General features: G+C 44.2%; 1 protein-coding gene across 2 annotated transcripts; it reads right to left on the reverse strand.

Moving 5' to 3' along the window:
* Window positions 1-4,928: 4,928 nt before the first annotated feature.
* FBXL4 (F-box and leucine rich repeat protein 4) lies at window positions 4,929-71,404 on the reverse strand. Of its 2 annotated transcripts, none has more exons than XM_044289756.1 (8): window positions 71,283-71,404; window positions 60,847-61,439; window positions 52,737-53,082; window positions 42,683-42,927; window positions 23,538-23,751; window positions 17,900-17,971; window positions 17,229-17,541; window positions 4,929-5,462 (listed from the first exon to the last, which is right to left on the reverse strand). In XM_044289756.1, the coding sequence occupies exons 2-8, from the start codon at window positions 61,353-61,355 to the stop codon at window positions 5,458-5,460; spliced, it is 1,704 nt and encodes a 567-aa protein (XP_044145691.1). In that variant the 5' UTR covers window positions 61,356-61,439; window positions 71,283-71,404; the 3' UTR covers window positions 4,929-5,457. The 2 variants fall into 2 exon arrangements, with proteins under 2 accessions (XP_044145691.1, XP_044145690.1); XM_044289755.1 differs by having other exon boundaries at window positions 4,929-5,551.
* Between the last annotated feature and the right edge of the window lie 72,775 nt (window positions 71,405-144,179).

Below are 144,179 nucleotides of genomic sequence, written 5' to 3' on the forward strand. Positions count from 1 at the left end.
AATCCATTACAAAAGAATAACCAGAAGTACAGAATTAAATTTAAGACAAATGATCCCTTATTGATATTTATATCTGATAGAAACGTCATGCTAGGTCATGTGGCTGTAGATTGCTAATCGTTAATTTTTTGCTTAAATAATCTCCGATATTTTTTAAAAATTCTGTTAAAAGAATTCTTAAATTAGCAGTGTGCTTAAGTCTAACACATAAATAGTGACAGGAAAATAAAGAAAGGAACAATAAATGGAGCTAAACCAGATCAATAAACCTTGAAGATCTTCACAGCAGAATACTCTCACTGCTGCTATACGAGACTAGTGATAGAGGCAGAAAGCTAGGGATTATATGAGCAGTCTGCTAAGACGAAGGCTACATTCACACGACCGTATGAATGAGTCCGCATCCGTTCCATAATTTTGCGGAATCTCAAGAGATGCACTCGGTGTACTGTCCGCATCCGTATTTCCGTTCCACGACCCCACAAAAAATATAGAGCATGTCCTATTCTTGTCCGCAATTGCGGACAATAGGCATTTTCTATGGTAGCAGCAGCCATGTGCGGTCTGCAAATTGCAGAATGCACACGGGCTGGTATCCATGTTTTGCAGATACGCAAAACACTATGGACGTGTGAATGTAGCCTAAGTCTACTTTCACACTGACTGTGTGAATTTCAGCAGGCTGTTTCGGCAGAGAACAGCCTGCCAGAATTATCCGGATCCAGCGCTGCCGGATACAATCAGAATGCCCGCCAGCCCCACTAAGAAAAATGGGCTAAGGCAGAGATTTGCAAGTTGCTCCGGCAGACAAGCAGAGTGTCGCCTGGACACAAACCGCCACATGCTACGGTCTGTGTCCGGATGATTCTCTGTGTGATTCTGATGGAACACATTACATTCCTAATAGATTGTAAACGTTTTGATACTGAGGAAAGATCCTGGCAACCTTTGGAGAATATTCATGCTCCAGCTCTCCTGAATAAGTTCTTGCAAACCTCCAGCTCAAAGAAGAGAGGGCGCACGGGGAGGGGTACTGTCACGGCGGTGCTCCCCCTATCTGGGGCAGGCGCCACATCACTTTCCCCTTTGATGTTGCCAGCCCTCGTTTTGGCAGGGTTTGTTGCTGGTGTCCTTGGTCCCCCACTGGAGGCCGCAACCTGTACTCACCTCTTTCCTTGTCCTGTAGAGCACGCGCGCCTTCCGGCTCTAAAAGGGCCAATGCACCCTTTCTATATTTTCACAAACCAGTTGCTGGACATCTGTACTTAAGGCCTACGGTGTAGTGGACCGCCGCCTGTACTATTGACTCTGAACCCTCCGCTGCCTGTCTTGACCTTAGCATTATTACCGTATTACCCAATTGCCACCTGCCTTGACCTCAGTCTAGTCTTTTAGTAATGCACTTTTTCTGCTTGTCTTGACCTTGGCCTGTTGCCTGACTTCTCGGTTCTTTGCGCTGGTATTTCTAACCCCCTTGGATCAGCTGCCAACTACACTGGGGCTATCCCAAGAGGTAGCATTTTTTTCACGGTATACTCACTAACTTAAAAGTATTTTATTGGGATTTTATGTGATGGACCAACACAAATGTATGTGTGAAGTTAAAAGAAAATGATACACGGTTTTCAAAATTTTTAATAAATACAAGTCAATACTTTTTAGGGCAACCTTTCGCTGCAATTACAGCTGCAAGTCTTTTGGGATATGTCTCTACCAGCTTTGCACATCAAGAGGCCAAAATCTTTGCCCATTCTTCTTCACAAAATAGCTTAAGCTCAGTCAGAACAGCAATTTTCAAGTCTTGCCACAGATTCTCAATGGGATGTAGGTCTGGACTTTGACTGGGCCATTCTAACACATAAATATGGTTTAAAAAGTAACTCGACTTTTATAAACATTTTTAATAGGTTGTCCCAAATCCCCTAAAAATGTTTTCTAATATTCTTTATTAATTTTCTATTTTTACTATACTTTTACATCCCTAAACATATACTTTTGCATGTCAGCGCTCTTAGCGTAGTGGAGCAGGCAAAAGCAGGAGCCCGCTCCGCTCAGCTAATCCTGGCATGTACCCATGTACTATGCCAGGAGTTAGTAATTATCCAGGGAGCACAGGCAGTGCACTCCTGCCCATACTCCCTGCGCTGCTGCTGCCGCCCATTTATAAAATCAGTACTCCGTACTCCATTGAGCTGTCAGTGGTGTAGGGAGAACTGAGTTTTAAGCGCACACTGAAAGGTGCACTTTAGGGATGTAAAAGTATAGTAAAAATAGAAAATGAATAAAAAGAAATATATTATATTTATTTTTTTAGGTGATTAGGGACAACATTAAAAATTATCATAAAAGTTTAGTTACTATTTAATATTAAAAGGGGTTGTCTCTCTTCAGCAAATAGCATGTATTAGGTAGAGGGAAGTTAATACAAGTCACTTACTGATGTATTGTTATTATCCATGTCACTTCCTTTGCTAGCTGAATTCATTTTTCCATCACATTATACACTGCTAGTTTCCATGGTTACAACCACCCTGCAATCCAGCAGTGGTGGCAATGCTTGCACACTATAGGAAAAAAACACTAGCCTATGTGCACATCTAAGGTGGCGGACACTAGAATGTAAGGCGCTTTTTCCAATAGTGTGCAAGCACGACCACCACTGATGGTTTGAAGGGTGATTGTAACCATGGAAACGAGCAGTGTATAATGTGATGGAAAAATAAATCCAACCAGCAAAGGAAGCAATATGTATAACAATACATTAGTAAATTGATTGTATTAACTTACTCTACGTGATAAATTCCACTTGCTGAAGTGAGACAACCAATCTTCCCATCAACTCTGACCAGCTTCCCTGTCCCCGTTTAAGAAAAGAATCCCCACAGCATGATGCTGTCATTACCATGTTTCACAGTAGGGATAGTGTGTTCAAGGTGATGTGCAGTGTTAGGCTACTTTCACACTTGCGTTGTTGTTTTCCGGTTTTGAGATCCGGCAAAGGATCTCTTTTCCGTTTAGTCCTTATGCATTCTGAATGGAGAGATATCCGTTCTGGATGTCTTCTGTTCCGTCAGCATTCCGTTTTGCGACCCGACACAAAACCGCTGAAAGATGCGGTTTTGTGTCCGGTCATAAAAATGAGAACATACTGATCCATCACCCATTGACTTTCAATGTATTTAGTGACACATACATTTTTTCTGTTTTGCAAAATCAAAACAGATCTGTTTAGTTCGAGTATTGAGATCCTCTGCTGGATCTCCATACCGGAATTAACAACACAAGTGTGAAAGTAGCCTTAGTTTTCCGCCACACATAGCGTTTTGCATTTAGGCCAAAAGGTTCAACTTTGGTCTTATATGACTAGAGCACCTTCTTCCACATGTTTGCCGTGTCTCCTAAATAGCTTGAGGTAAATTGCAAACTGGTCTTATGGCTTGCTTTCAAAAAGGTCAGATTTGTGGAGTACACAACTAATAGTTGTCCTGTGGACAGATTCTCCTCCAGAGTAACCATGACCTCTTGGCAGCTTCTCTAATTAGTGCTCTCCTTGCCTCGGCTGTCAGTTTAGGTGGACAGCCATGTATTCGTAGGTTTGCATTTGTACCATACCACTTCAATTTTAAGATGACGGATTGAACATTGCTCCATGAGATATTTAGAGCTTGGGAATTTTTTTTTTTTACAACCTAACCCTGCTTTACACTTCTCCACAACTTTATCCCTGACCTGTCTGGTATGTTTCTTGGTTTTTATTATGCTGTTTGATCACTAATGTTCACTAACAAACCTCAGAGGCCTTCACAGAACAGCTGTAGTTATACTGAGAATAAATTACAAACAGGTGGACACTATTTTCTAATTAGGTGACTTCTGAAGGCAATTGGGCACACTGGATTTTATTTAGGGGTATCAGAGTATAGGCGGCTGAATACAAATGCATGCCAAACTTCAGATATTTATTTGAATGCAGAGAATCATAGTTTCACCTCAGTCAGCGCCAGAGGTTGCCGATGTCTTTGATAGATGTTCTACCAAGGGTGCTCCCACACCATTTTGTGCTGTGCATTTTTTGTCACTTTTCAGCGATACTATTTTGGAGAGGTATAACTTTTTGATCACTTTTTACTCTGAAGAGGTGAAGTGGTATAGGATAAATATTTCTTGATAAATATTTTTGTATTACGGACATTTTCAGACACAGCGATGCCTATGTTTTTTTTTTATTGTTTTGGGAAAGGGGGGATGAAATGAACTTTTATTTTTTCTTAATTTTGTACTTTTTTTTTAAAGTCACATCCAAAGGTGCTTTGTTCAAAATTTGGATTAATGCTGTGCAAAGGACAGACTCCGTACAGCATTAAAATGTTCATGGTTTGTTTGAAAATAAACTACCAAAGTTATTCAAGTGGAAAACCACTTTAAAACTTGGAACCAAACTATTCTTCAGTTCCGAGGTACCACCTAAACGCTATTTAGCATACAGACAAAAGAAAGGTATTGTTTTAATCGGCATGAACAACACTACCAGACAGTATACTTGGTTGAATAAGGTTGTTCCTGGTGACAGAGCCTCTTTAAGGACATCTTTAAGAAAGGAGGCTGAGATGGATAATTCTATTGCGCAAGTTTGTGAATGTACTACGAAGATATTGCAGGTTATGGGTACTAGATTTCTGGAGATGGGACATTGATGTATGCCATATTTAGAGTCGAAAAGGAATTTTCCCCCTTAATATGAGGCAGTCAGCATCTGTCTCATAGGGTTTTGCCTTCCTCTGGATCAACACAGCAGGACTGTAGATTGAGCTTCATGGACTTCCATCTTTTTCCAACTTACCAACTAAGTAACTTTTAGAAAACACTTAGGGATATATTTATATAACATCCCTTATTATATGCACTTCATGGAATACCAGATACATAGGTTAATGGTGAAGAAAAAGTATATTTAGCATATGTAAATGTTTCCAAGCATCTTATTGCAATAAGGTAACATAAGATAGGCAGGGTTTTCTGTTGCCAATATTTATCACATCACAAGCCAGTTCATTTCTCTGAGTAATAAATACAACATTTTAACATTAAACCTACTAAATATTTCACTTTGTACAGATCAGTATATCTGCCTTGGAGGCCTTAAATAGGCTATGTTCAATATAAAGGTGTTTTTTAAAAATAAGGCAAAAATATAATAATTTATCTAAAAAAAAATTCTCCTAAAGCACAAAATTGTCTTTTTAATAATAAAATTGTTTTCCATTCACATCCTAATTAAACTCACCAAACATATCTATAGTGTACATGAAGATAGCTGGAAGAGCTGGGGTAAAAAAAAAAGGATGTACATCTCAAAATTAAACTAAATACTGGAGCAGCAATTATATTTACTGAGTAAAACTCTTTTTGATGCACACATTTGGAAATCTGGATGAAAGTTCCTGAACCACGCGATTGTCAATCTGTGAACAAAAGGAGACATCCAATAGAACAAGCTCCCTGCAGCATTCTAGCAACTTTCTTAAAGACGATGGACTCACCAGTCTGGTACCTAGAACAAAAATACACACATACTAATAATTACATCTATGAACACAATTGAGGTAGGACATGTGACCAAAACTATGACTGTAAATACCTAAAATGTGGTGATCTTTAATGTGTATGTGCATCACTGTAATATGATAAGAGTCCCAGAATGGAGATGCATTGACTCATAGTGTGTTTATTATCTTATCATACTGGGAATTTTAAATTCACTTGGATTCGTGTGGATCCATTATGCATTCAAATTCATAGTGAAGATGAATTGTATTATACTGGAATAAGCCAATGGAGCAGTAAAAAAACAGCTCATGCAAGTTCGACCACATGTGGCGTATAAGGCATAAGTTCCACTGCATTCTATACTAATAGCAAAGTGGATGGGATTCAAAGGGGTTGTCCCTCGAAAAAAAAAATTCAAACAAGCATCAGGAACTAAATACGTTTGTAACTGCATGCAATTAAAAACTGTGCTGTTCAGTAAAATCTAGCCATGTAAGTCACCTGCTGTTTGTTCTTTTCCTTATTTATCTGTCCACCTCAGTAACATTGCTAAGTGGTTACACATGCTCAGTTCCATACTTCAACTGCTACCAGCTGGATCGTCCTTTAAAACTGTGACATTTACAGGGAGAGGGCTTCAGTAGAAAGGGCAGGCCCCAGAGCAGCCAGCTTGAAGAGAATTAGAGCAATGAATGGGGAGATCTATGGATCCATGTGAGGGTATGGGGTTGGTTTTAGCTTTGTTAAAAAGAGATCATCATGTACTATACAATCCCTGATTTCTATATTCTAAATGAATCGTGGGACAACCCCTTTAAAACAAATCCTATCCACATGCTGCATGAAAAATCAGGCAGCATAAACTGACCTTTGGTGCAGATTTTAAATCTGCAGCATGTCTATGCAAAATCTGCAAATCTGCAGGTGGCCAGAGAGGGGCAGATACCTCTACATGCCATGAGGTGCAGGACTTTATGACTCTAGATGATGATACACCCATAAGAGATCATAGACCTCTCTAAGGGCTTATGCACAAGACCGCAGCTTGTTTTGTGGTCCGCAAAACACGGATACCGGCCACGTGCATTCCGCATAATGGAATGTCTGGCCCATAACAGAATAGTCCTAATCCTTGTCTGTAATGTGGACAATAATAGGACATGTTCCATATTTCTGCAGGTGCCACGGAATGGGCAGAACACGGTGTGCTATTCACATCTTTTGCGGCCCTATTGAAGTGAATGTGTCCACACAAAGTTGTTGTAAGATAGCGTATAACAAGTCAGCACTGCCAGAAATATGTTGTCATCCACCTTCCCGTTTCTAAGTGAAGTGGTGCATAGATATATATATATATAACCCAAGGAAAACAAGCCCAGGGCAGCACACCTTGATATTAGAAAGGAGTGCCAGCAGTGCGAACTTGACCACAGTTATATATGATAGAAAAAAACGCAGCACTTCCAGATGGTGAAAAACGTGTTGTCCTTTATTCACCCGTGCGACGTTTGATGGGACCATACTGAAGCAACAAATACAAAATCACAGTACATATTTATAGGGTATCAAAACATTTCCATACATAAGTACCAATTAATAAAAAAAATCTCAAATCCATATTCATATATAAAATAAATCCATAAAATACATATAGCACCATTTGCACCAAATGTAGTGCATAATAATATGTGCATAATTTTCTGCCACCATATAACCAACCTTCTAAAATGTATCATAATTAATAATTAGTAATTACCAGTGATTCCTTTCCAGCTGTGCAAATAGTGCTAGCCTGTAGAGGGAGGGATCGCTCACCTGCATATCGCTCAACATGATGGTCGGCCGGCATAATTGCTCGGTGTATGGGGCGGCACACTGCGCATGTTAGTGTGTCGACATCACATGATGAGTGGACAGCTGATTCATTCATAAAGTACGAGTATAGTAAACAAGAAGAGATACACCGGAATTATAGCCAGGCATGCTACCCTCCAGCGCACTGTCCCCTGTTCAATAACTCGGTGGACCACACAGGGTGCAGCATATGGTTATGTATATCGCCACCGATCATTACCAGCACATATCTATTTAGATGCGTTCCATAAATGTAATCTAGGTCTTTATTGTAATCACCTTTAGAAAACGTGGAATAACCGCATAACCCTGCCTATCTTATGTGAATAATAGCACAGTAAATCGTTACAGTAAAGTTCGCATTATTACATTTTTATCATAACCATCAGTATCTCCACATTCCAGTACTAAAATTATGTGTCCACAATCCGCCACAAACAATCAAAAGATTCCAAAAGATCTTGAGTGTAGCATGGTGAGCCGAAAACGCCTCAGCCAGGCAATCTAAAAAAGAAAAATATAAAAAAAAAAAATTTCTCACGATATTGGCTGTACAGGGCAGAAAAAAAAAGAGAGACCCGAAAGAATTACAGATATAGACAAATCATATAAATAACCAAGGTCTATAATCCGCATTCAATCCTTTCGGTTTTAAAATGTTTATAATCTGAATATCCATTCAGATTCACATTTTTTTTTTTAGCATTTTGATGCGATTACCTCCAATACGAGGCTGAGGAACATGGTCAATTATCATAAATTTCAAATCACGTTCACTATGTCCCATCTCTACGAAGTGTTTGGACACTGGTAGGTCCCTACGTTGCTTCCTGATTGAATAATGGTGTTGATTAATCTGTGTTTTCAGATCACAGGTCATCTCCCATATATATAGCAATTTACATGGGCATCACAAAACGTAAATAACATAAGCAGAATCACATGTCAATTTACACAGTGGAGGCATGGAAAACAACCTAATTTTTGGTGGGCCAAAAGTAGTTGAACATTTTTGTTACATCCAATGTCATTCTTTACCAACCTGTCCTTTAAATTAAGTGCCCTTCTGTACGACATTAATGGTTTATGTTTAAACTCCATAATATCCTTATGGCCACTAGTTAGGATAGACCAATGTCTGTTGATAATTTGCTTATATGTGTACTAGCCTCACTATACGTAGAGACAAAAGGTATCCTACTGGTGTTGTCCCTATTTTTTTTTATTGAAAAGTTGATGTCTATTCCTTTGGTGTATACGGGCTCGTTGTTCCCATAATACAGCAGAGGGATATTGTCTCCATTAAAATAACAGTCTCATGGTATCGAGTGTCCTCACCAATGTTGCTTGTTTGCCAATGATCCTCTTTGCCCTTGTAAATTGACTAAATGGCAAAGACTGGACTACTTTGCTGGGATGTGCACTGTCATATCTAAGTATCGTATTTCTGTCTGTGGATTTCACATATAAATTTGTACTCAAAGTCGTGTCATGGATGCTTACATTAACATATAAAAAATGAATGGCTTCCTGTGAAAATTCCAAAGTAAATTGTATGTCAGGAATCAAGTTGTTAAAAAAAAAAAGAATGGAGCAACTCAAGTTCCTAAACGGTTCGTTTCCAAATCACTAAAATATCATCGATTTATCTCCACCACTCCAGCACATGGCTGAAGTAGTGGGACACATAGAAGAGCCTTTTCCTCCATACGGGTGACGACCATGTTGGCGTAAGTAGGCGCCACGTTCGTCCCCGTGGCCACCCCCCTAATTTGCATATAATAATCAGCTCTCAAAAAGGAAATAATTATTATTAAAGTATCATATGTATTAGGGACAAAATGAATGCCCTAGCTTCCACTGTAAAATCAGATACATTCAGAGCCTGCTCTATTGCTGTCATACTATGCTGTATAGAAGTATAGAGACTGACAATATCGAAATAGGCCAAGATAGCCTCCGGTATAGTTACAGTACTCAATTTCCTCTAAAAATCTGTAGTGTCCTGTACATAAGATTTTGTGTTTTTGACATATTGGCTTAATAGTTTGTCCAAAAACATTGAAGCATTACTTAATAAAGACCCCCTGCTAGAAACAATGGGTCTACCCAGTGGGTATTGCATATTTTTATGAATTTTGGGTAATAAATAAAATAAGGGGGTCACTGGATGTTCTACGTATTTGATCATCGATCGGGCCTATCTGATAATAGTGTTCTACCAAGGTTGTGATTTTTTGTTGTATCACAAATTTGGGGTCACTCTGTAGTTTACTGTATATATTATCATCTGACAATTGTCGTAGGGCTTCCACTAAATACATGGAAGTGTCCATGACCACCACTGCACCACCTTTGTCAGCCGACTTGATGGTGAGGGAGTGGTCATGGACTAACTGGTCAAAGCCGTAATTTCCTGTATAGTCATATTAGGATGTTGAATATGATCTAACATTCCTGTGTCTTTTGACTCTTGTACCTCCCCCAATACAGCCCCAGAGATTAAATCAAATACATGTGAAGATATCTGCGGTGTAAAATCCCTCTTTGATTGTAAACCCCAATCTGATAAACATAACTCGTGTGTATGTAATGTGGTAGTACCTTGAGCATTCTGAAAATGTATGTTAAGTTCCAACAATCTAAAAAAAAAAAAAAAAAGTCCGCTTCCAACTGAAACCAGTCAATACAACTGGCAGGACATAAGCTCAGCCCCTTTTCCAATACATGTATCTGCGCAGGGGTTAAAAACATGAGGAAATATTTACCACAGTTTGTATAGTTTAGTCCTTGTTATAGTTAAGTCCTAAAATTTTAGAATGTTGGTTATATATGGCAGAAAATTATGCACATATTATTTTGCACTACATTTGGCGTGGTCACGCAAGCGGACCGAAACGTCGCAGGGGTGAATAAAGGATAACACATTTTTCATCATCTGGAATCTGGAAGTGCTGTGTTTTTTTCTAATATATATATATATATATATATCTATCACACACAGGCCCATAAATATTGGGACATCGACACAATTCTAACATTTTTGTCGCTATACACCACCACAATAGATTTGAAATGAAACGAACAAGATGGGCTTTAACTGCAGACTGTCAGCTTTAATTTGAGGGTATTTACATCCAAATTAGGTGAACGGTGTCGGAATTACAACAGTTTGCATATGTGCCTCCCACTTGTTAAGGGACCAAAAGTAATAGGACAGAATAATAATCATAAATCAAACGTTAACTTTTTAATACTTGGTTGCAAATCTTTTGAAGTCAATTACAGCTTGAAGTCTGGAACGCATAGACATCACCAGATGCTGGGTTTCATCCCTGGTGATGCTCTGCCAGGCCTCTACTGCAACTGTCTTCAGTTCCTGCTTGTTTTTGGTGCATTTTCCCTTCAGTTTTGTCTTCAGTAAGTGGAATGCATGCTCAATCGGATTCAGGTCAGGTGATTGACTTGGCCATTGCATAACATTCCACTTCTTTCCCTTAAAAAACTCTTTGATTGCTTTTGCAGTATGCTTTGGGTCATAGTCCATCTGCACTGTGAAGCGCCGTCCAATGAGTTCTGAAGCATTTGGCTGAATATGAGCAGATAATATTGCCTGAAACACTTCAGAATTCATCCTGCTGCTTTTGTCAGCAGTCACATCATCAGTAAATACAAGAGAACCAGTTCCATTGGCAGCCATACATGCCCACGCCATGACACTACCACCACCATGCTTCCCTGATGAGGTGGTATGCTTAGGATCATGAGCAGTTCCTTTCCTTCTCCATACTCTTCTCTTCCCATCACTTTGGTACAAGTTGATCTTGGTCTCATCTGTCCATAGGATGTTGTTCCAGAACTGTGAAGGCTTTTTTAGATGTCGTTTGGCAAACTCTAATCTGGCCTTCCTGTTTTTGAGGCTCACCAATGGTTTACATCTTGTGGTGAACCCTCTGTATTCACTCTGGAGAGTGTTCTTGATCTGGCCAACTGTTGCGAAGGGTGTTTTCTTCACCAGGGAAAGAATTCTTCGGTCATCCACCACAGTTGTTTTCCGTGGTCTTCCGGTGTTCCTGAGCTCACCGATGCGTTCCTTCTTTTTAAGAATGTTCCAAACAGTTGTTTTGGCAGTGCCTAATGTTTTTGCTATCTCTCTGATGGGTTTGTTTTGTCTTTTCAGCCTAATGATGGCTTGCTTCACTGATAGTGACAGCTCTTTGGATCTCATCTTGAGAGTTGACAGCAACAGATTCCAAATGCAAATAGCACACATGAAATGAACTCTGGACCTTTTATCTGCTCATTGTAATTGGGATAATGAGGGAATCACACACACCTGGCCATGGAACAGCTGAGAAGTCAATTGTCCCATTACTTTTGGTCCCTTAACAAGTGGGAGGCACATATACAAACTGTTGTAATTCCTACACCGTTTACCTGATTTGAATGTAAATACCCTCAAATTAAAGCTGACAGTCTGCAGTTAAAGCACATCCTGTTCGTTTCATTTCACATCCATTGTGGTGGTGTATAGAGCCAAAAGTGTTAGAATTGTGTCGATGTCCCAATATTTATGGACCTGACATATATATATATATATATCAAAAAAAGTATATATACTAAAAATATATATATATATATATATATATATATATATATAAATATATACTAGCAGAAGGGGCCGGCTTCGCACTGGTATATTTCATCTATTTCATTTTATGTTTCCATGTGTCGTAAAAAGATATGGAGTTTCCCCCATAACAGTGACCCTTACAGTACCCGCCCATTTAACAATAACCTCCACAGTGACCGCCCATTTAACAGTGACCTTCATAGTTTCCGTCCCTTTAACAGGGACCTTCATAGCGCCCGTCCCTTTAATAACAGTGACCTCCACAGTGCCCGCCCCTTTAAGCAGTAAAGAAAAATGGCTGGGTTGTTATGGAAACCTGGAGTAAAACTGTGTTTATGGCAGTTGGGATTTGAAGAGAAAGACTTGCAGGCTTGTATTGGCTGATGTGGGTCATTTTTGGGGAATATCTCAGGAACGGTACGTCCTAGAGAGCTGAGAAACCTATCTGGTCACCTGCTGCACCTGTGTGGCAAATTTGGTGAAGATCGGTCCAAATTTGGTGAAGATCGGTCCAGTCGTTTGGTAGCGCATAAAGAACAGACAGACACTAATATATATATATATATATATATCTGAATATGACATAGCTCATATATAAATGAGTTTCTGTCTGCCTGTTCTTTATGCACGACCAAACGACTGAACCGATCTTCGCCAAATTTGGCACACAGGTACATCAGGTGTCCGGGAAGGTGTTAGACCGGGTCTCAGCTCTCTAGGACATACCGTTCCTGAGATATTCCCAAAAAATGACCTGTCATTGGGGTGGGCGCTGTGGAGGGCACTGTTTAAAGGGCAGGGCTCTGTGGAGGTCACTATTAAAGGGGCAGGCACTGTGGAGGTCACTGTTAAGGGGGTAGGGGCCACTATTAAAGGGGCAACTGCTGTGGAGGTCACTGTTAAGCAAGCAGGGTACTGTGAGGTCACTGTTCAGGCAGCAGGGTACTGTGGAGGTCACTGTTAGGGGAGTAGGCCCTGAGGAGGTCACTGTCAAGGGAGTAGGGTGCTGTAAAGGTCAAAGTTAAGGGGATGGGGTGCTGTGGAGGTCCCATTTTAAAGTGGCAGGGCACTGTGGGGGGGGTCAATGTTAAGGGGTGGGGAACTGTGGAGTCCAGTGTTAAAGTGGCGGAGTGCAGTAGAGGTCACTGTTATGGGGGATACTTTAATGACACACAGAAACATTAAATGAAATGGATAAAATATACCCGTGCGAAGCCGGGTCCTTCTGCTAGTATATATTTATTACACATACACACATACATACATTTACAAACTTATGTATTTTCAGCCTCCGTTACATTTGGCAATTAGATCATGTGATCCATTTCAGTCTTATAGTAATGAATAAAGAAACAGACTTCCTCTCCAGACAGCAGACACTTAGGTGGTCACATAATGTAACAGCGATTTAAAAAAAAAAAAAGCTTCACTAAACATGAAAATATATAAGTGGAGGTGGATATGTTTTACAGACCCAAACAGGATTTCACTTTCTCAGCCATAAACAAGTATGTACCGAAATCCTGATTCTGCGGGCAGAACGTTTTTAAAAGGATCCTATCACATTGAACGTGGTGCCCCATCTGCTGCAGCATGTTATTAAGCAGGAGGAGATGAGCAGGTTGAAATATAGTTTGTGGTAAAAGATTCATCTTTTGTGGGAAAGATTCATTTTAAAGAGGTTGTGCAGTGCTAGTATATTAATTACCTATCCTCAGGATAGGTCATTAACCACCTATCAGTTCTGCCCAGGGAGGGGACTGTTTTACCTGCTCATATCTCTGGATTGGTGGCAACTAGAGATATTGGCCTGGTCTTGTTTGAAAGATGACAATCCAACCATTACAATTACAGGATTAGCACAACTACTAAAGAACATTTAGACTAGAACCTTCAGAGTCACAAGTGCATATCCATGAAGCAAACAGGATTATAAAAAAAGAAAATGGCATCAAATATGTGTGCTAAGAGTTTCCATTGACTCATTTATAGTCGGTATTGTACCACTTTTATTTAGAATGATCCCCATTTCTTAGCTCTATTGTTTGTATGTATAATGGTGTGCAGCCATTTTCTTTTTTATAAGCATTAGCAAACATCAGCAGGAGATATCACAGTAAGAAATCGAGTTGGGAATAATTGCTGTAAAATCTGCATTAACTTTCACCTCATCTGCATTCACTGCCATCCTGATTTCTAACAGTAATATCTTCCAATGTAGTGAAGATAATGCTGTGATTCTGGCATTGTTAGTAAGCTTAGAATGTCAGCTTTCAAAGACAAAGCGCATATCTCTAGTTGCTACCAATCCAGAGATATGAGCCACTAAAGCAGCCCTCCTCCTCCCCCTGCTCTTCGAGCAGAACTGTTAGGAGGTTAATATCAGATTTCTGACTCCCAGCACCCACACCAATCAGCTGTTGGAAAAGGCCACAGTGCTGTCTAGCTTGTAGTGGTGGTGCAGTGTAATACCTGGCCGGGTACAACTCCTTTAATTCCTACTCCTTCTACACTTAGAAGCCCAGTGTGTGGTCTTAGCGATTGGCAGCCTTCTCTGTATAAGCATGTCAATCACTCAGTAGAACCACCCAAAAAAAGAGCAGGAATTAAAATGAATGATAAAGCTATCTATATATCTATATATATATATATATACTCAGCTCCCCCTGCTATATAACAGGCTGCCTGCAGATTGCACTGCATTTCCAAGGTGATGGGTCTAAAATCTGCTTTTAGAAAAATAAATATGCCCAGTGTAATTATGTCCTTGACCCAGATAACATCACATTTTGTTAAAATAAATTACAAACACAATACCAGCCAAAAGACTGGACACATCTTTTCATTCCATGTTTTATCTTGTTCTTTTTCTTATTTACTATATAGTAGATTGATATTGAAGACATGAAAATGATGGAGTAACAGATATAAAATAAAGTAGCGACCAAAAAAAGTGTTAAACAAACCAGAATATTTTTTTATATTTTAGAATAGTCAAGGTAGACCCCTGTTGCTTTGATAAAAGCTTTGCACAGTCTTGGCATTCTATCAAATCACCTTCATGAGGTAGTTGCCTAAGTTAACAGGTATGCCTTATTAAGAGTTAATTTGTTAACATAAGGGGGGATATTTAGTAAGCTTCTTGTGTCAGAATTATAATGCACAAAAAAGAAAGTCTTTCTGATTTGCGCTTAATATATTAACTGTTTTCTACAGAATTTCCACCATAAAGAATGCATCACGCCAGAAATGAGTTAGAAATGTCAAAGTGGGCGGGGCTATCAAATTGGCGCATATTACGCCACATTTATCATTCTCTTATCAGCAAAAATAGCTCAAATTGTTGAAGACAATTAAGCCAGTATGTAGTAAAGTTTTGTGTAAAAAGTCGCATTTATGTCAAAATGTCTCATGCAAAGAAAACCAACTCATCATGGGAACAAGCGATCGGTATTTATTTTTATCTAATATAAATGAGCTAAACAGTGCAAAATTGACATCAATAAAAACAAAACAATAACAAACACGTTCCAAGTCGGAGACAAAAGTCGCAATTTACCAGAGGAAATGTCGCAAATATGTTTCAAAAGTCTCAAGTGTGGTCTGGCAGGGTTGGCTGAAATGGCGCATTTCGGTTTAAAAAAAATTTGCATTTCAGTGCCATTGGCGTTAAAATGTCGCAAATCGAGAGAAATTGGTGGATAATCAAGTTTAGATTTTGAAAAAGTCACATTTTAAAAGTGGTGTGCGCATTTTGATGAAACAATTCACCACTTTTGATTTGTAATGTTAGCATTTTTTGGCGCAAATTACGCCATTAGTGATAAATGTTCCCCAATGTGTTTGAGACCATCAGTTGTTTTGTTCATAGACAGGATTGGTACACTGCCCCATACAGTGTTTAGCCTTACTGGTGGTCTAATACACATTATAGCAAGAACCACTCAACTAAGAGAAACAACAGTCTATCATTACTTCAAGACATGTCACTCAATCTGGAAATTTCCAGAACTTTGAAGGTATGCTCAAGTGCAGTGATCAAAATCATCAAAAGCTATGATGAATCTGGTCTCATGAGGACTGCCCCAGGAAAGGAAGACCAAGAGTTACCTTTGCAAAGTTCATTACAGTTACCAGCCTCAGAGACCACAAATTAACAGCACCTCATATTAGAGCCTATATAAATGCTTTACAGAGATCACGTACCAGACACATCTCAATGTCAACTATTTAGAGGAGACTGTGAGAATCAGGCCTTTATGGTCGAACTGCTGCAAAGAATCCACTACTGAGGAACAAAAAAAGGAAGGAGAAGAATTGCCTGACCCAAGATATACAAAGAATGGACATACTTTGGTTGGCGATTTATTTAAAATTCAAGGCACACTTAAAGGGGATGTCACAGTGTTTTATAGTCATGACCTACCTCAGGATAGGTCATCAGTAACTGATCGTGGGGGTCTGACTCCTTGCACTGCTGTTTGAAGAGGCTGTGGTAGTGCCTCTAGTGGTCATGTTCATCTGCCAGATGGCCTAGGTGCAGCTCAGTCACATTCAAGTTAGCTGTGATATCAAGCACAGCTGCTATCCAATGGACGGCACTGTGCTTCGTAAGCTGCATCATTTGTGAACAGGATAATGACCCCCCATCATACCTCCAGGCTATGTAAGGGCTATCTGACCAAGAAGGAGAGTGAGGGGATGCTGCATCAGATTACATGGCCACCACAATCACCCAACCATAACCCAATTGAGATGAGATGGGTTGGAGCCCAGAGTGAAGGAAAAGCAGCCATCAAGTGCTCAGCACCTCTGGGAACTCCTTTAAGGCTGTTGGAAATCCATTCCAGGCAACTACCTCATGGAGGTGATTGAGAGAATGCCAAGAGTGTCCAAAGCTGTCAGCAAAGCAAAAGGGGGCTACTTTGAAGAATCTGAAATATAAAACATATTCTGGTTTGGTTGACACTTTTTAGTTTACTGCTTAATTCAATATATGTTCCTTTAATATGAACATACAAGAAAAAAAATAAAAAATAAAAAAAAAATACAAGAAAAACCATGGAATAAAAAGGTGTGTCAAAAATATATCACAATAGGGATATGCACGGCATATGCAATGTTTAAAAATGTAAAATGATAAAGTTTCAAATATTGGAAATACAGAACACAAACATTCTTTAACAAAACTTACCTAATATATCTAGGTATTGAAGATGTTGGCAATTTGCCGCCAATTCTTCTATATCAGAGTCACACACAGAGCGGTTAGCAGTAAGAAAGAGCTTTCGTAGACCTGGGAGCTTACGGGCAAGGTTTGTAAAACAGCCGGTAGCACTATGAAGTGTAGGACACCAACCAAGGTCAAGCTCTTCAAGATGAGGACAACCAGAAGCAAGCTCTGCTATACCTTTTTCTGTAATGTTTTTACATCTCCACAAGTCTAAAGAGCGTAACTTTTTGCATTTAGCACCTATAACTCCAGCAATGAGGTCATAGTCTTCAATCTGTCAAAATAAAGATGCTCTCAGTATTTATACATCAGTTTAGCAAGGGGAACCTATTATATTGATTCTTCATGATGTATGAAAAGCTAAAGGGCAGTCTGTGATTTTTTTTTTTTTTTTACACTATTACTAGAAACAGCACTAATTTTGTCCATTGGTTGCATATAGTATTACAACGTAACCTTCCATGGAAATCGTGGCTCCATTTCAGAAACAAAGCAGACCATCTTTTAATTAGACAACCCCTTCAACTATGTAGAGACTTGATAGATAGACAGACAGACAAATCATTAAAATATATACAGTGAGGGTAGCTAAAAACAAGTTAAAAAGACAACTGGAGGGTTTGGGTACTTACTAGGACACAACTGCCAAGGTTGAAGTGCTGTAGTTCTGGACAGAAGTTCAGAATGCTAAGTAGAGCCGTTTGCTACCATTGGAATTAAAAGCAGAAGCAGATTTGAAAGGAAGAGGAAAAAAAAAAGGGGTCAATTGGGTCATCACCTGCCTTGCTTAAAATGCAGCTTTAGGCTTCCTATACAAACATTACAAATGCCATTTAATGAGTCCCTAGGTATCTCAAACATTGATTAGTTTATAGTGTAAAAATCATTACAGGGCTAAATGTCTGTCACTTTGGATGTGATTTCTTATCCCTTGGAGAGATCTATTCTTTAACTTTGGCAGCCATTCTCCCAAAGGACTGCTCTTTGAAAGATCGGTTACGTTCAAAGATGTAGGGAAGCTGGGTCAAAAGCACAAAGACCTAAGAGCATCCTACAAAGGTGGGCAATAGAATCTCTGACATCTCCAGACTGATAAAAATGCCAATAGAGTTGAAGAAATCAGCACTGAATTTCTAAGCTCTGTGTCACAGGATTCACTGAACTGACAAGTCTACTTACTACCAAGAATCCAGAAGGCAATACTGCTCAGAGCACAGCGTAATCCAGATGCACTAAACAAATGCAAAACACCACAAAGATGGCGTTATTAGGCCAGAATCCAGACACGTGTCCCAGCCTAAGTCCTATTTCACACTACCGCTTTTTTTTTTTCGTTTTGCGGGTTGTTTTTTGCGTTCCATATACGGTCCGTATACGGAACCATTAATTTCAATGGGTCCGCAAAAAAACCCTGAATGTCCTATATTTGGCCGCAAATCACGTTCCGTGGCTCCATTAAAGTCAATGGGTCCGCAAAAAATACGGAATGCATACGGAAATGCATCCGTATGTCTTCCGTATCCGTTCAGTTTTTTGCGGAACCATCTATTGAAAATGTTATGCCCAGCCCAATTTGTTCTATGTAATTACTGTATACTGTAAATGCCATACGGAAAAACTGAACTAAAATGGAAACACAACGGAAACAAAAAACGGAACAGCGGATCTGTGAAAAATGGACCGCAAAACACGGAAATAGCTATACGGTAGTGTGAAAGAGGCCTAACTGTGGGTTTACTGAACTGATCATAGCTCTAGAGAATGCTTCGAGTTTGGTAATTAAACCAGCAGTCAGTCTGGGACCCATATCTGGAATCTCGAGGTGTGAATCTAACCATAGTATAGTTTATATAGAGAGGTCACAGAAAAATCCATCCAGACAGTTCTATACATTGGTCCCTCAAGTTACAATATGAATTGGTTCAGGGATGATCATTGTATGTTGAAACCAACTTTTTGGAAAACTAGTAATTGGTTCCAAAGCTCCAAAATGTCATGCCAAGATAAAATAAAAATTTAAGAAAAATAAGCACATAACTAAGAAACATAAGGGACACTGACAGGCCCAAAAAGCATATTTAGGGGTATATATGACAGTATAGGTCTTATAAAGGGTATTAGAATCATCTAAGTATCTCCCTGTCCGCCTCATAAATACAGTAATCTGAAGTTTTATAACCTGCTTTCCTGGTGTTCAATCTGCCCAAGGGGCGGTGCTTCATATCAACTTGCGCCCAGCCAGCCTCGCCACAACTGCCGTTTGAAGCGCCGCCCAGCTCATCAATATTCACTGAGCTGGGCAGGCTACTTTGAAGCGCTGTACTAGTGTCCCCGGCCATCTTCAGCGCATGCGCCCTGGCACCCTCACTGGCCGGGATCGCATCGCGCGTCTGCTTTATGCGCATGCGGGGCGCTGATATGAAGTTGATATGAAGCACCGCCCCTTGGGCAGATTGAACACCAGGAAAGCAGGTTATAAAACTTCAGATTACTGTATTTATGAGGCGGACAGGGGGGATACTTAGATGATTCTAATACCCTTTATAAGACCTATACTGTCATATATACCCCTAAATATGCTTTTTGGGCCTGTCAGTGTCCCTTTAAAATTACATTCAGCACAGAAGGCTGGAATCTGTATATCACCATCTATGATGAGAACAGGAGCTTCTTATATAGAATACAGTGTATCAAAAAAGTTAAATGTAACCACTCTCACCTGACTTCTAAAAGAGCAGCTCATTCTGGTACAGACAGCTGGCAGTGCAGGACATGTAGAACCACACTGTACTGTAAAGAGGAACTACTAGACAGCCAATACAGTCTTTCACCAATGACATGGATGTCAATTGATTGGATATGAGTCATTGTATGTTGAACCCAATTTCAACTTACGATGGCCTAGTAAAGACCACATTGTACGTTGAAAGAAGTAGTTATGCCTAAAAGTAATTGGTTTTCCAGAAGTCGGACTTGCACCACTTGGAGGTTGCCCTTCTATCCTTCAGTAGGGACAGGAACACAGCCACCAACTTCCAGTGTTTCCTAAAATTACTACACCAGGATGAATGCAATTAATGCACTTAATTTACTCACCATAACACATAGAATAAAGAAAAAATTGGGAGAGGCAAACACGTGTGCTGTCATGTCGGGCTCCTGGAAAACTAATTATCGGTAAACCGAATTCCTGCGTTCCAGGATGTCCTCCACATGGAGCTATACCAGATAACTACCTATTAGGGAAGGACCATTGCTTGGAGTACTTTGTGCCCAAAGCTTTGATCTTGACTGAATAGAACATCAAGAGTTCGGTAAAAGGTTTTTAACAGTAGAAATTAATTTCTGACGTTATTACCCGAAGTCTTGCGAGACTTCGCAAAGTAATAACTTCGGCGCCAAAACATTCTAATACTGTACGGAGTGCTCGCTCCGTACAGTAGTATTCTAACGAAGTTTTAAGCGAATTGACCTTGGATGTTTCATCCGAAGTCGATTCACTCATCCCTAATTGGGACATGATAATATGCATCTTTAAAGTCTAATGTGCACATCACTGCTCCCTGAGGTGTTGTTTTCTTGAAGCGCCTGTATTTAATCCATCTGTTAAGTACCTTCAGATTTGTTATAGTCCCGGAGGATAGTTCCTTTTTTGTTTTTTATGAAAAATAGATCCAGGAGTAGCCTGCGAATTTTTTCCCCACAGGTACTGGCACTATTGTTCTCAACTGAGTTAGTTTTTCTAGAAGAAGATTGTCTTGTAGTTTTGCTGAACTAAAGTGGGTCAGTGAATGTCTGAAGGGATCAACAGAAATTCTATTTTGTACAGCAGAAGGTTATCAGAGTTCATTCTGAATGAAAAGGAACATGGTCCTTCTGACAGAGTTGGTGTAATGGTTTATTCTGGGTATCGTTTGGGTTTAGCAAAAAACCTTTTCTCATTTAGGATAGGACCATCGTCCCCGTTTTTCCTTTATCCTGTGAGGACTAATTTCACTGTTGAAATCTTGACTTCCCCAAAAAGTTTTCTTTGGCTTCTCCTAATGAAAACCTCTCTTTGTCTACGTCTCTCTCCAAGATCTTATCTAGTATAAGTCCAAACATGCGATTGCACATAATTTTTTTTTTTTTACTATATGTCCCCTAACTAGTTTTTCAACCAGAGGGCTCTTGGTTATTGTGCAATTTCTGTCTGCAAAACTGACTGATTCGGCCGCAGTATTGGCCAAAAACGTGCTTGATATTTTTAATAGAGTTCAGAATTTCCTCTCTGAAGGTTCTCATTTTCAGATGGTGCTCCAGCTGCTTTGCTATGGACCTGTTACATGTGCACTTGGCTACTGAAGGCATCTGTGCTGGTTCCATGTGCCCACACTGCTGAGAATGATAACATGATATTTTAATATATGCAAATGAGCCTCTAGGAGCATCTGGGGTATTGCTGTAACACAGAGCAGTGATGGCTAACCTCCAGCACTCCAGCTGTGGTGAAACTACAACTCTCAAGCAAGTGTGCATCTTGGCAGTTGTAGTTTTACCACAGCTGGAGTACCGGAGGTTAGCCATTACAGACCTAGAGGCTCTATTCTCTCTGCAACTGCCTCCCCCTCTGCACTTTGATTAACATGGCCAGGCAATGAAAACATCATAACGCCTGCTTGGCCCAGTCAAAGTGCAGAAGGTGTGTTATTGCAGCGAGAGCAATGTGGGCACACATGAACACGGGACCAACACAGATGCCTTCGGTTGCCAGCTTCATAGGTACAAATCTGCTGAGAGATGCCTTTAACTGGAATGGATCCTCAAAGGGAATGGCTGTCTTCTTGGCTGCTTTCACAACAGGCACATACATTTTTGGAATTCCCTCCCATAATTTGAATTCTTCCATATCAAAAGCAAGACGGTTCCCTAGGATGAATAACTTTTTCTCCACATCGTACCACTTTGCTAAAAGAAGTTCTTTCAGGTTAGAATTAACTGGAAATATTTTCTTCCTCTTTGCTTTCAAGCCTCCAAACATTTCATCCTGAATGGATTTAATTTGTGGGGCTTCTTCCACATTCATAGTCTCTCTAATGGCAGGTAACGGTAAAGAGTCCAAGTCAACAGATGAGAAACAATACTTTCAAAATCATCATCTAAGGCTAGTTTCACACTAGCGCTTTTAGATCCAGCAGGCTGATCCGACAGGTTTGTATGACTTTTCCATATTTTTATTTTTTATTTTTTGGGGATGTAAAAGTGATAAAACAATTACAGTATTTTCCATTAATATTTTAATAGTATGGCCGTTTTAGCACATAGTGATGCCCATAATGTTGTTTTTTAAAATTGTTATTTGGAATTGCGATTTTGGAGAAAGGGGGTGATTTGGGGTGACTTTTTTAGGTCTCCAAGTGGACCCCAAAATGCAATCATGAGATTTTCTCCATTATCCTATACAGAAAGCACTATATTACAATTCAATGCTGCCCCCAGCTGGTGTCTGCTGTATAAAGCAGTAGGCACCCGGTAGCTATGGTGCCATCTTTAATGGCCCGACAAAAGATGTTGGGAAGGGGTTAGATGCTGAAGAGAGAGGGGAGCAGTAGGTAAATAAAAAAAAGAGAGATCTGTACTCCTAATCTGCCGTATTACTCATATATTAGTGCAGATAACAGTCCAAGATCGTAGTGATAGACTCCCTTTAAAGGTGTTGTGCCAATATTTAGACTTACCCATAGTCAGACCTGCAAGGGATCCTATGCCTCTCAGTATGACTGGAGCAAGAACCCTGCTGCTCGATCAATCTCAACGCATTCAGAGGACTCAAGATTCCTGTTCATGTAACTGGTGTGGGTCCCAATAGTAAGTCCCCCAAGGTCATATGCTTGGCAAAACGCCTTTATGGGGTAGACTCAATCCCAGTGCTTATTAGCTTACTGCATACAATATATACATAAAACTAAATAATACAGCACAATGCATTAGTGGTGGTTGCAGACAATATGCTATCATTTAACTCAATGTCTATGTACAGGATTAGTGCTCCGGCCTAAAAACTACATGGTGTTCAAAGATGGAGATTCCCTCTAAGGATAAACATTTACCCAATAAAGATAGCAATCAATAAAATTCCTGTTTTCACAGCCCGCCTTTCATCATTAACACAGTTTTAATGCAAAATATGTGCATTCTTCTGTTTTTTTTTCATCAAACCTTTTCATTAATGCTTAATTCATTACATAAAAAATTATATATATTAAACCAAAAATGTCAGGATGTGCTCACCTCAATTTTGGAACGGTAGAGAACGAGGCGTTTCAATCCACAAAGTTTAGAAATATGACTGAAAGCTGGAGGTGGCAGCTTATCACAAGAGGAGAGATTTAATTCCTGTAGGGTTGGGCACGTCTGTACTATGACTTCCAGGCATGCTTCATTTAAGAAATGGCCACAGGCCAGCTCCAGACACACTAGCTCAGAGCCACACACTTTTAAGAGTCTGAAAATGAGAGGGAGGATAGAGGGACAGACTGTCAAGACATGAAATTATATGACAACAAAAATGCAAAGACGTTGGATTATTCTCACAGGCAAGCAATGTGCAGCAGCCATCTGTTTTCCTTTAGTGAATATTACCTATAGGCACATACCGTATATACAGGTATGTTTTGTCACCACTACACCTGAATATCCAAAGCAAAACCTATCCCTATAATGACAAGCAATTTTTTTTTAAGTTTTTGCCTCTCCATGTTTAAGTGGGTAAATATAAGGCTACTTCTACTCTAGCGTTTTTGCTTTCCGTTTGCGAGATCCATTCAGGGCTCTTACAAGCGGTCCAAAACTGATCAGTTTTTCCCTAATGCATTCTAAATGGAAAAGGATCCGCTCAGAATGCATCAGTTTGCCCCTGTTAAGTCACAATTCCGCTCTGGAGGCGGACACCAAAACGCTGCCTGCAGCGTAATGCTGTCCGTCTGACGAAGCGGAGCCAAACGGATCCGTCCTGGCACACAATGTAAGTCATTCTATGACACAATCTAACACAATAGAAAACGGATCCGTCCCCCATTGACTTTCAACGGAGTTCATCACGGATCCGTCTATGACGGATGCATGCGGTTGTATTATTATAACGGAATCGTTTTTGCAGATCCATGACGGATCCGCAAAAAAAGCTAGTGTGAAAGTAGCCTAAATCAGTTTGTAATTTATATACATTTTTTCAGAGTTGCAAATACAGTAAATCTATTTTGACCTTTTTTTTTATTTATTTTTTATTGTTCCACTATTGAAATCCCCTTTGATCATGCTGCAGTCACAGATTGTTGCAATTAAAGGATTAACAGTTGGGATTGGAACTACCTTTGTTCCTGGCTGTAGATCAAAAACCTGCACTTAAAACCGGAGTTGCTAGCTATGGCTGTATTAGGCTACTTTCACACTAGCGTTCTGAACGGATCCGCTCATATAATGCAGACGGTGGCTCCGTTCAGAACGGATCCGTCTGCATTATATTGTATAAAATGTTCTAAGTGTGAAAGTAGCCTGAGCGGATCCGTCCAGACTTTTACATTGAAAGTCAATGGTGGACGGATCCCTTCAAACGGAGCTCACAAGCGGACAGCCGAACGCTAGTGTGAAAGTAGCCTTAGACAGCCCGATTCTGCCGGCCATTGTCAGGAAGGAAGCGTTCCTTCCCGGCAATCGCCTGCTCATCGGCAGAGGAGATGCTGCTATTAACATGCAGCGATCTCCTCCTCAGTATAGGGAGGAGCGATCGTTATACCATCTCTCTTCCCCATACTGAATCACTGTTTGCTGGCAGCAGATCACCTGCAAATAATTTTAAAACTACACATTTTCCTTCATTCTGCTGATCATTTGGGGTCCAGCAGTGGGGTCCAAAGGAGCAAGACATTTTTAACACCTACAGTGGAGCTTAAGTTTGAGAAACCCTAAGAATTTTTTATATTTCTGCATAAATTTTACCTAAAACTTCATCAGCTTTTGACAGAAGTCCTAAAAGTACATAGAGATAACCAAATCATATAAAAGAACCAAAAATATTAGACCCGATCATTTATTTATTGAGGAAAATGATCAGATGTCTGTAAGTGTCAAAAATATGTGAACTTTTAGGTTTAGCAGATAAGTTGAAGGTAAATTTAGGATGACAAAATAAACTATAAAAAATAAACGTTATAAGTATTGACACATTCCAAAACGCCTGTGTTATTGAATTATAAAAATAAATTAACCCATGCGGCAAACTGTGTAATAAAAGATCAAAATGGCCAATTCGCCATATTTTCATCGCTTCACCTCCCCACACCTCCCCATAAAAAAATTGAAAAAGTTATTAAAAAGTCATACACACCTCAAAATGGTATTAATGAAAATTACAGATCACCTCGCAAAAAATGAGCCCCAACAACTCATTAGATGAGAATAGGTCAAAGAAAAAAAAATCATTTTTTTCAGTATGAAAACAGAAGAAAAACTATACAAATGTTGTATCGTTGTAGTAATACTGACGGGAACACCGCAAAAACTAAATCCATAAAACTGTGGCAGCATTGCTTTTTTTTCCCAATTCAACCCCAATTATAAATTTTCCAGTGTCCTACTACATTGTATGCAACAGTAAATGGTGCAATTAGAAAGTACAACTTGTCTTGCAAAAAACAAGCCCCCATGCGGTTATGTGAACGGAAAAATAGGAAAGTTATGGCTCTGGGAAGGCTGGTAGTAAAAAATGGAAATGCAAAAACAGAAAATCGCTATGTCCTCAACGGGTTAAAAGAAGAGGGATTGATCTTTACATATCTGCTGAAGTGCTTCATTGCACAAAAAATATGCTGAGAACCTCAGAAAAAGAGTTGTTGATGCTCATCAGGTAGGTTACAAAACCATCTCTACAGAGCTTTTACTCCACCAAGACACAGTCAAACAGATTGTCTACAAAAGAAGTAAATACAAGACCATTTTAACCTTCCCCAGGAGTGGTCTGCCAACAAAGATCAAACCAAAGGCGAGACAACCCAAGGTAACCTCTAAGCAACTAAATGCCTTTCTCGCATTAGCTAATATTAATGTTCCTGAGTCCACCATCAGGTTTTTGGTTTAAACGAGAAGCATAAAAACCTCATCCCACCTGTGAAACACGGTGGTAAGTAAATCATGGCTTGGGCCTGTTTTGCTGCATCTGGGCCAGGATGACTGCCCATCAATAATGGAATCATGAATTCTGAATTATACCAGCAAATTCAAAAGTAAAATGCTAGGACATCTGCCAGTGAGCTGAATCTCAAGAAAACGTGGGTCATACAGCAAGATTATCACCCTAAGAACACAAGTTATTCTAAAGAAGAATAACGTTAAAGAAACACTCCAACCCAAAAAAATATTCTCTAACCTGTTAGAAAGGTACATGAAGTAAACTGTAGTGAAGTTCATTTTCTTACCAGTGACTGTATTTTTCTTACCAGCTGTGTCATTTGACCAACACTAACTCTCCAAATAACACAGCATCTTACGTGTGGCCTAGAAGCCGGTTTCTCTATGCATTCCTATGGGAGCCTCAATGTCAGACTTATAAGAATGAATAGAGAAGTAACTGACTGCCGCTCCAACTGACACAGGACAGGAAGAGTGTTGGTCACATAACACAGCTAAGGAACAGAAGGGAGGTTATAACTCACATACAGTCACCGGTAAGAAGATTACCTTCACTACAGTTTACATTATATACCTTTCTTTTCAACGTTCTTTTTATTGAAATATAATTGTGAGAAGCAATAGTAGCAGAAAAGCATGGTACACAATAGCAAAAAGAGAGACTGGGAATACAATCATGACAGTTGCTGGAGCGTAAGCACCAGGAATCACTGTATTCAGGTTACATAAAACATAACAGAATGTAAAACCCTGTTAATCTATACATTGTATACCTTTCTAACAGGTCAGAGAATACATTTTTTTGTGGAGTGCTTCTTTAAAATTTTGGAATGGCCAAGTTAAAGTGTTGACCTTAATATAATAGAAATGTTGTGATAGGACATGAAGCCACCAGTTCATGGGTGCAAACCTGCCAACATAGCAGAAGCCGGTTTCACTATCTGCGACAACAGCAGGAGGCAGAAGCGAGCAGATTAAAACTGCATGATGTGGTCAAATTATAAAGTGTAGGATACTCACGTAACATGCATCCATATCAAACAGCATTTCGTTGGTGGAGCTGTTTAGATTACTTTTGTTTTTATTTTTTCTATTATTCTTTTAGTTTTGAAGGTCTCGGTGTTATTTTAAATTTTCACATTTTGTCTCTGTTTCACATGTTTTCATGCTTCAATTTATTTTTTTCTTCCCTACGATTGGGCGCTGCAGGGTCAGCATGTGTTAAACTAACATATACTGCACATTGTGGAAATGTCAAGAGGTCAAAACTGATTATTCTGGTTACTGCCACTTTCACTTTCTGCAAATATGCTTATTTAGCACTAATTCAGAGGAGTGATTAACACGTCTGGGTGCTGTCTGTTCACATTGAACACTGACCTGTTATTGTCAATGGGCCAATTTTCTAAAGTCCGTGCAAAGAAAGTTGCAACATGCATCATCCAGATCCAATTTTCTTGCAGGACTCTTTCAAGTGAATGGTTCTGTGAGAAAAACTGAGCACACAATCCACATGCAGTGTTATCACTGTGTTATGTGTTATCACTGGTCGGAACATGGATGAGTTTTATGGCGTTTTTGAAGCCAGAATCAAGGGTGGATCAGAAAAAAAGACAAAGTATAAAAGATAATACCCTCAACTCCTGTTTAAAGGGAATCTGTCACAAGCGACCTTCGTATACAACTGTTTGCATAGACAAATAGCTGCGGTTCACCTGATTAGTTCCTACAGATCCCCTGCCTGTAGCATTTTAATGTGTGGCATCTTCTGTTCATTCAGGAGGACAGAAGCTGCCGCACACTGCATCCGACTCCCCCAAGCCTCGCTGAAGGGAGCCGGAGCACACCTGGGAGTGTGTGCGTCTGGGGTTTTGCTCCCTCAGATGCCATGGTCACGTTTAAATACCGTTACCGCCGATCACTGACATTAGTCCCGGGTACCTGCTATCTCATTCCCTTCTTTTGAGGTCCAGACCCTCAGGTTCTTCCATCCCCTCTCCCTCAGAGTAGCGGTTGTATTCCATTCCCCTGGCTCACCCACCTAATTCCTGGATCCCTTTGCTGCCTGGCTGCCATACTTCCTGTCCTCAGAAATACCACCCTCATCTTTGGAGACTTCAATATCCCCATAAACAGCCCGATCTCCCTCCCAGCTTCTCTATCTAACCACCTCTCTTAGCCTTTCGCAACTTTCAAACTCTCCATGACATAAAGACGGTAACACACTTGACCTGGTCTTCTTCCGGCTCTGTTTAATCTCCAACTCTAATAACTCACCTCTCCCGTTCTCAGACCACAAACATCCTCTCCTTCACCCTCACAAATCCACACCCATCCAAGCACACTCCTACTTATTACACAGAGAAATCTACAGGCCATTGACCCTCATACACACTACACTCATAATTGTCCCCAATCTCTTCCATTTCCTGCCCTGATCTTGCTGTCAATCACTATAATGACCAGAGATCACACTACATTTTTTCCAGAAGAGTAAAAATACATCTCTGACCATTTTTGAGGAGTATTTTTACCCGAGGGGAAGTACTAAAGTTACGGTAATTAAAATACATAGGCCTGCACTTGCTCACACCTGCATTGGAGGCTGCATTTGGAGCCTCTGTTGCAGATTCTGTTGAAAGAACAGACAAAAAAGCTTTATATGCAGCACTTTTTTGTCTGGTAAAAAGACAGGATCCCGAATGGAAACTGAACGGATCCCATAGTCTGTTCAGCTTCTTCCCTGTGGGGTGACGGGAGCGGAGTCACCAGTGGGGTGACGGAGGAGGGGGAAGCAGGGTCACTAGTGGAGTGACCGGAGGATGGGCACTAGTGGGGTGACCGGAGGAGGGGCACTAGTGGGGTGACCGGAGGAGAGGGGAGCACGGTCACTAGTGGGGTAACAGGAGGAGGGGGGAGCAGGGTCACTAGTGGTGGGGGAGCAGGGTTACTAATGGGGTGACAGGAGGAGGGGGAGCAGAGAACTGGGAGACTGGACAGAACCATGATTGGGGGAGTGGGGAATCACTTACTTGAAGACGGACAGGCCGAGCTTTTCACTACCACAACTCTCTCACCCCCCAGCCCATTCCACCCGGGGCCGGGACACAGGCCGTGACTCCTTAGCTCTCCAGCAGCCCTGGCATGTTTGCCGGGGTCCTTGGGCAGCGTGCCCCGCTCTCCTTACTACAGCCACCCCTGGGAGCCGGCTCCTCCTCCTTCCAGCGTCCCCTGCCATGCAGTAAGGAGCTTTGTTATTGGTTATTTCAGGCTCACTGCGCTGATGAATGTGTGTGGGGGGGGGGGGGGGGAGGCTAAGGGGTATTGGTATGGCTTAGACTTTTTCCAGGGAGTAAAATGGCCTGAACAAGCATAGACGCTTGTAAAGGCGTTACTGCGACCTTTGATAATGACAGCCTCAGAAGCACCCTGGACAAAGTAGCACCGCCAACCCTCAGAACCTCCAAACGCAGACTAAAGCAGCCCTGGCTTACACCACAAACTCGCTGGCTCCCTTTCTTCTACTCTCCCTCTTACTGTTGGTGTTCCTCAGGGTTCAGTCCTTGGTCCTCTCCTCTTCTCTGTCTACACTGCCCCAATTGGACAGACATCAGCAGATTTGGTTTCCATACATATGCTGATGACACACAACTATATAGTTCATCCCCCAACATCACCCCTGCTGTATTACAGAACACCGGTGACTGTCTGACCGCTGAAACTGAATCTGTCAAAAACGGAACTTCTTGTGTTCTCTCCATCTACTTACCTACCTAAACCTCATATCTCCCTCAGAGTGTGTGGCACTACCATCCACCTAGGCAGCACGCCCACTATCTTGGTGTTCTATTTGACACTGATCTTTCCTTCAGCCCCTATATTCAATCTCTTTCTCTCGCCTGCACCTCAAAACCATCTCTAGAATCTGCCCATTTCTCACTATAGAAACAACAAAATCTCTAATTGTTGCAATGATCCATTCCCGCCTCGTTTACTTTAACTCACTACTAATTGGCGTCCCCCTCTTCAGTCTATCCTTAATGCAGCAGCCAGGGTCACCTGTCTGTCTAACCGCTACTCCAATTCCTCCACTTTGTGCCAGTCATTGCACTGGTGGCCCATACAGTATAGAATCTAATTTAAACTGCTTGTCCTCTACACAGTGCTGCACCCCCTACATCTCTGTCTACCACCCTACTCATCCTTTACGCTCTGCAAATGACTTACGACTGACATCCACCATAATCCGAATCCCACTCCCGGCTCCAAGACATCTCCTGAGCTGCACCAGCTCTCTGGAATATCCTACTCAAGAAATTAAATCGCAATACACACAGTTTTAGGTTCTCTCTAAAAAAATACAGTCCATTTATCATCAGTTCCTACATCGGATCCCCAACCAAACTCTCCACTGCACCCATACACCCAAAAGCACAACAGATATCGGCTGGTGACTGGCTCATGCAGCTTTTATATCTACTCCCCTATTTTCCAAAGACAGCTGGACCATTGCACAAAACAAGGACTTTTACCTTTTGTGTCACCGCTTTCCCCTCATAGATTGTAAGCTCTTGCAAGCAGGGCCCTCATTCCTCTTATTCTAATTATTGACCTGTCTGTTGCTATGTTATTTATGACTGTTTGTACATGAACCCCTGAATTGTAAAGGGCTGCAGAAAATGTTGGCACTATATAAATAAAGATGATAAAACAGCATGCATCCGGCGGCTATGGTGTCTACTGCGTTTGCGAGCAGGTGCCATCATTAAAATCCCGGCTAGCACCGTACATGGGGTTAAAATACCTGATGCCCTCCTTTCAGTGTTGCTACAATGCTCTGTCCCCTCTCCAGTCCATCTTTCATGTACATAAAATTGTCACCAGATTCTATAGCCTTAGATGATCAAAGCACACTGGCCCAGATTTACTAATGCGCCTGCACCAAAACAATTGTCTAAAAAGTGGCACAATTTGGCGAATCTAGGGTTTCTACACTTTTTTCTGACATGCTCAACAAGTGGATAAGGCGAGATTTGGAACATTGCATGAAAGGTAGAGGGCCTAAGATGCACTATTGTGCGCCAAAGGTGTACCACAATTCTGGGTAAAAAGTAAGCCAATCAATAGTGGGTCTAGAGTCAGAGAAAAGTGTCTATCCCTGCACCACATTTATCATCCAGCGTGAGCCCCTGTGATAAATCTGCTGCACGTCTAGACAGACGGTCTAAGCTTACCCCATCTTCAGGATTAGTAAATCTGGGCCAATGTGTATAGGGTAGTCTGAGAACATGGCAGCCATTTTACATATATGAAGAAAGAACAGGGAATTATACAAAATGTGGAAGCAACATGGAAAAGGAGGGCACAGTGTATGTTTACTGATATATTTTGCACATATTAGTGAAATTTTTACTGTGAACCAGAAGGCTGCTTTCATTAAAAGTAATACCAGTTGAGTTATACATGAGCAGTTTCAACATATGTTGAATGCTAATGAAAAAGAGGTGTGAAGCCTCCATTGTGAAAGCAAGGACAGAAGCTTACACATATCACATTGTTAGTTTGTTAAAAGGGACAGTCATTTTCTGTAAGGTGAAGAGGTAAACATGGAAATATATGGACTAGAAAATCACTGCTACAAGCCAACAGAGGAACCTGTGAAAGAATTAATTAGGAAAGGTGTAATGATTACCTTTGCTGGCTCCTGACATGGAGACACTCATGGTGTGATAGCACCTTCCAGACCTTCTGCTTCTCTAGACAAACCTGACAATTGCACATTTGGAGTGTGCGTCCTAAATACAGTTTTGACTTGCAAAGCACAGCTAAGCTTGGTGCTGGAGATGACAACACTATGCTGAGACATGCAAATAATGATATTTTATTCTCAAGACTAACAGAAAAAGGTACAAGCTTGATGGGATATTTGGCTCTGGGGATATACGTCATATTATTCCAGGATGGCATAAGATCCTGCTTCATATACAGAAAATAACCTGACTTTCATTTACGTTTGTTTGCCCAGTTAGCTATTTTATTGGATTTGGTGTGTCCAACGTAAGCACTTGACACCAATATTCCGAGATAATGCCCCTGAGCATTTTACAGGCAATATATGCAGAAAAACATAAGATTGTGTTTCAAGCATTTTGGCAATTAGGACTCCATTAAATAAATACACACATACATAGTCGAGTCACATTATTATGACCACTTCCTAATCGAGGGTTGCTCGTCCTGGATTTTTACCTGGCTGTGGTAAAAAGATGGATTCATAGCTCCCCAACAAACATTCCAAATTGTTGCTTTCTACATTTGAGATTGACAGAGAGTAGCTCATGAAGGCAGTCATGTGTTATGAGCTGTCTTGGGTATATAAGGTGTGTGATAGGCTGTCTGCATACATCCCTCGTTGTTGTCGTGGGTAAAGTTGCAAAAAGGCATAATTATTGGCTTTTGGGCCAAGGGTGGTGGTATTTCTGAAGTTGAGCAGTTTGTGACCTGTTCACGTGCTGCTGTGGTAAAAGTGAATTGCGAGTGGATAAAAAGCACAAATGTGAATACGCAATGAGGAAACTGCGGGGCACCACATGCCATTGATGTGAGAGGTGAACGGAAAATGTGCAAGGGCAGAACACCACGCTACATTGGAGCAGCTCACCTCCAAAATGAACCAGAAGGCTACCAGACATGTGCCTAAAACAACAGTTCAGCAAACCCTACTGTGCATGGAGCTCTGAAGCAGATGGATGGTCACTGCACCTCAGGTTGCCTTCTCCGGTGAGTCAATTTCTTCTCCATTAAACAGAAGGATGTTGGTGTGTCTGGCGAGAAAAACAAAAACCCTGCAGCCATTGCTGGAAGAACACAAATTGGTAGTGTTATAGTCTGGGGAATGTTTTCATAGTATTCTCTGGGCCCACTCATCCATGTGGAAGGTACTTTTAACCGATTTGGGTATGAATCCATCCTTGCAGATCACGTACACCCATACATGCTGATTGTCTTTCCTTAGGCTGATGGCATCTTCCAGCAAGACAATTCAACATTTCAAATAGCTAGAAATTTCTGACACTGGTTAGAACTGCATGATCAAGACTTCCAAGTACAAACCTGGCCCCCTAATGGCCACCTGTGGGACTACATAGATGGTTGTTTTCACTCAATGGATCCCCCCGTACACCCCCCCTAGTAGTTGTGGGGTGCACTGCAGTCAACATGGCTTCAGATACCTGGGACAATCTACCAGGACCTTATTGAGTCACTCCCAGCCTGTCCAGCACATGGCGGTTACTCTGGATATTAGCTGGTGGTCATAATAATGTGACTCGACTGTGTAATGGAAATCCCCTCAGACTCACAAGGACTATGAGCACTTAATGGGTAAGGCATCAGGCACACATGACCGCATTTTTCATCTGTGTGCCATCTGTGTCTTTTTGTGCATAGCACATGGACACATTTATTTCCATGGGTCCATGCATATGGGGCTTTATTTTTTGCAAATTTGTTTGGAAACTTCTGCAAATTAAGTCACAGAACCAGTATACTTCATTAAAAGGGCATCTGTCAGCAGATTTTTAGCTATGAAACTGGCTGACCTGTTGCATGAGCACTTGGCAGCTGAAGGCATCTCCGTTGGCCCAATGTTCATATGTGCCTGCAGGATTTAGGTTCCAAGGACCAATCTAAGGACTTCCGGGCTTCTTCCTGAATCCATATCTTTTGATTCAAGAACCAATGGTCTCTGTCCCAAACAGAGAGAATCATCTGTTGTAAGGACCTCGAGTGAAATTGGCTCCAAGGAACTTTCGCAAAAATATTTCTCTGGTGCCTGGTATTAAGTCTGATTTCTCTACATTCAGAATTCATCCTAGATCCTGCAGGAGAGAGATAACCATCTGTCTTTGAGAGACTAGATCCTGAAATGAATCCGCAATTAAGAGAAAGTCGTCCAGATATGGAATTATTTTTATATCCTTCTGTCTGAGAAAAGCCATGATTTCTATTTTTAATTTTGTGAATACCTGGGTAGCAGAGGATATTCCGAATGGCAAACATTGAAACTGATAATGTTTCACTTCTCCCTCTTTCCATATTGCAAAACGTAGGAATTTTTGATAATCTCGGTGGATTGGCACATGGTAATATGCGTCTTTTAAATCTAGGGTACACATTACAGCTCCCAGAGAGATTAGAGGTATTGTGGATCTGATGGATTCCATCTTGAAACGACGGCATTTTATTCACGTGTTCAGTGACTTTAGATTTATAATGGATCCGTTTTTTTAGTTTTGAATAATACCCTCTGCCTTCCTAAAATTTTGGTACCTGGACAATTGTTACATCCCTTATTAAGTTTTGTTGGACTGATTGCTCTCCGTAGTTAGTTATTGTGTATTTTCCCTGAGGAATCCTTGTATTATTTGTAGTTCCAACTGATCCTGTGTTATTCCACACTGGAAGGAAGAGTTTTAGTCCCCCCCCCCCCACCCCCAGACTGGCATCATTGTCTATTTTGGGAACCATTGGGGTTCAGCAGAAACCCCCTTCCCTTTCCCCCCTTAGGGTAAGACCACCTTCCTGACTTTCCTTTGTCTTTAGGAAAGCCTTTCTTTTTGTCAGAAGCTTCCTCAAGTATTTTGTCCAAAACTGGACCAAAGACATATGCTCCCAAAAAGGGAATTGCACAAAGTTTATTTTTGGAAGGGATGTCATCTGACTAGTTTTTTAGCCATAGAGCCCTTCTAGCAGTGTTTGAAAGGATTCTATTCTTGGTGGCAAATCTGACCGATTCTGCTGAGGAATCAGCTACGACTGCCGTGGCCATTTTTATATGGGGAGGGATTCCAGGATATGCTCCCTAGGAGTTCTTTAAATGGTTCTCTAGTTGTGTTAACCATAATAGCATAGATCTTGCTACCGATGTAGCGGCTATATTCATGCTGATTAAGGCAGAGAAGGTTTCCCAGGTCTTTCTCAAAAGTCCATCAGCTCTCCAATCCATCGGATCCTTGTGCTGGGAGGAATCCTCAAAGGGTATGGTCGTTTTCTTTGCCACTCTGACCACTGGTACGTCAATTTGTGGGATATCATCCCATAATTTTGTTTCCTCCTTGTCAAAAGCAAGACAATTTTTAAACTCTCTGGAAATAAAGAGTTTCCTATCCACTTCTTCCCATTCCAATAAGATCATTTCTTTTAGGTTCGCATTTATCGGGAAGATTTTCCACTTTTTTGCCCTTAGGCCTGCAAACATTTCATCCTGCACTGATGTTTTTTGCTGGATCTCCTTTATATCCATAGTTTCTCTTATGGCCGTAAGTAAAGAATATATATCTACTGACGAGAATATTTCTTATCCTTGTCATAAAATGTGGAAGAAAGGAAGTCTTCACTTTCTTCCTCTCCCTCTTCATCCGACTGGGTATACCTAAGCTCAATCTCCTCTAAATCAGATTCCAAGTCCCCCTGGGTCTTTAGGATCTGGTGGTGTTAACCATTACCGGGGAGGGCATTAGGGATGAAACTAATGCTTTTATTTATTCCCGTAATCAATCTTAAGTCCGTCAGCAAAGAAGGTTGCTATTCCTTCATTATTTTTACAGATACATTCTGTGCACAACTGCTTTGTATACGCATCCTGAAGCCTCTTGTTGCAAGTAGCAAATCTTTTAGACTTATTTTTGGGATCCACCTTATAGGTGCTCTCCTCCTTCCCCTAGGAAGATATGATGGACAAGCCCTCAATACAGGACAGGGATGAGAGAGGTAACTTACATGTCCTAGAACAGGAGGCTCTGGGGACTGCTCTTTGCGGCCAGAGCTAGGAGTGTCTATCATGGAGGAACACTGTTTGTGGTAACTGGCCAAGTTTAAATACTCCAGGGTTCACTTACCCTTCCTGTTGCCGCGTTGCCCCTGCTCTCTTCTTCCGGGACTCATCCTGGGAGAGTCTACAGGATTGAACACGAGGCTGGAATACAAGGCCTCCAGCGCTCCCTTGCACCACGCTACTTTATGGGCGCCGCCATCTTGTTTCCGACCTCAACCGAAAAATGATGCCCCACGCTGCTGCGTGTTGTTGGCATCTCAGCACAGGCCGGGAGCTTCCACTGCATGCGGGTCTGGACCCGCTGAAGCTTAATGCGCAGGAGAAGGAGGAGGAATCCGGTGCCCAGAGCCCCTATGCGGAGGCGGCAAGCAGCTCCCCACACCGTGGCAGTGCACTCTCAGAACCGGCCCCCATCAGCCACTTGTCCCACAGGTACCGGAGGTCTGGGGGAAATTTTATGCTAAAGGACCCCCTTGGAGGGGTTTTAGCAGTGGCCCTTGCCGGTTGGAAGGAGAGGCCAAACACCGCCCCCCCCCCCCCGATACCTCCAACCCCAGCCACAGTGTCACTCTATGAACCCATCCGCTGCCGTGACAGGAAAAACACTGGGGAAGGGGTGGGGGGTGAGCTTTTAATGTCACTCTGTTTCCTGTCCCAGCAGTGGGCGGAGGGACATCCTCTATGTGGTGCTGTCATGGAGGACGTCCTGGAAAAAATGTTAATCAACTATCCTGCTGAAATACAGGGAAGATGGCATTTCTAGTGGGTCAAGAGGGACAGTAAGAGAATAGAAGTGGGGGGGGGGGGGGGGGGTCGAAGACAGTATCCATTCTTTTATGTTTTTAAGCCACTCTGAGCCCACTGACAACAATTTTTATTGCCCTGGAAAAACCCTTAAAATAGTAGAGTAAATAGGTTGTCTTATGTCAGACATTGGCGGGTTCCACTTCTGGGACCCACTCCTATCTCCAGAATGGACCACCCAAAATGAAGAGCACAAAGCAAATGCACAGTCACTGTCCATTCACCGCTACGATAGTTCTGAAAATAGCCTAGCGAAACGTATTTCATTCAGTCCCACATTGGTGAAGAGGTGGCCGTCCATGTGCAGTGCACTCTCCATTCCCTTCTAAGGGATTTCCGAAAATAGCCAAGTGTGCTTCTTTGGCTACTATCAGAACCCCCATAGATGGAAATGGAGAGGATGCCTCGCATGCCCAGTACGCTCTGTTTAGCTTTGGGGCCCAGAGGTGGGACTAGCACCTAACTGGCATTAGTGTAATATCCTAGCAATATTCCACCAATGTCTGAGATGACGCAACCCCTTTGATTTGAAGTATAATCTGTAAAATGAAGAACATGAAGTAATTGTGACCTTAGTTACTGCTCATTTCTTTAATTTCCATCAGTTGCACTTGGTATGACCAGAAGTTGCCAATCAAAAATGTGGGACTTGAAAGAAATGCCCTTTTAAAGGTATATCACACCCAAACACAAGGATAATTGCATTAGTAAGACCCCTTCCTAGAATTTTCTGGACATTAACAAAAAATACTGTAATAATACAGCTGGGTATATATTTATGCCAACGACATATAGCGCACCAATAAATAATATCATCAATAAGTTAAATTACCTTCAGCCTAGCCTCTGGATATTTACATGCCCGAAGCACTGTACTGTGTATGCACACTGCAAATCTAGTGGAAAAAATGTATGTCAAATTATTTAGCTAGAGGATGAGGGGATTTGAAAATAGCAAGGTGCTTAAACTTTTACAAAATCGGCTAGAAAGTCGATTAAATTTTAAATGGCTGCTGCACATTTTGTTAAAAGAGTGATGTGATTTCTAATTATTATGTCATTGCCTCTGGCTGCGTCCAGGAGCTCTGCCAGGGATACATGCTTGGAATGATGCTGGACGCTAAACAGTTATTCAAGCAAATTTGGTGTCTGCGCTGAACTATTAAAAATGGAACCAGCCTTGTTTAATGCAGCCCAGAGGGTTTAATTAAAGCAGAAGAATGATATTTCACACAGAAGCTGAAATGGTTAACACGTTCTTTTGTGACCAATTAGCCACTTGTTGTAATTGCACATATGCAAAGAAAAATATAGCTACTGTATACTTAGGACTTCGCTGAAGAACAAAATTGAGGACTCAATAATAAAAGATGGCCTGCAGATTAAAGGAAGGAAGGGGGGGGGGGGAGGGGGTGTACTAATTAAAGGGGGTTTCCAGGACTACCATGTACATTTCCCCCCATGCTTTTTGTATAGCCCGTCCCACCCAGCTACTTCCATAGACTCTCCCCTATCACTATCTTTGTTGCTGCTTTGTCACGCCAATGGACAACATCAAAGGAAACTAGAAAGAGCTGCATGGACATAGTCATGTGACCACAGCCCAGAATGACAGACAGGAGTAATAAAGGCAAAACAAATAAGCAACATTATAGAGAACTATGTATAATCAAAGCTGCCTGTGCCTAGCAGAAACTGTCATCAATCACTGGCAGGTGTGTGTGTGTGTGTGTGTGCGGGGGGGGGGGTAAGAGACTCAGGCCACAACACCACACCAGCTCTACCTGGAAGACCTGCCTGGACTCCTCTAATAATGACCCCTATAGGTTTCCCCAGTAGTATGTACCTGGCCAGCGACAGTGAGGAGGGCTTGGATGGCCCTATGAACACCGGAAAAATTCCCTGTAGGTTATATGGCCAGTCCACCCCTGCTGGTATAAGTATAAATTCACATTAACTGGGGAATGAACAGTGCACTCACCTGAGCAGTGCTGGCTAATCCAAGGGCTGAACAAGTAGAAAGGAGTGCGCACGTGCGGTGTAATCCTGACGTGTGTGGCCGACAGGAGTATATAGCCGCGTGTGTGCACCCTCTCCTACCCAGCCGTGGCTCCGGGCGCAGTGTGTCCCGGCCGGTTTTGCTCATGCCCATTAAGTAGGCGCTTCTCCTGCAGCGGTGCTATCATTTTGACCTACCCGTGGATCTGCGCTTGCGCAGCGCCGCACACTCCCTCCTCCAGCTGATTCTCATCACTTCTGGTGCAGCCGGTCACCGGAAGTGACAAGGGTATAGCATTCTGATAAGGTATAGTATTCTGACAGAACATCGTCAATTTACACGAATACAGGTTATTATTAGGAATCGCTTGCCTATATTATATAAGATTTTATATAATACTTTAAAAAACGGCTGTAGAATTGTCTCCAGTAGAGCTCCCACTCTTGCTAGCTCTCTTTCCCCCCTCTATGTATCTGTCCACAAAAGTTGCACGGGATACTTGGACTAAATATAGATGTGGCAGCCATCCGTGCAAAACCTGCAGTTTTGTGTGTGTAACTAAAACCTTCCAAAATGCTGAGCACTCATTGACCTTTCCAATAAAAACCTAGATCAACTGCAATAGTGCAGGTGTAATTTATGTCATTCAATGCACTACTTGTGACTTGATGCATGTTGGAAGTACATTGCGTAAATTTAAGAACAGGATTTTGGAGCATTTGAATTATATTTCAAACCCTTTTTGCATTGAATATATCCAATGCTGCTAGACATTTCATTCACACACATGAACGCAGAGTTAAAGGGGTTCTGCAGTTAGTTTAAACTGATGATCTATCCTCTGGATAGATCATCAGCATCTGATTGGCGGGGGTCCGACCCCCGGGGACCCAAGGCGATCAGCTGTTTGAGAAGGCAGCGGCGCTCCAGTAGCGCTGCGGCCTTCTCACTGTTTACTGCTGGCCGAGTGACGTCACGACTCGTATTCAAGTGAACAGAGCTTAGCCGCGCTCAGGCCAGTTAATACTAGTCTTGACGTCACTGGGCCTGCGGTAAACCGTTTGAGCCTTCTCAAACAGCTGATCGGCAGGGGTCCCGGGTGTCAGACCCCCACCGATCAGATGCTGATGAACTATCCAGGGGATAGATCATCAGTTTAAACAAAGTGCAGAACCCCTTTAACTCATTCCGTGCTTTTGCTATTGAGAGAGTTTTTTCTCCCCCTAGAGGAGGTGATCATAAAAAAAGCGATCTTATTAAGGGAAGCTTACTGGATCTTCAGACTCAATACTAGGACGCCCACAGGTTTGAACCAAAAGGAAGGAATGTATTTACAGCCAGATTTAAAAGGAAGGAATGTATTTACAACCAAGATTTACAGCCAGATTTGACGCCATTGTATTTTTGTGAATTGACTGCGGATTTTATATTATTTTAGCTCATGTATTTTGTAAATTTATTCTAGGTCTTTATTCACATCATGTGGGTTTGTTTGTGTTGGTGTTTTTGTTTTTATGTTGCTTTTATTTTGCATAATTGCGGTTTGACAACCAACAGTAATACATGATTTATTGTGTTACCTCACTGCATACACACCAGTATTAAACCCACTTGTATTTTGTAAATTTATTTTATGTCTCTATTCACGACTGAGGGGAGATCTAATTACTATGTATAAATATATCAGGGGTCAGTACAGAGATCTATCCCATCATCTATTCATTCCCAGGACGGTGACTGTGACGAGGGGACATCCTCTGCGTCTGGAGGATAGAAGGTTTGTACACAAACATAGGAGAGGATTCTTTACGGTAAGAGCAGTGAGACTATGGAACTCTCTGCCTGAGGAGGTGGTGATGGTGAGTACAATAAAGGAATTCAAGAGGGGCCTGGATGTATTTCTGGAGCGTAATAATATTACAGGCTATAGCTACTAGAGAAGGGTCATTGATCCAGGGAGTTATTCTGATTGCCTGATTAGGGGAATAAAAAATTCCTTCCCGACTCCAAAGTGGGGAAAATTGGCTTCTACCTCACAGTTGTTGTTTTTTTTGCCTTCCTCTGGATCAACTTGCTGGTTAACAGGCCGAACTGGATGGACAAATGTCTTTTTTCGGCCTTATGTACTATGTTACTATTATGTGGGTTTTGGGTGTGGTTTCTTTTTTTTTTGTTTGTTATGTTGTTTTTATTTTGCAATGAACTTGGGGGCTATGATTGCAGTTTGATAACCAATGTTAACATATGTCTTATTGTGTTACCTTACTGCATACACACCAGTATTAACCCCACATGTGATTTTGGAACAGGTGGCTTGATGCTGGAGGGATGATTTTGTTCTCACCTCCCCACCCCCCACTTCCTGTAGGAGTGGAGTGTTTGGGGGATCTTTATATTCTCTCATTCCAGCATCAATCTGAGTTACGACTAAGGACACTGGTCCGAAACGCGTCAACTACAGCATGTTGTAAGGATCTGTCTGTACATGGATTTATGTTACATTAATAAAGAGGAAGTTTCTACTGAAAAGTATCACAGTGCCGGAAAGCTTTCTTCTCACATACAGTCACCTAGCCTTACTTACTGTCGGCGAGGAAACTGCATTCTGGAACTGAATGTGTGTTATGTTTGCCTGATGCGTAATTCATGCAGTAGCTGTCTTTCAAACACTGAGGGTATGTTCAGACGTAGGATATTGAGTGTGGGTTTCAGAGCGGACTCAGTGCCGAAAATCGGGCTAAATCTGTGATGAAACAACCGCGCACTGTTTTCAATAGGAGACCGCGCTGCAGTCTCCATTAAATGGATCGAAAGCTAGAGCGGATCCGCATGAAAAACCACAGCAGAAACCACAGCAGTTTCTGCCATGGGACACGTGGTGGATTCTATCACAGACAAAATCTGCAGGTAGATCACAATTGTATGCTAAAGGGGTTGTCCCATCAAGACTTTTATGGCATATCCACTGAATATGTCACAAATGTTGAGCGGCTGTGCGCCTCACTTTTAGGACCCGCTTCTTGAGAACGAACTGGACTTGCTCGGGTATTTTTAAAAGACCCGTAGACGTTAATGGAGAGAGCTGTCCATGCACTGTCAACTCTCCATTCCACAAGATGGGGCCCTGTTCTCCAGACAGTAGTAGGTCCTAGAGGTAGGACGTGCAACTATCTGATGTTCGTGATGAGACAACATCTTTAATCAATTGTATTTTGTCATACAGTTTGTAATAAAGGATTTCCTCTAGGTTTCTTTGCAGGGCAGTCTCTTTTGAGGACCCCAGAAAAAATGCAGCTGCATGAGAACAAGTGATCTCTCTTTCTCATACTATGGATGTGATCGCCGATCTTCACCTCCACTGATGAGCAGGCAGTTGTCGGGAAGCAATGCTACCTTCCTGATAATCGGCTGCTCCTCTGAGTGTGTAAACCCCCTTTTCTTCTGCAGTTTCTAGGGGTTTAGTGACAGGGTGTAGATACAGATGCAGATAGATGCAGGACACCCCAATACACGTTAAATTGCCAGCTGGTCCTTCTGATATTCATGCAATGTATATGGACAGCTTTATAGCACTGCCTATGTGTAACAACAAAAGATGGAAATTTGAGTTACCTGCTAAATCCTGAGGTAGTGATGAAGCCTCTGTTTCCAGTCCAGGACAGATTCAGCCACTGGACTAGTGTGCATCGAGGCAAAAGATACTCTAGAGAAGCATCAGTCAGAGTGGCCCAGTAAGGCTGTAAACTTAAGGAGGTGTACTGGAGAGGATCACAGCAATGCTGATACAGGAGCTTGCAAGTCTGTGCCAGCCGACACAAGTCTGGAAGAGCTAAGTGGCTAATGATCAGCTGGATGAGCTACAAGAAGAAACAAATGGTGAAATGAACTGCAAAGGCCTCTTTCACGCGGTCGTCCTGGATTTTCTATATATGCGTCGCGTGTGCATTGCAGAAAACCTGCGCGAGTGCGCACGCAATTTCAGTCAGTTTTGACTTTGATTGCGTTACGTTGTTCAGTTTTTATCGCACGGGTGCAATGCGTTTTGCAGGCGCGTGATAAAAAACTGAATGTGGTACCCAGACCCGAACAAGGACTTCTTCACTGAAGTTTGGGTTAGGTGTTCTGTAGATTTTATTATTTTCCCTTATAAAATAGGAAAATAATAGCATTCTTAATACAGAATGCTTACTAAAATGTCGATTGAGGGGTTGAAATATGAAAAAAAAATAACTCACCTCATCTACTTGATCACGCAGCCGGCATCGTCTTCTTTCAGGACAGGCAAAAGGACCTTAGATGACGTAATCATCGTGGTGAGCACGGTGACATCAGCGCAGGTCCTGCTGAATAAAGATAGAAGGATCTTCTACCTTCATTCAGCAGGACCTGCACTGACATCAAAGGTTCTTTTGCAGGTCTTGAAAGAAGAAGAAAGAAGACGATGCCGGCTGCGCGATCAAGTGGATAAGGCAAGTAAATTATTTTTTATTTTTTAACCCTTCAATCGCATTGGACCCACGCGATAAAAACTGAACAACGCAATCGCAGTGAAAGCTGACTGAAATTGTGTGCGCACTCGCGTGGGTTTCCCGCAATGCACCCAGGATGCATCCGCAGCAAATCCAGGACGCCCATCTGAAAGAGGCCTAAAAGTACAAACACTGCACAGGGCACATACATGGGATCAGTTAGACAAATATACAGTAGCCCTCTTCTACAGACTGTCAAACCAGCATCTACTTAGTGAACGATTCTACAATGCTTAGAGCTCCACTTAAACAGTTCCTTCAGTAGATACGGCTGGACAGCTTGGGTCATCTTTGGCAGAAACACCATTGAAACGCTGCATTAGTTAATGATATTTACATTCTGGTGCCATTTGTAGCCACGTTCCAGGATAGACTGGCAGCCAGATTACTTTTGTGCCAGTCAGAAACATGTCTAAAAAGGACCAGATGGTTTTTTTAAGCAACATATTAGGCTACTTTCACACTGGTGTTTTGGCTTTCCGTTTGTACGATCCGTTCCGTTTTGGACCGCGTGGGAGAGCCCTGATCAGTTTTGCCCTAATGCATTCTGAATGGAAAAGAATCCGCTCAGAATGCATCAGTCTCCATTCAGCTCTGGAGGCGGACACCAAAACACTGCCTGCAGCGTAATGCTGTCCGCTTGATGAAACTGAGCCAAACGGATCCGTCCTGGCACACAATGTAAGTCAATGGGGATGGATCCGTTTTCTCTGACACAATCTGGCACAATAAAAAACTGATCCGTCTCCCATTGACTTTCAATGGAGTTCATGACTATATACAGATAATACAAACGGATCCGTTCATGACAGATGCATGCGGTTGTATTATTTTAACGGATCCGTTTTTGCAGATCCATGACGTGAAAGTAGCCTTACTTGCACCATTTTCCTTCCAAATGATAATATCAGATAAACATCTCTGATTTTTGAAAGGCTTAAAGGGAGTCTGTCACCTGTTTTTTACTAATATAACTAAGAGCACTGCCCCTTAGAAGATTGCTTAGACATCCCAAGCATACCTGTGTGCACTATGTGTCTGTATTCCATGTCCAGGAAAAGCACCTTTATTCTGCTGGAAAACAGCTCCCAAGTGCCCAGCTCTGCTGCTCCAAGTGCCCAAAGCAAACCAGACTGGAGAGGAGGGCTGCTTTAGCTGCTCATATCTTAGGATTGGTACCAGCTAGAAACATGACCTTGTCAGGTCATGTTATCCACAGCATTATATCCACTATATCAGAAGATATAGCTGTTAGAAATCGAGTCAGGTCATGTTATCCACAGCATTATATCCACTATATCAGAAGATATAGCCGTTAGAAATCGAGCCAGGTCATGTTATCCACAGCATTATATCCACTATATCAGAAGATATAGCCGTTAGAAATCGAGTCAGGTCATGTTATCCACAGCATTATATCCACTATATCAGAAGATATAGCCGTTAGAAATGGAGTCAGGTCATGTTATCCACAGCATTATATCCACTATATCAGAAGATATAGCCGTTAGAAATCGAGTCAGGAGTGAAAGCTGTTTTTACTGCTGGGCACTTGGGAGATATTTTCCAGCAGAATAAAAGTGCTTTTCCTGGACATGGAATACAGACACATAGTACACATGGGTATGCTTGGGATGTATATGCAATCTTCTATGGGGCAGTGCTCTTAGTTATATTGGTGACAATTAGGTTACAGACTCCCTTTAAGGCTACAGTTTGCTGGTCAGATACATGTATTAGACCCTGCTAATGGGTGAGTAAACTGATTTGAAAAACACAGATGATGTCTTTTACCAATATGATCTACTTTTTTTTTTTTCTGAGGCCCTGTCAGCAGTTTTGACCATGCCACCGCAGAGGGCACTTCACAATAAGGGACCACCACCAAGCACTTGTGAGAGCAGCAGCCCACAGATGATAGTTTAGATTATCAGTACCTTCTGATAATAAAATCTGCAATGAAAGGTATAATTACCCACCTTGCCCCAGCCCCGACCTAGTGCTGTCATCAGTTTTGCAAGGTCAAAACTGCTGACAGACTCTACTTAAGATAAATACACTGGGAGAGATTTATATGAAAGTGGGAGAAGTTATGCACAGGAACCAGTATGGTGACCACTCTACAAGATGATTGGGATCAGCAACCTCCCACATTCCAGCTGTTCTGAAACTACAACCTCCAAAAAGCTTCATTCACATCTATGGCATTTACAAGAATAGCCAAGAAAGTGTGCATGCTGGGAGTTGCAGTTTAACAGCAGCTGAAGTGCTGATGGGTGCTGACCCCTACTATAGCCAAAAATAATTTAAAAAAAAATAAATCAAAGAGGTAGCCCCATTTTAAGCATTTATGGCACATTACACCTGATAGATGTAGGTCCCAGGTGGACTGGGAACTTAAAGTGGCCCTGAAAAAAAAAAAAAAAAACTACAAGTGGCCCCAAGTTGTAGGCGACCCTAAATTGACAGAAGGTGGGGCAACTCAAGTAGGCAGGGCCAACACAAGCCATAAGTAGGCTGGGATAGGAATACTGTAGTGCAGCACAGAACCAAATATCATACAATACTGCCCTATGAATATACTAAGGACGGTGATACAGGAGGGCACATGCGACAGCTGACAAGGTTCATAAGTGCCTGAAGCTGCTGGCATTAATTAATGCCGAGAGCGTCATACACCTGGTCAGCAGCTGTGAAGCAAGGCTCTGGCAGCCGCCTGGGCATTGCCCCACCGGGAAATTTTCCTGTAGGGTATATGGCCAGTCCACCTCTGGGACACCTACTTCTTTGCTAAGCTTTCTATAACTCCTGTAGAGTTCCCATAAGACAACTGCAACTACCACACAACTTCAAAGGGTGTGGAGGTGAGGGTCTCAAAAGGTGGTACTCAAACCTATGCAGGCGACATAGAACGACTTTAGCTTTGTAAAAGACAATGACAGTTTGGCATTTATGTGAGTTTTGTCTTGTTACAGCATCTTTTCTTCTAGAATGCATTAAATGACTAAACCAGATTTGGACAAGGTATCCTAAGTACTTACTTGTGGCATTCTGTTGCAGACTGCCAATTACCCCGCCATTTGCTAGAGAGTCAACCAGCTAGCCACATATCACAAGCACATATCAGGATAAATGTAACGTTATGCATCTGGGTACTAATAATCTACATGCATCATATGTCCTAGAGGGAGCAAAACTACAAGAGTCACTTGTACAGAAGGATTTGGATGTACTTGTAGATCATAGAGTAAATTACAGCACACAATGTCAATCAGCTGCTTCTAAGGCCACCAGGATATTGTCATGCATTAAACGAGGCATGGACCCGCGGGGCAGGGATATGATATTAACACTTTACAAAGCGCTGGTGCGGCCTCATCTGGAATATGCAGTCCATTTCTAGGCACCAGAACATAAAAAGGATGCACTACAGCTGAAAAAAGTACAGAGGAGAGCAACTAAACTGATAAGGGGCATGGAGGGTCTTAGTTATAAGTTAATACTAAAAGAATTTAATTTATTTATTCTTGAGAAGAGAAATCTAGGGGAGTACATGATTAAAGGAAATCTGTCACATGAGTTACCAATATGAAAGTACAACTATTGCCATGTAGAACAAAATACCTTATTTCTTGATGCACCCTTCATTCTGCATTTCTGGCCTTCAATTTTTGTATTATGCAAATTAGGCAGTAAGGTGCCAAAAGGGGCGTTATTATCTTTCTAAGGTGCCCAGGACCAGTCCCTCCAATGCCCAGCCTGCCCCCATCAGAGCCCAAGCACTCCTCTACAGGGCCGAAACTACATGTCCACACTAGCACTGTTGGCCGCCGCCGCCCCCCCCTTCCCCGCTATATCATTCAGGCGATATAACGCCGCCCACAAAAGCCCCACATATGCCGTCTACAACACTGCAAAAATCTTGAGCAGGCGCAGTACTGCAGGTCTTCCAAAGGGCAAACGCTTCAAATGTGTCACTGGGCATGCGCCAAGTCCAGTGACACATTTGAAGCCGTTGCCCTTTGGAAGATCTGCATCGCGCAGGCAGTCCGAGGTGCTGCGCCTGCGCGAGATTTCACTGCGTTGTAGGCAGTATATGTGGGATATTGTAGGAGGCATTTGTGGGCGGAGTTACATCGCCTGAATGATATTAGGGGGAGGGGGGGAGGCGGCGGCCAACAATGCTAGTGTGGGCGTGTAGTTTCAGCCCCGGAGAGGAGTGCTTGGGCTCTGATGGAGGGAGGGATGGGCACTGAAGGAGGATATTCCTGAGCACCTTAGAAAGATCATAACGCCCCTCTGGGCACCTTACTGCCTAATTTTCATAATACAAAAAGTGGAATTACTCAAAAAAGAAAGCCAGAAATGCAGAATGAAGGGTACATCAAGAAATAAGGTATTTTGTTCTACATGGCAATAGTTGTACATTCACATTTTAAAAGGGTCTTAGATGAATTCTTAGAAATAAATTACATTTAGTGTCCATTCACACGTCCACAAAACGGGTCCACATCCGTTCCGCAAGGAACAGGTGCGGACCCATTCATTTTCAATGGGGCCGGAATGTGCTGTCCACATCCACATTTCCCTTCTGCAAAAAAAAATAGAACATGTCCTGTTCTTGTCCGCAATTAAGGACAAGAAAAGGCATTTTCTATGAAAGTGTCGGCGATGTGCGGTCCACAAAATGCGAAACGCACATTGCCGGTGTCCAATTTGCGGATCTGCAAAACACATACGGACGTGTGAATGGACCCTAAAGCTTATGTAAAGGTTCAGAATTCTGGCCTCTTACGGCTGTTTCACATGAGCGAGTCCATTGCGGGAATCGCGTTCCGTGTGTGAGTGTAATCCTCCACTCTGGACTTGCAGGAGCGCATGCCATTATCATGATTTATAATGCTATGTGTCTCTGTATGGCCTTATTTCTACAGAATCATACTGACAGCTTTATGTCACTATGATTCTGTGGAAAAAAGGCCATGCAGAGACACATAACATTATAAATCATGATAATGCTGTGCGCTCCTGCAAGTCCAGAGTGGAGGATCACACTCACACACGGAATGCGATTCACGCAATGGACTCGCTCGTGTGAAACAGCCCTTACTCCCCTTCCCTTAATTCCCATCCTCTCGTATTGCTGATAGACATAGTCTTTTTTCAACTGTAACCATGTAACCGTACCCTGTCCTTTCTAGACTCTAAGACACTAGTGCTACACTCAAGTTACCAAGTTTTAATTTGCATAACCAGAAAATGCTTTATTCAGTATAACACCAGAAAAAGCAGAACTCCAATTCACAATTCTAGGCAGTTATTTGCTCATACGTTGAGGAGGTATTTGGGGTTTTCAGTTACCCCTGACAGTAAGGGTACTTTCCAGGGTGGATAAAAAAAAATCTATGATTTTTTAAATTTATTTTTATCAAAAAAATATCAGATTTTTTTTTTTATTGGATTTTTTTTATTTAAATCAGATTTTTTTTTAAATATAAAATGCTTTTTGAGGAAAATATATTACCATCCAAAGGATATTCCATCACGAAATAAAGATTAGTTTTTTAATTACGTAGAATAAGGCTGTATATGTTTAATTTTGGGATAAATAAATTCCATTAAACCATTCACAATGTCATGCTCTTCCAGAGGTTTTTGTAAGATTATTGGGCAGTTTCTCTGCCTACAAGATATTATCATCACAGATGCTTGGTTTACTTTTGCAGTTCTCAAAACTGAATTTGACTCAGCAGAGATCACATGCCTCTTCTTCACAGCAAAAATTTTATAACATGAACAGAGTTGAGAAAAAGACCTTAATCCTAACTTCTACAAACCTATAAATAAAGAATCAACCTAATCAAACTAATACGAAAAGTTGTTATTCTAAAAATCTTCATCTACTGGCAAATTATAAGTTATAGCAGCAAGAATTAGTCTTTATGTAGAAAACTATGATTTACCGTATTTTTCGCTTTATAAGACGCACTTTTCCCCCCCCAAAAGTGGGGGGAAAATGGCTGTGTGTCTTATAAGGCGAATACTTCGCTGGCCGCTATGCTGCACAGCGCGGCCAGCGAAGTATCAGTGTGAAGGGAGGAGGCGGGGACACTTATGGCAGGGCCCAGTGCAGTGACTCTACTCTAATACACCGGGCCCTGCAACTGTTAAACATTCAATTTGATCTCTATATCTAATTGTAGACGCGCTGTACGGTACTTACTGCAGTACCGGAGGTATAACATTAAGACGGCGCAGCGCCTGCTGCAGCTCCCTCCTCATGCGCCTCCTGCCCCAGCTCCCTCTGTCATGCGGCGCCTGCCCCAGCTCACTCTGTCATGCGCCGCCTGCCTGTTCATTCATAAAGTGAGATAAGCAGGCAGGCGGCGCATGAGGAGGGAGCAGGGGCAGGCGGCGCATGACCGAGGGAGCTGGGGCAGGCGGCGCATCAGGAGGGATCTGCCGGTCTGCGCCTTCTTAATGTTATACGTCACTGCACCGGGCCCCGCCATGAGTGTCCCCGCCTCCTCCCTTCACACTGAACCATCTGATGGGGGATCTGTAGATGACACTTATGGGGATCTGTGGATGACATAAGTGTCATCCACAGATCCCCATAAGTGTCATCCACAGATCCCCCATCAGTGTAATGCACAGATCCCCCATCAGTGTCATCCACAGATCCCCCATCAGTGTAATGCACAGATCCCCCATCAGTGTCATGCACAGAGCCCCCCACAGTGTCATCCATAGAGCCCCCCACAGTGTCATCCACAGAGCCCCCCACAGTGTCATCCACAGAGCCCCCCACAGTGTCATCCACAGAGCCTCCCACAGTGTCATCCACAGAGCCCCACAGTGTCATCCACAGAGCCCCCCACAGTGTCATCCACAGAGCCCCCCACAGTGTCATCCACAGAGCCCCCCACAGTGTCATCCACAGAGCCCCCCACAGTGTCATCCACAGAGCCCCCCACAGTGTCATCCACAGAGCCCCCCACAGTGTCATCCACAGAGCCCCCCACAGTGTCATCCACAGAGCCCCCCACAGTGTCATCCACAGAGCCCCACACAGTGTCATCCACAGAGCCCCCCACAGTGTCATCCACAGAGCCCCCCACAGTGTCATCCACAGAGCCCCCCACAGTGTCATCCACAGAGCCCCCCACAGTGTCATCCACAGAGCCCCCCACAGTGTCATCCACAGAGCCCCCCACAGTGTCATCCACAGAGCCCCCCACAGTGTCATCCACAGAGTCATCCACAGAGCCCCCACAGTGTCATCCACAGAGCCCCCTCAGTGTCATCCACAGAGCCCCCCTCAGTGTCATCCACAGAGCCCCCCTCAGTGTCATCCACAGAGCCCCCCTCAGTGTCATCCACAGAGCCCCCCTCAGTGTCATCCACAGAGCCCCCCTCAGTGTCATCCACAGAGCCCCCCTCAGTGTCATCCACAGAGCCCCCCTCAGTGTCATCCACAGAGCCCCCCTCAGTGTCATCCACAGAGCCCCCCTCAGTGTCATCCACAGAGCCCCCCTCAGTGTCATCCACAGAGCCCCCCTCAGTGTCATCCACAGAGCCCCCCTTAGTGTCATCCACAGAGCCCCCCTCAGTGTCATTTACAGATCCCCCCATAACAGTGCGTCATCCACAGATCCCCCCATAATAGTGCGTCATCCACAGATCCCCCCATAACAGTGCATCATCCACAGATCCCCATAACAGTGCATCATCCACAGATCCCCTTAACAGTGCATCATCCACAGATCCCCATAACAGTGCGTCATCCACAGACCACCATTAGTTCAAAACCTACCAAAAGCACACCTTTTGGTTCAAAATATTTTTTTCTTATTTTCCTCCTCAAAAACCTAGGTGCGTCTTATCATCAGGTGCGTCTTATAAAGCTAAAAATACGGTAAATCAAGCCTTACTGACTAGCGATTAAGGGTACTTTCACACTTGCGGCAGGACGGATCCGACAGGCTGTTCACCCTGTCGGATCCATCCTTCCGCTATTTCGCTGTACCGCCGCTCTGTCCCCATCGACTATAATGGGGACGGGGGTGGAGCTCCGGTGCAGCACGGTAGTTCACGGCAAAAGGCCGCCGGACTAAAAATCCTGCATGTCCGACTTTTTAGTCCGGCCTCTCACCGCGAACTGCCGTACTGCGTCGGAAATAGCGGAAGGACGGATCCGACAGGGTGAACAGCTTGTCGGATCCGTCCTGCCGCAAGTGTGAAAGTACCCTTAAATCGTGATTTAAATCAGTTTGATTTAAATCAAATCCACTCTGGTACTTTCACACTTGCGTTGTTCGATTCCATCAGGCAGTTCCGTTGCCTGAACTGCCTGCGTGATTAGTAAAGCTGTATGCAAACGCATGTCACATTTTCTGACTGATCAGGCATTTTTCAGACTGATCAGGATCCTGATCAGTCTGAAAAATGCATTGCAATATCAGATCTGTTTTTCCGGTGTCATCCGGCAAAACGGATCCGCTATTTATATTTTTCACATTTTTAAAGGTCTGTGCATGCAATGCCGGATCCGGCACTAATATATTCCTATGGGAAAAAATGCCGGCATTCAAGCAAGTGTTCAGTTTTATTGCCCGGAGATAAAACCGCAGCATGCTGCGGTTTTATCTCTGTCCTGATCAGTCAAAAAGACTGAACTGACATCCTGAACGGATTTCTCTCCATTCAGAATGCATGGGGATAAAACTGATCAGTTCTTTTTCGGTATTGAGCCCCTAGGACGGAACTCTATGCCGGAAAAGAAAAACGCTAGTGTGAAAGTACCCTAATGAGAAGATTATAGTTTAAAGTATTTGGATTTCAGATGAGATATTCTACCCTACTATGACTTCCTGAGGGAGAGAGTGGTGTATATCCTGGCACAGCCTGTGATAAGCATGTGCCAGGCACGTGATCAGACGGTAGATGCAGCCGGGGTGAATACTTTCACATGTGCTTCCCACTGCCATCCATTTACTAGGTACATAAGTGATCCCTCTCAAGAGTGCTACAATATGTTTTTCAACCATCACCTTCATTTTAACATTCAGGGAGTTGTTTCATTGTACGATTTATGGGCATCACTTGCCTCCACCACGTGACATCTGTAACCTTACCTCATAAGGCAGCTTGTCAAAATAGCCATTACTTGTCCAATCCCTGAGGCTGGAGCTATTGAACTGATTGGTAAGGCAGTCAATCCCACAGCCATCTTCATCATCATATTCATCTTCATCCAAGTCACTCATGTCGATGGCGGCTATTTTCAATGAAAGCATCGGTTTCTCTTTTACACCGTGTAGTTCCACAGCATCAAATTCGGTGTAGTAGTCCAAAAGAGAGCCATTGGTTTCCAGGCGTAAGAGATTGGTTGGGAAATCGATTTCTTTTATACAGGGGGTGAACTGGCGAGCCTGAGGAGAATGGGCACGGCTGGGTTCTGCCGACCAGATTGTTTCCCATCTAGACGTGATACAGAATACATTAACATGTTCACCTGTGCATAATATCAACCATCATATTATATCTTATAACTTCTCAAAGATCAAACCAGGGCTTCTAACCCAGAACATCCTATGTGGTGTGAGGACCTGTTAGCCACCCCTGCAATCTCCTCATGAATACATGGCACTGCCTGTCGGGTAGCAGTACAGATCTTTAGTTGTAATATCTTGCCTTACATACGGCAGAATATTAAGTGGAAAGATCCACTTTAAAGTGACCTTCCAGTCAGGAGCTTGAAAATAAAATATATCAGTCCCAGAAAACAATTATTTTCCTCAGACTTGAGCTGTGATCTGTGACTACAGTCATCAGCAATGCCTAGCCTGACGTAGTCTAAAACACACCTCCTGCCTCATCACTGGTTCAAGGGGATATCCAGGGAGTAAAAGGAGATGGTAGCAGTGAGGGGGAGGTGTGTGTGTGTGGGAGAGGAGATGGTAGCAGTGATGGCGAGGTGTGTGTGTGTGTGTGTGTGTGTGTGTGTGTGTGAGGAGATGGTAGCAGTGATGGGGAGGTGTGTGTGTGTGTGTGTGTGTGTGTGGGGGGGAGAGGAGATGGTAACAGTGATGGGGAGGTGTGTGTGTGTGTGGGGGAGAGGAGATGGTAGCAGTGATGGCGAGGTGTGTGTGTGTGTGTGTGTGTGTGGGAGAGGAGATGGTAGCAGTGATGGGGAGGTGTGTGTGTGTGTGGGAGGAGATGGTAGCAGTGATGGGGAGGTGTGTGTGTGTGGGAGGAGATGGTAGCAGTGATGGGGAGGTGTGTGTGTGTGGGAGGAGATGGTAGCAGTGATGGGGAGGTGTGTGTGTGTGGGAGGAGATGGTAGCAGTGATGGGGAGGTGTGTGTGTGTGAGAGGAGATGGTAGCAGTGATGGGGAGGTGTGTGTGTGTGTGGGGGAGAGGAGATGGTAGCAGTGATGGCGAGGTGTGTGTGTGTGTGGGAGAGGAGATGGTAGCAGTGATGGGGAGGTGTGTGTGTGTGTGGGAGAGGAGATGGTAGCAGTGATGGGGAGGTGTGTGTGTGTGTGTGTGTGGGAGATGGTAGCAGTGATGGGGAGGTGTGTGTGTGTGGGAGAGGAGATGGTAGCAGTGATGGGGAGGTGTGTGTGTGTGGGAGGAGATGGTAGCAGTGATGGGGAGGTGTGTGTGTGTGTGTGGGAGATGGTAGCAGTGATGGGGAGGTGCGTGTGTGTGGGAGAGGAGATGGTAGCAGTGATGGGGAGGTGTGTGTGTGTGTGTGTGTGTGTGGGAGGAGATGGTAGCAGTGATGGGGAGGTGTGTGTGTGTGGGAGGAGATGGTAGCAGTGATGGGGAGGTGTGTGTGTGTGGGAGGAGATGGTAGCAGTGATGGGGAGGTGTGTGTGTGTGGGAGGAGATGGTAGCAGTGATGGGGAGGTGTGTGTGTGTGGGAGGAGATGGTAGCAGTGATGGGGAGGTGTGTGTGTGGGAGGAGATGGTAGCAGTGATGGGGAGGTGTGTGTGTGTGGGAGGAGATGGTAGCAGTGATGGGGAGGTGTGTGTGTGTGTGTGGGAGAGGAGATGGTAGCAGTGATGGGGAGGTGTGTGTGTGTGGGAGGAGATGGTAGCAGTGATGGGGAGGTGTGTGTGTGTGTGGGAGAGGAGATGGTAGCAGTGATGGGGAGGTGTGTGTGTGTGTGGGAGAGGAGATGGTAGCAGTGATGGAGAGATGTGTGTGTGTGTGGGAGGAGATGGTAGCAGTGATGGGGAGGTGTGTGTGTGTGGGAGGAGATGGTAGCAGTGATGGGGAGGTGTGTGTGTGTGTGGGAGAGGAGATGGTAGCAGTGATGGAGAGATGTGTGTGTGTGTGGGAGGAGATGGTAGCAGTGATGGGGAGGTGTGTGTGTGTGGGAGGAGATGGTAGCAGTGATGGGGAGGTGTGTGTGTGTGTGGGAGGAGATGGTAGCAGTGATGGAGAGATGTGTGTGTGTGTGGGAGGAGATGGTAGCAGTGATGGGGAGGTGTGTGTGTGTGAGAGGAGATGGTAGCAGTGATGGGGAGGTGTGGTGTGTGTGGGAGGAGATGGTAGCAGTGATGGGGAGGTGTGTGTGTGTGGGAGGAGATGGTAGCAGTGATGGGGAGGTGTGTGTGTGTGGGAGGAGATGGTAGCAGTGATGGGGAGGTGTGTGTGTGTGGGAGGAGATGGTAGCAGTGATGGGGAGGTGTGTGTGTGTGGGAGTAGATGGTAGCAGTGATGGAGAGATGTGTGTGTGTGTGGGAGGAGATGGTAGCAGTGATGGGGAGGTGTGTGTGTGTGAGAGGAGATGGTAGCAGTGATGGGGAGGTGTGTGTGTGTGTGGGAGGAGATGGTAGCAGTGATGGGGAGGTGTGTGTGTGTGGGAGGAGATGGTAGCAGTGATGGGGAGGTGTGTGTTGTGTGGGAGGAGATGGTAGCAGTGATGGGGAGGTGTGTGTGTGTGGGAGGAGATGGTAGCAGTGATGGGGAGGTGGTGTGTGTGAGAGGAGATGGTAGCAGTGATGGGGAGGTGTTGTGTGTGTGTGTGGGAGAGGAGATGGTAGCAGTGATGGGGAGGTGTGTGTGTGTGTGGGAGAGGAGATGGTAGCAGTGATGGAGAGATGTGTGTGTGTGTGGGAGGAGATGGTAGCAGTGATGGGGGAAGGTGTGGTGTGTGTGAGAGGAGATGGTAGCAGTGATGGGGAGGTGTGTGTGTGTGTGGGAGGAGATGGTAGCAGTGATGGGGAGGTGTTGTGTGTGTGAGAGGAGATGGTAGCAGTGATGGGGAGGTGTGTGTGTGTGTGGGAGGAGATGGTAGCAGTGAGGGGGAGGTGTGGGTGTGTGGGAGGAGATGGTAGCAGTGATGGGGAGGTGTGTGTGTGTGGGAGGAGATGGTAGCAGTGATGGGGAGGTGTGTGTGTGTGGGAGGAGATGGTAGCAGTGATGGAGAGATGTGTGTGTGTGTGGAGGAGATGGTAGCAGTGATGGGGAGGTGTGTGGTGTGAGAGGAGATGGTAGCAGTGATGGGGAGGGGTGTGTGTGTGGTGGGAGGAGATGGTAGCAGTGATGGGGAGGTGTGTGTGTGTGGGAGGAGATGGTAGCAGTGATGGGGAGGTGTGTGTGTGGGAGGAGATGGTAGCAGTGATGGGGAGGTGTGTGTGTGTGGGAGGAGATGGTAGCAGTGATGGGGAGGTGTGTGTGTGTGGGAGGAGATGGTAGCAGTGATGGAGAGATGTGTGTGTGTGTGGGAGGAGATGGTAGCAGTGATGGGGAGGTGTGTGTGTGTGAGAGGAGATGGTAGCAGTGATGGGGAGGTGTGTGTGTGTGGGAGGAGATGGTAGCAGTGATGGGGAGGTGTGTGTGTGGGAGGAGATGGTAGCAGTGATGGGGAGGTGTGTGTGTGTGGGAGGAGATGGTAGCAGTGATGGGGAGGTGTGTGTGTGTGAGAGGAGATGGTAGCAGTGATGGGGAGGTGTGTGTGTGTGGGAGGAGATGGTAGCAGTGATGGGGAGGTGTGTGTGTGTGGAGGAGATGGTAGCAGTGATGGGGAGGTGTGTGTGTGTGGGAGGAGATGGTAGCAGTGATGGGAGATGTGTGTGTGTGTGGGAGGAGATGGTAGCAGTGATGGGGAGGTGTGTGTGTGTGAGAGGAGATGGTAGCAGTGATGGGGAGGTGTGTGTGTGTGGGAGGAGATGGTAGCAGTGATGGGGAGGTGTGTGTGTGGGAGGAGATGGTAGCAGTGATGGAGAGATGTGTGTGTGTGTGGGAGGAGATGGTAGCAGTGATGGGGAGGTGTGTGTGTGTGAGAGGAGATGGTAGCAGTGATGGGGAGGTGTGTGTGTGTGGAGAGGAGATGGTAGCAGTGATGGGGAGGTGTGTGTGTGTGAGAGGAGATGGTAGCAGTGATGGGGAGGTGTGTGTGTGTGGGAGGAGATGGTAGCAGTGATGGGGAGGTGTGTGTGTGTGAGAGGAGATGGTAGCAGTGATGGGGAGGTGTGTGTGTGTGTGGGAGGAGATGGTAGCAGTGATGGGGAGGTGTGTGTGTGTGGGAGGAGATGGTAGCAGTGATGGGGAGGTGTGTGTGTGTGGGAGGAGATGGTAGCAGTGATGGGGAGGTGTGTGTGTGTGAGAGGAGATGGTAGCAGTGATGGGGAGGTGTGTGTGTGTGTGTGGGAGAGGAGATGGTAGCAGTGATGGAGAGATGTGTGTGTGTGTGTGTGTGAGGGTGAGTGATAGGAGACATAGCAGTGATGGAAGGGTGTATGAGGAGATTGTAGAAGTGATGGAGAGGTGTGTGTGTGTGGGAGGAGATGGTAGCAGTGATGGGGAGGTGTGTGTGTGTGGGAGGAGATGGTAGCAGTGATGGGGAGGTGTGTGTGTGTGAGAGGAGATGGTAGCAGTGATGGGGAGGTGTGTGTGTGTGGGAGGAGATGGTAGCAGTGATGGGGAGGTGTGTGTGTGTGGGAGGAGATGGTAGCAGTGATGGGGAGGTGTGTGTGTGTGAGAGGAGATGGTAGCAGTGATGGGGAGGTGTGTGTGTGTGTGGGAGAGGAGATGGTAGCAGTGATGGAGAGATGTGTGTGTGTGTGTGTGTGTGAGGGTGAGTGATAGGAGACATAGCAGTGATGGAAGGGTGTATGAGGAGATTGTAGAAGTGATGGAGAGGTGTGTGTGGGAGGAGACAGCAGCAGTGATGGAGAGGTAGGTGGGTGTGTGGGTGTGAGAGAGAGGAGATGGTAGCAGTGATGGAGAGGTGTCTATGTGTGGAAGATTATCGCGGTAGCAATGCTGAGGAAACAAGGAGGATGCTCGGGGTATAGAATGTGCAGAAAAATGTGGCTGCAGCAGGTATGGGTCACTTTCCTCATAATAATAATAATAATATTAATTATTATTATTAATATTATTAGTGTAAAGGAGGCTTTTTAATTTTTGCTGCCTCCATGGAAAACCCTTTTCAGGCTGCACCAGAGCCTGGAGACTAGTTGCCCATGTCAACCAATCAGATTCTTCCTCTCATCGTTCATTAAAACTGTTGCCTAAATGGTTGCCACAGACAATCCACCACTTTTACTTTCCAACAGTTTTGATCCATTTTCCCCATAATGCTTTATGCAAACAGAAAAAAGTGTCAAGGTAACAGGGGGTTCACACGTAGGTTTTTACTGTCTGTGGGAATTATGAAATGCAGGACACACACTGGCGATTCTTTTTTTTTTTCCACATTCCAACTTCAAAAATGTGGCATTTGGCTTTTTTCTGGCATTTTGACAGTGGTAAGACACACTGGGACAGATTTCTTAATAGTACTAATATTTAGTAACAGTGGCAAATTTTGGCTCATTTTGGCGTATGAAGGTATATTTAGGTCATGCCCCTTTCCCAAGAAAACATGCCCCCTTGTTGAACAAGGCATAAAACGCTTAGATTGTGTATAAAAATGACAGAAAAATGCAGGTGTCCAAAAGTTAAAAATAATTTAATAAATGCTGTTATTCTAGCGTAAAAAAAAAATTGTGTCCGACTTCATGCTCATGGGAACTAATGACATTCAAGCTTCAATGTTATTGCAGGCATGAAAATTAGCGATGGGGCTCTGGGTCTATGGGCTTAAAACAAATTCTAAGAGCAGCGACAATATCGAACTTCCCGTTTCCCCTCAGGTGATGTTTTCATAGAAAAAAACTGTTGTAGCTAATTATCTAAAGTGGATTCCCCATCTTAGACCACTCTGGCTCATCCAGGTCTGACAGGTATCAGAACAGGGGTCCCTAAAGTCTACATATATAACAGAAACAGCTGCTATTTCCTAAACCGAATGGTATTCTCCATTCATGAAGCAGCCGTCAGCCACCTTGCTTGGTGAAAATGGGATCAGGTGACCGCCAACCTTGTGTCTGGTGGGGTCTCTGAGATGGGATCTCCAGCTATCAGGCATTTATGAATAAAGGTTCCAATTCACACTCAGTCCTTTGTACAAAAAAAGACCGCGCAGCTCAAACGCTTTCCATAGGAGCGTGGATGAATACGGTAGATGGATTTATGAAGAAAACAAAACAGATATCAGATGTTCAGTTATTTATCCTTAAAAAAAAATGTCTGGCACCCATCCCATTCGATTTCTCCGATGTTAAAAGACATCTTTTAGATGATGTAGAAAACAGTATGCAAAACAGAGCATTAAAAGGGTTTAAAAGAGTGTTCCCATGGCATATCACTAGGATGTCACCAGTGACAGATAGGTGCGGGGCTCATATCTGGGACCTGCTCACGTCTCCAGGCCACCCTCTGTTCGTCGCTATGCGAGTTCTGAAAACAGCTGACTGCTGGGCTATTTCTGGCTGCCTCCTAGCGGTGAACGGAAAGGTGGTCGTGCTATTGTGGTGCGCTCTCCATTCACAGCTATGGGACTTAGTTGAGCGTGCTCCCTTTGCTATTTTTTGGAACTCCCATAGTAATGAACGGAGATCACACTGCGCATGCACGGTGTGTTCTCCTTCACTTCGGGGCCCTGTTCTCTTGATCGAAGAGGGTCACAGACGTGGGACCCACTCCTATCTAACATTGATGGAATATCCTAGCGATATGCCATTATTGTCCCAGATGGAAATAACTGTTTCTCAAGATATCAGGGCTGCTAGTTCCGACACTAGCTATACTACTGAGGCAGTGGTTTGCTAAGGGGGCGGCTACCTGTAGTCTCAAGTGGGAGTGGTCTTCACCGTTCTGTCCAATCATTGCTTACACGGTCAGACTGGTAAAGAACACCCACTTGAGCGTGCCAGATAAAAGTAAGGCAAAGGTCAGTGCAGATCAAGCAGTATGAGAACTCTGCCTGCTTCACGGCTTGTGACAGGTCCTGCTGTAAATGCTCTTGTAAAATATTCAAAACTAAGAACATCAGGGGCATAGTGAAAAGTCCCTACAATTACTGTCCAGTGAGGGACATTTATCAAATGTCTTACGCCACTACTGTTATGTAAAGAAGTCACAGATTATCATGCACAGCATATTTGAGCCATAATTTACAACTTTTCACTCCTTTTACCTTCCTGAAGTCTGCTAGATTTACTATCATTTACACTAGATAGCGACATAAATGATAGTTCAAAACTATGACAGCTAGTATATCTGCCCCAAAGTGTCTTGAAGGAGTTGTCATTTCAAAATCTTGGAGAAGCCCTGCAAAAATTATGTCCAACGTTCTTCTGATGCTATTCGGCACGTGACCACTTTTGTCAACCATTATCCTGAGGACAGTGATTGCCTGCAGTAGTAACATGCCGTATAACTCGCACAACTCTTTTAAAGGGGTTATCGAGGAATGGATAATGATGACCTATCCCCAGGATCAGATCAGCTGTTATGGGGAGTTGCCATGCTCACCGGAGCTCTGGTAAGCGGGACCGGCTTCTGGCAGCTTTGTAAGCACAGTGCCGTACATTGTATAGCAGCTCAGCCCTATTCACTTCAATGGCCATGTGGCCAATACACAGTAATGTCACATGGCCTAAGAAGAGGCAAACAACTCGGACCCCTGCTGATCTGATACTGATGACCTATTCAGAGGATAGGTTAGCAATACAAATTCCCAGATAAGCCCTTTAAGATACCCTTTCTGCTCAATGACAGGTCGAAGACTTGGTGCAGGTAGGTAGACTTCAAATACAGTAATCATTACAAAAACCTCTGTGACAAAGCCAAGATACCAGAATCCAGACCTTCACAACGTATAGGGAATAACTTCTTACCTTACTTCAGCAGGAGGGGTCTGAGAATAGGGATTGGCAGAGCAAGCAAGAATCTTCACAACAGATCCTGGATGATAGGTTTCAAGAATATGAATCGCTGTAGGATAAACAGGCTCCTCAAAGGCAAGTTCTACATAATCCAGACTAAAGAAGCTGGGCGATGTTCTCTTGAAAGGAGAAGAGCTGCTACTCTGATGCCACCAATTTCCATACGTCCGAAACACAGCGGTCTGGGTGAAATCCCCAGAACTGGGATAGACGTTGGGGGGACCAGCTAAGTTCCACATGGTGTAAGACATGCTGTTTTCACTTCCATAGTGAGAACTGAAATCCAAAACTTCTTTGGCATACTGTACAACTTCAATGGACATTGGCAAAGAACGGCTGTTTGATTCAATGGCTCTGCGACTGTTAATCATCTCCCCCCTACTAGCTAACCGGGCACGGCGCCGAAGGCAAATGTAGTAAAACATGCTCAGGACTGTTAGCATGGGAAACCAAGACGACATGTAGCTCACACAGACAGGAGCGGTGAATTATGCGGTCTAACTTGTTTCTTGTAGTCAATGACAGATAACCTGGTACACACATCCCTGCAGAAAGCAACAGAGAAAACAATCAGTTTAAATTCAAACCTTAAACCTTTGACAGTACTGCACTGTACATGAAGAAAGAAACCCGCTCACCGCAATGCTTCTGGTCCCAGGAACGTACACATCTGGATGGGGTGACATGAGCCACTGATCTGGCCCAGGCGTCACGTAATCCAACAATGACATGCCTCTTGGGGACACGCCACCACTGAGGCTGGAGACAAGGTGCTGCGGCACCCCAGACCCTGTCCAGATGTGTACCTATGTGAGACCAAAAGCAGGGGAGGGGATTTTTTTGTTACAGTGGAAAAAGTTGCCAAAAACTGAAATACCCCTTTAAACTGCTGCTCTTAAAACCACGTAACAATATGGAATAAGGTCATGTAAAATCAATTATTATAATTAACCACATAAAATTTAAAGGGGTCGTCTAAAGACATCCCTGTTTTCCGGATTCCTGCAGTTGCAGCCGCCCCACCATTCAGATACTAATCACTGACCAAACCCCTCCAGCCCTATTGTACTATGCATTCTGTATTCAGAATGCTATTATTTTCCCTTATAACCATGTTATAAGGGAAAATAATAATGATCGGGTCCCCATCCCGATCGTCACCTAGCAACCGTGTGCGTGAAAAATCGCACCGCATCCGCACTTGCTTGCAGATGCTTGTGATTTTCACGCAACCCCATTAATTTCTATTGGGCCTGCGTTGCATGATAAACGCACAATATAGAGCATGCTGCGATTTTCACGCAACGCATAAGTGATGTGTGAAAATCACCGCTCATGTGCACAGCCCCATAGAAATGAATGGGTCCGGATTCAGTGCGGGTGCAATGCGTTCACCTCCCGCATTGCGCCCGCGCGGAAATCTCGCCCATGTGAACTCAGCCTAAAGGGTACTTATGGACTGTGTGCTTTTAAAGGCATGGCTGATACCTGACATATGTTGTAAACTATATTTTGTCAGCTCGATCAAGTGTTCTCAACAGAGAGAGATCCTTCTCTCCACCCAACATCTGCCCTTGAGGTAACAACTCTATACACATTAGGTCCCACCAAAACGCTGAGCTTGGCGGACATTCACCTGGTACGTTTTACTCCAATATCATAGTAGGTAAAGCACTGCAGAAGTTGGTAGCACTGTATAAATACGTTTCTTCTATGAAGCAGATGAAACCACCTCCCACTAAAAGCTTATTCACACATCAGTGATTTACATCTGTGTGCTCTCCGTGTTCTCCATGGACAGCACAGGTCCATTCATTTCGAGCATCCATGTCACTCCACAGCCTGATGTTTGCATCTACAACCTCAGTGAAAAACCACTGAACTCGTGTGCGTGAGGCCTAATTATGTGTACTACCTACACGGCCCCAGAGTATGCACTTAATAGGTTTACATAGTGTCACACAATGGTATGGTGTCTAAAGGCCCTTTTACTGACTGATTATCAAGAGCGAACATTCATGCGAGCCAGTGTAAAAGCGTCACCGACCACCTGATTCATCCATTCATCAGGTGAAGACATCAATGATGTGGCACCCAGTCAGTTTCTAGACCGCACAGCATCCTCTGTAAACAGGGGCCTACTGCCCAGAAACAATGAATCAACATGGGAAACAGCAATCATGCAGAAGTGACTGCTGCAGTTATCACCACCACTGACCAGCAGGCAATTATCGGGAATGAATAGTCAGTTCCTGATAATTCCTTGTGAAAAGGGAATCTGTCAGCTCTGAAACATCCTGCAAACTAGGGTACCGTAAGCGGTGTATAGTGTAAGTGACATCTTCATACTGGCTTGCACACCGATGCTGTGCTCTCACAAACCAGCAGTAAAATGCATTTGAGCTCATGCATATAATGGAGAGGACTCAAAGAGGAGCCCTGCCAATGCATTTTACTGGTGGTTGGTGGGAGCACCGCATCGGAGTGCAAGTGAGTATGACGATAAAAATGACATGAGCGGACTGGGCGTCACTTACTCTATCCACTGCTTGGGGAAAGGGGAATGTTCAGAGCTGAAAGATTTCCATAAACATGCTATTTCAAAGGATTTTTTTTTGCTATTAGCTTTTCAGATATATTTTTTAAATAAAAAAGAGGATATACTGTAATGTTTTTATAAGTTTTTACAGAATAAACACAGGCTTGAAATGTCAAACACCTGCTATACTTTATATAACAAATACTTTTTTTTTTTTTTTTTTGTGGGGGGGCATGCCACGCTATCCTACAGGTCAGAAATTGAAATAGACCTGTCTTTGTGTAAGGTCCCCAGAATATATATATATATATATTGTCGGGTATATAAAGCAAATGCTTTATATCAATATAAAAAAAATTATCGGGTCAAAAGAAAAATTATGCAAACTATATTGACCCGTTAGATGGACATAAACATCTTAAAGAGTTCAATCAAGAACCTGATTATTTTGTGCAATCAGTAAAACAGGGTACAAGCGTCTATGCAAAAATATAAATGGTTTATTATGCAATAGGTTAAAATACAAACAAAAATGAATCAACATAAATTTCAATAATATACAATGATATGCAGTACCCAGAATTCACCACTATATGATACCAACAAAACACTACTCAACCAACACAAGAATATTATGCAATACAGCTTTAAATCTGTGAGAGATATACAATCAATGGATTATGCGGAAAACTCAATCAAGAAGATGACAGGTACAAGCCCTTGCTCCGCCCAAAAATGATGACCAATCTTTCAGATAATGGTAGTATTGCAACAAAACGTATAAATTATTGGCTTGATATAAAACTAGGGAATTCAAAGATTCCCAACAAAGAGTTTCTCCAATATTATCCCCTTGTTTCAGTTATATGCATCGTAACTGAAATCAGAGAAAATACGGATGTAGCAACTAACGTTACACGTCCGCAAGTGAGCGGGTATCTGGCTAAGTATCAAGCCAATTAATTTAGATCAATACTACATAAAACAAAATATACATTACCCAAGGGTCAAGTAATGTGCAGAGTCTTGGGGCAGCCAGCTCTCAAGAGTTTTTCCCGATAATCCAAATGATTTTCCAGAGATCTATAATCCAAATGTTTGTTTCTCTTTTTTTTTTTTTCTTCTTTTTTTTTCCTTTCTTTTTTTCTGGTAACTGGTTTCTTAACCCAAAACTTATCAGATGAACACGCCCTCCGAGTTTGGAACTTACCAATCATTGTTGGAGGGGTGTGTGCATTGATAAGGAGCATGGCGTCATAATACTACCCAGAATGCAATTTTGCTACTGATGTAGTATTAACCGCTTATATCTAGATGGCACTGTTGTATAAGCAATAAGCATCATACCATTAAGGGTTAACTCATACATGCCTAATATTTTCACTACTTCACACCTCTGACATCTGGGGCCTTGTCTCAGGGCTGAGGGACAAACTTTGATACATGAATATATACTTTGAGGAACATCTAGACTATTCTCACACTTTGGAATTCATGTTCAGATAGGAAAAACAATGAAGCCTCAGAATCTGCAGGTGCGGTGTATCTTCCAACTTTCTAAATGTATAATATATTGTTACAATAACACTAGTTATGAACAGTACAGTAATCTTCTCATGGACTTACTTTGGCCTACATGAAACTTCATACAAAACAGTGAATATAAATCAACATTGCTCTTAAAGGCAATGAATACCCATTATAACTAAAATAAGTAAGTATAACTGTTTAAACTTATGAAAAAGCACAACAATATATATATATATATATATATATATATATATATACACACATACACACACATACACAGTACAGACCAAAAGTTTGGACACACCTTCTCAAAGAGTTTTCTTTATTTTCATGACTATGAAAATTGTAGATTCACACTGAAGGCATCAAAACTATGAATTAACACATGTGGAATTATATACATAACAAAAAAGTGTGAAACAACTGAAAATATGTCATATTCTAGGTTCTTCAAAGTAGCCACCTTTTGCTTTGATTACTGCTTTGCACACTCTTGGCATTCTCTTGATGAGCTTCAAGAGGTAGTCATCTGAAATGGTTTTCACTTTACAGGTGTGCCCTGTCTGGTTTAATAAGTGGGATTTCTTGCCTTATAAATGGGGTTGGGACCATCAGTTGCGTTGTGGAGAAGTCAGGTGGATACACAGCTGATAGTCCTACTGAATAGACTGTTAGAATTTGTATTATGGCAAGAAAAAAGCAGCTAAGTAAAGAAAAACGAGTGGCCATCATTACTTTAAGAAATGAAGGTCAGTCAGTCCGAAAAATTGGGAAAACTTTGAAAGTGTCCCCAAGTGCAGTCACAAAAACCATCAAGTGCTACAAAGAAACTGGCTCACATGCGGACCGCCCCAGGAAAGGAAGACCAAGAGTCACCTCTGCTGCGGAGGATAAGTTCATCCGAGTCACCAGCCTCAGAAATCGCAGGTTAACAGCAGTTCAGATTAGAGACCAGGTCAATGCCACAGCAGACACATCTAGCAGCAGACACATCTCTAGAACAACTGTTAAGAGGAGACTGTGTGAATCAGGCCTTCATGGTAGAATATCTGCTAGGAAACCACTGCTGAGGACAGGCAACAAGCAGAAGAGACTTGTTTGGGCTAAAGAACACAAGGAATGGACATTAGACCAGAGGAATTCTGTGCTTTGGTCTGATGAGTCCAAATTTGAGATCTTTGGTTCCAACCACCGTGTCTTTGTGCGACGCAGAAAAGGTGAACAGATGGACTCTACATGCCTGGTTCCCACCGTGAAGCATGGAGAAGGAGGTGTGATGGTGTGGGGGTGCTTTGCTGGTGACACTGTTGGGGATTTATTCAAAATTGAAGACATACTGAACCAGCATGGCTACCACAGCATCTTGCAGCGGCATGCTATTCCATCCGGTTTGCGTTTAGTTGGACCATCATTTATTTTTCAACAGGACAATGACCCCAAACACACCTCCAGGCTGTGTACAGGCTATTTGACCATGAAGGAGAGTGATGGGGTGCTGCGCCAGATGACCTGGCCTCCACAGTCACCGGACCTGAACCCAATCGAGATGGTTTGGGGTGAGCTGGACCGCAGAGTGAAGGCAAAACGGCCAACAAGTGCTAAGCATCTCTGGGAACTCCTTCAAGACTGTTGGAAGACCATTTCAGGTGACTACCTCTTGAAGCTCATCAAGAGAATGCCAAGAGTGTGCAAAGCAGTAATCAAAGCAAAAGGTGGCTACTTTGAAGAACCTAGAATATGACATATTTTCAGTTGTTTCACACTTATGTATATAATTCCACATGTGTTAATTCATAGTTTTGATGCCTTCAGTGTTAATCTAGTCATGAAAATAAAGAAAACTCTTTGAATGAGAAGGTGTGTCCAAACTTTTGGTCTGAACTGTACATCTAATGTGTATGGACAGCTTTCTATTGGAATAGCGGATGTGAGAAGAAGGATATATTGACATCATAAGATGGATATTTACACTACGGCTCCTATGACTATGGACTACTGTAATACAGTCATAAGAAAGTCACTCCGATCTAATTCAACCCAATTCTTTATAGATAAACTATAAAACAACACTTATGGCAGATCATGACTGGTCTTCATCATCACGAATATGCATCTGCGTCATCATGGACCTGTATCCATATAGACAGAATTTCAAAAGGATGGGCCCCAGATGCAGGTTCTGCTCTGCACTTCCAGCTTGGAGTAGGGTTGGGCGATATACCGTGGTATAAAAAAAAAGCTGTTTCCTAATTACTGCAGTATTTTGTGACGTCATAGAAGGGGTCATGTGCGCTGAGTGACCGCTCCAAAAATCTGCGTCCGCCCGCCCCAGCATGAATTTATACCAATTGCTGCCCGCAGCGGCTACCCCGTATCCTCCATGCAGGCTCCGCCCACTGACGTCTGAATCAGATGACAGGCGAGGCTGCGCGGCGCAGGACAGGAGCGCCACCAACACTTCTGCTTACAGCCTGCAATACACCTTTTAGTAGGAGCCACCCAATTGGGTCAGGAGGTGGCTGAGAGATCGACACACCATTCAGGGTATGCTTATTATCTTTTTTAATCACCAAGTCATTTTATCCTCATATTTGGCTCCATTGCAGCATTGTTTGGGGCTTATTAGGGTACATTCACACGACCGTATTTTTGGCTCTGCATCCGTTCCGCAATTTTGCGGAACAGGTGCGGACCCATTCAATTCAACAGGGTCGCAAAAGATGCGGACAGCACACAATGTGCTGTCCGCATCCGTAGATCCGTTACGCGGCCGGGCAAAAAAGATAGAGCATGTCCTATTCTTGTCCGCAATCGCAGACAAGAATAGGCATTTCTATCATGGGGCCGCCTAGATTCACATCGCTGGTATCAGTGTTTTGCGGATCCGCAATTTGCGGGCCGCAAAACACATATGGTCGTGTGAATGTACCCTTATTCTGAGGTGTTTTTGTGTTTACTTTCCCTGCTTGTGGGTGTGCTGACCTCTCGGCCCCCCCTTGGGTCCTGTTCCTCATCTTTGTGCTGCCTTTTACCATCATGTATGTATTTGTTATGTGTTATCAATAAAGCTTATCGATTTTCACTTTGTGAAGATTATGGTTCAATTTTTTGGCGACACCTTTTAGTAGAAGATGATACACAAGATTACTATAAACCACTCGTTCTGGTACAGAATTAACCCTGTAATGTTTTTGTTGTTACTAGAAGTCAATCGACTAGTTACAGATACCTGAAATGGTGAAAAATGAAATATAAAAGTATAACAATTAACGTCTCCTTGTGGCTGCCTGGCTGCCCCCATACAATGTAACGTCTCCTCGTGGCTGCCCCCATCCAGTGTAACGTCTCCTCGTGGCTGCCCCCATCCAGTGTAACGTCTCCTCGTGGCTGCCCCCATCCAGTGTAACGTCTCCTCGTGGCTGCCCCCATCCAGTGTAACGTCTCCTCGTGGCTGCCCCCATCCAGTGTAACGTCTCCTCGTGGCTGCCCCCATCCAGTGTAACGTCTCCTCGTGGCTGCCCCCATCCAGTGTAACGTCTCCTCGTGGCTGCCCCCATCCAGTGTAACGTCTCCTCGTGGCTGCCCACATCCAGTGTAACGTCTCCTCGTGGCTGCCCCCATACAGTGTAACGTCTCCCTGTGGCTGGCCCCATACAGTGTAACGTCTCCTCGTGGCTGCCCCCATACAGTGTAACGTCTCCTCGTGGCTGCCCCCATACAGTGTAACGTCTCCCTGTGGCTGGCCCCATACAGTATAACGTCTCCTTGTGGCTGCCCCCATACAGTGTAACGTCTCCCTGTGGCTGGCCCCATACAGTGTAACGTCTCCCTGTGGCTGGCCCCATACAGTGTAACGTCTCCCTGTGGCTGCCCCCATACAGTATAACGTCTCCTTGTGGCTGCCCCCATACAGTATAACGTCTCCTTGTGGCTGCCCCCATACAGTGTAACGTCTCCTTGTGGCTGCCCCCATACAGTGTAACGTCTCCTTGTGGCTGCCCCCATACAGTGTAACGTCTCCTTGTGGCTGGCCCCATACAGTGTAACGTCTCCTTGTGGCTGGCCCCATACAGTGTAACGTCTCCTTGTGGCTGGCCCCATACAGTGTAACGTCTCCTCGTGGCTGGCCCCATACAGTGTAACGTCTCCCTGTGGCTGGCCCCATACAGTATAACGTCTCCTTGTGGCTGCCCCATACAGTGTAACGTCTCCCTGTGGCTGGCCCCATACAGTGTAACGTCTCCCTGTGGCTGGCCCCCATACAGTGTAACGTCTCCTGTGGCTGCCCCCATACAGTGTAACGTCTCCCTGTGGCTGGCCCCATACAGTGTAACGTCTCCTTGTGGCTGGCCCCATACAGTGTAACGTCTCCCTTGTGGCTGGCCCCATACAGTGTAACGTCTCCTTGTGGCTGGCCCCATACAGTGTAACGTCTCCTTGTGGCTGGCCCCATACAGTGTAACGTCTCCTTGTGGCTGGCCCCATACAGTGTAACGTCTCCTTGTGGCTGGCCCCATACAGTGTAACGTCTCCTTGTGGCTGGCCCCATACAGTGTAACGTCTCCTTGTGGCTGGCCCCATACAGTGTAACGTCTCCTTGTGGCTGCCCCATACAGTGTAACGTCTCCTTGTGGCTGCCCCATACAGTGTAACGTCTCCTTGTGGCTGCCCCCATACAGTGTAACGTCTCCTTGTGGCTGCCCCCATACAGTGTAACGTCTCCTTGTGGCTGCCCCCATACAGTGTAACGTCTCCTTGTGGCTGCCCCCATACAGTGTAACGTCTCCTTGTGGCTGGCCCCATACAGTGTAACGTCTCCTTGTGGCTGCCCCCATACAGTGTAATGTTTACTTGTGGCTTCCCCCAGTGTAACGTCTCCTTGTGGCTGCCCCCATACAGTGTAACGTCTCCTTGTGGCTGCCCCCATACAGTGTAACGTCTCCTTGTGGCTGCCCCCATACAGTGTAACGTCTCCTTGTGGCTGCCCCCATACAGTGTAACGTCTCCTTGTGGCTGCCCCCATACAGTGTAACGTCTCCTTGTGGCTGCCCCCATACAGTGTAACGTCTCCTTGTGGCTGCCCCCATACAGTGTAACGTCTCCTTGTGGCTGCCCCCAGTGTAATGTCTCCTTGTGGCTGCCCTCATACAGTGTAAGGTTTACTTGTGGCTGCCCCCATACAGTATAACGTCTCCTTGTGGCTGCCTCCATACAGTGTAATGTTTACTTGTGGCTGCCCCCATACAGTGTAACGTCTCCTTGTGGCTGCCCCCATACAGTGTAACGTCTCCTTGTGGCTGCCCCCATACAGTGTAACGTCTCCTTGTGGCTGCTCCCATACAGTGTAACGTCTCCTTGTGGCTGCCCCCATACAGTGTAACGTCTCCTTGTGGCTGCCCCCATACAGTGTAACGTCTCCTTGTGGCTGCCCCCATACAGTGTAACGTCTCCTTGTGGCTGCCCCCATACAGTGTAACGTCTCCTTGTGGCTGCCCCCATACAGTGTAACGTCTCCTTGTGGCTGCCCCCATACAGTGTAACGTCTCCTTGTGGCTGCCCCCATACAGTGTAACGTCTCCTTGTGGCTGCCCCCATACAGTGTAACGTCTCCTTGTGGCTGCCCCCATACAGTGTAATGTTTACTTGTGGCCCCAAGTGTTTTTTTTCTATTTAAAGGGCATTTCTCGCGATATATATCATTATCGCGATAAATTTCTTAATATCGTTATCGTGGGAATATTTTTGATATCGTCCAACCCTAGCTTGGAGACACTGGCAGGGGAAAGCTGCCAATGAGCTGGGTCTGCTGGATTGCTCCTGCAGTTCTGCATGGCTCCATGGTGGACCCTCAGTCCACGAGACCCTCTATTCCCAATGCATGTGCTGATAACCCCATCAGAAGTACAACCTCAGAACACTTTCAGGTTAGGCATCACCGGGGCACAAGTCCCAGCCTGACCTGGGGTGTTCTAATCAGAAGGATCTATGATGCCTTCAGGTCAGTCACCTGATTTCTGGCATTAACATGTATTATGAAATCACTGCATCCCTCACTAGGCAGGATCCTAGTGGGTGAATGGGGGTAACCAGTAGGTGTGTGGGAGGAATGCACTAGCTGAAGGGACCGCACGTGTCGTCACTCTGCATGGAAATGACAACCAGTGCCACCCTGCAGCCAAGGTTATCACGTGACAGACACCTCTCCCAGCCCCCCACCCCTTCTAGGTGACTCCATCAGCAGACGCCACTGACAAGCTGAATAGAAGCACATAATAAGTTATTCGCACAGCCCCCCACGGCGCACTGCCTGTTAGGTTACCTTCCAGCTGTACCGAGCCAGCCGGTACAGAGCTGCTGAGTAACGGCAGGGCACCGGCTACCGGAAGCAGTCTAGTCACTAACCCAGCAAAACATTCCCCGAGCCCGCCCACCACACTCGGCAGCAGCCAATCAGAGTGGAAGCTGCTAAGCAGCTGTACAAATAGAGGGGTTGTGATAGGCGTGACTAGATCCCAAGAGGGAGGGTGTGATTGGTTCCTTCTAGAAGCACGTGATGTTTGTGTGTGGGTGTGTCTGCGCCCAATGTGTGACGCGGGGAGGATGTTGGCTGTTCTGGCCCTCACAGATTTAAAGGAGCCGTCAGCAGACGGTGACGTGTGCCTCTGGTGAGGGCGACGCATTATCACCGGTCCGGGATGTCGTTAGAATATTGATCACGTGTGTCCGTTTCATCTTGTTATACAAATATAAGTCCAGTGTTATCCTAGGTTAATAAATACTCTCAGGCACCCCCTAAATGTTCTCTCCTGCAGGACATAATGTCAATGTATAATACTGTTCAGGGGCCCTGCCAATAACATCTTTCAGACCTCCTCCTGTGTGGGCCCCTAGCTAGGGCCCCAAAGCAACTGCTTCCCTATAGCTACACCCCTGCGCTCTGGTCCTCCCCAGGGCTGCAGGCAGAGTTGGGAACTATCCTGGTTTTCCAGGGTGTCACCCAGGTTTTGTGCCCCCTTTCAAGGGTACCCAGTCAACGAGTAGATTCAGGGCCGGCCTTAGGTGTTCAGGCGCCCTGTGCGAGCTAACCTTGTGGCGCCCCCCCCCAAAAAAAAAAAACACTGCTTGTTGCTGGCATCATGGCATAGGCTGGCTGACTATCCAACCAAGTAGTTACCAGCCCGCCAGGGCCGGCCTTAGGTGTTCAGGCGCCCTGTGCGAGCTAACCTTGTGGCGCCCCCCCCCCAAAAAAAAAAACACTGCTTGTTGCTGGCATCATGGCATAGGCTGGCTGACTATCCAACCAAGTAGTTACCAGCCCGCACACCCCAAAGGCCGGTGTAATGTTATACTTCCCTACTTCGTGAGATCTCCCTACCCTCGTCATTTCCGGTCGCACCGGACATGACGTGAGGAGGTGTGCAGCGCCACGCAGGCGCACAACGACAGGTTAGGGAAATTTCACAGCAGAGTGCGCATGCGCCAGGAGCCTCGCCGGCGGTTAAGGTAGGGAAAAACTATGGGCCAGTGCGCAGGCGCAGTGATCGGATGGATGTTCTCAGCTGGACACCGGCCGACACTGCGCATGCACCGGGAGCCTCACCAGCGGTTAGGGAAGGGAAAAATTACGTACGGGCCAGTGCTTTTTCCCTACCCTAACCGCTGGTGAGGCTCCCAGCGCATGCGCAGTGTCGGCCGGTGTCCAGCTGAGAACATCCATCCGATCACCGCACCTGTGCACTGGCCCATAATTTTTCCCTACCCTAACCGCCGGGGAGGCTCCCAGCGCATGCGCACTCTGCAGTGAAATTTCCCTAACCCGTCGTTGTGCGCAGTGCGCCCCCCCCAATATAATAAACATTGGTGGCGCAGTGCGCCCCTCCCAACACCCCAGTATGATAAACATTGGTGGCGCAGTGCGCCACCCCAACACCCCAGTATAATAAACATTGGTGGCGCAGTGCACCCCCCCAACACCCCAGTATAATAAACATTGGTGGCGCAGTGCGCCCCCCCCATATAATAAACATTGGCGCAGTGCGCCCCCCAATATAACAAACATGAGCGCAGTGCGCCCCCCCAATATAACAAACATGAGCGCAGTGTGCCCCCCAATATAATAAACATTGGTGGTTCAGTGTGCCCCCCCAACACCCCAGTATAATATACATTGGTGGCGCAGTGCACCCCCCCCCCCCATATAATAAACATTGGTGGCGCAGTGGGCAGTGCCAATGAGGGTTAAAAAATAAAAAAATAAACTCACCTCCTCCAATTGATCGTCTCCTGTTCTTTCTTCAGAACTTGTCAAAGGACCTGTGGTGACATCACTGTGCTCATCACATGATGCATCACATGATCCATCACCATGGTAATGGGCCATGTGATGAGCTCAGTGACGTCACCACAGGTCCTGAAGAAACAGGAGACCGGCAGCTACCCGATCAACTGGAGGAGGTGAGTTAATTTTTTTAATTATTTTTTAACCCTCATTGGCACTTCCCACTGTGCCACCAATGTTTCTTATACTGGGGTGTTGAGGGGGGGGGGGGGCGCACTGTGCCACCAACGTTTCTTATACAAATACAGGAGGCGGGTGCCGGAATCAAATAGCCGGCACCCGACCTCTGTGACAGGGAGCTGCGATCAGCGGCAGTTAACCCCTCAGGTACCGCACCTGAAGGGTTAACTCAACTGCCGCTGATCGCAGCTCCCTGTCACAGATGTCGGGTGCCGGCTATTTGATTCCGGCACCCGCCTCCTGTATTTGTATTACAGGTCAGTTATCTTCATTGGTGGCGCAGTGGCCTCAGCCCCTCCCCTCCTCCTCCCATCTCTCTTCTTATTGGCAGCTGCGGGGGCAGCAGGCAGGTCAGACACAGGGGAGGAGGAACGAATCAGGTCAGACAGGGGAGGGCGAGATGGAGGAGGCGCCCCGAGGGAAAACACAAGTGCAGCCTCGCCTGCCGCATATTACATTGCGAGCTGTCGGCCGCCCAGCGCCCCTGTTGCTATGGCGCCCTGTGCGGCCGCACAGCCCGCACACCCTAAAGGCCGGCCCTGAGTAGATTCACCTGGTTTCCGGGCCCCCTGCGTCCACAGCGCTCTGTTGTGATGCCGGCGTTTTTTCATTTCTGGGGACCTCAGGAATTATTTAACATGCGACATGGCACCTAAAATCCACGTCTGTTTATTCAGGCCTGCCAAATCCATATTTTGCACTTTGCCCCTAGAGCCCTGCTCTGCGCCCATACAGTAGGCTACAAGCCCATATGGGGTGTTTCCAGAATGGGGAGAAAATGGGGAACACATACTGGGGTGCATTTTCTCCTTTAACCCCTTGTGAAAGTGAAAAATTGGGGTCTGGTTCTATTTTTTGATCTTCACAGCCGAGTGCTTTTAAATCCTTTGACAAGTGTTTCTGCCTTCTGTGAGACACCTGTTTGCTGAAAAGTGCCATTTCCACCACTTAAAATGTTCGTATGGGGGTGCACCTTCCAAAATAGGGTCATTTTTTTTTGGGGGGGGGGGGGTTTCTGGGGACCGCAGATTTTTTTTAATGCAACATGGTACCTAAAATCCAAGTCTGCCAATTCAGGCCTGCAGTTTACATCTAAAACCCTGCAGGATACTAGCACATGTGGGGTGTTGCCGTATTCAGGGGAAAATTTGTTATAAAAGTTGAGGTGCATTTTGTCCTGTTACCCCTTGTGAAAGTGAAAAGTTTTCACAGCCAAGTGTTTCCTAATTCTGTGAAACGCCTGATGGGTCAAAGTGCTCACTACACACCTTAAAATATTCCTTGAGTGGTGTAGTTTCCAGAATGGGGTCACTTTTTTGGGGTTTCCACTGTAGGGGTACCTCAGGGTGTCTTCATATGCGATATACTGTAGCTCCAAAAAGCCAATCCTGCAAAATCTGTCCTCCAAAAGCCCTATGGCGCTCCTTCCGTTTTGAACCCTGCCACGCGCTCATGCATTCCTTTTTTAGCACATGTGGGGTGTTGCCGTATTCAGGAGAAAATGGGTTACAAAATGTGGGGTGCGTTTTGTCCTGTTACCCCTTGTGAAAATGAAAAATGTGGGTGTAAAGCAACTTTTTCTGAAAAAAATTGTAATTTTTCACTTTCAGAGCCAAGTGTTTCCTAATTCTATGAAACACCTTTGGGGTCAAAGTGCTTACTACATGCCTTGAAAGATTCCTTGAAGGGTGTAGTTTCCATAATGGGGTCACTTTTTGAGATTTATTACTGTAGGGGCGCATCAAGGTGTCTTCAATAGTGACATTGCGCCTAAAAATTATTCTAATGAAATCTGCGCTCAAAAATCCATATGTTGCTCCTTGCATCCTGTGCCCTGCCGTGTGCCCATACAGCAGTTCACAGCCACAAATGAGGTGATTCTATAAACTGCAGAATCGGGGAAATAGATATTGACTTTTGTTTGGATGTCAACCCTTGTTGTGTTATAGGAAAATATGAAAATGGAAAATCTGCCTAAAAAAGAAAGATTTAGATTTTTCATCTCCTTTTCATTTCATTCTCATGAAACACCCAAAGGGTTAACAGAGTTTGTTAAATCAGTTTTGAATAACTTGAATAGTGTAGTTTCTAAAACGGGGTCATTTATTGTCAATTTACATCATGTAAACCCCTAAAAGTGACTTAATAACTGAATTGGTTCTTTAAAAAAATTGGTTTTGGAAAATTTCTGGAAAATCGAAAATTTGCATCTACATTTCAAAGCCATCTGACATCCTAAAAAAAATAAAATGACATTTACAAAATGATGCCAACATAAAGTAGACATATGGGGAATTTTCTGTAAATTATGATGTTTTTCCCAAATAAATGAAAAATTATCAAATTTATTACTCACATAAAGTACAATGTGTCACGAGAAAACAATGTCAGAATCGGTGAGATAAGTAAAAGCTTTCTAAAGTTATTACCATATAAAGTGAAACAGGTCAGATTAGCAAAAATAGGCCTGGGCAGGAAGGTGAAAACTGGCCTAGGGTAGAAGGGGCTAACACTAACAGGCGGGGACGGGGACATCGTGGGTGACGCTAGGGAGGCTCGTCCCCATCCTCGCCTGCCATTGGCTGCTCCCCCCGACACAGGATGTTTTTTATCCGCACACAGGGAGAAGTTGCAGCCCGGGGACCAGGAGCGGTGCAGGGAGCGGGATAAGTATATTTATTGTGAAGGGCCCGGGCATATGAGGGGGCATTTTATAGTCTTGGTCAGCATCACTGCCCTTATACATTACACAAATAAAAATAGAATGGCAGTTACACTTTAAGAGACAATTCCATCAAACATTCTAGTTTTCCTGATCTTTCAGGATTATGTTGGTTGCAGAATATTATAACATTGCCTAAACTGATTATATGGTCACATTAGAGAGCAGGTAGGGATGGTGTGTGTGGCAGTACACTTATTGTGACATCATCTCTTATAACGTGAGAAACTGACGATGATGTCACATTGATCACCTTCGCCCTATTGGTTCGCCTGCACCAAGATCTACCTGTACATTTACAGCTGCTGATTAGGAGCTACATTAACTGTTCTCAGTTTTCAGAGGAAAAATATTTTAAATCTGAAAATAACTTTGTATTTTAGGACCAGAAATGAATTTTTGTATTTTTTATTCCGAGGCATAGGAGCCATCATAGTAAAAATTGATAAGCAGTTGAATTTTCTGTTTTTCCAGACAATAGAAAGCAATGAACAAATGATTTTGCTCACTTTTCCCTAGAGAAATGCTGCAAATCAGAAACTACTGTTCTTTCCATATACAGGTAGTAAAGCGTGTACATTTTATTTATGCCTTTAACATATTTAAAGCTTTCGATCATCTCCCCACTTTCCCTTCTTTCCTCAAGGCTATACAGATTGTTTATTAAAGTGCTTCTCCAGGAATTAAGAAAATAAAAATACTTAAATATTACTTTATTATAAATATATTCCCAAATACTTTTCATTAGTTATAATGGCTTGTTTTCTCTAGGGAGCAATCATTAGGAGAAACAAAATAACCACCATCCTATTAGTAATCACAAAACCTGTCCTAATCACACAGCAGGACAAGTTACTTCACAACACTGAGCTAAAGAGCTGCCTCATCCTCCTCTCTGATCTACTTTTCAGGAATTATGATCCTGAATACAGTTAAATATGGTCTTCAGCTGAACCTCTGTGGGAATGGAGTTCATGAGGAGATATGAAGTACAGAGAGGACGGACAGGACAGACTGGTAATGGAGACTGCATACAAGTGCTGCTTCTCATTAGTCACATCCCCACCTCCTCTCTGTACTTCATGTCTCCTCATGAACTCCATTCCTACAGAGATTCAGCTGAAGATCATAATAAAGGGCTTCTGTCATCAGGAACATGGTTATTAAACTGGCTGACATTAGACATGGGCTAATGTCACCTGAAGTTAACAGTTCTTGTCTTTTCTTATGTGCTTCTGTTTTTGTGAAAAATTAACTTTTATTTTATGCAGATGAGCAATCAGGGGGTGTTGCCACTACTACTGACTCTGTTTGCGCTCCTCTGACCACACCCTCATTATGCTGAGTGTTCACATCATCCTTCCTGTTCCTGTCAATCAACATGATGAGGGCACAGCCAGAGGGGGGAGAAGTGGCAACACCCTCATTGCTCCTAGAGGCTCATTTGCATAACATAAAAGTCAATTTTTCACAAAAATGGAAGCACATAGAAAGAAACACTGACAAAGACTGTTAGGTTCAGCTAATATTTAAATCCATGTGTAAAGTCAGCCAGTTTAATAACCATGTTTTTGATGACAGAAGCCCTTTAAACTGTATTCAGGATCATAATCCCTGACAAGCAGAGCAGAAGGGGATGAGGCAGCTCTATAGCTCAGTGTTTTGAAGTAACTTGTGCTGCTGTGTGATTAGGATAGGCTTTGTGAGTACTAATAGGACGGCGGCCATTTTATTTCCCCTGATTGCTCCCTAGACAAAATGAGCCATTATAACTAATGAAGGGTATTTGGGAATATATTTATAATACGCTACTGCAGTAGCGTCCTGGTTGCCTTGGTTACCGATCGGAGCCCCAGCAATTAACCACTTCAGCCCCGCTAGGTGAAACCCCCTTCATGACCAGGCCACTTTTTACACTTCGGCACTACACTACTTTCACCGTTTATCGCTCGGTCATGCAACTTACCACCCAAATGAATTTTACCTCCTTTTCTTCTCACTAATGGAGCTTTCATTTGGTGGTATTTTATTGCTGCTGACATTTTTACTTTTTTTGTTATTAATCAAAATGTAACGATTTTTTTGCAAAAAAATGACATTTTTCACTTTCAGCTGTGAAATTTTGCAAAAAAAAAACGACATCCATATATAAATTTTTCGCTAAATTTATAGTTCTACATGTCTTTGATAAAAAAAAAAATGTTTGGGCAAAAAAAAAAATGGTTTGGGTAAAAGTTATAGCATTTACAAACTATGGTACAAAAATGTGAATTTCCGCTTTTTGAAACGGCTCTGATTTTCTGAGCACCTGTCATGTTTCCTGAGGTTCTACAATGCCCAGACAGTACAAACACCCCACAAATGACCCCATTTCATAAAGTAGACACCCTAAGGTATTCGCTGATGGGCATAGTGAGTTCATAGAACTTTTTATTTTTTGTCACAAGTTAGCGGAAAATTATGATGATTTTTTTTTATTTATTTTTTCTTACAAAGTCTCATATTCCACTAACTTGCGACAAAAAATAAAAAATTCTAGGAACTCACCATGCCCCTCACAGAATACCTTGGGGTGTCTTCTTTCCAAAATGGGGTCACTTGTGGCGTAGTTATACTGCCCTGGCAATTTAGGGGCCCAAATGTGTGAGAAGAACTTTGCAATCAAAATGTGTAAGAAATGACCGGTGAAATCCGAAAGGTGCACTTTGGAATATGCGCCCCTTTGCCCACCTTGGCAGCAAAAAAGTGTCACACATGTGGTATCGCCGTACTCAGGAGAAGTTGGGGAATGTGTTTTGGGGTGTCATTTTACATATACCCATGCTGGGTGAGAGAAATATCTTGGCAAACGACAACTTTTCCCATTTTTTTATACAAAGTTGGCATTTGACCAAGATATTTTTCTCACCCAGCATGGGTATATGTAAAATGACACCCCAAAACACATTCCCCAACTTCTCCTGAGTACGACAATACCAGATGTGTGACACTTTTTTGCTGCCAAGGTGGGCAAAGGGGCACATATTCCAAAGTGCACCTTTCGGATTTTGCAGGGCATTTTTTACACATTTTGATTGCAAGGTACTTCTCACACATTTGGGCCCCTAAATTGCCAGGGCAGTATAACTACGCCACAAGTGACCCCATTTTGGAAAGAAGACACCCTAAGGTATTCCGTGAGGGGCACTGCGAGTTCCTAGAATTTTTTATTTTTTGTCACAAGTTAGCAGAAAATGATGATTTTTTTTTTTTCTCTTTTTTCCTTACAAAGTCTCATATTCCACTAACTTGCGACAAAAAATAAAAAATTCTAGGAACTCGCCATGCCCCTCACGGAATACCTTGGGGTGTCTTCTTTCCAAAATGGGGTCACTTGTGGCGTAGTTATACTGCCCTGGCAATTTAGGGGCCCATATGTGTGAGAAGTACTTTGCAATCAAAATCTGTAAAAAATGACCGGTGAAATCCGAAAGGTGCACTTTGGCATATGCGCCCCTTTGCCCACCTTGGCATCAAAAAAGTGTCACACATCTGGTATCGCCGTACTCAGGAGAAGTTGGGGAATGTGTTTTGGGGTGTCATTTTACATATACCCATGCTGGGTGAGAAAAATATCTTGGTCAAATGCCAACTTTGTATAAAAAAATGGGAAAAGTTGTCGTTTGCCAAGATATTTCTCTCACCCAGCATGGGTATATGTAAAATGACACCCCAAAACACATTCCCCAACTTCTCCTGAGTACGGCGATACCAGATGTGTCACACTTTTTTGCTGCCAAGGTGGGCAAAGGGGCACATATTCCAAAGTGCACCTTTCGGATTTTGCAGGGCATTTTTTACACATTTTGATTGCAAGGTACTTCTCACACATTTGGGCCCCTAAATTGCCAGGGCAGTATAACTACGCCACAAGTGACCCCATTTTGGAAAGAAGACACCCTAAGGTATTCCGTGAGGGGCACTGCGAGTTCCTAGAATTTTTTATTTTTTGTCACAAGTTAGCAGAAAATGATGATTTTTTTTTTTTTCTCTTTTTTCCTTACAAAGTCTCATATTCCACTAACTTGCGACAAAAAATAAAAAATTCTAGGAACTCGCCATGCCCCTCACGGAATACCTTGGGGTGTCTTCTTTCCAAAATGGGGTCACTTGTGGCGTAGTTATACTGCCCTGGCAATTTAGGGGCCCATATGTGTGAGAAGTACTTTGCAATCAAAATCTGTAAAAAATGACTGGTGAAATCCGAAAGGTGCACTTTGGAATATGCGCCCCTTTGCCCACCTTGGCATCAAAAAAGTGTGACACATCTGGTATCGCCGTACTCAGGAGAAGTTGGGGAATGTGTTTTGGGGTGTCATTTTACATATACCCATGCTGGGTGAGAGAAATATGTTGGCAAAAGACAACTTTTCCCATTTTTTTATACAAAGTTGGCATTTGACCAAGATATTTATCTCACCCAGCATGGGTATATGTAAAATGACACCCCAAAACACATTGCCCAACTTCTCCTGAGTACGGCGATACCAGATGTGTCACACTTTTTTGCAGCCTAGATGCGCAAAGGGGCCCAAATTCCTTTTAGGAGGGCATTTTTAGACATTTGGATCCCAGACTTCTTCTCACGCTTTAGGGCCCCTAAAAAGCCAGGGCAGTATAAATACCCCACATGTGACCCCACTTTGGAAAGAAGACACCCCAAGGTATCCAATGAGGGGCCTGGCAAGTTCAAAGAATTTTTTTTTTTTTCGCATAAGTTAGCGGAAATTGATTTTTTTTTGTTTTTTCTCACAAAGTCTCACTTTCCGCTAACTTAGGACAAAAATTTCAATCTTTCATGGACTCAATATGCCCCTCAGCAAATACCTTGGGGTGTCTTCTTTCCGAAATGGGGTAAGTTGTGGGGTGTTTGTACTGCCCTGGCATTTGAGGGTCTCCGCAATCATTACATGTATGGCCAGCATTAGGAGTTTCTGCTATTCTCCTTATATTGAGCATACAGGTAATGAGATATTTTTTTTCCGTTCAGCCTCTGGGCTGAAAGAAAAAAATGAACGGCACAGATTTCTTCATTCGCATCGATCAATGTGGATGAAAAAATCTCTGCCAAAAAAAAAAAAAATGGAGGGGAAAGGCGTCTGCCAGGACATAGGAGCTCCGCCCTACATCCATACCCACTTAGCTCGTATGCCCTGGCAAACCAGATTTCTCCATTCGCATCAATCGATGTGGATGAATAAATCATTGCCGGGATTTTTTTTTTTATATATATATACATACAAAGTGCTTGCCAAAGCATAGGAACGCCGCCTCCTCCTCAGCTCGTATGCCTCGGCAAACGTATCTGTCACTGCAGAGGAGAAAATCCCGTCTTGCAGCGCCGCATACACCGACTTGCGTGTAATCTGACAGCAGCGCAATGCTTCTGTCAGAATGCACATCGGTGCTGCAGCTAGTAGATCGGTTGGTCCACCAGGTAAAAAGACAAAAAAAAAAAAAAAGAAAAAAACAGGCCACAACGCAATAATTTTATTAACTTTGGAACAGAACATGTAACTTTAACTTTTGGAACTAAACATTAACCTGTTTGCTTACCTGTTTTTTTTTTGTTTTTTTTTGTTTTTTTACCTTTATAGAACAAACCTCTCCTTCCCCATGGGTCAATGTGCAAAGCGCAAATCGCCCAAAGATGTGGCGAAGTGCGTTATGCACTTTGTCCCATGTGAAAGGAGACGTTTGCAGCAGCAGTGAGTGAATGGGCCCTAATAGCCCTGTGTGCCTGTCCTGGTGAGATGATCCCTATGCTAATAGTGTACCTGTGAGTGGTACTTCCGGAAACACTCTCCAAAGCATAGGGCAGGGTGGTCCGGACAGTCAGGACAGAAATAGCGGGTGTCACGCCTTATTCCACTCCTGCTACAGACACGACATCTTTTTCGGGGTGACGGTTGGGTTGAGGTACCAGGAACGACATTGGGGAAATGTCGCTCGTGTAGACGGCTAACTACACTGGTGGTTGGGGCCACGGAACCTCCTGGATACAGGAGGTTCTCAATGATCTCTTCCTGAAATTTGAGGAAGGATCCAGTTCTCCCAGCCTTACTGTAGAGAACAAAACTATTGTACAGAGCCAATTGAATTAAATATACAGACACCTTCTTATACCAGCGTCTGGTGCGTCGGGAAACTAAATACGGAGACAACATCTGGTCATTGAAGTCGACCCCTCCCATGTGGAGGTTATAGTCGTGGACTGAGAGGGGCTTTTCAATGACACGGGTTGCTCGCTCAATTTGTATTGTCGTGTCTGCGTGAATGGAGGAGAGCATGTAAACGTCACGCTTGTCTCTCCATTTCACCGCGAGCAGTTCTTCGTTACACAGTGCGGCCCTCTGCCCCCTTGCAAGACGGGTGGTAACGAGCCGTTGGGGGAAGCCCGCGCGACTAGTTCGCGCGGTACCACAGGCGCCAATCCGTTCTAGAAACAAATGCCTAAAGAGGGCCACACTTGTGTAAAAATTGTCCACATAAAGATGGTACCCCTTGCCGAATAAGGGTGACACCAAGTCCCAAACTGTCTTCCCACTGCTCCCCAGGTAGTCAGGGCAACCGACCGGCTCCAGGGTCTGATCTTTTCCCTCATAGACCCGAAATTTGTGGGTATAGCCTGTGGCCCTTTCACAGAGCTTATACAATTTGACCCCATACCGGGCGCGCTTGCTTGGGATGTATTGCTTGAAGCCAAGGCGCCCGGTAAAATGTATCAGGGACTCGTCTATGCAGATGTTTTGCTCTGGGGTATAAATATCTGCAAATTTCTGGTTGAAATGGTCTATGAGGGGCCGAATTTTGTGGAGCCGGTCAAAAGCAGGGTGGCCCCTGGGACGGGAGGCGGTGTTGTCACTAAAGTGCAGGAACCGCAGGATGGCCTCAAAACGTGCCCTGGACATGGCAGCAGAGAACATGGGCATGTGATGAATCGGGTTCGTGGACCAATATGACCGCAATTCATGTTTTTTTGTCAGGCCCATGTTGAGGAGGAGGCCCAGAAAAGTTTTAAGTTCGGAAACTTGGACTGGTTTCCACCGGAAAGGCTGGGCATAAAAGCTTCCCGGGTTAGCGGTGATAAATTGTGTGGCATACCTGTTTGTTTCGGCCACAACTATGTCTAAAAGCTCCGCAGTCAAGAACAGCTCAAAAAATCCCAGGGCCGAACCGATCTGAGCCGTCTCAACCCGAACTCCAGACTGGGCAGTGAAAGGGAAAACTACAGGTGCGGCTGAAGTTGGGGACTGCCAATCAGGGTTTGCCAGCACCTCTGGGATTCTAGGGGCTCTACGGGAACGTCTTTGCGGTGGCTGCGACGGGGTCACTACTGCACGTGCCACCGTACCAGCTTCAACTGCCCTTCTGGTGCTCGCTACTTCACCAGGTTGTACGGCAGTGCTGGTACTAGGTCCAGGGAGGGCTGGGCTGCTGGTGTATGCCTCACCACGTAATCCGACAGCACCAGCCCCACTCTGCTGCTCTTGAAGCGGATCCTGCGCAACCTGCGGTCTAGCGACACGGGGCCGGGTACGCCTGGTGCTATCAGGGACCTCAGCCTCCTCGTCCGAACTTTGGGTCAGAGAGCCACTGCTTTCTACAGGTTCGTATTCTGACCCGCTGGATTCATCAGATGAGGGTTCCCACTCCTCATCCGACTGGGTCAGAAGCCTGTAGGCCTCTTCAGAAGAATACCCCCTGTTTGACATGTGGGCAACTAAATTTAGGGGTATTCCCTGAGACTACCCAAGAAAAAAAAAGCAAGCCTGTCTTACAAAGGGGAGGCTAGCGAAGTACCGGAGGCCGCTGCGGTTGATAAAAAATATCAGTGCGTGCCACACGTGCGTGTAAAGTGAATGTGCAGTGATCAAAAAAAATTTTTTTTTTGTCACTGCGGTGGGGCGGGTGTGGGCGAACGCACGTGTGGGCGACCGATCAGGCCTGATCGGGCAAACACTGCGTTTTGGGTGGAGGGCGAGCTAAAGTGACACTAGTACTATTATAGATCTGACCGTGATCAGTTTTGATCACTTTCAGATACTATAAAAGTACAAATGCTGATTAGCGATACGCTAATCAGCGAATAACGGACTGCGGTGCGGTGGGCTGGGCGCTAACTGATCGCTAACTACCTAACCAAGGGACCTAAACTATACCTAAAACCTAACGGTCAATAACAGTGAAAAAAAAAAGTGACAGTTTGCACTGATCACTTTTTTCTTTTCACTTGTGATTGACAGGGGCGATCAAAGAGGTGATCAAAGGGTTAATTGGGGTTCAGGGGGGTGATCAGGGGCTATAGTGTAGTGTTGGTGTACTCACTGTGAAGCCTGCTCCTCTGCTGGATCCAACCGACGAAAAGAACCAGCAGAGGAGCAGGCAGCCATATAACAGATCATATTTACAAATATGATCTGCTATCTGGCACTTTGATTGGATTTTTTAAAAATCAGCAACCTGCCAGCCACGATCATTGGCTGGCAGGTTGCTGACGAAATACCTCTCGATGAAATGCCGGCGCGAACTGCGCACGCGCGGGCGCATACTCGCGTCATCTCGCGTCTCGCGAGATGACGCGTATATGCGTGACTGTGCGCAGCGCTGCCACCTCCGGAACGCACATGTGCGTTAGGCGGTCCGGAGGTGGTTAAACTGGGACTCCGATCGGAACTCCGCTGCCACCAATGATCGGGGGAGGGGGGGGGAGATGGGAGGCCGCACACTGGCCACCAATGTTGTTAATGCTATAGAGGGAGGGGGGGGCCGATGGGGGGCGCACACTGTGCCACCAACAAATTATTACAATAGAGGGAGGGGGGGCGCACTGGCCACCAATGATATTCAAACTAGGGAGGGGGGGGGTCTGCCCCCTGCTGCCTGGCAGCCCTGATCTCTTACAGGGGGATATGATAGTACAATTAACCCCTTCAGGTTCCGCAGCTGAAGGGGTTAATTGTGCTGATCACGGCCCCCTGTAAGAGATTGGGTGCTGCCAGGCAGCAGGGGGCAGTCATGTACACAGTTTGTAGTGTATTCTAACTAGAAGCGTCCCCATCACCATGGGAACGCCTCTGTGTTAGAATATACTGTCGGATATGAGTTTTCACGAAGTGAAAACTTAGATCTGAAAAAGCTTTTATGCAAACGGATCTTTGGATCCGTCTGTATGAAAGTAACCTACGGCCACGGATCACGGACACGGATGCCAATCTTGTGTGCATCCGTGTTCTTTCACGGACCCATTGACTTGAATGGGTCCGTGAACCGTTGTCCGTCAAAAAAATAGGACAGGTCATATTTTTTGGACGGACAGGATACACGGATCACGGTCTCGGCTGCAAAACGGTGCATTTTCCGATTTTTTCCACGGACCCATTGAAAGTCAATGGGTCCGCGAAAAAAAACGGAAAACGGCACAACGGCCATGGATGCACACAGCGGTCGTGTGCATGAGGCCTAATTTAGAGATAAGGGTTATTAGATGACCAGCACAAAGTGAAAGTCAAAATACCAGTCACTCAGTTTTGCACCTATTATATTTTATCTATATCTTTTTGTAGATGGGGTCTCCAAACGAAATCTAGACAACTTTTGTTAAAGCTGCCGTATTAGTGTTAGGCAAATTTATTTGCCATATTTGTGGGAGGGGAGGCTGGTGAACGGCTCTATTTATGGCCGTCCTCTGGCCCTACAAGACGTCAGCACGTCGGCTTTTCACTTCCGGGTCGGTGTGCGGGCGGTCTCGGCAGAATTCGTGGCATCGCACATCAGCAGCGGTCCAAGTGCGCGGCGAGAGGGAAGCGCTTTTTCCGGTGCTAGGAACCAATGGCTGACTTGGTAGCAGCAGGTTTAGCGGTAGTTACGCGTATAACGCCAGCGCTGGGGGGGGGGCGAAATATTGTTGCAGGCGGTGACGGCCCTGCCATGGTGCAGTGGCGTACGTGATCTGTGCTTGTGGGATGTCTTGCCCTCCCTGGCGCAGTGCCTTCCGTGTTGTGCCCTGTGTTTCCCAGCAGTGGGGGATCTGCAGGGCATGTGTCACATATCACATCTCATTTCTAAAAATCCGACCACGTACACATTCGATGTTGAGCTCCAGCAATAGGTACGGGGTTTAACTGCTGGTTTACTTTGTTCTTGTGGCTGAAATGCATGACAAAAATCAACGGTAGAAATGAAGGGTAGAGTTAGTATGGGCAGAGCCTTGCCACAATGAGATACCCCATCGCCATAGACAAAACAGCCTGCAGCCCACATATAAAAGTGAAATAAATGTTTAGGCAAAATGTACATGTTAAGAAAATAAATAAATATATATACAGTATATATATAAACCGTGTTTTTCAAACTGCACTACTCCCTACGATATTGAACTGGGTGTCTCATCACCAGTCTTATTCCTTAATACTGCATAGTCTCTCCATAACCGTAGCAATCCTACAGACATTACTGACTGTGAGGAATATGGATTAATATTTACTGTCAGCCATGTCCTCACACCCCCCATTTGCTGACAGGATTTCCCTGCTTCAAAGCCCCAGCCCTGATTGTAATTTTATGCACCTCTTGGCATGACTCAGTTGGCCAGGAAGACACCCCTCAGGGGGTCCAAGCTTCAAGGAGAAGTTCACACCTCTGTGCAGCAGTTGGGAGCCACCTGAATCTGCAGGAAAACCCCCCAGCAGGGGGTATCTGCTTTGGCCTGGATCAATGAGATTTCCTAGACATATTGGCACCTACCTCTCATAAGGAATTATGAATCACCTGGCCACCGCAGACGCAAACCGGATACATATTTGTGTCCCGGTGGCCACGAGGTACGGTCCCATGGTCTTTGTTTACTCGTACCCAGTCGGGGTAGGGAGATACCCATATCTCCCCATAGAAGCCACCTACCGGTACCAGGTTTGGGCTCTAATTGTAGCCTGAACCCAGGCAGGTCCATTAGTCCCAGAACCATCTCCCTGTGACCCTCTGGTCTGGAGCTATGACCCCTAAAGTGTTTTGTGGGTCATTCACTGTCAGCCCAGAAGAGGGGGAGTTGACCCCTCCCTGAGGCAGGGAGGGGACGGACCAGCTGCAGGTTAAAAGCCTGGTGCCAGCAAGTAGGGGGCGTCTTTTTCTGAAGAGGGGTCGCATGCTACACATGTGTTTAGAGGGACCCAGGAAATAGCAGGAGAACACAGCCCCTCGGGTGGCCTCCTGCTCAGGACATCGCCAAGGAACTCTCATCATACTTGGTAACTTACTTTCACACTGCTTAATCCTATTGTAACCATATACCCTGTAATCTGTAACCTCAGACCACTGTATATATATTGTCTGTGTATAGTGTGTTATATCTAGTGCGCTCTTATAGCGATTAAATCTATAATTTAATCTTGTGCTATCTTGTATCTCGATCACGAATCCCCACGTCCGTGTTTTGGCCTAGTTATAAGCTACCGCGGGTTGGTTTCTGACCCTATATAATCCCGTTAGCGGACCGGGCTTATATCAAACGAGAAACTGGTGGCAGTTACCCGGGCTGAGTGTGGGCTGTTTTCACTGCGGCAGTGAAAAGGCCCTTCCAGCTTGTTGCCTCTCTGTGCCCGCGTGGACAGGAGGTGTGTGTGTAAACTATACCAGCCTGACCTTACGTGCTCCTCTGGAGGGCGTAACTTCACGTTTTTGGTAAACCCCGTGATCATACCAGGTCTCGTGAGCTCGACGTGGTTGACGTCAGCGGACACGAGGGGTGGTATTCATCACATATTGGTGGCAGCAAAGTGGGATCGAGATACTAGTGTGTGTGAGTGTGAGACCCATACTCCCAGACACTAAAGACGACCAGCAGTAGCTCTTGCTGCTGGAGTCTTAAGATCAGCTCAACACTAGACTGTCTGAGGGCAGATACAATAAGGTGTGTGTGCATCAGGTTGCAGTGGTGTCAGTGACCACCCGTTGCAATGACGGCCAGTATCACAAGGAGCAAATCGAAGGAGATGGCCGATGCTTTAAATGGGGGCGGAGAGGAGGTGGAAGGCGAGGGGGAGCACAACCAAAGCTCCCCAAGGAGCCAGTCGCCAGAGGTGAGGTCCGCGGCGGGCCTCGCTCCACCTGCCCCTCCCCCCAGCCAAGCTGGCTCAGCTGCTCTCCTACAAGCTGCCATGGACCGTCTCCAGGCTGGAGACCAGGCAGCCTCTGAGCTCCTACTGGCGGCTGCAGAGCGTCGCGAGCAAGCAGAGGCTGCAGAGCGTCGCGAGCGAGCAGAGACTGCAGAGCGTCGCGAGCAAGCAGAGGCTGCAGAGCGTCGCGAGCGGGCCGAGCGTGAGCACCAGCTACAGATGCTCCAGCTAAAGCTCCAATTCCAGCAGCCATCCCCAGCCCAATGTGAGTCTCCAGAGGTCCGGATTCCCAAACTGCGGGCGGAGGACTTTCCCCTACTGGACAAAGATGGGGACCTGGACACCTTTTTGTTGGCATTTGAGACAGCCTGCCATCAATACCAGCTGCCAGAGGACCAGTGGGTCAGATTCCTCACGCCACGGCTCAGGGGAAAAGCCCTTGAAATCTTCGGGTACCTGCCCAGCGAGACCATCCTGAGCTATGAGGACATCAAACAGGCTCTGGTCAGGCAGTATAACTTAACCCCTGAGTCGTACCGGAAAAGGCTCAGGAATTTGCACCGGGGTTCTACCCAGAGCTGGGCCGATCACATGCGGGCCTTGCTGAGAGCGGTCGACCAATGGACCACAGGATTGGAGCTCTCCACCGTCCAGCAGCTGAAGGAGCTCATCGCCACAGAACAGTTCTTGTGGAACTGCCCAGAGGATCTCCAGCAGTACCTCCGTGACCGGAAGCCAAAGGGGGCCTCCGCAACCGCAGCCCTGGCCGATGAATACACCAACAACAGGACTTCAGAGGCCCGGAAACCTGTCGGCTGGAGAGGGGGTAAGACGCACGCTGCACCTGCTACCCCTGCCCCTAGGCCCAAGTGGGCACCGGCCCCTGCTGCACTTTCCACGTCGGTGGGGGAACCCCGACTTTGTCACCTGTGTAAGCAGCCAGGACACTTCAAAGCCATGTGTCCCCAGCGCCCGAGGGATCCGTCCCAGTCATCAACCCGGAAACCGTCCACGGTGTTGTGTGTGGGTGGGGGTGGTGGGAGGTCCCTTGACAATGTTCAACCGGTCACCGTGGGCCAGGCCGTGGCCATGGGACTTAGAGACACCGGCGCTGAAATGACACTGGTACGGCCTGAACTGGTGACACCCTATGATTTACTGCCCGGGAGATCCCTCACTGTCTCCGGGATTGGAGGAGTGGAACCGGCGCTGCCCGTCGCCAAGGTCTATCTGGACTGGGGCGCCGGTCGAGGGGTAAGGGAGGTGGGGGTATCCGCAAATATCCCCGCCAGTGTTTTGCTGGGGACGGACCTGGGGCGGCTTGTGTCTAAGTACGTGGCCGCTGACACCCCAAGGTCCGATTCCCCAGAAGGTGATGTGATGTCCCCCCCTGATAATACTGTGAATGTACCTATTATGCATGTTGATGGGGATGTGGGGGATGTAATGTGTGCCTCTCCCCTCAGTGGGGAGGGGGTCATTCCTGTCAGCTGGGCGGAAGCCCCAGGGTGTAGCCAGCAAGCCTGCTGGACCCTGTTGTCCTCCAGTGTGGTGACTGGGGGGACAAGCAGGGGGCAGACAGCTGCAGGGGGGGAGGATGCAAATGAGGTCAGGGCTGTCCCAGGAGAAGTAGGACTGCCAGGTGAACTCTCAGTGCAGTGTTCCTCCCCCACTGGGATGTCAGAGGGCCAGGTTAGTCCGTCTGGACTGGCGACTTGGTCAGGAGCCGAGGGAAAGCAGGCACTACCAGCAGTGGCAGCGGCCATAGCTGCTGTCACGCGCAGTGTGAGTGCTGGGGCCCTAGGGGCCCCTCAGGGGTCTGATGGCTTTCCCCCTTCCGACCAAGTGGCTGCCGAGTCAGAGGGAGGCCAGGAGACAGGTCCCAGGGACCTGACAGGGGACGTGGCAGTCTCGTCTATTCTGGCCATGTCCAGTCAGGAGTTTCAGGCAGCGTTAGCGGCTGACGCCAGCCTGAACGCTCTCAAGGAGCAAGCGGAACAGCCCCCCTCGGACTCAGACCTCGAGCGGATGGTCTGGGACCAAGGACGGCTGTACCGGGTCACGGTCCAGCCGGGCTCACAGGAGGCGTGGCCTAGGGACCAACAGCTAGTGGTACCCTATCAGTTCAGGAAGGAGTTGTTGCAGGTGGCGCATGAGATTCCGATGGCTGGACACCTAGGGATCGCTAAGACAAGGGCCAGATTAGCCCAGCATTTCTACTGGCCAAAGATGGGGGCTGATGTGGTTGCCTACTGCCGTTCATGTGACACCTGCCAGCGGGTGGGGAAGGCGGGGAGACGCCCCAAAGCCCCACTGGTAACGCTGCCCATAATTGAAGAGCCTTTCAGGAGGGTGGCTGTGGATCTAATTGGACCGCTGTCCATTCCCAGCAGCTCCGGGAAACGCTTCATATTGACGGTAGTAGACTATGCCACCCGGTACCCGGAGGCGGTAGCCTTGTCATCCATTCGGGCCGACAAGGTGGCTACTGCTTTGCTGGAGATTTTCTCCAGAGTGGGCTTTCCCCAGGAAATGCTCACCGACCGGGGGACCCAGTTCATGTCGCAATTGATGGAGTCCCTCTGTAAGCAAACACAGGTGCAACATCTGGTGACCAGCCCGTACCACCCACAGACAAACGGCCTGTGTGAACGATTTAATGGCACCTTAAAGCAGATGCTTAGGATGTTGGTCGACTCCCACGGGCGTGACTGGGAGCGGTACCTCCCACATCTGCTGTTTGCTTACCGAGAGGTCCCACAGGCCTCCACGGGGTTCTCCCCCTTCGAGCTCCTGTACGGGCGACGTGTGCGGGGGCCCCTGGCTCTGGTGAAAGAGGCCTGGGAGGGAGAGGTAGTCACCCCTGGAGTGTCGGTCGTCGAATATGTCATGCGCTTCCGGAACAAGATGCAGGCCTTGTCGCAGCTGGTGCACGATAATATGGAGCGGGCCCAGGCCGACCAGAAGCGATGGTATGACCAGAACGCTTGTGAGAGGACCTACCAGGTGGGTCAGAAGGTATGGGTACTGGTCCCCGTACCTCAGGACAAGCTTCAGGCGGCCTGGGAAGGCCCGTACCTCGTGCATCAGCGCCTCAATGCCGTGACGTACCTGGTCACCCTGGACCACGCCCGAGGAAGGCGTAAGGCCTTCCACGTGAACATGATGAAGGCCCATCATGAGAGGGGGGAATGTGCCCTCCCTGTCTGCAACCTCCCCGAGGAGGGGGAAGAGGAAACCCTCCTGGACATGCTCACCCAGGTGAAGGCGGGTGGGTCCATCGAGGATGTGGAGGTGGGCCAACAGCTCTTGACGGACCAACGGTCCCAGCTGTGGGCCACCCTTCACCCCTTCCGGGAATTGTTCAGCAACAAGCCCGGAAGGACAGAGCTGGCTGTCCATCACGTGGACACTAGGGATCACCCCCCAATCCGGCGTTCAGCATATCGGGTTTCCTTGGAGGTGCAGCAGCACATGCGCCAGGAGATTGACGAGATGCTGAAGCTGGGGGTCATCCAGGCATCCAACAGCGCTTGGGCCTCGCCTGTGGTCCTCGTCCCAAAGAAGGACCGGACCACCCGGTTCTGCGTGGACTACAGGGGACTCAACGCTGTCTCGGTCACCGATGCGTACCCTATGCCACGCATCGATGACCTGCTCGATCAGTTGGCCGGGGCCCAGTACCTGACCATCATGGATCTGAGCCGGGGGTACTGGCAGATTCCCCTGACCCCGGAGGCGCGGGAACGCTCTGCCTTCATCACCCCCTTTGGATTGTACGAATCCACAGTGATGCCGTTCGGCATGAAGAATGCCCCTGCCACTTTTCAGCGGATGGTCAACACGCTGCTTAAGGGACTCGAAAGGTACGCGGCCGCGTACCTGGATGACATTGCCGTCTTCAGTCCCACCTGGGAGGATCACCTGCAGCACCTGATGCAGGTGCTGGGGCGGATCCACCAGGCAGGCTTGACCATCAAGCCGGAAAAGTGCCAGCTGGGCATGAGCGAGGTCCACTACCTGGGGCACCGGGTAGGCGGGGGGACCCTTAAGCCAGAGCCCGGGAAAGTGGATGCTATCGCATCCTGGCCCACCCCCAGGACCAAGAAACAGGTGATGTCCTTCCTGGGCACCGCAGGGTACTATAGGAGGTTCGTTCCCCACTATAGTAGCCTGGCGAAGCCCTTGACGGATCTCACCAAGAAGAAGCTGCCCTCCGCAGTCGATTGGACGAACGACTGCGAGACGGCCTTCCGAGCGCTGAAGGCCGCCCTCTCGAGCTTCCCTGTACTCCAGGCGGCCGACTTTACGCTGCCGTTTATAGTGCAGACTGACGCCAGTGATTTCGGCCTCGGTGCCGTACTCAGCCAGGTTGACACTACGGGCCAGGAACACCCTGTTCTGTACCTGAGTCGGAAGCTCCTGCCGAGGGAGGTGGCGTACTCCACAATGGAGAAGGAGTGCCTGGCAATTGTCTGGGCACTGCAACGGTTGCAGCCGTATTTATACGGGCGCCGCTTCACGGTGGAGACCGACCACAACCCCCTCAGTTGGTTAAACACCGTATCCGGGACGAATGGGAGGCTGCTACGCTGGAGCCTAGCTCTCCAGCAGTATCACTTGACCATTCGCCACAAAAGGGGCCGTGACCACGGGAACGCCGATGGGCTATCCCGACAAGGAGAGGGGGCGGATGGGCGCACGGGGGAGCACAGGAATGTGCTGCCCCCTGGCGCCCTCTAAAAGGGGGAGGTGTGAGGAATATGGATTAATATTTACTGTCAGCCATGTCCTCACACCCCCCATTTGCTGACAGGATTTCCCTGCTTCAAAGCCCCAGCCCTGATTGTAATTTTATGCACCTCTTGGCATGACTCAGTTGGCCAGGAAGACACCCCTCAGGGGGTCCAAGCTTCAAGGAGAAGTTCACACCTCTGTGCAGCAGTTGGGAGCCACCTGAATCTGCAGGAAAACCCCCCAGCAGGGGGTATCTGCTTTGGCCTGGATCAATGAGATTTCCTAGACATATTGGCACCTACCTCTCATAAGGAATTATGAATCACCTGGCCACCGCAGACGCAAACCGGATACATATTTGTGTCCCGGTGGCCACGAGGTACGGTCCCATGGTCTTTGTTTACTCGTACCCAGTCGGGGTAGGGAGATACCCATATCTCCCCATAGAAGCCACCTACCGGTACCAGGTTTGGGCTCTAATTGTAGCCTGAACCCAGGCAGGTCCATTAGTCCCAGAACCATCTCCCTGTGACCCTCTGGTCTGGAGCTATGACCCCTAAAGTGTTTTGTGGGTCATTCACTGTCAGCCCAGAAGAGGGGGAGTTGACCCCTCCCTGAGGCAGGGAGGGGACGGACCAGCTGCAGGTTAAAAGCCTGGTGCCAGCAAGTAGGGGGCGTCTTTTTCTGAAGAGGGGTCGCATGCTACACATGTGTTTAGAGGGACCCAGGAAATAGCAGGAGAACACAGCCCCTCGGGTGGCCTCCTGCTCAGGACATCGCCAAGGAACTCTCATCATACTTGGTAACTTACTTTCACACTGCTTAATCCTATTGTAACCATATACCCTGTAATCTGTAACCTCAGACCACTGTATATATATTGTCTGTGTATAGTGTGTTATATCTAGTGCGCTCTTATAGCGATTAAATCTATAATTTAATCTTGTGCTATCTTGTATCTCGATCACGAATCCCCACGTCCGTGTTTTGGCCTAGTTATAAGCTACCGCGGGTTGGTTTCTGACCCTATATAATCCCGTTAGCGGACCGGGCTTATATCAAACGAGAAACTGGTGGCAGTTACCCGGGCTGAGTGTGGGCTGTTTTCACTGCGGCAGTGAAAAGGCCCTTCCAGCTTGTTGCCTCTCTGTGCCCGCGTGGACAGGAGGTGTGTGTGTAAACTATACCAGCCTGACCTTACGTGCTCCTCTGGAGGGCGTAACTTCACGTTTTTGGTAAACCCCGTGATCATACCAGGTCTCGTGAGCTCGACGTGGTTGACGTCAGCGGACACGAGGGGTGGTATTCATCACACTGACCAATTACGTTGGAACTACCTAGCACTCGCGCTCCGCACTTTCTGTTTGTCGCTTATTTCTTTACCAGTTAGCCCACTCCACTTGGGGGGAATACTATAAGCAGGTTGTATCAGTTATGGAATCATGCCATTTTATTGTGATATTTGTGTCCATGTAAAAAAATAAATAAATGAAAGCTCCTCAGACGGTTTGGGGCGAAGGTGTTTGCTGGGAAATTCGGGTGGAAAAGGGTAATTAGCATTGGCACCGGTAAATTTTTCGTTTCTTTTTTCAGCACAAAGAAGTGACATTCAGAATGTATAGGTCCGTGGGTTTCGTCTTGAGTCAAGTTGGTGTCAGTTCGGTGCTACTGCTTGCCAGAGGGTAGGTATGCTCGGCAAGGTCGAGTCACCGTATGGGTGCACTAGTCTTCACTTAGGTTCTTCATGGTGGTGGGTTCAGGTAGATCCCACATAGTAGAGCTTACTGGTTGGGGTGGTGGAGATAGGTAAGGCCGGCACAAGTCGGGTGGTCACGTCTATAGACAATCATATGCAAGACCTGTCACGACTACAGGCATGTTATTACGAAGTCTGTCACGACTACAGCCATGATCATAAGTCCTGTCACGACTACAGGCACGATACTACAAAGTCTGTTACGACTACAGACACAAGGTTACGAGTCCTGTCACGACTACAGGCACAACATTACGAAGTCTGTCACGACTACAGACACAAGGTTATGAGTCCTGTCACGACTACAGGCACAACATTGCGAAGTCTGTCACGACTACAGACACAAGGTTACGAGTCCGGTCACAACTACAGGCACCATATTACGAAGTCTGTCACAACTACAGATAAGAGGTTACGAGTCCTGTCACGACTACAGGCACAACATTACGAAGTCTGTCACGACTACAGACACAAGATTACGAGTCCGGTCACAACTACAGGCACCATATTACGAAGTCTGTCACAACTACAGATAAGAGGTTACGAGTCCTGTCACGACTACAGGCACGATATTACGAAGTCGGTGACGACTACAGACACAAGGTTATGAGTCCTGTCACGACTACAGGCACGATATTACGAAGTCGGTGACGACTACAGACACAAGGTTATGAGTCCTGTCACGACTACAGGCATGTTATTACGAAGTCTGTCACGACTGAGTTTGTTCTAGCATTTAGTCCATTTTGCGATGTTATCTGGTCAGTCAGTCACATAGGAGGGAAGAGTTGGACCGATATTTATATAAGGTGGGGAATTCAGGTCATAAATACGGGGGTACGTCTTTTTATGACTACTACCGTTCGTTTCAGCTAAAGCAGCAGCTGTTCTTGCTCAGTTCCGGCACGTTACTGGTTGGTCTAATATCAACATAGAATTGTTTTGTTGCCACTTTGCGGGTCTTAAAGCCCGGCTTGTACAACGTGTAATTCTTTCTCGCATACAGCTGAATGGTGTTCCACTCTTAATTTACTGTCAAGAAGCGACACAGACTAAGAACGTTCCAGGTCCATCACCTAGCAATAACAGGGTCGGTTCAGGGGTTGATAACTTGGGCCGGCCGATGAAGTATCTTGGTACGTCACAAGTTTGTAATAATTTTAATGATACAGCATGTCACTATAGTCAGTATAGGTTGTTACACTCCTGTTCCATACGTTTTAGGGCCCATCCCCGTGTCGCTTGTCAACGGAAGAACAACCACACAGCATGACTAAGTATGGTAGACACTGTACTTAAGGCTTATTTGAGGGCCCATCCTGAGCCTGGCTGGGTTCAGGATGTACTTGACTGCTTAGAAAATGGTTTCCACACAAGTTTGGTTGCGTTACCTCAGTAATATGATGTAATACCTCAGTAATACCTTCTGTCGGCCTCAAAAACCCAGGGTCAGTCTCGGAGCTGGTTCAGACGGTTAGATAAGGGATATCTGCGAGGACCATTGAGTCAGCCTCCTTTTGACTGTAGGAGGGTGAGCTCTGTCGAGGTGGTAACCAAAAAGAAAGGGGCTGTTATACGATTTGTCAGCCCAACGTTCTTTGCCTATCCCTAGTCTGTACTCCTTGATACCATCAGATGAGTTCTCTATGAAGTGTTCTTCTGTTGACGAGGCCATTCAGATGATACTCCTTTAGGTAAAGGTGCATGGTTGTTATAAGCGGACGTTACAGATGTTTTAAGTTACTCCCATTGCAACCTGAGTTACGGCACTGGCACGGTATCAGGTGGGAAGGCCGATATTATTTTTCCAATAGTCTTGTTTTTGACAGATAATTCTGTTACCACAGACATCTCTATGAAGGTGAGATCAGGTTCTATAGAAATCATGTCATTGTTAGAAGGTTGGTGGCTGGCACTACAGCATGGGTTTCATTTCGTGTGTACATATACAGTATTAGTGGTGATAAGAATGTTGCAGCAGACGCTCTTTCCCGGGTTAACTTTCAGCTCTTCTTCCAGGTATTCCCATAAGCAGACTCCTTTGCCGACACCAACGCCTCATCACAATTTACGGGCGATGGACTAGCGTTGCACCTCGCAGCGGTCAGAAGTCTGGTTGCTAAATCATTATCCAGCGACACAATGTAAGCGTATAAAACCGCTTGGGGATTTTTCAACCCTTTTAAGGGAGCATATCCACCTGGTGGCATGGGGCACATATCCTATCTAATGGCATTGTAGCTTTTTGCCACTCTGACCACAAGCTAGCACATAGTATTATTAAGGCATGTTCAACATTCCGATCAGCTGTCCCTTTTTTCAGCGCATCCCATCAAAGTGTTGTTAAGAGAAATTCAGGGACTGACGGCCTAAAGTCAGTCTTTGCGTTAGCCAGTATCAGGGCAGATGTTAGGTCATTATCTGACTTGTCGCAAAACAAACCTTTCGGTCATATAAGTAGGTTGTTGACTGAAACAGCTATGTATTCGAGGTTCTACAGGTTCCTTAGGCCAGTAAATTTACCCGTTCAGTATCGCAGAAAGCTTTATTATGGAAAGGTCAGCTTGTGTGGCGGAACTCATGTTAGATTTAACCTTGGATTTGTTAAAAAATATCTCAGCCTGGGGAATTAGCAGAGGTAAAATACTTGGCCGCAGGTAACAATTTGTGCTTGATCAGGGTCTTTAATGAGTGGCCAGAGTTGGTCGGAGGGGCTTCAAATGAGTCGCCGTTGTTAGCCTCTAATGGTGCCCCTCTTAGTACTCCAAACATCATGAAGTACATTTGCATTATGTTAATCAATATGGGGGTGAATCCAATGTCGAAATTGGGCCACTCTTTCAGAATTGCAGCGGCATCCGCTGCTTCAAGGGATTACATTCCGGTACATGTCGTTAAGAGGTTGGATAGGTGGAAATCATCCTGTTATGTATCGTATACTTCAGATCCATATCATGAAAGGTCTCTTGTTTTTCAGAAACTGGTCATGTAAATATTGTACAAATAAATGTTACTATACCTACAGTCTGATCTTTTTTGGCCCCTTTAGGTTGCCCTACTACTAGCAGTTATGGCATAACTCAACTGCTAGGCAGAGTTAGGGTGAGGTAGGTCAGGTTCGTTTCTGATAGCCGATCCGACCACAAATGTTGTTATCACCAGTTAATATGAGTGATCCACTCAAGAGACTAATCTCTACCTGATAAACACTAGTTTGTCACATTGTGGCCGTCGTTTTATACTCTTTTGTGCCTAGAGTGTTATGTGACATGGATGCTGCACATTCATGGAAGGTATTGTGGTAGTAATGAGAGCAGAGCAGCATCCATACTAAGGGTACTTTCCCACTAGTGGCAAGGAACTCCGGCAGGCTGTTGCAACGGGTGAACAGCCTGTCAGATCCGTGCTGCCGCTAGTGCACGCATGCCCCCGGACTACCGCTCTGGCCCCATTGACTATAATGGGGGCGGGCCGGAGTTCCGGTGGCAGCACGGCAAACATGCCGAGAGGCGGCCGGAATAAAAGTACAGCAAATAAAAGTACAGCACGGATCCGACAGGCTGTTCACCCACCGGAATAGCCTGCCGGAGTTCCTTGCGGCTAGTGTGAAACTAGCCTAACTGACTGGTGCAACCTCCCAAGTGACATTTAGATAGGGCAGCTGTGGGAGATCCACAGAGTCACAGCAAGATGGGAAGACCTGAAATTCATTTTGACACAACCCAACTGGAGCCTTAAAGGCACTATGAGGTCCTCATTCCCTGTGTAAGAACTGCTCAGAAATTATTGTGCTAAATAGGGTTGCACCGGGTATCGAATTAACGATACCCAATCGATACTGGGATTTGACATTTACCAATACTGCGCAGCCTAGTATCAGAGAACATGGTGCGTTTCTGCTCTCAGCGCGCTCCATGTTCTCCTCAGCAGCACAGTGGAGAAGGAGTCTCTCCTTCCCTCCCTGCTGTGCCTCTGCTGCCACCAACGTTTAATACAAATACAGGAGGCAGGTGCAAATGACAGAATCACATAATCGGCACTCGACCTCTATGACAGGGCGCTGCGATAAGCGGCAGTTAATCCCTCATATGTGGTGGTAAACTGCTGTGGGGGCTCATGGCAGGACTCAGAACGGAAGGAGCGCCATATGGCTTTTGCAGCACAGATTTTGATGAATTGGTTTAGGGGTGCTATTGGTTTTTATTTTTTATAAGTAATTGTCTTATGTGGAGGCTCATTTTTTGCTGGATGAGGTGATGTTTCCATTGGTACCATTTAGGGGTACATAAGACTTTTTAATCGCTTGGTATTACACTTTTTGTGAGGCAAGGTAAAGAAAATGGCTGTTTTGGCATCTTAGGCGATACCTAATATGTCTATCATTTTTATTTTTGTTCAGGCTACTTTCACACTGCCGTTTTGGCTTTCCATTTGTGGGATCCGTTCAGGGCTCTCACAAGCAGTTGAAAACCCTAATGCATTCTGAATGGAAAAGGATCCGCTCAGAATGCATCAGTTTGCCTCCGATCAGTCTCCATTCAGCTCTGGAGGCGGACACCAAAACGCTGCTTGATGAAACTGAACCAAATGGATCCGTAAGTCAATGGGGACAGATCCGTTTTCTATGACACAATCTGGCACAATAGAAAACTGATCCATCCTCCATTGACTTTCAATGGTGTTCAAGACGGATCCGTCTTGGCTATGTTAAAGGGTTTCTGTCATCAGAAAAATGGGTATTAACCTGGCTGACATTAGCGATGTGCTAATGTCAGCTGAACATAACTATATTTGTCCCTGGCCGGCAGCCAACTTCCGCACTGTGACGTATTCAGCGCAGACGCAGTGAGGAAGACTGTTTTCGGCGAACGTCCTTCCCTCACTGCAGCTGCGCCGAATACTGAACGGGACGGCGCAGGAGTGAGATTTCCCCGGCAAACAGGAGACCAACGCTGGCCTGGCCCTGTGAATCAAGTGTAGAAGGACGTGGAAAGAGGTAAGCGAACGGAGCCTCTAGGAGCAGGTGCAATGCCCCCCCCCCCCCCCGGCTCCTAGAGGCTCATTTGCATATTATAAAAGTTTATTTTTCCTTAATAACGGCAGCAGATAGTGACATGGGACTAATATAGTTATGTTCAGCTGACATTAGCACACCGCTAATGTCAGCCAGGTTGATACCCATTTTTCTGAGGACAGAAACCCTTTAAACATAATACATATGGATCCGATCTGAACGGATGCAGATGGTTGTATTATCTGAACGGATCCGTCTGTGCAGATCCATGATGGATTCGCACCAAACGCGGGTGTGAAAGTAGCCTGTTTTAGGATACATGCACACGAACGTTGTTTGTTTCCGTGTCTGTTCCGTTTTTTTTTTCTTTTTGCGGATAGGATGCGGACCCATTCATTTCAATGGGTCCGCAAAAATCGCGGACAGCACACCGTGTGCTGTCCGCATCAGTATGTCTGTTCCGTTGCCACGCAAAAAAATAGTGCATGTCCTATTTTTTTCTAGCTTGCGGACAAGGTCATCCATTTTTTTTGCGGATCCACAATTTGCAGACCGCAAAACACATACGGTCGTGTGCATGTAGCCTTATTTGTTGTTGAACAGAATAAAATCTAGTTTTTGTGTTGCCATTTTCTGAGAGCCATTTATTTTTTATTTTTTGGGCAATTGTCCTGGGTAGGATCTAATTTTTTGCTGGACAAGATGACCATGGTACCATTTTGGGCTAAATACGCCTTTTTGATCACTTGGTATTACACTTTTTGTTAGGCAAGGTGACCAGAAAATGCCTGTTTTTATTTTTTATGGCAGTCACCTGACCGGGTGGATTATGTGATATTTTTAATCAATACAAACGCAGGGATACCTAATATGTCTATTTTTTTTTCCTTTTCCCTTTTTTAACAATTTTTTTAAACTTTATTTAAACTTTTTTTTTTACTTTAAACTTTAATTTTTTTTGTAAAACTTTTTTTTTATAACTTTTTTCACATTTATTTTTTTGTCCCACTCTGGGACTTCAACTTTTGGGGGTCTGATACCCTTTACAAATCATTACAATACTTCTGGGGCTGGATCTCTAAGGCTGGGTCCGCTTGTGACGCCAGCCATGCGAGCCTATTACCATTACCTACATATGCGCACGCTTATGACGCCGCTAGGCACGCCTCCCCCACTACCTAATAAAACGCATAGACTCGTAGCGTCCCTACACCATCCCAGAACTCCATTACTATGCAGACTAAGGTACGTGCGCTCCCAGATACTGTTTATAAAGGACATTGCCAATATTGACATGGATATTTATGCTATATTTATGCTATATTTATGCTACTCTCATTGGACATTATCGGTATAGCTATTTTAACGGCAGCATATTCCAGTGGTCTATACCATTACATTACCTGTATGATCATAACACCGCCTAAGTCTATGTTTCACACTATATTGTTTGGACTTCACAGATACAATACATCACTGCCATCTGGACATCTCTGTTACAGTGTTCCATTTCTGACTACTGCTGGCACTTTGTGCCTCATTATACTATTGATAGATTACCAAATGATGATAAATATGCCTATATATATGTATATGTATTTGCCTACATGTATTTGGTCTGTTTCTGTATTCTCCTTGATACGATATAGACTTTTTGCTCAACAACTATGTGATCACTAATACTTTGTCAACTACATCATGTGATTTAACTATTTACTATTATTGTATATTTAATATTTAATTATTAATCTATAACTTATCCACATATTAGGCCGTGAACAAGGTCAAATAGACCGAAACGTTGGCCAGTGGCTTACTAATTTTTTGGATGGATATATAAAAAAGAAAAAAAATATATAAAGAAAAATAAAACAACTGATTCATAAGCAGCTATTGAGTGCCGTGGTTCTTTGATATCAAGTTAAGGCTGGGTTCAGACCTGAGCGTTTTACAGCACATTCCTACGCGCTGTAAAACGCTCAACAGGCAAAAACCAATGTTTCCCTATGGGCATGATTCTCACCTGAGCGTTTTACAGCGCGTACGAACGTGCTGTAAAACGCCCTACGCCTCAAGAAGTACAGGAGCTTCTTTGGGGCGTATTGTCGCACGTTCCCGCCCATAGACTTCAGCGGGAACGCGCCTAAATGGGCGTTTGCTTGTTTCCGCCCATTAAAAACACCCGATAAAAACGCCTTTAAAAAGCGCATATCGAATACGCTCAGGTCTGAACCCAGCCTAAGGAAGGCATCAGGCTGCCGTCCAAGCCATCGGGTCCCTGTCACAGCAGTGCGGGGACCCGATGGACACCCCGCACCTGGCAGGATACCGCACGTGCCGCGGTCAGCGCTGACCGTGGCAGTGCTAGGGTTAATGCGCCTGCATTGGTGTTTTCACCAATGCCGGTGCATACAGCAGTGTCCGACTATCAGTGACTGCCGGACCCCTGCAGCTGATCGGGCGGGTGCAGCTCCTGCTCCTGCCCGATCATAGTGCCGTAGCTGTACGGCGCTGGGATTTTTGACCCTGTTTCCTACGGGTAAAAAAAACAACAACAAAATATTAAGTTTAAATCACCCCCTTTACCAATTTTACATTGAAATATATTAGCAATAAATAAATAAACATATTACATATCGCCACGTCCGAAAAAGTCCAAACTATACTATGCGATGAACGCCGTAACAGAAAAAAAAAAAGTCGTGATTTGCCATTTTTTAGTCACCCTGTGCCCCCAAAAATAGGATCAGACTGTTCAATTATGGGCTGGATGCACGTGGCTTTATGGTGTTTTATTTTTTACGCGTGGTATAGAATGGTATCGAGAATCGCAATACTTTTTTCACAGTATGGGAAAAGTCTAATCAAAATTTTGGTATCTTGACAACCCTAACATTTATTCAAAGTCTGACCCTGGGTTCACACCTGAGCGTTCTGAAAGGAGCGCTCTGTATGCGCGATTGTACGGGCGTTTGCAATCGCGCATACAGAGACAAGCGAACGCCCATTGTCGCGCGTTCCCGAAAGTCTATGTATGGGAACGCGCGACAAAACGCCCCAAAGAAGCTCAAGAACCTTTTTGAGCGTAGGGCGTTTTTCAGCGTGTTCAAACGCGCTGAAAAACGCTCAAGTGTGAACCAGGGCCATAGGGAAGCATTGGTTTTCATGTGTTAAGCGTTTCACAGCGCGTTTGAACGTGCTGTAAAACGCTCAGGTGTGAACCCAGCGTGAATCATTGGCCCACATTTATCAATGTAAATTGCACTTAAAAGTGGCGCATATTAGCACATCTAGGTTTAGAGAAACAATCTGCATCCAGTCCAAAAGGGCATGACTTACGTGAATTCAAAGAAAAGGGACATGACCTAATGTGTGTCATGGTGCGCAACAATTCTGGCATAAAGTTCTTGAACTAAACCAAACAATAGTTGGTATAGAGCTAGACAAAATTGTTTATCCATTCACCAAAGTTATCAGCCAGCCTGAACCATTGAGATAAATCTGATGCTTGTTTAGACAGATTTAAGATTAGATTGCAGATTAATAAATCTGTCCTGTTGTTTCCAATGACTGTGTTTTTATTTGCCTTCCTGGGATTAACATCTATGTATAGAGAAATATGTAATGGGGTCTGTCCTTATAGCAAGGATCTTTTTGACTTTTGAGTGGTACTTTTTGTGTGTGGCTCCCCACTTTAGGATTTCAGAATGGAACAGGTGGGCACAGGTGCATCAAGAACAACAGCTTTTACTGTTTACATTGGAGGAAACAAGCTTGGTAGTTAGAATTCTTAGTAGAGAACACAGGCTTAATGGTTACAGTCTCATATGCAGCAATAAATGTATACCATAGTTACAGTCTTTAAATGAGGGCACTGTCTTAAACAGTGGCAACGGGTCTATTTGTTTCAACAAAGAATTGTGACAGTGGAGGGTTATGTATGCACAGGACTTTTTTGCCTTTTGTCAATTTCCAGACCTTCCAGTATGTGTGGTTTGATTCGGAAGCGGTGTTACACAGGATTCCTAGCTGATGTAAAAAATAAAAAAGGACAACCATATATCCATAGACCTATCTGTTATGGAGTACAGCATCCAGACCACAGCCAGTGAGCTCCAAACCTGGTACCAGCCTTTCAAAACCACTGTGAGTGGTAAAAAGCTAAGCCTAGTTTCTTCACCAGAGCTTATTTCAAGTCTGGATGAATTTTGCTGCTATAGTCCCAGGTTATGTCTACAGAGTAGGTAACAGAAAAATAGTGCAGGTGTACTAGTAGTAGACCTATCAGAATTACCAGGGAGTTACAAAGGGAAGTCAGCAAGCAGGGACAAAACAAGGAGAGACTGACATAGTCCATGCAGTAAATAAGGGATTATTCCACAGACAAGCCAAGGTCAGTTTACCAGGTCGAATCAGTATAAGCAGGAACAGCAGAAAAAGTTAATCTAGAAATAAGCCAGTAGTCAGTTAATCAGGAGGGTCCATATAGAGGATTAGGATATTGCACAGTATACAACCAGAATACAAAATCACAGACAGAGATTCAGAATCGGTGCCTGGTTTAAACCCTTCACCCAGCCTTCTGATTGAATGCAGAACCAGAGCCCTGATTGCCTCTACATCCTCCCTCTCAGAAAAGCCAATCAGCTAAAGCTTGACTTGTTGTCATTGTAGCCTTCTGGGAACTAATCAGTTCCTGATCTCCCTCAGCACAAGTACCCAGACTAGAACAACTGCTGCTGGATGGAGAGGAAGGCTTTACAGATATATTCCTAATACCACCATTGTTGCATACATCCAGGAAAGGATTATGAGAAGCCCAGGGAAAATGACGTAAAGATTATCTCATATCAATGTGTACTAAAATTGCTCCAAATAAAGCCGTACCAATTGTCAGTTATGCAAGAATTATAAACAGAAATTTCCATTAACTAATGGATAAGATTGTAGATGGACATTTGGACCCATTACAATACATGTCCATTTAAGAGTGGGTCTATCTATCTGGGTGTGTTAATTTGCTGAGCAATTCTTTGATGAAAATGGGGACACAGCAGAGTACATGGGCATCTTTGAGCAATTCTATGCACAGTTAAGTACACCATTCTTCCTTTTTTCATTATTCAATACTATAATAATAATTATAGAGATCACTGACAGCCAACAAACTCAAAACAGCTACCTGCTAGTAGCACAGACTAAGGCTACCCCTAGGTGTTCACCAGAACCTGTTGCAAGGCAATGCTGCTAGGGATGCAGCGAGTTTGCCGGTCTGAGACCTAACCAGATGATCTAAGGAAAGTAAAAAGTATAATAAAACAAGACAGAGTCAAAACCAGAAGGGTACAGATATAACTAAATCTGAAGACAAGAGGTTATTCAGCAGAATAAGTCAAGTTCCAAACCTGGAGAGTACAGATATAGCCAAATCAGTAGATGAGAGGTTAATCAGTGGAACTATCCAAGTTCCGTACACAGAGGGTAAACTGACAGGTATAGAGTTCAGGCACAGAAACACAAATGACAGCCAGGTTACTATACAGAATCACAGGCACTAACCTAGTGTCAGTGCCTGGCAGGGGTGGACTGGGAACTTAAACTGGCCCTGGAAAATAAAACTAAAAGTGGCCCTATGTTGTATGGGGGTCCAAAATGATAGAAGGAGAAGGTGGGGAACACAAGTAGGAGGGGTCAACAATAACATAGGACAAAATACCGTCCTAGCAGAACCATATACAACAGTGCAGCACAATATATTGCCCCAAAAGCTGTCCCTTTATGGTGGCCATTAACCCCTTAGGGACGCAGCCTTATTTCACCTTAAGGACCAGGCCATTTTTTGAAAATCTGACCAGTGTCACCTTAAGTGCTGATAACTTTAAAACGCTTTTACTTACCCAGGCCGTTCTGAGATAGTTTTTTTCGTCACATATTGTACTTCATGACACTGCTAAAATTGGGTCAAAAAAGAAATTTTTTTTGCATAAAAAATACAAAATTAGAAAAAAAATTCAAAGTTTCTGTTTCTCTACTTCTGTAATACATAGTAATAACCCCAAAAATTGTGATGACTTTACATTCCCCATATGTCTACTTCATGTTTGGATCATTTTGGGAATGATATTTTATTTTTTGGGGATGTTACAAGGCTTAGAAGTTTAGAAGCAAATCTTGAAATTTTTCAGAAATTTTCAAAAACCCAATTTTTAGGGACCAGTTCAGGTCTGAAGTCACTTTGCGAGGCTTACATAATAGAAACCACCCCTCAAGGTATTCAAAACTGATTTTACAAACTTTGTTAACCCTTTAGGTGTTGCGCTAGAGTTATTGGCAAATAGGGATGAAATTTTAGAATTTAGTTTTTTGGGCAAATTTTACATTTTAACCTATTTTTTCCACTAACAAAGCAAGGGTTAACAGCCAAACAAGACTGTATCTTTATTGCCCTGACTGTGCCGTTTACAGAAACACCCCATATGTGGTCATACACTACTGTATGGCCACACAGTAGGGCGTAGAGGGAAAGGTGCGCCATATGGTTTTTGGAAGGCAGATTTTGCTGGACTGGATTATTTACACCATGTCCCATTTGAAGCCCCCCTGATGCACCCCTAGAGTAGAAACAGTGACCCCATCTGAGAAACTACACCCCTCAAGGTATTCAAAACTGATTTTACATACGTCGTTAACCCTTTAGGTGTTGCACAAGAGTTATTGGCAAATGGGGATGAAATTTGAGAATTTAATTTTTTTGCCAAATTTTCCCTTTTAACCCAGTTTTTTCACTAACAAAGCAAGGGTTAACAGCCAAACAAGACTGTATCTTTATTGCCTTGACTCTGCCGTTTACAGAAACACCCCATATGTGGTCGTACACTACTGTACAGCCACACAGTAGGGTGTAGAGGGAAAGGTGCGCCATATGGTTTTTGGAAGGCAGATTTTGCTGGACTGGATTATTTACACCATGTCCCATTTGAAGCCCCCCTGATGCACCCCTAGAGTAGAAACTCCCTAAAAGTGACCCCATCTAAGAAACTACACCCCTCAAGGTATTCAAAACTGATTTTACATACGTCGTTAACCCTTTAGGTGTTGCACAAGAGTTATTGGCAAATGGGGATGAAATTTGAAAATGTAATTTTTTTGCAAAATTTTCCCTTTTAACCCATTTTTTCCACTAGTAAAGGAAGACACGGCCACACAGTAGGGTGTAGAGGGAAAGGTGCGCCGTTTGGTTTTTGGAGGGCTGATTTTTATGGACCGGTTTATTTACACCGTGTCCTGTTTCAACCCCCCTGATCCACCCCTGGAGTAGATACTCCCTAAAAGTGACCCCATCTAAGAAACTACACCCCTCAAGGTATTCAAAACTGATTTTACATACGTCGTTAACCCTTTAGGTGTTGCACAAGAGTTATTGGCAAATGGGGATGAAATTTGAGAATGTAATTTTTTTGCAAAATTTTCCCTTTTAACCCATTTTTTCCACTAGTAAAGGAAGACACGGCCACACAGTAGGGTGTAGAGGGAAAGGTGCGCCGTTTGGTTTTTGGAGGGCTGATTTTTATGGACCGGTTTATTTACACCGTGTCCTGTTTCAACCCCCCTGATCCACCCCTGGAGTAGATACTCCCTAAAATTGACCCCATCTAAGAAACTACACCCCTCAAGGTATTCAAAACTGATTTTACAAACATCGTTAACCCTTTAGCTGTTGCACAAGAGTTATTGGCAAATGGGGATGAAATTAGCAAATTTCATTTTTTTGCCAACTTTCAATTTTAACCCATTTTTTCCACTAACAAAGCAAGGGTCAACAGCCAAACAAGACTGTATCTTTATTACTGTACGGACACACAGTGGGGCGTAGAGGGAAAGGTGCGCCGTTTGGTTTTTGGAGGGCTGATTTTTATGGACCGGTTTATTTACACCGTATCCTGTTTCAACCCCCCTGATGCACGGCTCTGGATTCGTATAGAGATCCTCTAAAACGTCTCCTTTATTTTTAAATAGTAATAACAGCAGACATATCCACCAGTACACAGGTTCTGTTGACGCGTTTCGGAACTACGTCCTTAGTCGTAACAAACGACGTAGTTCCGAAACGCGTCAACAGAATCTGTGTACTGGTGGATATGTCTGCTGTTATTACTATTTACAAATAAAGGAGACGTTTTAGAGGATCTCTATACGAATCCAGAGCCGTCCTTTCGCATTTTGCTAATTGCAGCGGGGTCACACCCCTAGGCTCTTGGAACCGGGTCTACATGTATCGACCAAAGAGGTGAGCTGGAACAAGTTTGTGTGCCCCCTGATGCACCCCTGGAGTAGAAGCTCCCTAAAAGTGACCCCATTTCGGAAACTACGGGATAAGGTGGCTTTTTTGGGGGGACTATTTTTAGGGTACATATGATTTATGGTTGCTCTATATTACATTTTTGTGAGGGAAGGTTACCAAAAGTTGAAATTCTGAAATTTCATCTCCATTTGTCATTAACTGTTGAGGAACACCTAAAGGGTTAATAAAGTTTGTATAATCAGTTTTGAATACCTTGAGGGGTGTAGTTTCTTAGATGGGGTCACTTTTAGGGAGTTTTTACTCTAGGGGGGCATCAGCGGGGCTTCAAAAGGGACATGGTGTCAATAAAAAAGGCCATCAAAATCGGCCTTCCAGAAACCATGTCGGTCCTTTCCTTTTGCGGCCTCCCTTTTACTGATACAGCAAATGTGGCGTTTCTGTGAATTGCAGTATCAAGGTAATAAATATTAACTTTTGTTTCGTTGTTAACCCTTGCTTTGTTACCAGAAAAAAACGGATTGAAATGGAAAAGTGCCCAAAAAACGTTTTTTTGTTTTTTTTTGACCGTGTTAATCTTGGGGGTTAGGTCATGGGGTATTTTTATAGTGGAGTCTTACGGACGCGGCGATACCTAATAAGTCTACTTTTTTTGCAATTATTTTGGTTTTAGACTATATTATCCTTTTTGATACAAAAAAATGTTTTTGTATCTCTAAAGTCTAAGTCATTATTATTTTTTTTTTAGCCGATTATCTTATGTGGGGGCTCATTTTTTGCGCAATGAGAGGACGGTTTTATTAGCACTATTTTGGGGGCTATATGACTTTGATCACTTGCTATTAAACTTTTTGTTATGTAAGGTGAAAAAAATATATAATTTTGCACCGTTTTTTTTTTGGGACCGTGTTAATCTTGGGGGTTGGGTCATGGGGTATTTTTATAGAGGAGATTCTTACCGACGCAGAGATACCTAATTTGTATACATTTAACAAATTATTTTAGTTTTTGCAATTTTTTTGGGTGTTTCAAGTCTGAGAACCAGTTTTTTTTAATCCGATGTCAGTGCTAAATTGGGATATAAATTTAGTACTCTATGGAAGTGTGATACTCCCTGAAGCAACCAATAATGCAGAGGCCCGGATGATCGGGGTACGTGTCACATTGAGTAGTGGTGTCCTTCCGTATCCCCCTCCTGTGACACACTCTGCACCTCTTTTGGGTTCGTCCCTTTTTTCCAGTATGGGGGACCACACCTGGAAAGTGTTGGCCAGGGACGATCCGGGCACCTCCAGTTCCCGAGGTACTCCGGCCTGCTCTTTCCCGGTCCGAAAAGATCAGGGCCTTGAGGACTGCCTCATAAAACTGAAGGAATGTCCCTGTGTTGCCAGCGCTCCGGGACAGCACAAAAGAGTTGTACATGGCAACCTGTACCAAGTAGACTGCAACTTTTTTGTACCAATCCCAGGTTTTGCGCATGGCATTATATGACTTGAGGACTTGATCAGAGAGATCAACTCCTCCCATAAACCGATTGTAGTCGACGATACAATCGGGCTTGAGGACCGTTGCCGTGATACCTCGCACAGGGACAGGGGTGATGCCGTTACCATGAATTGTGGACAGTACAAGGACATCCCTATTGTCCTTATACCTGACCAGCAACAGGTTTCCAGTTTCCGCTTTGATTTTTCCGCACGGTTCCACAAGCGGACGTGGATCTGGCGGCAAGGGACTGGAACAAGGGGATACTAGTATAAAAGTTATCCACGTAAAGGTGGTAACCCTTATCTAGCAGTGGGTACATAAGGTCCCACACAAGTTTCCCGGTAACACCCAGAGTGGGGGGACATTCTGGGGGTTGAATACGGAAATCTCGCCCCTCGTATACACGAAACTTGTAAGTATACTCTGAGGTACTCTCACAAATTTTGTATAGCTTCACGCCATAACTCGCCCGCTTCGAGGGCACATACTTGCGGAAAATGAGTCTCCCCTTGAACGCAATGAGAGACTTATCAACCGCGACATCCCTTCCAGGTACATAGGCCTCCATGAATTTGGCCCCAAAGTGATCGATGACCGGCCGTATCTTATACAGACGGTCATGGGCAGGATCACCTTGGGGGGGGAGACATGCTGTATTATCTGAATAATGCAGACATTTCCGGATGGCCTCAAACCAGGAGCGTGTCATGGCCGTACTGTAAAGTGGGGTCTGGTAAAGGACGTCCCCACTCCAGAACAGCCTGACACTGGGTTTCTTGACCAGGCCCATATGCAGCACGAGGCCCTAAAATGTCCTCATCTCGGCTGCACTGACCGGCATCCAGCCACCGGGCCTAGCCAAAAAGGAGCCCGGTTTTTGAGCAACGAACTGTTGGGCGTACAGGTTTGTCAGCTCCACCATCAGATTTACCTGTAGGTCACTGAAAAAATGACAAAAAAAGTCATATTCAGTGTAGCCCACTGTGGAAATCTGGATTCCTGATTGGCCTACAAAATCAGGAATCACCGGGTCGTATCGCTCTGGGGTACACCAGACAAGTTCACCGACAGGGTACTCCGGTGGATTTAAATGGTGGGCCGGAAAACTAGTACGAGCCCCAGAGCTGCTCATACTAGGGTGCTACAGGGTCCCTAACATGGCGGTCCCCTTGCTCCGCCTGGCGTTGTCTCCACCGCCTTGGGGGCTCATCATCATCGCTAGATGATGAGGAGGACGCGGATGACAACAGGAAAGTGGGGTCATCCTCATCCTCACTGGGATTCTCGGAGTCGGAGGCAAGCTGGGTGTATGCCTCCTCGGCCGAGAACGTCCGGCGGGCCATAGGGGAGTGTGTGTCTGCGTGTGTATGTGCGTGTGTGGAAATCTTTATTTGGTGTGTGTGTGTGGGCACGGGTGTTCACAAACTCACCCTAAAACTAACAGAAAAAAAATAATAACAAAAAAAGGGCAAAAAATTTTTTATTTTTTTTTTAAAACTGCTGATCAACTGTCCGAAGTTGATCAGCGGTGGGGTGTGCGATGCGCTAACGGTGGCCGGACGCTAAGAGTTCCGGCCACAGTCAGCGTACACAAAAAAAATAAAAAATCCTGCACCCCAATAAAAGTGGGGGGGGGGGAAGCGCAGCACCCTGGGGGGTCTAGGGTCACACAGCTGTGCTGTGGACCCCAGACACACTAACTTTCCATTTATTTTCCCTGCCTAGCCCTCCCCACTGGGGCACAGATCGGGTCCTGGGGGGCACAGATGGGGTGATGCTGATACTCTCTCCTCCGGCTACGGGACACAAAAGGAGGAGGAGAGGAGCGCTGGCAACATTTAAATCTGCTGCCGGACCGCCCACCAACCAATCGGAGGCAATCCTGAGAGGTGGTTGTCTTATCTTATCTATTCTTTCCTTGTACAATGACTTCTACACAGGTCACAGAGCATGTCTAAAAACTCTCCCATAGAAGTCAATAGGGTCCCTCCTGTCCATTGTGTCTGTGGCCCATGGAGATGCCGTAAAGCAGTTTTCTTAATGCTTTCTAAATGCTGTTAAGAACAGCTCAGGCAACATGGCAGCCTCCATGATCATAAGCAGGAAATTAATGTAAAAAAATCTGCAAAAAAGAGATAAAAAAAAAAAAGTATATGTGTTACTATCTGGTATTAATTGGCAGATAACATTTTTGGGGACACATTTCTTATGGAATGGCCATATGACTGTCGCACACACCATCCCCATTTCCTCCGGAACTGCCACATGACAGCCGCCCATGCCGCCTCTGATCTTCACCCTCACTGTAGTACAGACTGGAAAAACAGACACTGCTGGATCGAGGTCTGGTAAATTTATAACCAATACAAACCACACAAGCCATGGCCCACCCTATAATTCTATGGATACTGTAGGTTCTGTTTTACTTGACCATATTCAGACAAATGGAGTATTTCACTATGTACAATCTATTCTTTTTATTAATCAAGCTAACAACAAACATGCATAAAATAATCCACAGAAAACTGAACCTTGGTCTAAATAATAGTTTGTAAGGTACAGCAGGCATTTTTCTCTTAGAAGGTGACGTGTTTGTCTGACTTTACAAATTCGTGTTTCCATGGGTTCAACATATGTAAATTAGAAATAAATTGGACCATGCACAAAATGTGCACTCTTCTTGATCCTAATAGCCCTGCAGGTTTTAAGGCTGATTAATGAAGACTTATGTATGGTTGTCATGATTCACTCATTGCTTAGGACATGTTACGTTGAGTGCAGAACAAGATTTAGTTTTTATGTTGCTGCATTCAATATCTCAATTATGCTTCTAAGGAATTAATGCACAATTAGCATGAATCTCTGTTTATACGGAAGATTGTTATGCAAATGTAAAAAACATGTGGCGTAAGAGAAGACGCATCTCAAGCTTCTAATCCACAAAACATGGCACCTGTAGTACATTACTACAACTATATGCTTTTTTATATCTGCAGTACCTTCTCTTTATAGCATGATATATGTGTATTTGGCCTCATGCACCTGAGGCTGCTTTCACACTAGCGTTCGGTATTCCGTTCGTGAGCTCCGTTTGAAGGAGCTCACGAGCGGACCCGAACGCAGCCGTCCACCCCTGATGCAGTCTGAATGGAGGCGGATCCGCTCAGACTGCATCAGTCTGGTGGCGTTCAGCCTCCGCTCCGCTCGCCTCCGCACGGACAGGCGGACAGCTGAACGCTGCTTGCAGCGTTCGGGTGTCCGCCTGGCCGTGCGGAGGCGTGCGGATCCGTCCCGACTTACAATGTAAGTCAATGGGGACGGATCCGTTTGAAGATGCCACAATGTGGCTCAATCTTCAAGCGGATCCGTCCCCCATTGACTTTACATTGAAAGTCTGGACGGATCCGTCCCAGGCTATTTCCACACTTAGCTTTTTTTTGCTAAAATAATGCAGACGGATCCGTACTGAACGGAGCCTCCGTCTGCATTATTATGGGCGGATCCGTTCTGAACGGATCCGCCCGAACGCTAGTGTGAAAGTAGCCTGAGCGGTGCCGTAAAGCAGTCTCCAAACAACAGATCCGTGCGGCTCCATTTGTGACGGTTGTGCTTCCTTCTGGTTTGTATCCATTCCGCTGGACTTTATATTTCGTGTAACAGCAGCTGCTGTGTGCCGCTGTTCCCCTGATTACCACCGCGGTCCCGGGCACCGTGCTCAGCGGTGATCTGTGGTCAGAGCTTCCCATTCACCGCTGCAGCTCTGGGCTCTGTTTGTGTAGGTGCTGTGGTTCTGACAATCTGCTCCTCAGTTTCATCTCAGCCCTGGCCACAGCTGTTTTTCTGCAGTTTTTTTGCAGCACTTCCTTAAGGGCCGGTGCACGTCACTTCCTGGGTTTTATGGGTTAGGTCATGTGACCTTGCTGACCAATCCTAGTCCTCATGCGCATATATAAGTGGCTCAGCCCCCTTCCGGGATGCCTCAGTGTCAATGTCCTTTTGCTCTGCTTAGATTCCTGATAACCACTTGTGTTCATGTGTTCCTGACTCATTTCTGTGTTCCTGGATTCTGTTTCTCATCTGATCCCTGTCAGCTTGCCTTGACTCTCCTGTTGCCGACCCGCATTGCCTGACCTTTACCTGTGCCGCTTGCCCTGACCTTTTACCCGCCTCTGCCTCATCCTATTATCCTGCACTGTGCTCCTAGTAACGACTCTGCCTGCCTGACTACACCTGTACTTCTGGTACCTTTCTCCCACCTGGACCAGCTGCCTTGTGTACCTATCCTCCTGAAGAGGTAGCGACCTGGTGTTCCCTTCGGGACAGTCTATCCCCACCACCAGGGGTATTGTGAAAAATCGAGGGGTTCACTTAGACAACGCCCTTAGGGGAGGTAGGACATGTGACACAGTGGATTCACACCCACTGGTTCGTGACATTATGGCTGTGTTATTTTCATTGGTCACTTGTAATTACAGTCAGCAAAAAAAAAAAAAAAAAAGCCCCAACCCCCTGGAAACACCCATAGGAAGGTCATTTGATTCCTCCAATGCTATTTTCTATTGCTTTCACAGCATAGAGAGCTCTGTTAGATTCCTCCTCTTGGATTAGTGTCTGGAGACATGCATCACTAAAGCATAAAACTTTGTAGATATTGCCCTCCTTTACTGGCTTATCAGCGAGTTAAACAGCTGTTGAGGAAGGGTTGAAATCATGCGAACACGTGCATGCATGTATAATATATATGCATACATAAATAGGCACATTATAGGATCTGTCCTTATATTCCACAGGTGCTCATTGTGGCCCCTGTGGGGAATATGTGCCCCTTATATGTCCCTTTCATATATATGTGCCCCCTTATATGTGTCCCCTTATAGTATATCACCTTTTTTTTCCCTTGCACCTACCAATTTCCTAAAACTTAACTTTTAATAGTCATAAATAAACTTTTTTATTTGTGCTCCGACACATATTTAGTGATTTAAAAAAATTTCAGTTTCACTGGCCTTTTTTGTCTTTTAGAGCTTGTTGTCAGTACTCTTTGCTGACTTATTAAGCCTCCTACTTAGATTTGACACTCTATTGCCATGCTGAGCTGCGCGCTTGCCCATATTTGTAATGGCATTGTGTCTAATGTTTTCCTCTACACACTGGTTTCAGTGATAACTGTATTAAAATTCAAGCTCACGCTGCCCCCCGACATGTTTCGCCGTTTCACGGCGTCCTCAGGGGTAAGGGCAGTGTTTGTGCGTGCTTTGCCTCACTTCCGGCTTATAAGACCTTTGCTAGTGATGCGTTGGTTGTGCGCCTTATTGGGGGCGTGACAGGCGTCTTCGCTGGGCTTCTGATTGGATAGGCCATGGGGCTCGCTTTTATGACGAGCTGACTTCGCCCCTTGACGTCAGATGTTTTCCCTTTCTCTCGTTTCAATTGGTGCGGATCATCAGTGAGCGCTGCGCTTGTTAGTGACGTCGGAGCTCTCTTGGCTCCCGTGTCACTGCGCATGTCTTCACACTCTATTCGCGATCCGAACTCCACATTGCGCATGCCCATGGACTTCAACTCCCACAATGTTTCTGCACAGCTATTGCCCAGGTAATCGCCGCCATAGCCTATTGGCATTATCATTTGACATTATGTTCTATGTCTCATTGTTCTCCGACACCATTAGTCGTTTATCCGCAAGTATCCTCCGAATTTTTGTCATATTATCTCCCTCATTTTGAATCTACTTTCCAACTTATGGATTGCTTTTAAATTTAAAAATATCCCCCTTAGTTTTACTTATATTTCTGTGCATTACTATATTTGGATGAGTTTTCTTGGGGGCTAGACTTCTTTATGATATTTATCATCATCGCTACACTCCAAGAGAGTGGGGTAGGGGTGATGATATAGGAGGTGTATGGCCTTTGAGCTTTTTTGACTTGAATGGTTTTCTTGCCATGTCTCATACCTAAATTTAGTTATTCTTTAAATAATTTGGTTTCCAATTATTAACGTACCCGGCTCTATGGCAGATTAGTAGTGCCCTGCTCTTTATTTCTCCTTTTGATTATTTTCATCTCTTCGGATTTATTTATTTTTCCCTCCTCTATTTTTATTATTCTGTTGTTTACTCTAATTCTTTGTATAGTCCACCCTTTATACATACCTCATTCCACAGATTGGTAGCTCTTTCAGTAATTTTTTTCCCTCCTTGCTTTAAATTATTTTTATTGTTATTATTATTGTTTTTATTGTTATTATGATATTTTTGTTTTTTGTAGATTTATTGGGGGATATTTTTATATTTTCAGTATTATTATTATAATGTTGTTATTTTTTCTAGATTTCTTGGGGGATATTTTTTATATTTTCGGTCTAGCCTCTGTGAGGCTGCTTTTTCTCTATAAATTCTGTATCGTATTTTAATATCTGTAGTTATTTTTTATAAATATTCTTATTTTCTTTCTTCCTTTTCTCAGGTATGAGTGACATCTTATAGGAAGGACGAGAACGTGAACCCCTCGTTCAACCCATTTGGGGACAGACTATTCAGCAGGTATATCCATTTAGTTTCCTCTTGTTGAAGTTTCTTGTCTATGTCCCCTTTTCGTGGTCCTGTTTTAACCCTCATGACTCCCCAAACTTTGATTTCTGTATTATTTTCTTTATGTTTTTCTCTCATGTGTCTGGCTAGGCTAGTATCCTCTTCAGTACTTATACTGCTCAGATGTTTTGATATGCGCCTCCTCAGCTCTTGGATAGTCTTTCCTACATAAAACTTCGGACATTCGCATCTGATGACATAGACTACTCCCTTTGTTTTGCAGTTGATATAATCCCTAACTTCATAGTTTTTCCCATCCACTGGATCAGTAAATGTCTTTGTAGGTTTCATCCTACTGCAGAAGACGCAGTCCCCACATGGGTATGACCCATTGTGGGACAGCCAGGTAGTTTTTTTATTACTTCCATGGGGTTGATAGTGACTGTGGACTAGTTTTTCTTTTAGATTTTGTCCTCTTCTGTACGTTATGGCGGGATATTTGGGTAACATCTGAGCAGTATAAGTACTGGAGAGGATACTAGCCTAGCCAGACACATGAGAGAAAAACATAAAGAAAATAATACAGAAATCAAAGTTTGGGGAGTCATGAGGGTTAAAACAGGACCACAAAAAGGGGACATAGACAAGAAACTTCAACAAGAGGAAACTAAATGGATATACCTGCTGAATAGTCTGTCCCCAAATGGGTTGAACGAGGGGTTCACGTTCTCGTCCTTCCTATAAGATGTCACTCATACCTGAGAAAAGGAAGAAAGAAAATAAGAATATTTATAAAAAATAACTACAGATATTAAAATACGATACAGAATTTATAGAGAAAAAGCAGCCTCACAGAGGCTAGACCGAAAATATAAAAAATATCCCCCAAGAAATCTAGAAAAAATAACAACATTATAATAATAATACTGAAAATATAAAAATATCCCCCAATAAATCTACAAAAAACAAAAATATCATAATAACAATAAAAATAATAACAATGAAAATAATTTAAAGCAAGGAGGGAAAAAAATTACTGAAAGAGCTACCAATCTGTGGAATGAGGTATGTATAAAGGGTGGACTATACAAAGAATTAGAGTAAACAACAGAATAATAAAAATAGAGGAGGGAAAAATAAATAAATCCGAAGAGATGAAAATAATCAAAAGGAGAAATAAAGAGCAGGGCACTACTAATCTGCCATAGAGCCGGGTACGTTAATAATTGGAAACCAAATTATTTAAAGAATAACTAAATTTAGGTATGAGACGTTAAACGGCGAAACATGTCGGGGGGCAGCGTGAGGCTTGAATTTTAATACAGTTATCACTGAAACCAGTGTGTAGAGGAAAACATTAGACACAATGCCATTACAAATATGGGCAAGCGCGCAGCTCAGCATGGCAATAGAGTGTCAAATCTAAGTAGGAGGCTTAATAAGTCAGCAAAGAGTACTGACAACAAGCTCTAAAAGACAAAAAAGGCCAGTGAAACTGAAATTTTTTTAAATCACTAAATATGTGTCGGAGCACAAATAAAAAAGTTTATTTATGACTATTAAAAGTTAAGTTTTAGGAAATTGGTAGGTGCAAGGGAAAAAAAGGTGATAATAAGTCCAAAAGGACATTAGTAGTAGATGTTGTATAACACACCTTATCCCTGCACTTAAAGGGAAAACTTAATGAGTTGAAGCCCTTATAGTATATGTCCCCTTATAAATCGTATACCCCCTTATCCATAGGCCCCATTGATGGGAAAATGTCACCTGAAACCAGAGGTATCAGTGTGAATGTGCCCCAAGCATTCACACTGATGTCATCTGGTTAATTGCATCAGAATGACCGGACAAGAGTCCGGTCATCCTGCATGCTTCAAAGAACTCTGATTCAATAGAATCGGAGTCCTTTGTATTAATTATCTCCAGCGCTGCTGGAGATAATCATGCATAATAGGGAGAGGGAAGAAACCTCCCCTCCTTCTATTATGCACATTCCGGCAGCGCGATTACTATCGCGCTGCCCGGAATGCAAAATGCTACAGGCGGGAGATCAAAGGCTTCTCCCGCCTGTCAGCAAATGACGCGACCTGGCCGAGCGCATGCAGGGACGCGCGGGCTGGCGCTGTGACGTCATATCACCGTGCCGGCCCACGTGTCCTTGCCTGTGGCGCGCACTTGGCAGAAGAGCCAAGCCGCCCTCCTGAAGAAGACCCCCCTGGACAATGAGCATTAATCCCTGGAGGGCTGAGTATCACACCCTATCCTGATTAACCCCTACTTGCCCTATCCCACCAACGATAACCCCTACTTGCCCTATCCCACCAACAATACCCTATCCCCTGCCATCCTGATTTCCCCTACCTGCCCATATTAACCCCTGGACCACCAATCCCCTACCCAACCCTGTAAGAGCATCCCTACTCCCCTTTACCCCTTTCACCCCTGCTGTGCCCCTGCATCCCTGTGTCTGTGGCCTGCATTAACCCCTGCAGTCCCACCGTTAACCCTTTGTTACTAATAGGGATAGTTTAGAGGGGCTGATAATGTGTATGTGTGTGTTTTAGTTAGAGTTTGTGGGTGGAATTTGGGATTGTGTAGTGTAGTTAGTACTGTATTTTTAGTACTGAATTGTTATTGTATTGTGTACTGTAGGTGTTAATAAATATCTTGTATTATTTGTAACTATCTGTGTAACGTGTGGTTATTAGCGGTAGTTAGTTCAGTAAGGCGCATGCAGCTAGCTTAGTGATTAGCGTAAGACAAGTGAAGGTGAAAGTGAAAGTGTTATTTATAATTTAGGCATAAATAGGCGGAGTCATCACTAGACGACTCACGCCTAATTATAAATATGAATTATTGAGATTTGCATAAATATCAATAATTAATATCCCCCTTAAAGGGCTTTCTGTCACCCCACTAAAGTCATATATATTTTTTTGGGGCTAGTTAAATTCCTTATACTGCGATATATGAAAATATAATGGTGTTACTTACGTTCCTTCAGCCGTTTCTTATAAAAATGAAGTTTTATAATATGTAAATCAGGTCTCTACCGGCAAGTAGGGCGTCTACTTGCTGGTAGCTGCCGCAAAAAAACGCCCCCTCGTCGTGTTGATTGACAGGGCCAGCCGCAATCTCCTCCTCCGACCGGCCCTGTCAGCATTTCAAAAATTGCGCGCCTGTGTTCATTTGGCGCAGGCGCTCCGAGATGAGGAGGCTCTCCTCCTCAGAACTCCCTCAGTGCGCCTGCGCCGATGACATCACCGAAAGAGAAGACGTCATTGGCGCAGGCGCACTGAGGGAGTTCTGAGGAGACGAGCCTCCTCATCTCAGAGCGCCTGCGCCGAATGAACACGGGCGCGCGATTTTTGAAATGCTGACAGGGCCGGCCGGAGGAGGACATCGCGGCTGGCCCTGTCAATCAATACGATGAGCGGGCGTTTTTTTGCGGCGGCTACCAGCAAGTAGACGCCCTACTTGCTGGTAGAGACCTAATTTACATATTATAAAACTTTGTTTTTATAAGAAACGGCTGAAGGAAAGTAAGTAACACCATTATATTTTCATATATCGCAGTATAAGGAATTTAACTAGCCCCCCCAAAAAAAAAGACTTTAGTGGGGTGACAGAAGCCCTTTAACAACAGCATATGCTTATCCTGTATGAAAATAAGACGGGATGTCCAGCTTTCCAAAAAAGACGTTGTTCTTTATTCCAAAATAACACAGGATAAAAGACAATCCAACACGGCAAGCAGGTCTACATGTTTCGGATGCTCTAATACTGATCCTTATTCATGACACATTGGTTGCTGAATGGCTACATACTTAAATAGCTGAACTTCCTAGCACTCACAGATGGTTTGGATTAGCAGGAGTGGACACACAAATTGGGTTCCGCCTACTATCCAAATGCCATGTGAGTATAAGGGCAAAGACACATATAGAAATAAAAAGTTGGATATGTCAAAAAAACACATAAACTATATTTAAAAGTGTATCTGAACAAAGATCAGTAATGCAGGATTAAATCATGTTTGCGATTTAACCCTGCTGGGACCCGGGATCCCATACAAAAAATCCAGTAGGATTCCCTGTTAAAGAGCTTTCTCTTATAGTCACCACCTCTAGCAGGAGGATTAACCCTTTCTAGGGCCTGTACCTGAAAACCTGTGGTGTCTCCCTGATGAGAGACCGCGAAATGTAGACTGGCCGCTGAAACATTTCTTTCTTTGGTATGTGGGATGTCTGAGAGGTGTTTACAAATTCTGACTTTTAAACTATTGGTTGTACATCCAATATATTGCAGACTGCATATAGTGCAGGTAATGCAATACACCACATAGTTCGTGTTGCAATTTACATATTGTTTGTTGTTAAAAGAATTGTGAGTTGCTGTTGAAGCAACTGCTGGACCTGTTTTAATGTAATTGCAGCACGTACAGATGCGGTGGCCGCATTTAAATGTGCCTTTGTGTCTCAACCAAGCACTTTTTTCTTTTTTACTGGTGTCACTGTCAGTGAAAAGACTTGGGCTGATTTTTTGCGCAATAGTCGGTGCGCGACGTGCAATGCATCTGACACCTGCTGAGCTGATGTCAGACCACTGTTCGTCACCATTTAGAACAGATAGGTGTTTAATAACTATTGCGCAAATTTGTGAAAATTCCAAACTGTAGTTGGTGACGAAACAGGGAACATTTTTTGTGGCTGCATTAGTTTGTCTATTAATGCATGAAGGTAGGTCGGGTTGTGCTTTGTCCGGAAAAACAAGCCTGTCTCTGGGTCTATTTAATGTCTTGGCCCTAGCTCGATCTAAAGTCCAAGGAGGGTACCTGCGCTCCGCAAGTCTCATGGCCACTATCTCCATCTCCATTTTTAATTTGTCATCTTTAGAACAATTTCTTTTGGCCCGAATAAATTCCCCTTTAGGGATATTACGGACCACATGTGGAGGATGGCAAGATGTGGCCATGAGAGTTGTATTACCTGACGTATCCTTGCGATAAGTACTAGAATGGACTTGATGAGTCGCAGAGTCACCCTCCAAAGAAAGATCAAGAAAGGCGATGGTGGTGATGTCATGTGAAATGGTAAATTTTAGACAGCAATGGTTATTATTGAGAAAGGTCCCAAAAGATGGCACGGCCGCAACATCGCCTGACCACACGAACAGCAGGTCATCGATATAACGACCGTACCATCTCAGGGAGCCGCTCCAAGGGTTATCTGCTGAAAATAAAAAGTGACATTCCCACCATGCCATATAAATGTTTGCCATGGAGGGCGAAAATTTCGCCCCCATGGAAACTCCTGTCAATTGCAAGAAATAACGTTGCGAGAACATAAAGACATTATGTTTTAGCAGAAAGAGCACAACCCGACAAACAAAATCCTGGAAGGTAGGAGAAAAGTCAGAATAGACATTCAAAAACCAAACTAAGGAAACCATAGCCAAATTGTGAGGGATGACCGTATATAGGGATGTAACATCCGCTGTGATCCAAGAGAAGTGCTGTTCCCATTTAAAATCATAAAATGCTTGCAGCACTGCTCTAGTATCCTGCAGATAGCCAGGTATGGATTGTACCAGCGGCTGGAGGATACTGTCCACCCAGGCGGACAATCTTTCTGTGAAGGAGCCTATGCCAGCAACTATGGGCCTCATGGCTGGAGGAAAACCTCCCTTATGCATTTTTGGTAGGGAATGGAAAATTGGAACCACTGGATGTTGGATAAATATATAGTCCAGTTGTTTTTGGTTAATGAAACCATGTTCCAAGCCAAGAGTCAATAGTCGCAGCATCTCCTGTTGATAGGTGGGGGTGGGGTTGTGGTCGAGCTCAAGGTAGGTACTATTATCCTCTAACATAGCGAGGTTTTGCTTTTTATAAATGTAACTATCCAGGACCACCACAGCCCCACCCTTGTCCGCCTGTTTAATGACAATATCCTTCAGAAGCATCAGCTCTTTGAGAGCCCTATTTTCTTTGTAAGACAAATTGTCACATTTCTGAGCAATATCCTGTGAGGACACTTTATCATTTAGGATGACCAAGTCCCTTTCTACAAGTTCCTGGAAACGATCTAACACAGGAGACCGTGACTGCACAGGATAGAAGTCATGGTTAGATGTAACAAAATTATGTGCAAAATTATTTTCTTTTTCTTCATTCTGTAGGGGACGGCATTGTTGCATATAAGATTAGAAAGTTCCTCAAAGGAAAGAGCCGAGGTGCTGTGCGTGCCGGTTGAGTCATTTTCATGCGGTGTGGCCCCCCTGGGATCCTCACGTTTGGATGGATCTGATTAATGAAAGTGTTTTTTCAGAGTAAGATTACGAGCCAGTCTATTGATGTCAAGAATGGTGTGGTACAGGTTGAAATGGTGAGTTGGAGAGAAGGAGAGACCTCTAGACAGAATATTTATTTGTGATTGACTTAGACATCATGAAGATATGTTCACCACTTGGGATGTACTCACGGTCTCCTGGTGCGTGAAGGGTAGCGATTGGTTCCTGGCGTGCTTGCGCCCGGCCCTGCGTTTTTTGACTTCCTTGCTTGTGAAAAATCTGGTTCACAGGAAGCGTTGTTTGTGGCCTGCTGTATTTCGCCCACCCGAGCATTCGGGAGATCGGAGGCAGAATCGGATGACTCCGGATCTGTAGAGCTAAAGGCAACTCTGGGAGCTCTCTGTTTTTTGCCGCGATAATTTTTGCGCATAATTGAGCGCGGCGTGTTGGCCCTATTTTCAGACCAATTGTACACTGTGTTGCCTTTATAGTCTTGAAGATCGCGGGCAAATTTTCCTTGCTTGACTGTCATGAGGCTCTCTTCCATTTTATTAAGGTTATCTTGTAAACCAGCATCCATTTCTTTGAAGATATCCAAGTGTGAGAAGGGTATGATTAACTCTTGCGTGGCCTTAATTTCTTCCCTTAGATTACAAAGGGCTTCTTCCTCATGTGACACTATCAGGCCCATAAGTTTGATGGAGCAGTCAGATAAAATATCGTGCCATTGGGATACAAAGCCATCAGAGTAGAGAGTGGTGGGTTTTTTACGTAATCTGAGTCCACGAGGAATCATATTTTTCTCAATATAACGTTGGAGCGAGGTTAAGTCCCACCAGGTTCGCATTTCTTTTATTAATAATTTCTCCAGGGAAGTCATCTGAACTTTAAGTTCTAAAGTGTCCTGGGAATCCTTGTCTTTGCTGTTGAAAATCGCATCCATTTTTTTAAGACGTTCATTGCAGTCATCTATAATACGAAGAGATGAGTGGTTCATATTCAGCTATACAATACGATGCAGCCGTGACATAGTTTATGTGTTTTTTGACATATCCAACTTTTTATTTCTATATGTGTCTTTGCCCTTATACTCACATGGCATTTGGATAGTAGGCGGAACCCAATTTGTGAGTCCACTCCTGCTAATCCAAACCATCTGTGAGTGCTAGGAAGTTCAGCTATTTAAGTATGGAGCCATTCAGCAACCAATGTGTCATGAATAAGGATCAGTATTAGAGCATCCGAAACATGTAGACCTGCTTGCCGTGTTGGATTGTCTTTTATCCTGTGTTATTTTGGAATAAAGAACAACGTCTTTTTTGGAAAGCTGGACATCCCGTCTTATTTTCATACAGTTTGCAATTGGTGCCCCTTCCAAGCACCGTCCGTGCTTCCACTGCAAGACTGACCAGGTGAGCGCCGCCTACGGAACTTTTATAACATATGCTTATCCTGTATGAAAAACCAGGAAGGAGGAGGAGGCACTGGCTTCACCCAATTGCCTTCCAACGTTCCAGAAAAGGCCACTTCTACAGATCCCCCCCATAAGTGTCCCTGTGTAATTAGTGACCCCAATACACCGGTCCTGCGCACAGCAATGTCCATATGTACAGTGTAGTCATGTAATCCTAATTAAAGTAGCGCAATCCTCTGCAGTAGTACTTACTATCAAACTACCTCAGCATGTAGGCTGCCCGGCAGCATAACGTCACTCACTCCATCACGCGCCTGTTCCTCCCAGGAGGAGCAGGCGCGTGATGGAGCGAGTGATGCACCTGCTACCTGCTACGGTAGTTCGATAGTAAGTACTACTGCAGAGGATTGCGCTACTTTAATTAGGATTACATGACTACACTTTACATATGAACATTGCTGTGTGGGGCCTGGTGTTATAGAGTACAGTGACTGCACCCATTGCGAGTTGCCGGCCTCAAGCACCTCCTCCCTCCCCGCTGATACATCTCAGGCCACCCTGTGCAGCATAGAGGCTGGCGATGTATCAGTGTCAGTGAAGTTAAAATGGCAGCATTCGCTTTATAAGATGCACTGCCATTTTCCCCCCACTTTTTTGGGGGGGAAAGTGCTTCTTATAAAGCGAAAAATACGGTAAATTGAATAACACAATTTCATTAAAATAAACCAATCAAATACCTAATAAATACATGTAATTAAAATTAAAATAATCCAAATAAAAAATAATCCATAGTACACCATTAAATATGGAATGATAATCCCAACATGTTAGTAGTTACATATCTTATGAAATCAGCATATGCAAATATAAAATTATGTGCGAAATTCACAAAATAAAGTGCACTATGCTTATGAAAGTATATATATATATACTGTATGTGTGTGTATATATATATATATATATATATGTGTTAATTCAACCTGTGACATATGTACACAGTGCCATAGTGCATATTATATACGGTATAGTAACATCACTAAAATACATGATTATTAGTGTTGAGCGAACTTGTGATTTGCAAGTTCGGCATTCGGGTTATCTAAGAATTCCGTAATGGATTCCATTACTACGGACCATAACGGAATTCTATGACAGCAGCATAGACTTCTATTATGACCGGATGCAGTACAGAATGCCTCTTATAGGCTTCCCTGGTGCATGCCGCTATAGAATTCCATTATGGTCTGTGGTAATGGGATCTATTACAGAATTCTTAGATAACCCGAACACCCAACTTGCAAATCGCAAGTTTTCTCAACACTAGTGATTATATTAGTACTTCAATACAAATGAGCTGTGTTGGAGATTATATCTGTCATTGCAATTCTGCAGAGAACAGGAAGTCTTGACATATTATTAAACCTAGTGGCCAGTGAGAAAACTGCATGATTTTAGGTCATTTTTAAAAATATAGATAGTGGTGTAGAAATTGAAAACAAAAATTCTAAAATAATATATTTTTAACATACAAGTGTGATTCAAACAATGGGTTATTTTCTGACATATTCCCTTTAAATAAGACTTTGGCCAATAGACTACAAGGGACAACAGGGAATTTGAGTCCATGGTACCCAGGGTTAGAAATGCCCTTGTTATCATCAGTCAAGTGCTGGTTGTATGTGTTAAATAGAAATTGCAGATCTCAATAAACATTGGGGTAAGTATTTTGCAAGCAATGCTCATGTTGATTTAGTCACGTTCTATAATTTTTTTTATTTATTTAGCAGTTTAGGGACATCTCACATTTGGTGTTTTTTTTTCCCATCAGAATTGGATTGAGCAGAATTTTTTTTTCTACTAAAACTAATGGATTTCCAGGTTGTGTGATTAAATTCTTATACCAAGATTTCTAAAGGGAATTAAAATGCCAGGATGCTTGATATAGTAATATTCACATTGAATTCTGATTAAATATACTCCTATCATCCTAAAGGCACAGAGGAATTATGCAATTAGTGTATAAATATGGCACTAAAAATAATTTAGCTCTATATACAGCAACACATAATCTACAATGTATATGTAATCTAAAGACCTTTAGCTGAATGTGTACCATAAGGACGCATCTATTGCAGAGTTCTGTCTTTGTACTAGTTTTCTCCATTTGAACATTACGTGCCTACCTCTTCCTCATCTGCAGAAGTCAGCACATTTGACATCCATTGTGAGTAGCATTCACAATGAGAAATTCAAACCCGCTGACATTGATGATATAATTCACTGCAGTGTGTAGAATTGTATTCCAAATGTTTGTATCCACCCCTCGAAAAGCAGGTTGGCCTTTAGATACAATGGGAACAACCTAAAAGCACATAACCCTGCAGTCTATGTATATTATGGCCAAATATACATTCATGACTATAAGAAAGCTTGGTGACAGCCCCTAGGAAAGCTATATTTGCCGTCTTACAATTTTCATGAACTATTGTAGGTACAGATGAATAGACATTTTTGAATTTGCATAGAGTGCTTGGAAGCTGCAAAATGTATTCCAAATTTTTTACTTAAAGGGGTTGTCCAAGTTATAATATTGATGACCTATCGTCAGGATAGTTAATCAATATCAGATCGGCAGGGGTCCGCCCCCCGGCACCCCCGCCGATCAGCTGTTTGAAGGGAAAGTGCGCGCCGTGCCAGCGCTGCCTCCTCTTCCTTGTATGGGAGTGATCCATCACATTGAAATGAATGGGACAGCTTAGGGTCTTAATAGCGGAAGAAAACACTTCGGTTTTGTCAATGGGGATAAAACTGAACTGAACAAAACAGAGTGTTCCAAAATGCATTCCGTTCCATTTGGTTGTGTCCCCATGGTGGACAGAAAAACGCTGCAATCAGCGTTTTTCTATCCTTGATGTGGTGCGGACCAAGACGGATCCATCCTGACACACAATGTAAGTCAATGGGGTAGGATCCGTTTTCTCTGAAACAATAAGAAACTAATCCGTCCCCCATTGACTTTCAATGCTGTTCCTGATGGATCCGTCATGTCTATAGAAGACATAATAGAACCGGATCCGTTCATGACGGATGCATGTGGTTGTATTATTGTAACGCAAGCGTTTTTGCAGATCCATGACGGATCCGAAAAAAAAAAACACTATTGTGAATGTAACCTTTTTTCTAAAGGAAAAAAAAACTGTCTGGTTTGAGAGCTGCACTTATACAAGCAGACAAACAATGCCAGTTTGTGAGCGTTTGCGTGTTTGAGTTCAAGTGTATGTTTGTATTAAGCGTGTGACTTGATTTATTATTAAAGGGAACCTGTCACCGGGATTTTGGGTATAGAGCTGAGGACATAGGTTGCTAGATGGCCACTAGCACATCCGCAATACCCAGTCCCCATAGCTCTGTGTGCTTTCATTGTGTAAAAAAAACTATTTGATACATATGCAAATTAACCTGAGATGAGTCCTGTACGTGAGATGAGTCAGGGACAGGACTCATCTCAGGTTAATTTGCATATGTATCAAATCATTTTTTTTTACACAATGAAAGCACACAGAGCTATGGGGACTGGGTATTGCGGATGTGCTAGCGGCCATCTAGCAGCCCATGTCCTCAGCTCTATGCCCAAAATCCCGGTGACAGGTTCCCTTTAAGTGTGTGACTTCATTGAGATCACGTGACTTAAGATTCAGGGACTTTAGGAGGGGACTACAGTAAGTTAGATTCTTATTGCTGCACCATATTGTATTTTTTCTTGCGTAATGCCAATTTAGTACGTATTCCATTATTGACAGCGCAGTCCAGTGCACATCTTGTCTAATGTATGCAGTCCTGGAACAACCATTTAAGGGTGCATATCTTTGTTCAAATCGTGAGCAAATTGCCCATTTGGAATTGCACATCGTGTATCTAACCGGACGAGTTTCAACACTGAGAAGCGTTGGTAATTTGGAAAAGAGTTTGCTGCTCACTGAGCAAGCACTCTATGGAATAGATGTGGAGGAGGGTGGTAGCATGGCAGATCAGGAAAGTGAGGTAGCTAGCTGGGTAACAGTTAGAAAGCGGGGTAGAGGGAAGAGTGCCAGGGAGGCTAGTCCTGATCTGACACACCCCAACAAGTTTGCAAGGTTGGCAGATGAGGGGGATGTCGGTTCAGGGAGAGCACTGCTCCCCTGAGAGCACTTCCTCTGCCAGTTAGGAGAATGTCAGCTCCTGTAAGCAGGGAACCAGGAGAGCAGGGCAGGCCAGCCAGGTGCTGGTAGTGGGAGACTCAATTATTAGGGGAACAGATAGGGCAATCTGTCACAAAGACCGTGATTGCCGAACAGTGTGCTGTCTTCCTGGCGCTACAGTTCGACACATCGCGGATCAGGTTGACAGATTACTGGGAGGGGCTGGAGAAGATCCAGCGGTCATGGTCCATATCGGAACCAATGACAAAGTTAGAGGTAGGTGGAGAGTCCTTAAAAATGATTTCAGGGATTTAGGTCAAAAGCTTAGGGCAAGGACCTCAAAGGTAGTATTTTATGAAATACTACCTGTACCACGAGCCACACAAGAAAGGCAGAGGGAGATTAGGAAAATTAACCAGTGGCTCAAGAACCGGTGTAGGAAGGAGGGGTTTGGGTTCTTGGAGAACTGGGCCGATTTCTCTATCGGCTTCAGGCTCTATCGTAGGGACGGGCTGCACCACAATGGGGAAGGGGCAGCTGTGTTGGGGAGAAAGATGGCTAAAAGGTTGGAAGAGTGTTTAAAGTAGGGACTGGGGGTAGGGAAATTACATTATAGGAGGGGAAGATAGTGCAGATAGAGACTGGGGGCAAGGTAGTAGAACTGGGGGAAGAATAGAAGGAGGGACTAGAACAGTTCAGAAGTAAAGGTGTAGGGTAACAAAATATACATAAACCTCTTAATTGTATGTATTCTAAGCCAGAAGCCTGACTAATAAAACTGGTGAACTGGAATTAGTGATGTGTGAGGAGAACTATGCCATAGTGGGAATAACTGAGACATGGCTGGATGATAGCTATGACTGGGTGGTTAAGATGCAGGGTTACATTCTGTTTAGAAAGGATCACAAAAACCGGAGAGGGGGAGAGGTTTGCCTTTATGTAAAGTCTTGTCTAAAGCCCACACTCCGCGAAGATATAAGTGAGGGACATGAACATGTGGAGTCACTGTGGGTAGAAATACATGGAGGCAAAAACAATAATAAATTACTAATATACCAGAGTCCACAGAAAATTTGCTACTAAACGAGATAGATGAGGCGGCAGATCATAATGAGGTTGTTATTATGGGGGACTTCAACTACCCAGATATAGACAGGGAAACTGAAACTTGTATATCTCATAAAGGAAACAGGTTCTTGGCAATAACCAGAGACAATTACCTTTCCCAACTGGTTCAGGTCCCGACTAGAGGGACAGCCATACTGGACTTATTATTAACCAATAGACCTGACAGAACAACAGATGTGCAGCTTAGGGGGACACCTGGGAAATAGTGACCATAAAGTAATAACCTTCCAATTATCATTCAAAAGAGTGTATCTTCAAGGAGGAACAAAAATACCAAACTTCAAAAAAGCTAAATTTAGCCAACTAAGAGACGCCATAGGCCTAACTAACTGGGACAAAGTCCTCAAAAATAAAAATACAGCCACAAAATGGGATATTTTTTTTAAGAATCCTAAAAGCTAATTGTGAGAGGTACATACCTTTGGGAATAAAAGGTTAAGGAACAAGAAAAAAACTATGTGGATAAATAGAACTGTAAAGAAAGTAATATATGACAAAAAGAAAGCATTTAAAACACTAAAACAGGAGGGTAACGAGGAAGCACTGAAAAACTATAAGGAAAAAGCTAAACTAACCCTAAAATGTTCTTCAATTATATAAATGGTAAAAAGTATAAATATAAAGGTGTTGGCCCTCTACAGAGTAATGAGGGGGGAGTTGCAGAGAGCAATAAGGAGAAAGCAAAGCTATTAAAGGGAACCTGTCATCAACTTTAAGCTGCCCATAGTAGCCGCAGCATAAAGTAGAGACAGGTGAGTAGATTTTAGCGGTCTGTCATTTGAAAGGTAAAAGTAAGTGGTTGCCGAGAACCAACATCACAATCATTGCAGACTGGGCCTGGAAAAGAGTCACGGCCACCTGAGAAGAGTCATGGTTATTCATAAATCCCTGCTCTCCTGCCCACCTTCTGATGATTGACAGTCTTCTACCTAGTTTTCTCCCTATCTCTCTAGGAAAGAACTGCCAATCATCAGCAGATGGGTGAGAATGCAGGAGATTATGAATAACCATGATTCTTCTCATGTAGATTTGACTCTTTTCAAGGCCTGTCCTGCAATGATTATGATGCTGGTTCTCAGCAATCACTTACTTTAGCTCATGAGTGACACACCGCTGAAGTCCGCATTTCTGTCACTATTTTATGCTGCCCTCAGTGAGGTCAGCATAAAGTTGATGACAGGTTCCCTTTAAAAAAAAAATTCTCCACTATATTTACTGAGAAAAATAAACTGTCAGATGAAATGCAGAATGTAAAAGTTAATTCCCCATTAAAAGTGTCCTGTCTGACCCAGGAAGAAGTACAGCAGCGTCTTAAAAAGATTAAAATAGACAAATCACCAGGACAAGATGGCATACACCCCCGTATCCTAAGAGAATTAAGTAATGTCATAGCCAGACCCTTATTTCTGATATTTAAGGACTCTATACTGACAGGGAGTGTCCCACAGGATTGGCGCATAGCAAATGTGGTGCCAATATTCAAAAAAGATCCAAAATCAGAACCTGGAAAATATATGCCGGTAAGTTTAACATCTGTCGTGGGTAAACTGAAAGTTTTCTAAGAGATGCTATCTTGGAGTACCTCAATGAAAATAAGCGAATAATGCCATATCAGCATGGCTTCATGAGGGATCAGTCATGTCAAACTAATTTAATCAGTTTCTATGAGGAGGTAAGTTCCAGACTTGACAGCGGCGAATCAATGGATGTTGTGTATCTGGACTTCTCCAAAGCATTTGACACTGTACCACATAAAAGGTTAGTATATAAAATGAGAATGCTCGGACTGGGAGAAAATGTCTGTATGTGGGTAAGTAACTGGCTGAGTGATAGAAAACAGAGGGTGATTATTAACGGTACACACTCAGATTGGGTCACTGTCACTAATGGAGTACCTCAGGGGTCAGTATTGGGCCCTATTCTCTTCAATATATTTATTAATGATCTTGTAGAAGGCTTGCACCGTAAAATATAAATTTTTGCAGATGACACTAAACTGTGAAAAGTAATTAACATGGAAGAGGACAGTATATTACTACAGAGCGATCTGGATAGACTGGAGGCTTGGGCAGATAAGTGGCAGATGAGGTTTAACACTGATAAATGTAAAGTTATGCACATGGAAAGGAATAATGCAAGTCACCCGTACATACTAAATGGTAAAACACTGGGTAACACTGACATGGAAAAGGACTTAGGAATTTTAGTGAACAGCAAACTAAGCTATAGAAACCAGTGTCAGGCAGCTGCTGCCAAGGCCAATAAGATAATGGGTTGCATCTACCAGAGGAGGGAAACTAAAGTAATAACTGGAATAGGGGGACTACAGTACCCTGAAAGATTATCAAAATTAGGGTTATTCACTTTAGAAAAAAGACAACTGAGGGGAGATCTAATTACTATGTATCAATATATCAGGAGTCAGTACAGAGATCTATCCCATCATCTATTTATCCCCAGGACTGTGACTGTGACGAGGGGACATCCTCTGAGTCTGGAGGAAAGAAGGTTTGTACACAAACATAGAAGAGGATTCTTTACGGTAAGATCAGTGAGACTATGGAACTTTCTGCCTGAGGAGGTTTTTCACTCAAAGAGTTCAAGAGGGGCCTGTAATGGAGGCCTGCAGGACACTCCATGTCCTTTCCCAAAGTGCATACCTGGAAACCATGTGTTATAGCAAATTGATTATCAATGAGATTGACAGCTGCTCCACTATCTACAAAAATCTCACAAACAATGTTCTTGCTCTCTAGCGCCACCCTAGCAGGTAGGACAAAACGGGAACTACAAGTAAACAGAAAACCTTCCATTTCCGCATCAACCTTGCCAATTGTAACAGATGGAACGTTTTTAGAGGACTTTTTTCTTTTTGTTTCTTTATTACTCTCAAAAAACTCCATTAATCTCCTAGAGGGACAAACATTTGCCAAATGATTTATACCTCCACAACAGAAACAAACCTTCCTCTGAGAGCTGAATCCTCTGTTGTTAGAGGCAAGCAAACCCAGCTGCATGGGTTCCTGCTCAGGGGGATTGAGAGAGACTGAGACCCTTGCGCACTGAATGAGACCGTCCCACTGTCCTTGGACTGAGTATGACAAGGAGTGATCTCTCCTCTCTCTCTCTAAGACGCCTGTCAATACGATTGGCCCGAGACATGGCAGACTCCAAGGAGGTAGGTCTCTCATGAAAGGCAAAAAATTAATCCACTGATCGGAGGGGCCGTGCCCCCACCGGCAGCGAAAGGGCCCAGGACTGAGCGTTATCCCTGAGCAGCGAGATGATGATCCCCACCCTCAGTAGGCGAAAATGGAGTTTAAAAGCCTCTCTAAAACAAACAAAATTCTCACTACCCCCAGAGAAGGGTCCGGAAGCGAGATCTTAGGCTCAGAACAAAGTCCATGAACGCAAGCAGAACCGGTCACCTGAAACTGAGACACAGTTTTACGGAGCTCTGCGACCTCCAGTGAAAGAGCCCGCATGCGGTCCGTCAAGGCTGAAAGTCTGTGTTGGAGTACTTTGTGCCACATTTCTCAAATGTCTCATGTTACATGATAAATTTGGCTTGTCCTTAGACCTAACACTTCTGTCTAGAGAAGCTACTCCACCTCCTCCTGGAGTGAGATTGCAACATTTTAAAAAAGTCTCAATGATAACGCTGGAGTGAAACTCATTAACATTGCTAAGCACACCCACTTTTCCAATCACATTACAAAACTGGAGTGAGTGGTGTAAAAATGCAAAAAGTCTAAAAATGTTGCGCAAGTGAGTGTAAAAAATTACAAATTTTTGCACAAGCATTTAAATTTTGTGCAATTGAGTGCAAAAAAAGTGGCAAAAGCCCTATTTTGCAATTTTGGAGTGAAGGTATAATAAATAAGGGCCAATGTTTTTAAAAAGACAGGTCAGAAAATGTTAGAAAATTAAACAAGAAACATTGCACACCTCCACTAATCCTCTGCACTGTCACCCTAACCCACACTGGTCCCCAGTGCTTAGTGGTAACCCACCTCAGCTAGTGATTACTGGCATTTCTGGCATGTGGAGCTGAGGCAGGAAGTTAAGAGGAGTGTGGACTGGAGAAACGTCCGAGCGCCGCAGCGGGGGATCGGTGCAGGTGAGTAATTCTCTTTTTATTTTTAACCTCTCTGACTTTTTAAAATTAAATTAACTCCCTAGTAAAAAAAAACAGGACAATATTATATTATCTTTAGGTATCTTACCGATTTTGCTTCCCAGTTTTAGTCTTCTAACTTGTTTTTGCCTGGTTATTATATTACCAGGCACGAGCACTTTCTTAGGGACTATTTGAAAGACCAATGGTGTAATTGTCTTTGACGCCTCGTTATTACCATCTAACAATGGGTTAAGATTTTTTTATTTTTATAAATACAGTGTATTTGATATGGAAAACACCAGTGTTTGATATGTCAAGTAAAACATTTGTCAATCAAAAGTCTTTAAGCATAGGTCTATGTGACATTTACTCTTTTACAAACCAATATAGTCCCCAGCGGCATGCCTTTTTTCTTCTCATTTAAATAGTGGTAGAAGAACAAATCATACCGTAGGGCAAGTTGATAACTGCCAGTCACGATTCCTCCCTTGTTTACTATAATGAGGAGGGTAATAAATGCATCTGACCATTTCGGCTGGCATTTGCATAGATGAATGATTTGTCCAGTCGGTCTCTCTCCAGTGATTTGGACCCTTTTGTGAGCACAAAGAGCATTCAGCCTCGCAGGAATTTTCAGCAGCCAAGCGCTCATTAGCAAACATCCTTTAGTATGAATGATGCAAATAACTGCCACTGAAATAATAAACTGGTACACAAAATATTCTATTTGATGGCTCCGAACATCAAATTGCCTGAATTGTTGACATTCAAATAAGCCAGAGAGCTTTATTGTTTTGGAACAATGAACCCTTGTAAAAAGGGTGGACATTGTTTTACCTCCAGTGGACCTTGGCCAGTTATCAAATGTGTCTCTCAAACTGGCATCCAGCATTTTAAACAGTCATTGAGTCAGTACCAGATGGAGACGTGGCAATGCCTTATCAGTCCCAGTGTCTAAAGTCTTTTCTGTTTTTAATTGAAATTTAATTTGGTTGAAACGTTGTTAACGCATTGATCCAAACCAATTAGCTACAACTTTTATCACGTTCCACAAAATAATATTATAGCAAATGGCAATTTTACACTGCACTGTGCAGCAGAGGACTGTGTTGCTAATACAATTTTAGCCTTCAGTTATTTAGTAAGTCAGTTAGTAATGGTTTTTAAGTCAGGAAAAACAATAGCGCTAACCTTATTTTCGGAAGACCAAAGTGTAACTGCAACTAATTACTCCATCTATAGCATTTGTGAAGGTGTCATTTTGTTTCATAAATTTGGGATAAGCAAGTCATTTAGATTTGTCATGGTGAGCTATGAAAAGAATATTTTTGCTGAATGAGTATAGTAACAAAATGCTAGTTAATAATAGTCTTAACCTATGTTACTACTATGTACAAATACCTACTACATATTCGGAATCAGAGTGTGCAAAAGGAGGGATGTTTAGATCTGGTAGCCTTGATGCATTTTAGTCAACTTAAAGGGGACCCATCTCCAGAACGAGGCCCCCAAAGTGAAGAAGAGCACCTCACGCATGTGTGGCTTACTCTCGATTTACTGCTATGGGAGTTCCGAAAATAGCAAAGCAAAGAATGCTCGGCTGTTTTTGGAAACCACATAGCAGTGAATTGAGAGAAAGCTGAGCAACCTGTGCAAGAATGGCCACCTCTCCATTCACCACTATGAAACTATTTTTGGAACTTCCATAGCGGAGGATGGAGAGTGATCTAGAAATAGCAGTGGGTTCCAGAGGAGGGACCTGTCCTGTCTTTGGCATATCCTAGCAATATGCCATCAATGTCCCAAATGGGAATACCCTTTTAAACCCTTTAAATCAGGGTGTTTACTAAATATTTGGGCATCCACTTTGCCTGTGTTTCAGATACCAGCCAGGTGTGTATAAGCAATGTTTTTACTATAAATTTTGCTCCTCAAAACTATACTGCAGAAACAGTCCCCCTGAAAATACTAATACCATGCAGATAGTGCCCACTTTAATCATTATTGGCAAAACAGTGCCCTTAGAAATAACTGCATAATGTCCCCCAAAAATAATTGTGCTAAGCTGATACTGTGCCAGGTGCACCCCACAGTAATAGTGCTCCCAAAAGTCCCAGCAAGAGAAAAAATTATCTGCCAGAGTGCATAGTGTTAACAGTGCCCCCAACAGTAATAGTGCCCCAATTGTGCCCATACTAGTAAGCATGTTCTCCATAGCCCCCATTACCCCTAATATACACCAGTACAAAAATAACCCCTTTTAATGTGTGCCAGTACAAAAAATACTCCCTTATAATATTTGCCAGTATAAAAGATACCCTCTTATAATGTGCACCACTACAAAAAAATCCCCCCTTATATTGTGCACCAGTGCAAATAATATCCCCGTTTAATATGTGTGCCAGTACAAAAGTTAAATCCTTATATTGTGTGCCAGTACAAAAAATACCCTCTTACCTATACCCCTTTACCTTTCAAATCAGACCCCCATATTAGATCCTCAGCTCAAACCTCCATATCAGACCTCAAATTAGACCCCGAGTTGAGATCTTCACATCAGACCCCCATATCAGATCCTCAGCTCAGACTGCCATATTTGATATCAAATCAGACGCCCATATAAGAGCTCAAATTAGACCCCCATATCAGATCTTCAGATCAGACCCCCATATCAGATTAGACCCCCACATCATACCTCAAATCAGTATCTTATATCATGCTTTAAATTAGGCCCCCACATCATATCCTCAGGTCAGACCCCCATCAGAGTCTCAGATCAGACCCCAATGTCAAATCCTCAAATCAGGCCCCTATATCAGATCCTCAAATCAGACGCCCATAACAGATCCGCAGTTTCCCATATTGAACCTCAGATAAGACCTCATCAGGCCTTCATGTTAGACCCCCATATCAGGACCTCAAATCAGACCCCAGTATCAGACCCCCATTAGACCTCCATGTTAGACCCCCCATATCAGACCTCACATCAGATCCCCATTAGACCTACATGTCAGACTCCCCATATTAGACCTCAGATCAGACCACTTTTCGACCTCCATGTTAGATCCCCCATATCAGACCCCCTTTAGACCTCCATGTCAGACCTCTGCATCAGACCTCAGATCAGGCCTCCATATCAGACCTCCAATCAACCTCCATGTTAGACCTCCCCATAACAGACCTCAGAGCAGACCTTAAAATAAAAATCTTTACTTACCTATCCTGCTCTACCACCACTCTCCAGGTCTGGCAATATCCCCTGCATTCGCTTTCCCTGGTCTTCGCGGGGTCCGAGCTGCATATAACTACTTGCAGCATCAGGTCATAGTGCGTGCACTATCTCTTGATGCGGTAACAGTTAGGACAGTGCACAGCAGCCTGGAGAAGACCAGGGAAGAGGGGTGAGTACAGATCTTTACTCACTACTCCCCCTCTTCCATAGTGGAAGCGCTCACTAGCAATACCGTTATAGCATGCACTGCGTCTTATAAAGTGGAAAATACAGTAATTGGCAGTGCACAACTGGCAAGGGGGGGGCCCTGTGGCCCCCTGTGGCTGGGGGGGCCAGTCGCTGTTGTCACCATTGCGATCCCTATAGCTATGCCACTGGCTGCTACAATCTAAATGATGTGCAGATAAATATTGAATAGGATGTAGTGATCGCATGAGTGCTGCGTACCTTTCAAATAGCTGAAGGACTAGAGGTGCCAGGAGTCAGACCCCCACCGATATGATATTTATGGCCTATCCTGAAGATAGATCATAAATATCTGTAGGCCCGAACAACCCCTTTAAATGGGTTGCTCAGAAACATTGTCACTCCAGTCCATGGACTGCGTCTGATATTGCACCTCAGACCAAATTAAATAAGGTCCAGACACAGCTGAATCCTGGACAAGGCCATCTTTATATGGAACAACGTTGATGTGCTGGATATTTCGGGATGATTCTCACATTTACTGGGTGAAAGTGAATGTCATTAATTTAAATGCCTCTATGAGCAGCATATACAATTAACAGTTGTGTCGCTGGTAGCAATATTTTTACAGAGGCACTATCAAACAACATCTTAGATTGTTTTTGATCATTTTTTTAATTTCAGTTGGCCAATTATTGGTTCAGTAATTTGAAAACAACTTAGTTGTAGCAATTGCCCAATGTAACCTACCATTATGGAAATAAAATGATTTGTCTATGGCATCTACAATATTTGCGTTATAACGGTGGCTAAGACTGCCTGAGGGACCACCTGCTCTCCTCTGCTGTCTCTCCGGTGGTCTGTGCCCCCTGACGTCTAGCTGCTCCCTCCGGATCGGGGATAGCTAACTATTCTCTGGTGGTTCGAGCGTTGAGACCACCACCAAAACTAAATTTGGGGTTTCGTCCCCTAATTTGATGAAGCGGTGGGTTGGGCATGCTCCATTCATTCTCTCTGGGACTGCCCTATGTCTTTACACCACAACATTCATAGGCTTTTGGTAAATGCTCTTCCTAAATGGTGTCCATGGGTAACACTACACCCATTGAATAGCATCCAATTCAATCCATTCACACACTCGATGTTGAACATGTTAGTCTCTGCAGAGATTACATACATACTGGCACATGAAACTGTTGGCGATCTAGGCATGAAATTAAATGTGTGATCTGTGAAAGGTCCTCTTTAAAGTTATAGAACTTCACTTTCAAGGACTTTTTATCCACATAGTGTATGCAATATAGCAGTAAATGTGCTTTTATTTTATAACATATGCTATACTAAAAATTTACTACATGGTTACACTGCTGTAAACGGGGAGGGGGGGGGGGGGGCAGTGTTTGTTAACTTACCCAGGTCCATTTAGAAGCCTGGGTTAGCATACTACAAGATCACCCATACAGTTCTGTTTAAATACTGATTTTCCTTCTGCTTCTATTGAAAACACTAATGTAACCACAAATGGGACTACAAGTATTTAATAAAACAGACAGCTCACAGGTCCCTTTTAAACTCCATTGGATATAATTCCCTTTAAGAATTTGCTAGTAAAAATTAAATGGGCCTTTATTCATTTTAGTTGTCCAGTTCACCAGTTTATAAAGAAGCTAATAAGAAAGTATTCATACTTATACAATGCTCAGGGGTCAAAGGTGAAAGCTTAATTCACGGTATGTGGAAGAAAACTAAGATAATGAGTCTGGTAAATCAATGTAAATGAAGTTGCCATTGGAAGATGGGTTACAGTTTGTAGACTTGACTTTGTGGAAACCACAAGTATCTCAGCAGACAACTTCAATGAATACCATAGACTGAAAAGGCCAAAGTCAGTGGCAGGCAAAATCAATGCCAGAGTTCAGGGTTCAGGTCACAGCTTGACTTGCCAATCTTGAGTTGAATAGTAATATAATGGTCCTGAAGATGACTCCAACAAGCATTGGCAGACATCAGCTTCACAGAAGTGCAGTGAGAAATAAGGCTTCAAGACTGTTTTGGTGCTTTTAGGATTATCAGCAGTGGCATGGGTGACAACCTCATCTATGGACAATTTCCTTTTACAAATGAAGAAAGGCACGTTCTAAAGGCCCATCTACATAAGCACTTTACAAGGGATTGTCTACACATGGCCTGCAAAATAACCCTAAAATGGCGAATAAACTACTAATTTTGTGCGGTCACATTATTAGTTGCTCTAATCGCCCCGTTCTTCTGTACTGGATACGTGTAAACAATACATTGTTCATATTTTTTCAGTAATATCTGCTGTTGATTGACAGACACACTATTACAGCAAAAAGCTGAGAAACCAATTACAAGCACAAAGGGAAGCAGAACACTGAAAATATCACAAGAGTACAGCCCCGAGGCACATGCTTTGATGGTCTGCCCTGGGCAGTAAATATCACTGGGGCATCTCATTGATAAGAAAGCAAGGTACAAGGGCATTTACACACAAGTTGTGCTGTCTGGGAAGCAGGCGGGTAGCCAATGCTCATATATTATTGTTTTCAACTGTTTCTTCAGCCAAATCATATGTTTTCCTGCATGAGGTCATTATGCGCACTTGTATTGCTACAGGAATAGTAGAGAACGATTCATTCTAGAGGATTACATTGGAGGTGTTAACTGTTGTCTGTCTATTATCATTAATAAAAGTGTAAAACTTGAAACTTGTCTGAAAGAAAACAGTATTTGTAGCTCCTAGGAACTAATTACAAAGTAAATCGCATCTTCAAGAGTACTTCTATGGGACTGCCCAATATAGCTCTCAATTCTAGGATGCCATGTTCCCGCATTCCTAGTGCAGGCGAATTTTCACTATACTCCATTTTACTCCTGAGCCAAACCTGGAGAAGGACCTGTAGTCTAAAGGTCCCTTCACACAAGTAGATAATTGGTACAATTGAGCGACAAACAAGTCATTTCTTGGTGTAGTGATTGCTTCCACAATGACCCTTTAGACGTTACGATTATCGTTCACAAAATCGTAATTTCGATCACATATTTCATTGTCTGTAAAGCAGACAGATGTATTTGCACAAATGTAATTTAAACAATTCCTGCTTACTCGTATGAAATTGTTAACGTCCAATGATGGTTTTTTATGCCCACACAATCGAACATACGAGAAATCTACCGATTGTCGCTCTATCATTCATTGCTCCGTTTAACGATAATTTACACAATAGTCGCCTCATGTAAAGGTAAATTCAATGTGATTACTGCCTGCCTTTAAATTCTGATGGAATAAACAGATTAACTATTTGCAGCAAAAAAAACTGCCTGCACTTCTGTTCTGTTTTTCCTTCTGTCCTTTAGTACAGCACTCAACATCGCCAGTAGTCCAACAGAAGTAAATGGAGTGGTGGTCACACATGGGCACCGCTGTGCAGTTAACATACAGAACTCTAGGACCCCATTCACATATTCACTAGGGGTCCCAGTTGTCAGATCTTCAGAGATCTGACCTTTACCTCCTATCCTGTGGAGAGGGAATAAATATTGTTAGTGGGATAAGATATTCATAGCATTCTACAGTAAAACATCATACCCCTTTAAGAATTAAACTGGAAAAAAAATGTATATCTAGCACTAATTCCCCATATTGCCCAAACTTATATGAAACACTAATAAAAGATACTACGGGAAATATAAAAAAAAAAAAAAATTAATTGAACACCATTAAAAATAAATGACCGGTGGCATCCTGGTATTCTTAACATATTTAGATATTTGCATTGTTGCACCCTTAAAACTGTTGATTATTACCACTTTAGCGTCCTCATAATTACTAAATGGCACTTGCACTTTATGTTTTGAGCTGGTAATGTGATCTCTTGCAGGCATAGTTGTGTATCTATACATTGTATATACTCTTAGGCTGGGTTCACATCAGCGTTCAGCCTTTCCGTTCTGCCCTGTTTAGAAGCAGGAGAACGGAAAGGACGGATTCGTCACATAACGGAGCCAAACGGAGCCTATGGACCCCATAGACCAGGGATGTCAAACTTGTGGCCCTCCAGCTGTTGCAAAACTACAACTCCCATCATGCCCGGGCATACTACAGCTATCAGGGAATGATGGGAGTTGTAGTTTTGCAACATCTGGAGGGCCATGAGTTTGACATCCATGCCATAGACTATAATGGGGTCCGTTAGGTTTCCGGTCAGAGGAAGATTTTTGAATCGGAGACAAAAGTCCTGTGCGCACAACTTTTGTCTCCGTTCCAAAATAATCTTCTGAGCGGGAACCTAACAGACATCATTATAGTCTATGGGGTCCGTAGGCACAGTTCGGCTCAGTTATGTGCCGAATCCGTCCTTTCCGTTCTCCTGCTCCTAAACAGGGCAGAACGGAAAGGCTGAACGCTGATGTAAACTCAGCCTTGCCAGGATATGCCCTAATATTTATCAGTTTTTTCAATGGCATGCCTGATACTACTATTATGCATTTTTAAATTGTTTGTTTATTTTAATAGTGTTCAATAAAGCTTTTTATTCCAACAGTCAAAGGACAGGATTTCACGCTTTCTTGTTCAAGTCCGTTAATATTTGCCATAACTAAAGAGGCCATGAATTCTAAATTGCACTGAATATTCTTATGATAATTTATATTCTGTTGCTGTAGTCCTTCCACCTTTTGTGTGACAGAACTGTATAGAAAGTTGAGTAAGAGTTAATGTTCTTTTCTAGGATTTTCCAGGCTCCTGATTTTCTAGGATTTTCCAGGCTCCTGATATTGATGATCTATCCTCAGGTTAGGTCATTGATATCCAATCAGTGAGGGTCTGACACCCCGAACCCTTATAGATCCGCTGTCCCTTGCAGCCTCTGTCTCTGTAACTAGCTCTTAAATGGTGCAGGAAGCACAGCTCCATTCAAAGTGTAGTGGCCGAGCTGCAGTAACACAACATGGCCACTACACTTTGAACAGAGCTGTGCTTCCTGCTCCATTTAGGAGCTAGTTACAGAGCCAGAGGCTGCAAAGAACAGTGGATCTGTAATGGTTCCAGGTGTCAGACCCTCATCAGTCACAAATTAGGGACCTAGGTCATCAATATCAGGAGCCTGGAAAATCGCTTTAATCCAAAATGTAATGGTCCATATTTCCTGCTATCTAGCATGCTACCCATAGGAATGTGTTAACGTAGTCCAATATTATAACATATGGTATTCCACCCATAAAATGCAAGCAGGTTCTTAAGATGTACCAGTGATCAAATGTGCTGAAATATCTAAATAATATTTATAAAGTATAAACAATTAAGAGGGAAGTAATTCTGTTTTGGTTTTATTAAACTAAGGTTTCGAAATATAAAAAATGCACCAACAATATATTGATGAGTCGCTTAACGGTATAGCATTCTAACAATTGAGGCCTTTGGTTGGTAGTTACATATCATTAGCCAATGTAAACATAATATTTGCATATGGACTGTGTGAATTTTATGACTTGGAAATATTGCATGAAGCAGAAAATACATTAAGTCTCATTAGGATGTAATCCTCTAAGGAGAGATGATCAGTGAGCAAGCTAACTGCTGACAGTAACGATGGGGATATTTATAGGGAAGCTAAGTAGCTAAATAATAGAGACCATTATTTAATTGCACCTTAAATGGTTACACTAGTATCATGTAACTATTCCACTGACTAATTTGGATTTAAACCCTGGCGACATTTAAGGCAGCAATATATATTAGCACGTTCAGGCTTTGTAAAGATTGAAAACAAGCTGTGACCTTTTTCTTAGAAATTAATAGCCTAATTACTTTATTTTAGGGCCATGGTTTTTATTCTGTAAGATCTAAAAAGGAAAAAGACCACTTGCATGTTTTCAATTTTTTTTCTCTTATTCTCTGAGAAAGTTTACAGTCACCTACATGGGAAAAATAGATAACTCAAAAGTATATTGCAGATTATTTAAACATAAGAAATGTACATTATTATTTTATGATACTATGCCAGAGGAACTGTATGTAGCTATTGCATGGTTTAACAGTTTAAAGTAAACCGTATACTGTAATCTATACACTTCAGTTCATGTTGGACATAAGATATTTGGCTGCCTGTTAACAACAATCCTTCCACTATTATATTTACATTCAGAATTCATGGTAGGTCAGTAATATGGCCATATTTCATTCTATCTTGCATAATTTACCATAGGGTTCTTTTGTTGTCTGTGTTTGACACGTCCAGTTAGAATTGGCCAGGAAAACCCATCAAAGCCAATCTGTTCTTGCCCAAAAATGGTCAAGGGTACCAACCAGGGTTCCCTCTAGGCTCAGTGGCCACAGAGCTTTCACAGTGCCCCTGCTCAGGGACTCTGTAGCCCTGCTACTGCCGCAGACCCAGACTTAGACTAATGGTCGTAACATTTTGATGCCAGGACATTCTCTGTGGGGCTCAAAGCTGTAGTTGCTTCCTTCCTCTTACCAGTCTCATCGTAATGCACATTCATGACATCTAACCCGTATGTTTAATATTGGGTAGATGTCATGAATGTGCGTGTTTTGATGAGACTAATCTTGAATTTATATATCCATCTAGGAAGAAGGGTATGCAAATGAGCTCTTAGCAAGCTCTAACTCAGAATCCTGACCTAGGCCTCTCACCCAGTTAAGCCAGTAGTCTTTGCGCAGCACTGATGGGGGAAATCACCCTAAAACAGCTGTCAACAGATGAGATTCTGGCTTAATTATTACCCAAGTCATGTCTCAAGGCCTGTTTCAAAGGTCAAACCTTGACATATAGGATAGCTATATTACATCTTAAGGATTCCAGTAAGTATCTGGTTCCTAATTTAACCTGTAGCTGTAGGATTCAGAGACAACAGTTGCACATTGGCCCCTGTAAAAGAGATGATCAAAGTTTTAAAATATTCGATTCAGTCGCTTTGCCGAATTTTCCCCAAAAAATTGCATAGATCCAAAATAATTAGTCATATTAAATTAGGTCTATCCTGGCCTACAGTTAAAGGGACTCTGTCACCAGTTTCTAACCCCCCCTTTTAAAACTATTGTTCTCTCCATGGTGCCCTTGTCATTACAAAGCTGTTGTTATAAGATAAATCCGCCGTCTAGTTTTGATAAAAATCGCTTTTATCTAACCTGTCAATCTTCTGGATAAGGTGCCCAGGGCGTTTCTGAAGGTCTGAATCTGCCGCTCTCCGCCGCCGCCGTTGGTGCCCAGCTCCTCCCATGATCCTTTCAGCGCCACCTGGATGTAATGAAATCCGCCTCCGGCTCTCCTCAGTGCCCCCTCCTCCTTTTCAAAGATCCCGCGCGTGCGCACAGGCCTGTGCCTGATGCGCCCTTGCGGACTTTTAGATTCTGCCTCGTTGAGCGAAGCGCGCGCGCGTTCGCGCGTTCGCGCATGTTCGCGTGCG

This window comes from Bufo gargarizans, chromosome 4 (genome assembly GCF_014858855.1).
Source record: "Bufo gargarizans isolate SCDJY-AF-19 chromosome 4, ASM1485885v1, whole genome shotgun sequence".
Taxonomy (NCBI): domain Eukaryota; kingdom Metazoa; phylum Chordata; class Amphibia; order Anura; family Bufonidae; genus Bufo; species Bufo gargarizans.

What these genes read in the sequence shown, in the direction of transcription:
- FBXL4 (XM_044289755.1), bottom strand. Translation starts at nt 61,355, where the DNA reads ATGTCGTCTTGGTTTCCCATGCTAACAGTCCTGAGCATGTTTTACTAC. An exon ending in TTGACAAGCTGCCTTATGAG is followed by an intron (nt 42,928 to 52,736) that starts GTAAGGTTACAG and finishes TTCTTCTTGTAG; the next exon opens with CTCATCCAGCTGATCATTAG. An exon ending in TCAATACCTAGATATATTAG is followed by an intron (nt 5,552 to 17,228) that starts GTAAGTTTTGTT and finishes TTTTTGTTCTAG; the next exon opens with GTACCAGACTGGTGAGTCCA.